The following is a 144,179-nucleotide window of genomic DNA, read 5'->3' as shown; positions in this document are numbered from 1 at the left end:
TACCCAAAAAGGATATACAGGACTTTGTGCATTACTATTAAACTGCGTTTGTCAGGTTTTAGTCTACAAGGCCTTATACCTGAAATACAATGTTCTGAGCAGTAACGGCAAATGAAAGTCAAAGTCCAATAACGTTTTAATAAAGCAGATATTTGAGACTTGTGGTTTGGTAATGCCTTCAAATCCCCTTTGTCCTTGTTTGAGAAAGCATCTGTTCTACGGCTGTCCCAAGTGTCACTGTATCCGCCTTTATCCTCCAGAACCTCCTGGATAAATACAGGTTTGAAGACGTGCCAGTCTGCAACTTTAGTGGACCTGTCTCCGTCCGTCTGTCTGCCTCTGGCCTCTCCTTGTGCCCTCCCTATTATAAAGCTTTTGTGTCCTTTTGAAACATCTCGTCCATGTTGATCAGTGGTCTGCTGGTTACCTCTGCTCCTCCCACAACACTCAGAGGCACACATGGTCCATTGTTTGGTGCACCAAGCCTGATTAGCGTGCACGCACCAACGGGGTTGGTTGGCAAGCCACTTAGTGGAGTAAATGACCTCTGTGGTGTAATTACGTAGAGTCTGTGGTAACCTGGTGGTCTAAACTCCAGCAAGAGTGCACCTTTGCCTCCCCTGGCCCACCTGCACCTTTGTGAGCCACCAAGGGATGACTGGGTGTCTAACAAAGTCCCCAATGCTTGTATCTCTCTCTTCCCCTCAACCTCCCTCTCCTCTTTAATGGCTTTCAACTTTGTTTGGCTTTCCTCTCCACTGCCCTGAACTGTAGGTCAGCCTCCCCATTAATTACAGCCTCTGGTGATTACGGGGTGAGAGGGAAAGTGGCGGAGTTTGTCTGGAGTGTGGCGGGTCCAAGCAGGCCAGCTTTGACTGTTTATTTAACCATGTTAGTATCTTGGGTTAAATATGTCCATGCCATTGTTTCCCCATGACCCATGACATCTGCTGCCAGAAATTAATCAAGCCATCCATGTCTGGGGGTTCAAGTGTTTTTCACAAGAAATACTGTTTTTGTGAGGCAATTTGACATGTCATGACATCGTTTTAGCAGTATATGGTTACTAGTTTTCATTTTTGTCATTTTTACCTTGTAGGAAGCGGTGCCTAGCTCATAAAAAAGGGGTGCCGGGAAACTCACACATGCTAACGGGTGCAATCACAGTCTCATATCCTGATTGTGCAGTTGGTAGTGTGGACAATGAGGGCGGAGAGAGGGAAATGTGCAAGGCAGCTTTCCATTATGAGATAGTGTGTATTACTGTAATCCAGAGGGCCTCCTGCTCGCTGTGGCGTGTGCCAGACTCCTGGGTGGGCAATCTCAGAGACAGTGGGGAGGCCCAGCTTATTTCTGGGCACATTTGGCATGGCCTATATGGCTGTTACAAGAACTAGAAGTGGAACAGAAGTCATAAAAAGACATTTTGACGTTTTAAGGGAAACTTTTTAAGCGCTAGAGGTGAGAGGTGTGTTTTATCCATGTTTTGCTTCAGATTCTGTGGTAAATGTGGAAAACAGGCAGGTTGTTTAACATGATGATAACACATCATGAAATTATAGGGTCTACCTCTATAATGTTTTATAGCTGTGAGAATATGAATCATATACTTTTCAGCAAATTAAGGTTTTCCTGTCATGCTTTCGTGTTTTTTCTTTTCATTTGTGCAGTACCGGCTGACCTTTCAACCTTTAAATTGTACAAATTGCAGTGCTGCATGTATGCCAGGACTCATTGGACTTTTGATACAGTGAAATGTACAATTGTAACTGATCTTCAGCTCCTGGCACATAGTTTCTTGTGGTTCAGTTGTCAGACAGTGAGGAAGCCTGTGGTTCCCTGAAGACCACTTGTTGGGAGCCTGCTGATCGTCCCCCGGGTCTGGATTGGCCTCAGGAGACTCTGCAAGCCTGTCGATGTTCCCTCAGAAAGCTAATCCCTGTGCTGTGGGCACCAGGCTGGCACTGGGGCACTGCTCTCTGCTGAGACAGAGGGACAGGGTTGGTGTCCCACTGGAAATGTGTCTCATGCCTGTTAAGGTGTCTGCAGGAACATTGGCACAAAGCAGTGAAAACCACAGAACACAACAACAAACAAAGTTGGCAATGCTACTACATTCAAATAATCACACATTTTCACAATACCATGTTTTGACAACGTTTATTATGTCTGGTGAAGAAATCTTAATATTTATTATATTAGGTGAGCTAAAAACACATTATATTCCCACAGGAGATTCATCAGTACAAATTGAATAGGTGTGTTGCAATACCGTTAATGGCAATAAACTTGATATTTAAAAAAATATATATAATAAATGATAAATGATGATAAAATGGTGTAAATAATTCTACACAAAATGCAAAATTAACCAAGATAAAATGACATTTACTGATAGCAGTAAATTTAAAAAATTTATTTATTTATTTATTATTATTATTATTAGAGAATTGCACATCACTGTGAAGCCTGATTACCATAGTTACTGAAACAACAATGATCATAATCCCAAGGTCACAACCTTGCGTGACCTGAGTTCAGGGGGAGGTTGTCTGGGGTTTCCTGAGAATAATAAGTGGGAAATCTTCACTTCCCAGACCTCCCAGTAACCCTACAAAGTGGGAGATTTACGAGGCCCAATGAGGACTCCCCTGATTGGCTTTATGACAGGACTTCCACTCTGGTCTGTACTACTGTCATGTGTGGGTCCTCAACTCTAAAGTTAGGCTGCTCTGGTAGGTGTAATGCTCAGAGAATGATTTGATATGTGGGAATACCAGAATTGCTGTGAGAGGATAAAAAAATGGGTCGACAGAATAAAATAAGTTACTTATGCTGTACATTATTGGTGTCTGTGGCACATGTTGCTTACTGTTGCACCATACCCCTTTAAACTTGTAAACTGACATATACTATCCTCGCATGGATGAACAGCTGACTTTCACTCTAATAGACACACAGACATACACACTCACAGGCATGCACTGGCACTAGTGGAGACATACATGGGTCACCTGGCAGGTCATGCCCCCCCACTGGTCAGCCCTGCTGTAAGACTGCATTGATTATGTGCTTGTCTGCAGGCATGCAGTCAAGCATGTGCATTTTAGCATCTGCTCGTACTCTTTGTGGACACAGGTTTCAGATCTGTGACTGTGTGGGTGTGCTTGTGTATGTTTCTGTGTTCTAACCTACTGTACTCGCATGTATCGCAGAGAAAGCGAGATTGGAGCCTCTTTTTTTGCTATAAAAATTGTACTGTAACACATCACAAAGATTAGGTTACAACCAGCTGATCCCTGAGATACACATATGATCTGCACCAGTGTGTGTGAAATAATTAGGCAGAATTAAGTATTTTTTAACCAAAAATGCATGGAAAAAGAAGGAAAGCATACTAGCCAACAATGTTATGCTGCTTTGAACCTTATTAACAGTCTCATCATGCCTGGAATACAAATTAAGAACATGTCTGCTGAAAGTTGCAACATGAACTGCAACATTTTGCTTTGCTTTGTACTGGTGTTGTCAACTCATTGGTTTCTGGTAGTGCAAGTATAGAGCTGAATGTTTGAGGCGAAACAATAAGGAAAAACCACACCAAATAAATAGGTCAGAAAAAAAACTTTCTTACAGACCGGTGTACAAAGGCATTGAACACAATACAAGAACTATGGACAATGGTCAGCCATACACTCATTACCAGGCTTTTAGCATTTGATGGACAGCTGTGAGCTTGTCTGTCAGTATCTCAGTGGACTTGCGTCTCCTTGTCCCTGGCTAGAAACTGCCACTCCCCCCTTCACAGAGTAAGAGAAAAAGAAAGAGATGTCATAAATTATGTGAAAGCTTGAGTTTGACCAAATGTAATTGGAAGTTGAGGGTATTATGATGGCCCATCACATTTTGTCAAATGTATTCTTCACTCTTTTGTTTATTTGAGCAGTTGAAGAGTCCTCTGCAGGCCTCGAGTGACCCACAAGTGCTTCAGATGAATACGGTCTGCTAAAAGCTGTGAGGAGACACCCCGGGGGCAACCATGAAATATGTGCAAGGACCCATGACCACGGAGATAATAGTCCCTACCCAGACCATGGAATCTCTCCGACCACTCTCTCCTCCTCTCCTTCAACATTTGGAGTGGCTCTAGTTTGGACAGATGGTAAAATGAGGCCCCTGTATCTCCTGGCAAAGCAGAGGAAGGGACAATGCCTGATGGGTAATAATAAGAAAGGACACAATTAGTTATTACCACCAGTTTAATAGCTGATTTTATTTAAATCTTAGATCAGGATAATATTCAGGGGAAGTGCATGCCTGCATCCATGTATCTGAATATGTTCAAGCATTATGGGAACGCAGTTGTATAAACAAATAATGAATGTGTTCAAATAACATGCATTATGTTAATCTAAATGATGCATGTAAGCTGTATGGTGGGATGTTTTGTATTTATAGTACAAGAAACCTAACCTCTTTCTTGACTATGCAGTTTTACAGTCAAGGCATGACATACTGGCTCAGTAGGTGAGTGTTGGCTATTTCCTAGCAGGGAGTTTTGTGTGTAGGAGCTTTTTGTGTTCATGTGTCGAACCACGTCCAGGGGAGGAAAGAAGAGAAGATGGGGGCAGCTCTAATTAAAGCCAAAGGAAGAGTGTCATCTGCTGTGAACTAGCAACTAGGGGCCACAGCAAATCAATGGACAGCCAGCACTGTCATCATCATCAACGGCTCCCGATCAGAGCAATTGGAGGGGAACAAAAAGGAATAAGAAAGACTCAACCAGGAAGCTCCTACCACCTGTGCAGAGCAAGAGAAAGCAGGGAAGAGCGAGACAAACAGTGAGACAAACAGACAGAGAGACCAAGATTGTGACGCCATGGTTTAAGCGCTGAAGATGTATCGTTTCTTAGTTTACGCGGGCAATTTTGTCATCATCACCGAGGACATCTATTTTGATAAACAAAGGTGCAGTTGTATGAAGATTGGCTGTGAGCAGAATGATCTAATGACCCTTGGAAAAATATGGATTTTGGCTTGTGCTACACGATCAAACTGCTGCATGCGGCGGGTGCCATTGGGAAATGTTCCTGGAAATATAAAAAGTGTTCCCCAAGTGCAGCTTTAGACTATTGAACCCTGTAAGCGGTATCAGTGCTCTCCTGTCTCTGTGAACTGCGGCAAGCCGAGGGAGCGCGGGATCAGATTCTTACGCAAACACAAGCACATCAACGGCATGTTCTCATGGCATTAGCATTCCAAATGTTTTCCAAGACGAATGTGAATGCGACTATTTTTGTCTCATAACCCGCTCTCTCAGATAACTCCTTTTGAATAAATGAACTCTGACAAGGGGAATCTGCATACAAAAACACAGCGGGTTTAGAGGCAGCGGCTGGTCCACTGGCGAGGGCCTCTGAAGCTCTCTCTGAATCTCTTCATTCACTGCCCGCTCCTTATGGATTTATAGTTCTTTAAATGGCCGCCTCTGTTCATCCCCCTTTTTGCATTGGTGGTTAGTGAGGCGCTGAGGCACACATTAAATACTCTGTGCCTCTGGCTGGCACCTGCACTTCCTTTTACCAGCTATATCTCACACAGAAACTCTGGAAATTCTTACATTTAAAAAACGTTCAGGAAGGGTTTTGCAGTACAGATTAGTAAAGGAAGACATGAATAGGATCGTATTGCCTGTGTTCAAAAGAAGGTTTTACATGATTGGCAGACTGATATATTATTCATGTAAAGTAAATGTTTCTGATAGTTTCCCCCACAGGCAAAGCCAAAAAATCTAGTTCTGTGTTAATGCAAACCTTCCCCTCTCATTGCTTCCATTTTTAAAAATATGAACAAAACTAAACCACCAACTTAAAATGCACCTGTAGTGATTTTTATATTAATTTGTAATGAACTATTAAGATTTCAGCTAATTATTCTTAAAAACATACAACATTTGTATTCTCATATCTAGCTTCTTAACATGCAGAATGATTATAGCATTAAGCAATTACTAACATTAGAAAACAATTATAGAACATTATTTCCCTCTTGGTTAATTTTCTCTTATATGCTTTAATTGTAAAGGACTTGCTTCAGATCCAATCTCTGGAGCTATTAGCCAAGCTTTTAATTCAATGCTTCCTATTTGTCCAAGGCCATTTCTTTCAATGGTTTTTGCTTTGTAATAACTAAAATCACACTAAATTACAAACACATGCACAAACCAATGTTATAAGTAAATACATTTCGCTGTCATCAGTGTTCAACCATCTCAAACCGCTTGAATGCAAAATATACTGTGTACTTGACAAAAATACAACCTCACAAATTCCATTTTAAAGGCATTTGAAATGGCATTATTGCACCCAGGAGAATATTAAGCAGGATTATATTAAACCCATATTTTCCAAAGTGTACATGAGCAAGGCACTGACAACTATTCAGGGCTCCTGTAATGTAATTGAAACCGAGCACAGTCTTTCTGAATAAAACTGTATTTAATATATGATTGCGATCTTGCATATGTTTTATTCATTCAGCAAAGACAAGGTCCCTATTATCATATTATGAAAGTCCTTCTGTCTACACTTATTTATTGTCTGCTGCTAAATATGCAGACAAACCAACCTGCATGCTTTGTTCCGTTCTGCTTAAACCTTACATTAGGAAGTGGTGATGCTATTGGCACTCCACTCATCATCATGTGGCGCTGGTGGGCATATAGAGCAAAGCAGTACCATCTCCATATGTTCACTACGATAATCTTTTATCCGCCATCCCTGACTCTGGTTCACTCCCTTCCTCGCCTGTGGCAACAATTTTATTTCTGCATCAATTAGCACAGTGATTAATACAACAAGCAAACAGTTTAGAGGTAATGGCGCACAATTAACATCTTTCCCCATCATAAGGGGTATGCTAAACACTCACACCGCCACTTTCTCTGCCCGGAACAGAGAAACGTGTTCAGTCCCTAATTCAAATGCTCTGGGATGGAAGTGAAGTAGGCTTGGCTTTGTGCTATGCCATCACCACATTAATCTAATTACAGATAGCTGAAAATGAGTCTTGCAAATCAGGACTTTGTGTGACACCCCTACCCGCCAGCCCACCCTACGCCACACACACACACACACACACACACACACACACACACACACACACACACACACACACACACACACACACACACACAGACACACACACACACACACACACACACACACCACACACACCACACACACACACACACACACACACACACACGCACACAAAACACACACACACGCTCACATTGTCCCCTAAATAGGAATGAATGAGAATGCATTTGCTTTTCAATGCACTGCCACCATGCAAGTGCCAACCCACTCTTCAAATGCCAAGGTCGCTGGTGAAAAGGCACCATTCACTTGCTTTGTATCCAAAGTTGTTACTGACTTACTTCTACCACCTACCCTCGTCTCTTTTCTCTTTCGCTGTTTTCTAATTACAAACCCATTGGCTCGGGTAGGGTGTGCATGGGTAAATAGAGCTGTAGGGGCCTGTCATGTGTGTAGTAGTGGAGAGAGGTCCTCGCAGCGCTGAGGGATGAGATGATTTGTTGTGATTGACAGCTACCTTGAGACTGGCCTGATGGAGTTGTCAAAGCTGTATGCTAACAGCCTGTTTCCTTACCAGTGCAGATGTACTCTGCTCCGCTGTACTGCACACACACACACAAACACACACTCCCACACGCACACAGACACGCACAGCTTTTTCTAGCATTAGGCACATCATGGGAACTAAAATATTTATTAGGACAATGGTTTTTAGATGCAACACGAGAAGAGACTGTCAGATTTCAAATCGAATGTTGTTTTCGGGGTTATTCTAGTATAAACAAGCATTTTGTACTGACAGCTTCACACTGCCACCTCTTCCATATCACAGTCTTGTTTTTTCTACAAAGCCAAGACAGAGCTGTATTTGAGGGTGCCGTCTTGGGCTAACACCGGGTGTGTGAATACAATGGCAATCCTACATCTGGGAACTCAGTGGGAAAACTATCCCATTTCTCACTTGTGCTGTTAAGAGAGGGTGTTCATTTTTACAAGGTGGATAGTGTTACTACAAAATGAAGTTGTGCAAAATTCCCTGTGAAAATCTGGTTATGAGCGTTAGCTTTGATTTTGACTGGTACTATTCATCACATGGGTCCTCTGAGAGTCAGCAGAGCATATTTGTTTATAGTGGGCTGAATCTCTTCCCACCTTTAGAACAGAAGAGTTAGAAGATAAAGAAAAGAGAATTATAGTAAAAAATCGTATAAGGTGCTCATGTGAAATTCAATTTATTGTTGACTTGTTATTTTCTTTAAAAGGTACAAAATGTACACTGGAATTTGTTGTTCTTCCCATGTAACCACATTTCATAAATGAAGATGTATAGTTTAGGGGTAACCTCAAACTTCAAGGAATTTGCAGGAAAAGGAAAGGTGTGTCACGGCTCAGAGGCTCTTGTTCTGTATTAGGGGCTCAGCTTCAGCAAAGTATAGAATGACAAGCCTCACTCTGCACTTGGTCACCGGATTTCTCCTCTGGCCTCCGAGTCTTTTTTCTTTTCTCCCTCGTTTTCCCTCGCGCCTCGTTCCCCTTGCAGTTATTCATCTCTGGAACAAAAGCTAAGTGTTTAGCTGTGAGCCAGATCAAGGGCCTGCTTCTTCCTCCCAGGAAAAGGTGGAATAACAAACATGGCCGACGTTGAAATCAGCCATACCTTCTGTTGGCTCCAGACTCCCACATCTGTGCCGCACCTCTCTCTGTCTCCCACACAGCTGCTGCCGAGGCTGGGGAGGCTTCAGCCCAGTGCCTCCCAGCTCCCATCGCCTGTGGGTCCCTTGGGAGGCAGCTGACTGGCACCCAGACTGCCAACCAGATGATGGATCCTACCAGGAGAATCAGACATGACAGGGGGAGGTGAGGCTGCAGGAATGGCCACCACTGAACCTGAGGACGAGGGGCAAATGCGGTCAGCTGCCTCCGCTCTGTGTGTGTGTGTGTGTGTGTGTTGTGTGTGTGTGTGTGTGTGTGTGTGTGTGTGTGTGTGTGTGTGTGTGTGTATGGAGATATAACGTCTGTGCAGATGCATGCTTTTGAAGGCCCATGTCTGTGGGTGGTTATTTTGGCACATGCACTCATGTTTTTTTTCCTACTTTTTCACTCCAGTCACATTCTCCATCTGGACCTGAAATATTTCATTAGCTAAAAGGATGTTACAATTTGTTTTGAAAGCTGACAACATTTTGACAGAGTTTAACTCTAAATGTTTGTCAGGTCTGCTAATAGACTTACCAAAACTGTGATAGATGCCAAATGACACATGTTGAGGATGCGTATAACAAATCAAGTTTAAAACAGCTGATTTAATTAAAACAAGAGGAATACATTCATATGTCAGACATACAGTAGTATAGTAGATTTTAACATTAGATCTCATTTCAAATGACTGGTACCAACAGGTAAGTCCATCTCTAATTTGTATGTTTTAATTATTAAAAAGGAAGAAGAAAAAACATGTTTGAAACCTTTTACTGTGCTCAGCATATTGTTTTGTCATTTCTGGCATGACCAGCTTGATCTTGTGATACCAGCTGGATGAAAGCTTCATTCTTACCCTGCGGCGTCCTGCTGTGCCATTGCCTCAACCAGACACTGTGATGGTAAGTGACTGCTGTAATTGTTCTGCTCCCAGCTCTTACACTTCAGCCAACCAACTGGCTCCTTCCTCCTGGTCGTGCCACATTGCCCTCATGGGCCTTCTGGCATGGACCCACAGCCGCAGGGTTTAAATACAACTGTACAGTTTGATGTTGATATGGAATCTCTTTCAGATGAATGGCCAAAGACGACTGAGGCACTTGCAGAACTCTGGATTCTGGTATCAATACTAAATATTACCCAGCACTTTATTTTTGTATATATTAATTCATTTATGTATTTGAATATGTATTTGCAAATGCTGCCAACAAAATATGTTTCCAATGTCAAAATGAGTTTGAAAAAGTCTCTACCTAATTTCTACTGATGCAAAGTAAGACTTTCATTGGCACACACGTTACAATTATGGAACACATTATTTTTTATAAAGTTCACAATAGAAATAGAATATCAAATGTATTTTTGTTCTTTTAACATGAGAATGAAAGAAATGTTACATGTTGATGATTGTCAGTGGGTATTTCTAGCAACATGTTTAAACTAGACATTTATAATATGTGCGTTTTGCATGCTTGATTAGAGTGTACTGACTTTAAAATCATTTTCCTCTAACATAGTGGCAGCCATCAAACTCACATCTATATCCTATCCAAGTGTTTACTTAGCACCCAGCGTGTTTTCTTCATCGTCATCTTTCTTACAGATTATGCATGCTCTCAAATGCTCTCGTTGCCTCACACACATAAACAAATAGCGAAGAGGGGAGAAAAAAGATGAGGGGAGTGTTGCTTACTCTATTGTACATCAAATATTAAAAATTTTACCATGGCAAATAGACTCGTCCTAGCCCAGTCTATTTGAAGTGACAGTCATTGCTGTGCGTAGTGGGTAAAGTGGATCAGCCCTTGTTGTATAGTAGGGTCATACTACTGTATACTTATTTCACTGTGTTGTTTCACTTCTTCACACACTCTTGTTGGAAAGGCACATTCTCTGCATTAGTCAGGACTGATGCTGATATCTGCTTTTGGGTGTTAACGTTGGAACCCTGCAGTGGTCTCCGTTCATTTGCTTATGTAACAAACGTTATACAGTGAAGAGGAGGAGGAGGAGGAGGAGGAGGAGGAGGAGGAGGAGGAGGAGGAGGAGGAGGAGGAGGAAGAGGAGGAGGAGGAGGAGGAGGAGGAGGAGGAGGAGGAGGAGGAGGAGGAGGAGGAGGAGGAGGAGGAGGAGGAGGAGGAGGAGGAGGAGGAGGAGGAAGAGGAGGAAGAGGAAGAGTGAGTGAAATGAGCAAGAAGTAGTAAAGAATAGCAAACTATTCTGCAGAGTGAGGAATGTTAAAATATGTGTGTTAAATTCTGCAGCTAGTACTTCTCCCTCCATCCATCATCTTCCTTTACCTGTGGGGTCTGAAAAAACACACACACACATATATACACACACACATTTGATTATACACATGCATGTACACCACACACTCAAACCCAACCTTAGGGATTTGTGTGTCTGGCTTTTATCTTGCCTAACCACCAGTAGTCAAGTCAGGAACCTTGTGAATAATTCACTATATTTACCTGCTCCTCTCTTCAAGACTTATAATATTTGTATTTCAGTACAAGTAAATGAATAAATAAATATATAAATGAAGCACTAGGTGAACATGAATGCATGAATAAGTAAAGGAGCAGGGAGGCAGGCCGATGTCTGAGCCAGAGGTATGTTGCCATCTTCTGGTTTTGGAGTCAAACTTCAGGGAAATATGGCAAATATTGCCCTGAGACCTTCCGTGCTCCATATTTCATATTTAGGACATTAAGTGCTTTTAAATGCTAAACATGCTTTAAAAGATCAATATATATACAAATAGATATATTTCATGATTTCATATAAAAATGTTTTTTTACAAACCACTTGTTAAATTCGGTCAGGGTTAACTTTCCAGAGCTTCATTTTTACTTTAGAATTTTGCCTAAATGCAATCTAAATCAAAGAACAAAAAAATAAATGGGTTCAAATTGTGCTTGTAATGTTATGCAATGATACACATTATTGATAGGTGAGTCAAGCTCTACTTTAAGGTGTTATCACAAGTTGATGCCAGAATTTAGATGCCTGTCTTGTTCATCTAATTTGCATGTATGATTATCCACATATGCCCCCCTGTTCCACTACGGCTCCGAAAATGATCTGTGCTGTGGCAGGGTGTTAATTGGCTTGGCCCTGCAGTGTGTATGTGCACTGGTGTGTGTCTGTGTCTGTGTGTGTGTGTCTGTACCTCCACACAAATGTTTGCGTATGTATATGTCAGCATGTTGACAGCGTGAGCAGTGTCGGAGTGTCTCTCCGCGGTCCGGCACATGTGGCTCTCCTCCAGTCGGAGTGGCTCTTTCCTCTGTTCCTAACATGCGCTCTGAGCCTCCCCAGCCCTGTCCAGTCCTGCTCAGCTCTGTGAGGCCCTGTCCACCACTGACAGGCCCCACAGAGGAGCAGGCCATTTACTGTAGCTGAAGACAGATTATACAGACCAACAAACAGTGCCGTCTAATAATCCATTCATTATTGTAATTTATTGACTTTTAGCAGAATCGTATGGTCAGAATACGACGGTCATATCCTGGTGTTATTGAGCAAACTGTTGTACCATTTGAATTGCAATTTAATACATATATACCTCAATTATATAAGGATTTTTGTTTACATTTGCAATATAATGTTACACTCATCCACACCAGAAAAAATTATATAATATCAAAAGTGATTTATTTCAAATGTTTCAACCCTAAATGACACATGGCTAAATGTGTTTTGTTAATGTCCATAACCATCCCTCTTGCTATCTCTTACTGAAGCATTTGCAGAAACACTAACACTAATATTTAAGCACCTTGAATTGCCTTGTGTTGAAAGGTGCTATATAAATAAACTTGCCTTGCCTTGCCTAATATTGTAAAAACATTTGTCTAGTCTCAGTTGAGATGCATGCAATACAAAACTCCACTCTTCTGTGAATATCGTTACCTTGTTTCCCAGACTTTCTCAGCCAAGTCCCGTGGCATCTGTGTTCATCCCATTGTTTCATACGAGGATGTCTGATATTTGTGTCTCTGTCCTAAAAGGAGTCCAACAACTTCACCAGCTATGTATCGTCATGTTGCTGGGCGATGTTTAGCACCTGTGTCCAATGTGTCTTGGTGTTACCTGCCCAGTGTTCATGTGAGTGTGTCCCTGTGCTCCGTGGTCAGCAACATGAGAGGTCCTGTGTCCAAAAGCGTTTTTTGTGACTTTACTTTGTGTGTTGCTCTGCTGTCTGTTGTGTGGAGTTTGTGGTGGGGTCGGCGTGGGGTGGTGAATAAGCGGGCTGCCATGCTGAGTGGGCACATGCCCCAGAAAGTGCCAGAGGACAATCAACACCACAGCCAACACACACGCGCACGTGCACACACACACACACACACACACACACACACACACACACACACACACACACACACACACACACACACACACACACACACACACTCTCTCTTGCCCTCCCTCTATATATTTCTCCTTTTCCTGTCCGTATTTTTTCCCACTATCCCTCCTTCGTCCTTTTTGCCTGCGGCAAGACAGCTGTGTCCATCAGGCCGAGAGGCCTGTGACATCGGTCACACACTCAGAGACTGCTAAGATCATGGCAGATCTTCTAGCTGTTTGTGCAGGAGGAGATGTGCAGAGGCTCCCTCTTGACCCTCAGCGAAAACTATGTTTTTCTCTGTGATTTTAAGAAAATAAAAACTCACTCATTCATTTATCATTTGTCATTCAACGATTCACAATGTTCAACGTTGATTGTGTAATGTATATTGATAGCATACTCTGTACTGCTTCAAAATATGTCTGGCTGTTAGGTTGTAATTGTGTAAATAAAAAACAGATCCATGACTTGCCTTGGTTGAAAAAGACCAGGAGCCCGTTATTATTGTGGCTGACACTGTGCATAATGTATTAATTTGAAAAGAGACAGATTGGTTAAAAATGTTTCAGGATGAAACCGAAGAGCAGCAGTGAACTATAATTATAATTAGATAGATCATTCAGCCAACACAGAGTTAGAAGAAGATTTTCTTTCATTCATTTTCAGTTTGCAGGCCTCACTTCACTCTATTACATCTTTGCATGTGGTGCTGGCAGCAAATGTTTTCAATGGCTCCACAATAATGAGTAGACCATCATAGTTGCCTCTGAAAGAGATCCATTATGATTTCATGGCTGGTTGGGCAGAGCTTTAACTGTGTGTTCTTTAAAAGGTGTGCTTCACTTGAAATAATCCAAACCTTTATTTTTGTATTGCACGTGGAGGATACCAAAAGAAGAAATGGTAGGGAGAACAAAAATAATCCCCTACCTTACTTAAAAATTGTATTGATGATTGTTAAATTGGTCAAAATAATACAACTGTCAGACAAGCTCTGGTAAGTAAAACTGAATATGTTATGATGGCATGCCAATAAACAAACAAATGAACATTAAGTATTACAAACAATATCATTAAAGAATAAAGGGAGCATAACTTATTTCTAAAATATGTTTTAGAACCAGAATGCATCATGACCACTGTTTGATCTAAATTGGATACAACTATACATTTCCTTTTTTTCCAGTCATCTTTAACTAAAGCAGTAAAAAGCTACATGATAGCCATTAAAAAACAACACTCTTTCTGACAGAACAGTGTAACTCTATAACAGTAACACAATGCCCTCGTAAACGGCGGTGTAGAATTCACTGTAGAGCTTGAAAGCATACTTTTACAATGAAGGTTGTCAGAGATTGCTGCTTATCTCCTTTAACCTGTAATCAGGGATAAATACACTGGATTACGTGCTCAAACAGAAACATAATATTTCAGCTTTTGGAGCTCCTGGATCACTCAAAGATGCAGTGAAAATGTAGTGTTTAAAATCAAATCAATGTAATTATAAACAATCTTCATTTTATTTTTAAAAGGATGTACATTTGTTTCTATGAGTCCACAGTTAACAGCACTTCAACTCTTTTCTGTCTCAGGTAATGCATTCAGATTGTGTTTCTTTTTCATTGCGGATTCGTGTTAGAATTACAGTACTCCTGCTGTTGGTAATCCATTACCCACAGGCCATGTGGAGCAGTATTTATAGTAATAATATTGTCACAAATTGCCACAGCTGCTCCAATTCACTTAATGTCGAGCTTTAAGGAGCAGCTAGAAGCTTTGCTCCAACAGCTCTGTGTCTTTGAAGTAAAGGAACTGGATATCCCCCCAGATCTGGAACACAGTCCCAGAATAAACACTGTGGTCTGGAGGTTAACTTGCAGAGCACTATATAGCCTGAATGCTGAAATCCATACAACTTCAATGAAGGTGCCTCTCACTTTTCTCCCCTCCTCACCCTTCATGCATTCACTGCTCTCCATCTCTCCCTTCGCTCGGCAGCTTTTGTAACTTTGTGTAGTTCGGCAGCATGTGCCTTCTCTCCCTCTATCTGTCCCTCTGCATCTCCCTTTCTCTCCCTCTATCTGTCCCTCTGCATCTCCCTTTCTCTCCCTCTATCTGTCCCTCTGTTTCTCCGTCCCTTTTCTCTTGCGGAGGTCCGTTTGAACAGAGGGACTGTGCTCTCTTTGACCTGTGCTTGTCAGTGTTAATTGTATGGGTTTAATTACAAAAACACATTTAGCACGTTGAAAGGGGTTTAAGTTAAACCCTTCCTCTTCAGACCAAACCTCTAGGATTTGGATGTGGCAGGACTGTATCAACTATCCAAGTCAGATTAGATGTTGCCTCTTATCTTACCACAGCCTGTCTTTTGAGCCGCCTTTTATTCAGCTGTCTGTCTGAGGCTTTTGCAGGCTGCTTAGATGCTCTTAGCAAGGCAGCTTGATTTGCATGATGTGTCCACCCACTGCGCACCTACAACATTATTTGTCAATTTGTGCTTCTTACCCACTATAAATCAACTCTATAACAACTCAAAAAGTTGGTAAAGTGGTTCACATCTTTTATTTTTAGAAAAGTGAAACCTGCACATGAATAAGTAATTTTAAGATTTGTATTTGGTACAAATGCTTCTGCAAATAGATTTTAATATATCTAATGCTTTTTTTTTTTTTTTAAACGTTTCCATGTTTACACTCACAAGGCAACTCTTGAACTGTAAACGTTCTATTTGCAAGAATAAAATAAACAATTTGATCATCAAAAAATGTAATAGTTTTCCCAGAAAAAGACGATACAAATACAAAATGTAGAAAGAAAAATAAATTGAAATGCCTTAAATTTGGATTAAAAAAAGTTATCTTTAGCATAACGTAAAATGTTCCGGCCCTGCAGAAATGCCTTTATAAAAAACATAACGACATAATTCTGCAGCACAGACACATTCGGATTTAATTCAGTGGACTCCAGGCCATTGTGAAGCAGCCAGTGGAGCTCTGTTTAATCAGAAGGATTTGTCATGTGATTGACGGACTGTTGACAGCAGTATTGGGGCAGTATTTAGCAAGGTCTCAGGACCCCCATGGCTAAAGTGAATTTTATGTAGACACTGGTGGGTCGCTCGCATAACAAGAAGTCCGGCAGTTTTAAAAGCTGATGCAAATGAAGGTATTTCATGTTGACACCTCACCGTCTGGGGTGTGATAGTTGATCACTTTGTGCGTGGTCGGGAAAAAGAAAAAAAGAGCCTGCAAAGCCCACCCTACTGCATTGTCTGTGTGTGTGTGTGTGTGTGTGTGTGTGTGTGTGTGTGTGTGTGTGTGTGTGTGTGTGTGTGTGTGTGTGTGTGTGTGTGTGTGTGTGTGTGTGTGTGTGTGTGTGTGTGTGTGTGTGTGTGTGTGTGTGTGTGTGTGTGTGTGTGTGTGTGTGTGGTTACACCCACCAGTGTCCCTCTGTGTGTCTTGGAGCAGAGAGTATATTAACAGACCTAATTTACAATGTATGGAGTCCGCCGACTGGAACATTTGGTGTTATGAGATAGTTAAGCGCTTGGTTAACAATGCCTGGATTGAAAATGAGTCCAATGACTGGTGGTCGTCTTGTCTGTCTCTAATTATGAGTTATTGCTGTGAATATATATATAATATAGTGAGAAAAAAACAAGTCAAACACTTGGCCTTAATAATTCATTTGTAAGACAACTATTAAAGGTAATTTATTGAGTTGAATTATTCACTTAATGGAATATTAAACATTTAAAATTAAATTAAATCAATGTGACACTATGTCAAACGTGTTTGATGTTTTAATAAATATACCTTTTGTAATTGATATCTATACATTTATATCTATAAATTACAAAAGGTATGTTTATTAAAACAGTTATTAATTTGGCTGTAATTTTTTGCAGAGATTTTAATGTGTATTTGGTTGTGTCTTATCACTCAACATGTTTTGAAATGATACTGACAGTACATGTTCTCTAAAATGAGCATCATATTTGAGATACTTGTTCATTTGGAATCTTTCTTTTTCAGATGTGTTTTTTTTTTTTACAGATTCCATAATAATAACGCTCCTAGTTGAGAGGTTTATTTTGTTGTATTGCCTGATGCAGAAGCACTTAATTTGTTTTAACAATTATTACAACATAGTCACTTTAGTTAAGGCTTCCCTGGTTATTTTGTTTAAATACAATATTTACTCAAACAAGGTGTTTAGGGAACAATTTCTGAAGGTTGATTAAATTAAAACAAAATGTAAGATATAATGTTTCAGTCAAATCACTCTCAATATTATATCCGTCTATATAAGTATGTAATCTAGCTAAATGTAATATAACGTTTTCCTTTTGTTTTAACTGAGACATGTGTGACAACAATAGGCACATGGATCACACATTTAAACCAGGTCTTAAAAAAAAAAACGTAATCAAAATAGTATTTAAGGATTTACTTTTTTAAAAATCCATAAGAAATGTTTTGATGTTTTATTCACCACTTATTTGCCTTTTGACTAGTACATGTATATCTCCTTTTATGGCTGAATAAAAACAATATTCTATAAAAATGAAACCTCTTGAATGTTTTCTGACTTTTTTTCTCTGCAGTCCTGAGGTCATGCTTTTTGTGGGGAGCACTGCCTCTAGATGTAACATTGAGAACTACACTCCTATCAATATGTGTATAACAGTTTTTAAAGGTAGGGGTTTCGGTTTAAATGATTGCATATTTGAAGATCTCCTTTGAATTTAAAGGGGTACATTTGCGGTAATTTACTAAAGAACCTTAACTCTTGTAATGACTATATTTCCATTTGTATCAATATGTGATAGGATCCTTTAAGCCGACAGCTGCTCTCTGCCACATAAAAAAACCAACTCCAAAAGCATAAGTCTTGACTCACATAAGTGATTTCAAATTTGTCTATTTCCAATGAAAGGATAAAATTGAGAATGAATGAATTGCAGCTCTGAGGTTTAATTGCTTTTTCATGATCCAGCAATCCTGCAGGAAAATGCACCGTAAAAATGCCCAATTAGAGTCTTTTCACTTTGTGCTGGAGACAGCGGGGTCCAGGCTGATTGTCTTTCTCTGCTAGTTGCTCTGCTCCAGAAGGTGATACTGGGTTGGACCCCTGTTACCCTCGGAGCCTTCTGTTAAATTTGGCAGAAAAAACACCGGGGCTCTAGGAAGAACAAAGGCGCGCCGGTTTCACCATAGAACCAGAAAAAGAATCCCTGAAGAATGGATTAATTTGGTCTAATCGAGGAGACCCATTCCATGCTTACTCTAGCAATGAGAGCTATTGGAGCAAGCAGGAAGCGGCTCTCCTCCTTATTAAACTGCCTAAAATGGCTCGGAACTTCTCTAGCATGCTCCCTCTATACAGCAGATGCTCTGCATTAATTGGTCTATGAAGGCCTGACCTGGGGTTCTGTGCAAGGGGTTTACTAAGCATATTTATTATTTGCTATAACCTGGCGTACATGATGTGTGCACACAAGGGCCGTATTTCAGGATATTATACACTTCTGTGTTGTGTGTGCCTCTGGGAGCTGGTGTTTGGGAGGTAATGTTTTAACAGCAGGTAAGTCCTAAACACCATTCATCAGAGGCCTGCTCTCTCCCCTCATCCGGCCACAGCCATGACTGATGGGCCTGTCTTTTGTATGAATGTTTAGCACAGTGGAAAGCCATATGCCACTGGCACTGCCTCCTACTGTAGCAGTGGTGGAGAGAGAGAAGAAAAGTCAGAGAAAATGGCAAGATGATAGAGGGTTCAAAAGCTATAACACAAGAGAGGGAATAATAAGCAAGGAATAAATGGAAAGAAAAAATTAAACAAACTAATCATGCCCTAAACTCACAACTCACACAACTTTAAATACAGTTCCTACTGCAGTTACTCTACCACTCACATGAGAGCACATGTACATTCACACAGCTAAACACATTAATGGAGGAAATATATTTTTAATAAGAGAAGCGATGGTGGGAGGTGAGAGGGGAGGCAGTGCTGGGCTGGTCCATCTGTCCCAAGCAGCCTCTCTCCCAGTGCTCCTGCCGCCCCCTCGTGAGAGAAGCACAGCTGTTACTGGAAAGCCCTACTGTCCAGAAAGGGGCTCGCACTCCTCCCCTCCATCCTCCAACCCTCTGTCCCTCCACCTCTCTGCCCAAACACCCCTGCAAGAGGATGAAACGAACCAGCAAGCCCAGCCACTGTGCAGTCAGCCTGCGCGTCTGCAATTTCAAACCTCTTTAGATCATTTTTCATGCTCACCAGAAATGAATAATGCACACATTAACTGGTGCCAGTTAATAAATGTCCGTCTCACTGCACTATATTTTTCAATAAGGGTCTAGCTGCTTCGGTTTGTTTTGCAAAACAGCCTCAGAAGGCTCCTGCTGCAAATTATCCCAGCACCCCCACCCTTTTTATCCACAACCAGAGAGCTTTTCCTAAGAAATAATAAAATGGTCATAAATCCGCTTTAACTTTCACTGTTGCATGCAAATGTCAGTGAGTGTATTAGCTTTTTTGTTATATCCATGAGCATTTAGTGCTTTTCTCAGCTGAAGATAATACACCACAGCATTTTTCACAAGAGTGCATCCTCAACATTCAGCCCCCAGGGCACTGCTACATAGAAACAGAATCAATCTTGGGGAACTTCCAGGCTTTGTAAGGGAGCCAAATTGGCAGACTATGTCCATTATATCAGTTCAGCAAAGCCCTGACTAGCATCTGGCCACACTGGACGTTTTATAGCCCATCTCTAACTATTAATCATTGGCCGCGACATCACAGACTCTCAAGAGGGTGGCTGGATGCTCCGTTACAGGAACGCCACTGAAAATGCCAGGGCATGTAGACACAACGGTCTCAATACCCGCTGACAGTAGCCCTCCTTAAAATGACAGAGTGCATCCCAGCCAGACGGACAGAGTGGTGTCATGGAAGTGCTGTGACAGGCAAGGGGACCCCTCCGAAAATGCCACCGTGCCCTAGTGGCCTACAGTGTTGTAGTGCACTGGTAGTATCTGTTCTGAGGTCGTGTCATGTAATATGATCTAGATGAAGCGGACAGGGAGGCTCCCTGTCCGGGATGAGGATGGGGTTTCAGACAAGCTGCTCCTATAATAAGGCTTGCCATTCTAATGATCACTCAGTCAGCCTAACCTCTGATCCCTACTGTTATAAGAAACAGAGGGAAGGGCCGGCCGGGATGGTGGGAAGGACTGCGGGTTCAAATGCACAGTATTTACATCAATTAGACAGGCAAGATGGAGGTGCCCATCAGAGCCCATTAGGATTGTTGTGGTTTGGCTTGGGGGGGGGGGGGGGTGGGAGGGAGGGACAGTGAGGGCCGTGCAGAGGCCCAGCGGACACATCACAGGACTGCTCTTGATCACATCCTGTCACATTGATGAGAACTCTGTCAAAGCCACTCCTACAGATGTACGGTATGCTTGTGAGTGTGTGTCGATGTGTGTGTGTGTGCCCCGCACAATATGCCCCGCCTGCATCCAGTCTTTCAACATATACAATGAAACAACACTGCGGTATATTAACCTCCCAAAAAGCCCAACAATACAGCTATGATTATACATTCAAAAGGCACTGTCACTCAATTTTAGGGTGCCCATTAAATGTATTCCCTCTGCGGCTATATTTTATTTTATTTTATTTTATTTGTAGCAGTTTGGATAAGCTTGGTGTTTTTTTTATTTTGTTAGGGGGTGGCTGTTGGTGCTTATCAGATGCAAAATAGCACACCTACTGTTCCAAAACACCCTCCGTGGGTTCAAATTAGTGCTCCCCTGCCTTTTGTTCTTCTGTTGAATATGCTGCTACAACAAAGGGACAACAATGTGTTTTTTTTCCTAACACGTTGGTTGATTTTAGCATTTCAGATTTTGGCTGTGAACAATCAGACTTTATTCTCCCAAATCCATTGATTACTATGATCAAAACTCATCAGTGTGATTAGTAGAACACAATAGAGAACCCCTCCTGAGAGTTGATTTTGTTGAATCATTGTGATGGAGCATTCAAGCAGGTAAAAGGTGTACAGTGAAAACCCAGAGAACAAGGAGAGGACTTCACAAGGCTTTAGTATCCCATCTTTTATTAATGTCACTCCCTAGGACAGCAGGTTTTTGTCAGTCAGAATGGGTAATGAAGATGTTGGCGGGGCCGGGGAATCCATCCCTTTAATACTCACATATTTTATGATAATGAAAGGTATTCAAAGAATGATTATGATAAAAGTGGGCACCCCCACTGGTGTGCCAGCACAGCTGTGCAGCTAGACAGTCAGCTGCAGGCACCCAATGAAAGGATCACACAGAAAGTAAAGAATGGATACTTAAGTACATAAAGCGAATTTCTGATGGTTTTCCAGCCAACCGTACATCAGCAGCACTGCATGTTACACTGCATGACCAAAAATAATGTGAGGGGAAATCTTTCAGTCTGGAATGTCCCTATCCAAAGCTTTTTGATCTTATTCTGTCTGCATTCGCTCCATAGCATGAAGCCCTTTCACCGTACTGACCTTAACATGAGCCTTGTTGAAACAGACTCCATCTTTAACTAAACAATAACTTGAGTGTGCGCCTTAAAGGCTATTTGTTGTGGTTCCAGTTATATCTACCATGGATTCTTTACATCAAAGCAGCAAAAATAAAAACAGAGTTGAGCATCAAGGACATTTCATCATGTGACATTAGTTGCATATTTAGGAGTTCACATAGAGAGAACATCGATGGTCGTGTGTTCTCTGGCCCCCCCCCGACGTGCGTATCAGTAACATCTTCCAAGCATCAAAGCATCAACTGGTGTATTGTACTGTATGTGTAAACAAACTGAGCGGCCCCGAAAGCAAAGCCATACCAGCCCGCCAGAGCTTCAAAAGTTCTCTTCAAGCTGTAGGAAGCAGGTGAAAAAATAGAAGTGCGTTGAACTTTGACCCCGGGTGCACACTTGTTGACTGATGTTTCACACTGGGGTCGCCTTTTCCTTCAGCCGCATTCTTCAAGAAGAGCAGGCCTGTGTGTGCGTGCGTGCATGGTCCCCGGGGAGATCATCCCCGTCTCCCTTTGAAGGCTCTATGCTATAGAGCTGTTTTCATACAGCACCGGCCATGGGCTTCCTGTCTCAGCTGACCCCTCGTCTCCTTGCGGACACTTCAGAAAAACTTCCCGGCACAAACACCTTTCTCCTATTAACTACAGAGGCTTTTAGGAGCAGGAGAGGGTAAAGGGGGTTCGGAACCTCGGAGTGCCATCCCACTCAGGAACAAAGAGACGGGCATTCAAAAACAAACATGCTAACGACATTAGCGCACCAGTCAGCAGTAACCAGCTGAAGCCTCTCAGCGACACTCAGCTGTGTTTTTACTGCTTAAATAAAGACTACATTGTGTCTGTGCGCAGACTCTTGGTCCAAGCTATGGCTGCTTTTGAGTATAGGGACATTTGGAACTGAACCTGAAAAAAGGCCAAATCAAATACAATTGACAACAGATTCTCTGGATGCATGGTGCTCCGTCCAGCTGACACAACACAGGGTAAGAGATGAAAAGAGGATGGGGTTCACCATGGATCAGTTCCACATGGCCTTCAAACGAAGCAACATAACAGCACAGCGCAGACGACCATGTAACCAGCTCAGGCATCCAGCACACCTGCCTGTACACACTTCATACCCATGACATTAAATTAGATACTTGGTACACAAACAGCCTCATACTTACAAAAGTCTCGAATAATAGTAAAAGCTACAACAGGACAACCTGCAACTGTGACACATATTGATTCCCCCCCCCCCCAATAAAACCAAACAAGAGCCTGATACGCAGATCAAGTTCTTTATTTCTAAATGGTCAAAAATAATAATAAGTGGAACAATGTAAAAAGGTGTTTTACGGCAGGCAGGGGTCCCAATAGGCTCCCTCAGGGTGCGGGCTGTTTGAGCTGGTCCAGTTTGCGTCGCAGCATTTTGTAGTTGTCTCTGGTCCCAGGAGCCTCAGGGTCCAACTTTAGAGACAGTTCATAGTGTTTCTTTGCCAGCTCTAGCTTTCCCCAGCGATGATACAGAACAGCTGAGAAAAATAGATTAAAGCTGAGAAGGAGCAACCATTGTGATGGTTTACAGCCATTCATGAAAGGGTGAGGCAGGCTGCAAAATAATGCTTCTGCTATCAAACACAGTTGTTATTTTATCTTTTGATCACCCAGAATCTGTCATGAACTCTGTAAAATGTGTGGTACAACCAAGTAGCTTACCTAAATTGCCATGGCAACTAGCAGAATTTGGGTTGATCCGGAGTGCATGGAGGAAGAAGCCCTCTGACTCCTGAGGACAAAGAAAAAACACTGTTTTATTATCTTTACTATAACTATTACTGACTTTTGGAAGACGTGTTGGATCCTGTTAGTAATAAGATCATCAATATCAATATATAGATATTCTGTGTTGAAATGTTTATAAGACACTGACTGACCTTATATTTCTGTGATTTCCCCAGGACGTTGGCCAATGAAAACATGATAGTGTGGTCGTTGGGGAGGAGCTTCAAAGCCTCTCGGCCAATCAGCTCAGCCTGACCCAGGTTACCTTAAAGACAGAGCAGACAAGGACCAAAATATGTCAATACACAATTGTTGGGCATACACACACACACACTACAAATACAGCTTGGATGTACAAACACTTACAATGAGTGTGAGTTACATATCATGGCAAACTAAACTGCTGTGTTAACATTCATACACATTTAACTATAATACTATAATAAGAGCTGCTGAGACGAGAATTTGATTTTATTTGTCAGCAGGGTCTAGAGCAGAGTTTTTCCCCTCCACACATGGAAGAGCGGTTTAGTCTCCTAATTAAGGTTGAACACAAGGCCCACTGGGTTATTGATCTCTGTCACAGACCCGTCTGATGTCTGGCCAGAAATTGAAAGGCAGAGAGAGAGAGACAGACAGAAAGAGAGACAGACAGAAAGACAATGGCAGTCACGTCCTGAGTCATGGCCTGTGCCCTTCAGACACAGCGTGCCAACATGTGAGTACATGTGTGACTGTGTCAGAGCGCCTGAATCTACACTGATTCCTCCTTTTGTTTGTGTAATGATCAAAACAAAAGAGCGGTAGTGAACAACAAAGAGAAAAGAATATTCCCAATTCCATGCTTTTTGAAAATGACACCTATTGTTCTTCTTTTCTCTCTTTTTTGTTTGTTTGGTGGGGAACAGGGGAGAGGGGTAGAATTATTTATGTCAGATTTGGGGAACAAATGCGGAGGGGGGACTCTGAGGGGGCGCTGTTCTGGCTGTGCTTGCCCACGTTTGATCAGGAACATACTGGACCCTGATTGGACAGTTCCAGTGCCCTCCTGGGAGACTCCGCCCCCGCGGGAGCTGCTTCTGACAAAACGGCTCGAGCGTTTGGAAATCAGAGCATTCTCCACACGGCAGGGAAGAGTGCCTTCAAAACTCACAACACAAAGCTTTAATACATAAATTTCAAGCATTGCTGATTCCTGCTCTTCCGGTCTAATCTTGTTGGCCATTTAGATTTCCTGCCTTTCCAAAATAACAACGCTGTGATTTTTGGCTGTTAATGCTGAAACAAGCTGCACCCAGAGCAGAGAGATCTTTCAAAGTAAAGAGACTGATACATGAAAACCAATTCACAAATGGAAGCTTATTATTTTGTCATTTTATATTTATTATTACTTAATTATAATATGTTTGATGTAAAGCATTCTTTAGTAGCATGAAAAAAGTGTCAATCTGGGTTTAAAAAGACTCTCGAATAGTGATAGCAGGTTCCAATCTTCATGTGTGAAGGTTATATTAAATCACTACACATTTTTGTACTGTATATACAGCACGTATGTGTGTGTGCACATGTTGTCAGTACCAGTGTTGTCCAGCAGTATGACCATGTTGTTCCATGCCAGGCTGTGGTCTGGTTTGAGCACGGTTGCGTTCCTCCATGCGTTCAGGGCATCCACATTTCTGTTCAGGTCAGCATACTGTCAAGACAAGAGAGAAATATTGTTATAAAATTCTCCTTTATTGATGTATCGGTCCCCAAACAGATGTATATGTGTAATTGTATGTACATGTTAGAGTCCTGGTTGTAGAGGAGCACCATTAAACTGACTATGAATCTAATTTCCGTTTGTAAACCGAGAGACAGTTTTTTTTAAAAGCAGCACTGCCTAATCATGATTAAACCCTGGAGTCTCACCAAGCGTCCTAGATTATAGTAGCAGTCGGGGTATTTTTTGCGGAAGCGGATGGCATTCCAATAGCTCTTCTCTGCTGCCTCGAACCTCTGCAGGCTGTTCTGAACTATACCCAGATTCATCCAAGCTGCTGCAAAGTCAGGCCTGCATGGAATAAGAAAAATACAACGCTATAAGAAGGGAGCTTTTTTTAAAAGATATTCCATGTTGGAATCAATTAAATGATGGTCTGGTCTGTAATAAATAGATTATTTTGGGCGACATACTGAATAGAAACAGCTTTGGACAGCAGATGCTCCGCCTCGATCAGTTCATTCCTCTCCTTCAGGATGTTCCCCAGGTTGTTCATAGCATGGACATAGGTAGGGTGAAGGCTGAAAGACACAGAAAAATGCATTTAACATGACTCAGCCCTCACTCACATGTACTGCCATTATACATCTAGCTGATTTCTTGTGAGGAGACATACCTGACTGCCTCTCTGTAATATGCGATAGCGGCAGTAGAGTTTCCTCTGTCGGCCAGGTTCTTACCAACATTATAATGCACCTGAGGAATAAGTGATAAGGCATGAGAGAGAGACTTGAATTGTGTGGCCTCAATGTATTGACCAATGCTGTAAAAAAGAAAAGATTTACCTTGGCATTGAGTGGACAGACAGACAGGGCATTGGTGAAGAGGCTTTGTTCTGACCGCCACTGGTGACTGCGGAGAGCACAGCGAGCTACATACACACACAACAGCCCGAGCACCGACACACACAGTGGCTTCTTGAATGGGAAAGGAAACAAACAAACAGAAAACGACAAAATGTATTAACATATAGTGTTAATCAATATAGCCTTGATGCATAAAAATCAATTATCTGTGACTCAGAGTTAACAGCCTGCAAATATATCTATGGGACACATTGACACCACCTGCTGTTATCTTCCCTTTATAGGTGAGTCATTAGTCATTCCTCATGCCTGTACCTGCTCTGCATCACTGAATCATTAAAGCTGCCTAAACAGGTGGTGAAATAAGAAGTTTGAAACCAGGACCTGTTAGATTGTATAAATAGAAGGGTCACTGAGTTGTCATATTGCACTCTGAGGTTTAACAGGGTGTGGAATCCTGTTTTTAGTGTATTATCTTAGTATGATTTAGCTCTACCCTGTATTTGGACCAGCGGCAGCAGCAGTGTCCCACAGAGTAGGCCAGCAGCAGGCAGTATCCAGCTGAAGACAGGTAGAGAACTCTCTCAGCTACAACGAAGCCCACCCTGAAAAATATGTTACAAGCCGGCAGAAAAGGGACCACCAGCAGCACCAGGCCCAAGGTCAGTGTCCTGAGGAAGAGGACATAGAGTGAGGATTATATACATTCAATGACACTCAAAAAGGGCAGTGTATGGTGAAGAATTACGTTAGGATAAAATATTCAGGTTCAATAAACTACTCCAAAAATCATCCTGAACATAGACATTTTCCCTGTGAAGCACACTCGTCGGTATGTCTCTAAACCAACAGAGAATTTTAAAAACTCAATCGAGACGTGGAGCTCTGGTCACACTGCAGTAGACATGGTACAATTTTCATAATCAAGTGTGAGTCTGGAGAGGCCAACATGTACTTCCTCTCGTCTACAGCGAGGGTGAGATGGCTGTTCTCGCTTACCTCCTCCTCTGGCTGTCCTGCGAGCATAAGGCTTGGCTTATCAAGCCTATCAGGATGCACCAGAGCAGCAGCAGCCATACCATCCTCCAATCAGTGGCTGACTTAATGAGAGGCACACAGCCCATGGACCAATCAAAACACAGCCACCAGGGACACAGCAGCAGCCAGGCATTCAGAGAGTAGTAGTAATTATAGTTCACTATCTGCCAATCAAAGAGGAACAGGAGGGGTGGAGAATGGGAGAGAGTAAGGAAACATGAGAGAAGTCAATCACTATCTTTCATTGGACAATTCATTGTAACACAGATCCTAACATATTTCTAATGAGGATCAAATTGTGTCTAGTTTTAGTGTGTGATTAAATAATGCTTTTCACATTAAATAACCTCAAGAAAAGAAAAAAAAAAAATCGTACTTACTCTTAGAAATATATTTTCTGCAAATGAGGCAGGGTTGTCTACTTCAGTGAATGCTGGTGGTCCTGTTCCCATGATCCTCCAGCGTGCATAGAGCATTGAGAGTCCTCCAAGACCCATGAGAGCTAATCGTGTAAGCAGCCCCGTTCGCAATATCTCACTTACCTGTCAGAAAATATAACCACATGTCATTGACAGATAAATATCCACGCTTGGTAGTTACTTGCAAGTGCCATTTCAGGACTACAATTCAGTCAAAATCATATTGCTTTACATAGAAAATGTATGTGATGTGACATTAATCATACAAGGGAGTGCATAATTTATGACATAAAGGAGAGGGGGGGGTATATAAACTATAACTCACATTGAGCGGGTTCTTCCTGAGGAGTAGCCTCTGGCTGAGTTCATACACATTAACATTACAGATCAGAAGGACATCAAAGGCTGCATTTACGCCCTGAAGGAAAATACATGAAGGAGGAAGCAGAAATGGCATTTAAAATGTATATAGGTCAGCAAAAATAAAGGATCTTTAGCTCCTATCATACATGTGAAAAACATGACACTGCTCACGTGGGCAAGAAGAACAAGAAGACATCAATTGGTATGTTTTCATTAGGTGTTAACATATTTATATTGTGTAATTTGGAAGGATTTTCTTTTAACATTGTTCTTACTGGATCTGATAAAATCATCAACTCACAACAAAATGGCTTTGAAATAAATAAATATATATTTGTTTTACCAAGACTGTGATGCCTTGTTCTTTACAGAGCATTGCTGCAGCACACAGCAAGAGGCTGACCACAACCCACTGGACAGAAAACCTGTCATCTCTGTCACTCCCTGTGAACACAAAGCCGAGACCAAGCCCGTTATGGACAGTTAGGGCTCAAATTGCAGGAGTTCAAACAGATGGATTTAAAAAGAAGTAGCTCCACGATGTTTGATTCTGACACTACGGCAGATATGGACAGGCTTTTGAAGTGCCCTATTAAAGTGTACACGAAGAATCAAACTTGTTAAATACCTACCTCGGTTGAAAGCTTTACAGTAGGTGAGGAAAGACAGCTGGAAGAACAGAGCGCACAAAAGATCTGCTCGACCCACTATACCAGCCACCTAGTGATACAGAGAAAAATAAACATATAAAGAGCAACATAATTAAATATGTGATATGAAAGGCAGAAGTTTCTCTACCAAGTATACATTGGAAAACATCATCATTTGCATCCCTTCATGAATTTCCACATTATGTATTACATTCCTTACATCACACCACTTATTTTGCACAGGGCATCCAGTTACGAATAGAAGCTTATTAACAGAGATAGGAAACATCTCTCATTACCAGCATCACCACCTGTAGGTGTGTGCGTTGTTTACAGTGTGTGGGTACAGTATGGTAGGCATCCCAGGGTTGCCTGCTTTGATATATACAGTGGGCCTAAGCCAACAGTCCGCCTGCCTCCCACCCCTCAGGTCTCACCCAGTCCTTGACCTGCACGATTAAAGAGAATGGAGAGGGGGAATGCTGCTTTCCAGCCAGGCTTTACAGCAAACACACATGTGCTGGCTGGTCAATAAGCATCCCAACACAACTAATAATCAGGCCGTGCTACCACTCGCACCTTGGCCCTGCACTGCCAGCTGAGACCAGGCTTTTGTTCTTGGCATGGAACCACTGCATGTTTAGTATTAAAACCTCCCGACTAGCATGTCAATATGCCATGATGGGCTGCTGTAGAGCATCCATGTTGATAATAAAAGTGTGTAGCCCAAAAGCACAAACAGTGAATTGTCTCAAGGAGCTGTACAGTACATGCATGTTGTGAACTTGTGACCCAGCCCACGTTCAAAGCCAGATTTGGAGCTAGCATGATTTGGCAACTGGTGCATCAGGATATAGAAGGGGAATAAGCTGATGTAAATATTTGATGACTGTTTCTACTTTATGCACTGATGTGTCATGAGTTCAAACAGGTGTTAGTTGTTGGTTCACCATGATTGATGAAACATTTCAATATTTTTTAAATGCATTGTGACCAATTATGGTGTTATATGGTCCATTTGCCACATACTGTGTTAAAAGAAATGAGCATATGCAGGGGAAATCTATTGAAGCAATATAATATAATATCTTTAAAATGAATTTGAAAATAAATTGTACATTAAAATATAAATTGCTTGGAGGATAAATCATAAAAACATTGATGTTAAACACACATTATGTTTCTATAAAGGGCAACAGTTGCACAATCAGGTTTTGTCATACTGTGTTACTTAAAGAGAAAATGTTCAAAAGAGCTTCCAAGCCCGTCCAGCATGCTGCTTATTTTTTCTATAAAACGTTGTTTTGACAGTATTAGCAATTACTGCTGTGAAACATACGGTCTGATGAACGGTGTCAAAAAAAGTATGTTGTTTTTCTTTTTGCTGTATTTGTTCATTAGTGAATCTTTGCAGCATTTTCTTTAATGACACCATTATTTAGTTCTCTGGGTTGTCTAAAAAGTTATGAGAGGACAAGCATTTGATTTCAAACTGAAAAACAGCTTTGGTTTTTGTGTCACCCGACTTCAAATATGGCTGTATTTATTCTAAAGGATATAAAGAAAGATAACAAAATTGTAAATATAAATCTTAAACTGACATTAGTGAATTATTCTACTGCTTTGAGTACTAACAATATAGTCCGTCCTGCATGTAGGAAGGATGAGGATGTACTCAATACAAATAAACAAAACATAATTTTTTTTAACTTGAACTCCACTTACACTTTCTGTGTGGACGGGGTGTGCGGCAAACAAGAGGGCAGCAAGCAGAGAGGTCTTGGGAGCGTTGTTCAGTATCCTACCATTCTCATCATGGGCCAGTCCACCAATCAGTATAGCAAACATGTCAATCATGAGGGCAGATATGACAGCATGGAGGATGATGTTCAGCACATGGAAGCCAACAGGGTGCAGGCCTCCCGCCAAGAGGTAGTTCAACCTGCAAGAGCAAGAGAGGGAAATACCTGACCATAAGTGAATGGCAGATTTAGGAAAGTACAGATATATTTGAGGGTGGTAAGAGCTAAGTGAAAGCAGTGATAGGGCAGTGTGGGGAAAAAATAAGTATCAGTAAAGGTGTGTTGTATTTGTAGGAACTTTTATAAAGGACAGTAACCTTGGTGCTGCCAGCGGATAGCACAGTTATCTTAATTGACATCTGCACCTCACTAAGATTGCATTAAGCAGTAAGAGAGAATGGGAAAAGAGTCCTTATCAGAGACTTATCCATGTGACAACCGGCAACAGTTCCATGCAGCACTGGACTCAGACCAGTGTTGACTGATACACATGTTCTGTGATGCCTCTGAGCACGTCTCCCACCTACAGAGAACGAGGAGGGCAGCATCATAGTCACCTTTGTCAAAGTAAGGTCATTCAAACCCCTAGGCAGCCCTGAGTTGAATGCTTCCCTAAATGGAGCTAAACGTTGCAAAGCAAGCTGCTTTAAAATTAGCCCACTATTGTCTTTCTCCTGTGGTCAAATGCAACCACAGTGCTAACGTGGATGAAGGCTAAATCTATCCACGTGAACATATCTGTGGGCACAAGGAGCTGACAGGTCTGCACACTCAGCATATGTAGACTCTCCTAGGAACCTTGCACACAACAAAACCTGAGGCAGGACATTAGCAGAATTGACCGGGCCGCACCAGTGGCACCAAGGCCCATTATTTCCCCTACAAACACAGAGAGAGAGAGTGGACTGATAGGGCCCCAGCTAAACCTGGGGTGAAAGGCAGAGAGACAGATGAGTTACTTCTGTGATCCCTCCAAAATCCACAGTGACTAGAACGTCATTACCTGTGACAAACTGAATGCTTACCCTTGCACCAGAGTTTGACGAATATGTGCAGCTAATATGTGTCAGGAGGAAGACGACGCCACGCAGTCCTTGATCTTTCCCACAGAGCACACTTAGCTGCTCATTCAGGACTAAAACCAACAACTTTGTCACCAAGGGCCTAAGCAAGTGTTTAAGGAAATTATGAAAAGCTTTTGCATATTAAGGGGCAGCTAGGTCATAAGCAAGCACCACTACAGCTGCACAGACTGCTGTAAATGGAAAACCAACGGAATAAGGCCAAAAAAGCAGACATACCCACTGCCAGCCTGAGCTTTTTTAACCTCAAAACAAATGAATGTACAATTTCACGATCAATGTGCAGTTAGATGAAATGTCCATTCAACTGCTTTGTTTAGAAGCACTTGAAATTAATCATATACAAATCATGTGTATTTGGAGAGCTGTAAGAAGTTCAAAATATAGGTTGTTATGCCAGAGTCCTTGTTTTCCTAAATTGCTAGGGGAATACAGCATTTCTATAACAGGCACCACACATTACGTGTTGACAGCTGACCAGGAACAAGTATATTTTTGGTAACTTTGGTCTATCATTAGTGTTTGTGCTCATACAGTAGATATGTGTCCTTACCTAAATGTAAGGACAGTGAGAGGTCGGTAGGATTTGTGACTAGAGTTGCTACTCAGGTTGCTTCCCCAGAAGTCATTGCTCCAGATGTTGTGCAGGGGTGTTGTTGGTTTCAAGTCCTGGAACAAAAACATAACATTTGCCATTAAAACATGCAGAACGCCACTGTTAATGCTGCAAAGGCAATGTAATAAAGACAATATACGTTTTGCAATACAAGAGATTACATCAATGTTCTTTTTTCAAATGTGAACATGCGTGCATTACTGCAGGAAAAAACAACCAACCTTGTTGTTGATAATTGCTTCAGAATCATCAAACACAAACTCCCCGTCATAACTGTTCATGAAGCACAGCAGTGCCACCAGGGCGACAGTGACCTTGGCTTGGACCGGTGCGAGCTTTGGGAGGGGTATCTGGCGATCCCAATACACTTCAGACAATGCCATGATGCACCGGGTCGTAGGTCATTCAGTATCATCATCTCTGAGGGAGTGAGTGCAGAGAGACACCGCCATATTATACAGCTGATACAGCCGTGTGTTATAAAAAAAAGGGCGAACATGCATAATAAAGAAACACTGTCTTTTTACAATGGGTTGATTCATACCTTATCTTTTGAGAGGCATATTGTGAGAGGTCACAGTGTCTTCTTTAACTCCCATGTTAGCTTCTTCACCAGCTGGCTAACTAGCAAATGTTAACTCACCACAAAATGAGCCAACACTCGTACCTGCACACAAGCATGGGGATTAGCTTTGCACTTTGTTACAAAGAGGTTTAATGATTACGCATGATGAGTGACACATGACGCTGTAACGTGAAGGGTAACGTTACCTGAGTTAGCATGCTAGTAAGTCTTCTTATCGGGTGCATTTACCATGAATACGGCATAAACATGACATGCACTTGGTAACAGCAATATCCGTTCTACGGTTTCTGTTCTTAATATTTTGTGAGGATCATCTGTCACAAAATACAGCCCTTGCAAGGAGCAACTCACCGTTGTAAACAAATATCACGCTCAGGCTGCAACACTTCCTGTCCAGCGGTCACGTGTTCATTTTCAGCCAATAGTTGAATGCTGTAGTCTTCTTCTCCTCCTCCTCCTCCTCCTTGTGGTGTGCACTGTGCAGTAAGTGGAGCAGATTCACATAGGCCACATACAAACTGCATATTGAGCATATTTTGAAAGCTCTTACAGGTTTAATTGGGAAAAACTAGCACATGATGCCATTTAGTCTGTCAGGTAACGTTTATTGCTCATACAATTCTTTTGAAAAATCAAACTGATAGTTATTAATTGTGAAAAGATAAAAGCTCTTCAACCTGTCTTGCACATGTGTCCTTCAAAAGGACTTAGTATCTTAATAGTCTACTTAATCAGAACAGTTTGCTTTACAATAGATCTATTTTCGCCACACCTTCCACCTCTCACTGTTTCTCTTTGACCTATAGCTTCCTAGTTTAGCATGAAACAAAGTTCAGTTATTATCTTTCTTTCATATTAATTTGTTTTCAATCCTACCACCTTAAAGCTAACCACTAGATATGAGGAACTCAACACATCAGATTGAAAGATGATTTAAAGCTGTGTTAACTGCTCGACGAGTGATTTATTTTTTGTTAATGCATGGTAACTTGGTCATGTATAAAATGACAAAGTGCTTTAATACATCTACTTACAGGATCATTACTGCAGTGAAGTAACTGTTTCATGTAGATTCAGATAGATTGTTGTAAACAAGATTTTCAGCTTCAAATAATCTCCATGTTATGCATGGATCTGTCCTTGATTTTTAATCTGTACACTCTAATAAAAAATAAAATGTACATGAAGAATGATGTTACTTTTGATATGGGATTATGTACACTGAACAAAAAATATAAACGCAACACTTTTGTTTTTGCTCCCATTTTTCATGAGATGAACTCAAAGATCTAAAACATTTTCTATATACACAAAATAACCATTTCTCTCAAATATTGTTCACAAATCTGAAAAAATCTGTGATAGTGAGCACTTCTCCTTTGCCGAGATAATCCATCCCACCTCACAGGTGTGGCATATCAAGATGCTGATTAGACAGCATGATTATTGCACATGTGTGCCTTAGGCTGGCCACAATAAAAGGCCACTCTGAAATGTTCAGTTCTCATTCATAACACTCCGTTCGATGTCTCACTATGGGATGCGCCTCATCGCGGAGCAAACAGAAGCATCAATCTCATTACGCCAATCCTGATTGGCTAGTGATCTTGACGTCAGCGTCAGGGAATTCACCCCCTATAAGTAGCTTGCGCCACGACGCATGCGTCATTCAAACACCTCTTCTCGCTTCAGAGCACATCTCTATAGTAGCCGGACAAGCTTAACGGTCCACAGACTGAACCCAAATATAACCATTTCGGTCGACGGGCGCTCGCCGGCTACTCCTTCTGCTTCGCAAGAAGACGGTAATACTAACGCCAGTTAGTATTAAAATCGACCTCACCGTTTCTTTCCCCGGAAAGTAAGGTAAGGTTTTGATTTTTCTCAAGCTAGCTACGCACCTGTTGCTAGCTAGCTTCCCCTTACTACCGACACCACGGTAGCGAGGACGCTTTTCTTTTTCTCTCTCACGGAGGAGAAAAGGATTAGAAGTATATTGACACACCAGTCAATATTCTTTGAGAACAAAGGACCCACACCGTCCCTTTTTCTCCGGATTAAGGACGGGTTGGTAACACTTTTTCTCTCAACGACGTACCTGTTACGAGCGGGTCCTCTCCACGCCACGAGGCGAACAAGATGGACGCCTCTCCCCCTCACACCAGAGGAGTCAGGGACTCGGAGGCTCGGTCATGCGGCTGCGGGTTGAAGATAGCAGGCACAGACTCACACCAGGTCTGCTCGTCCTGCCTCGGGCTGGAACACGCCCAGGAGGCTATCGACAACCCCGGCTCGTGCGGGCATTGTGCCCGTTTCACCCGAAAGAGCCTCCACCGACGGCTAGCACACCAAGCTAGCTTGTTGGAACAGGACTCCCTCATGTCCACTGATTCGCCGTTTGGCAATCAAGACACGGGGGCGTCCACCGCAGAGACTGAGCCCCTCACTGTGTCGGTCTGGGGCTCACTAACAGCGGCAGCTGCGGAACCGGGATCCCACGCCGTGTCAGGCCGGGACCCGGTGGCGGCAAGAGACGCGGGAACGGAGCCCCACGCCTCACCAGGCGGGAGCTCCCGGCGAGACCTCACCATGGTCTCGCCCGCGGAGGATGTCCTGGAATTAGACTACATGGAGGACGAAGAGGACACCTCTGAGTTCCTCCTGTCTGATTCGGATGAGCAAGAAGAAGATATCTTCATGTCATCGGCTCAAACGGCAAAGCCGGGAGCTATGGCTGCTCTCCCGGGCGACCCGCTTCACACCAGCTTCGCCCTGGACCTGCAGGCCGCGTGTCAGCGCACTGCGTCCAGGCTAGACATCCCGTGGCCCAAAATGGCCAAGGAGACCGCCAGGTCCCGTTACGAGGGGAAACATTCTCCCCAAGCAACGAGGACAAGGAGACAACTCCTCCCGGTCTTTCCGGAGATGTTGGATGAGGTGTCGGTCTCGTGGAGGGACCGACCCTTTAGCAACAAGGCCCCAATCCAGGGTGCCTCCTCCCTAGACTGCGACGGTATGGAGAGGCTCGGCCTGCTCCGCATACCGCTGATGGAACTGCTGGTGGCAGCCCACCTCCTACCGAGGATGGGCCCGTCACCAAGCAGGAACCCCACGCTGCCAGCGAAGGTGGACCGTTTCCAGTCGACCATGACTGAACGGTCCTACAGAGCCGCAGCGTTGTCTGCCAGGGCTCTGAACGTTTCCTCACTGCTAACCGCATACCAAGCGGAGCTCTGTGAGGATATGTCGAGTAATCCTGGACCGGCCGTTCTGGACGAGTTGGCCGCGGTCACAGACATTTGTCTCCATGTCCAACGCTGCGCCGTCCAGGCCACGGGCAAAACAATGGGGATCATGGTGGTGCAGGAAAGAGCTAGATGGCTCAACCTCACCAACCTCCCAGACCGGGAAAAGGAGGATGTGCTTGACATGCCCATCGTTCCCGAGGGGATTTTCGGCTCCGCTCTTGCCTCCATGCAGAGGAGATGCGAGTCGAAAAAGAAGGAGGACGAGGCCCTCCACCTCTGCCTCCCTCGAAGGGCCCAGCCGCTGCCTTCGCAGCGGCAGCCCTTCGTCCAAGCTGCCCCGAGCCCTGCTCGGTTCAAAATACCGAAAACGCAGAGGTCGCAGTCCGCCCCGAGTCCCCAGCCCAGGCAGGGGACGAGGGCGAGCTGGCCTAGAAAATCTCCGGTTCCGGCTGCAGCCCAGGCGCAGCCAACCCAGAATTTCGGCCAGCAGTCGAGGAAGAAGAAGCGAGCGGCGTGACAGCCCCTCCTTCTCCCCTCTGTGACAGAGCTGGAAGTCTACGGTTCCCCAGCTCTAAATGTGTTCCCGCCGCCTCAAGAGATGCCTCAACACCATCCTCAAGTCTGCATAAACACATGTCACACACTTATTGATTTTTATGTCATAAAACATTTTCCGCTGACGCATCCAGGCTTCGAGCCAAGGGCGCAGCTCGAAAAAATGAAAAGAAAAACAATAAAAACAATAAAACAGTCCGTCAACTGTTCCCCTTCTGAGAGCAGCTATGGGCGGACAATTGACGGGTCTGGGGCTGTAAAGGCACCACCGTCACGCGCAGTGCCGGCTGGGGTCGTGAAGGCACCACCGCCACGCGCATGCGCAGTGCCGGCTGGAGCCGTAAGGGCACCACCGCCACACGCATGCGCTGTGTCGGTGGGGATTGTCGAAATGGGGCACGTCGAAATGGGGCACCACAGTGCTCAGACACTGGAGGGCCCCATAACACAACAAATAGAGACTCAGAGGGGAAGAGACGTGACATCTCAGCTGGCTCTAAGGAGAATACAGTGGGAAATGCTCACGACATCTGCTTGGGTTTCTCAAGACAGTTACACGGAGCTACAGACTCCAAGTCACCGTCACCCCCCCTCGCTTTTCGGGCATTCTGCATTCGCAGGCCCGAGGAGAGTCAGCCCATATTCTGGAGAGAGAGATTCTCTCACTCCTAGAAAAGAGGGCTATATCTATTGTACCCGCCGAGCAGAGTCAGGGCGGCTTCTATTCCAAGTACTTCCTCGTTCCCAAATGGGGAGGGAACGGAATTCGGCCAATACTTGATTTGAGGGTTCTGAACAAATATCTAAAAAGATATAAGTTCAGAATGCTCACTCACACATCTCTGCTGCGGCTCGTGCGATAAGACGACTGGTTTACATCAGTCGACCTGAAAGATGCGTATTTTCACATCCCAGTATATTACCCACACAGGGAAATATCTGAGATTCGCATTTCAGGGGATCTGTTATGAATACAGAGTACTCCCCTTCGGTCTGTCTCTCAGTCCAAGGGTGTTTGTACGATGTACGGAAGCCCCGATAGCCCCGTTAAGACAACAGGGTATTCGCCTGGCGACCTACCTGGACGACTGGCTGCTTCTCGCACAGTCGGAGCAGGAGGCTGTTACGCAGACAAATGTCCTCGTAAAGCACCTGCTCAACCTGGGTTTCATAATAAACACAGAGAAGAGCATGTTGTGCCCCGCGCAGACTATACTCTTCCTGGGTTTACGCCTGAACTCGGTGCCCTTTACAGCCCGCTTGTCAGCGGAAAGAGTGAAAGCTTTCAGAGCTTGTCTCGCTCTTTTCCAGCTGCGCAAACATGTTCTCTTCAGATCATGCCTGCGATTGCTGGGACTCATGGCGTCAGCCATCCTGGTCGTACGACTGGGACGCTTACACATGAGGGAGTTTCAGCGCTGGGTGGCCGCCCTAAAACTAAACCCTGTGCGCCATGTGATGGTTACTGTGAAATGCGTAATGGCACTGCGCCACTGGCTGCACCTGACTTTTCTAGTACGAGGTGTGCCTATGGGTGCTGTCCTTTCACGGAAAGTGGTCACCACGGACGCATGTCTGACAGGTTGGGGAGGTATTTATGAAGGTCGCCCGGTGAGGGGTCTCTGGAACAGAGACCTCCAGCGGGCGCACATAAATTACCTGGAGCTTTTAGCGGTGTTTCTAACCCTAAAACGCTTTCTGCCTTTCCTCAGGGGACATCACGTCCTCGTGAGGACAGACAATACGACCACAATATCGTATATTAACCGCCAAGGGGGTTTGCGTTCTCTCCAGTTACACACACTGGCGCGCAAACTGATCCTATGGAGCGGTAGACGTCTCCTCTCTCTGAGAGCGTACCGGGAGTGATGAACCTCGGGGCAGATCTACTGTCCAGAGGTATACCACTTTATGCAGACTGGACTCTACATCCAAGGATTGTGAGCCAGCTGTGGGTGCGTTACGGCAGAGCCGCGGTGGATCTGTTCGCATCGAAAGACAACGCTCAGTGTCGGCTGTTCTTTTCGATGCGCGATCTAAATGCACCGTTAGGCATGGATGCGCACGATTGGCCCACGGGCCTTCTGTGGAGATATATCAGCTGCTGTGCGGGCAGCCATGGTAGCTCCCACTACGCAGGGACATACTGTCCCAAGCGGGGGGGGGCGATCTTTCACCCACACCCAGAGCGCTTGGCTCTATGGGCCTGGCCCGTGAGTGGTACAATCTGAATACAGTGTGACATGAAGCTGACCCTGGCAGCTGCCAAGCGAGCCAGTGGCACTCATGCGCTATCTGTACAGTCTTCATGCACTCAGTTCACCCCAGGGCAAACAGAGTGTGGTTGAAGCCCAACCCTGCCTTTATCTTAAGGCGGTTGGTTCAGGTACCACATTTGACATTGAGGCATCCTCCCCGCCACTGTATTCCTCCGGGGAACAGCGGCCGGATTTGCCGTGTCCAGCCCGTGCTTTACGCACGTACAGGGACAGATCAAGGGTGCTTCGTCATAATGACCAACCCCTTGTGTCCTGGGCTAACCCTTATAAGGGCAAGCCTGTTACTAAGCAACGGCTCTCCCACTGGTTTGTGGAAGCAATTGCTTTGGGGCCCATACGAGTCAGAGTTTGCAGTCACCCTCGGGTCCGCGAGCTCTTTCGACTCAGGGTCTGGCTGCATCCTGGGCTCTGTCCAGGATGTCTCCCAGAGACAAAGTGAGCTGGTCCTCGCCGCTCACTTTTTTACGCCTCTTAACAGGCTGGACGTTCTGCTCCCAGTGTGACTCAAGCAGTGCTGGGCACCTGGTTGAGTCAGAGCTCTACCTGTTAAGTTCTGGTTGGTTTGGTGATTTTCGAGATAAGCTTGTCTGACAATACGGGAGCTACAATTTCCCATAGTGAGACATCGAACGGAGTGTTATGAATGAGAACTATAGGTTACTTACGTAACCCCAGTTCTCAGAGTAACATGAAGTGAGATGTCTCACCAGACGGCCCTCCTTGCTATGGTGAAGCGAGAAGAGGTGCTTATTTTGAATGACGCATGCGTTGTGGCGCAAGCTACTTATAGGGGGTGAATTCCCTGACGCTGACGTCAAGATCACCAGCCAATCAGGATTGGCGTAATGAGATTGATGCTTCTGTTTGCTCCGCGATGAGGCGCATCCCATAGTGAGACATCTCACTTCATGTTACTCTGAGAACTGGGTTTACGTAAGTAACCTATAGTTTTATCACACAGCACAATGCCACAGATGTCGCAAGTTTTGAGGGAGCGTGCAATTGGCCTGCTGACAGCAGGAATGTCCACCAGAGCAGTTGCCCGTGAATTGAATGTTCATTTCTCTACCATAAGCCGTCTCCAAAGGCGTTTCAGAGAATTTGGCAGTACATCCAACCGGCCTCACAACCGCAGACCACGTGTAACCACACCAGCCCAGGACCTCCACATCCAGCATGTTCACCTCCAAGATCGTCTGAGACCAGCCACTCGGACAGCTGCTGCAACAATCGGTTTGCATAACCAAAGAATTTCTGCACAAACTGTCAGAAACCGTCTCAGGGAAGCTCATTTGCATGCTCGTCGTCCTCATCGGGGTCTCAACCTGACTCCGGTTCGTCGTCGTAACCGACTTGAGTGGGCAAATGCTCACATTCGATGGCGTCTGGCACGTTGGAGAGGTGTTCTCTTCACAGATGAATCCCGGTTTTCACTGTTCAGGGCAGATGGCAGACAGCGTGTGTGGCGTTGTGTGGGTGAGCGGTTTTCTGATGTCAATGTTGTGAATCGAGTGGCCCATGGTGGTGGTGGGGTTATGGTATGGGCAGGCGTATGTTATGGACGACGAACAAAGGTGCATTTTATTGATGGCATTGTGAATGCACAGAGATACCGTGACGAGATCCTGAGGCCCATTGTTGTGCCATTCATCCACGACCATCACCTCATGTTACAGCATGATAATGCACAGCCCCATGTTGCAAGGATCTGTACACAATTCCTGGAGGCCGAAAACATCCCAGTTCTTGCATGGTCAGCATACTCACCGGACATGTCACCCATTGAGCATGTTTGGGATGCTCTGGATCGGCGTATACGACAGCGTGTTCCAGTTCCTGCCAATATCCAGCAACTTCGCACAGCCATTGAAGAGGAGTGGACCAACATTCCACAGGCCACAATCAACAACCTGATCAACTCTATGCGAAGGAGATGTGTTGCACTGCGTGAGGCAAATGGTGGTCACACCAGATACTAACTGGTTTTCGGACCCCCCCAGACCCCCCCCAATAAAGCAACACTGCACGTTTCAGAGTGGCCTTTTATTGTGGCCAGCCTAAGGCACACCTGTGCAATAATCATGCTGTCTAATCAGCATCTTGATATGCCACACCTGTGAGGTGGGATGGATTATCTCGGCAAAGGAGAAATGCTCACTATCACAGATTTTTTCAGATTTGTGAACAATATTTGAGAGAAATGGTTATTTTGTGTATATAGAAAATGTTTTAGATCTTTGAGTTCATCTCATGAAAAATGGGAGCAAAAACAAAAGTGTTGCATTTATATTTTTGTTCAGTGTATTTAGGACTATGCTAAATTCAGTCTCAAAACAAAAATGCAACACCAGAGAGAACATGCATATAGCTAACCATTTGTCATTACATGATATGTATTTCACAGGGTAGGCAGAGCAGAGATAACTTTGAAACATAATTTCAAATTCATAATCTATTCACTAAGGAAACTGATACACAAGCTTCTTCTTTAATGACGGAGAATGTTCAACTTTATCCAGCTTTTATCTTGCATTGGCCTCAACTGAAAGTAAAAGTGTTAGTCAGTGTTGGTGCTATGCTTTACTTAGTCAGTGTGCAGAAAGAATTACAGCTCGGTGTCTGTATTCCTCTGTCATAGACTGCGTGGTTGAAGTCTCAAACACTAGTAATCTGTTGTCTGTCATATATGTTAATGGATAGAAGTGGTAATGGAAAGATGATTGTCTTTAAGAATTAGAGGTGCTTATGTTATTGAGGCCCAGAGCAGGCCTTAGGATTTTGTGCTCCACTTCACCTGTCATTGCTTAAGGAAGACTAGGAATCTCCCTAATGGCCAGAGCCAGGGGCCCAGGGCGACGAGGGGGGAAATGTTGTCAAGGGCACATTCTCAGACCTTAAAAATGGGTCTTAGGGTTGGTTAGAGAAGCAGACACTTATTCAGCAAGAAAGCACATAATTAAGGCCATGTTTCAAAACATCATACTTATGGGAACTACCAGTTGGGTGAAGCTTCAAGGTTTTACTCAAAATGTTCAAATCAGTTCAGAGTGCTCATATTATACAGAATTTACTCCGTTTTTGCATCTGGCCTTAATATTACAAGCTGAAGCTAAATGTTCCCTTTCCCAGCAAGAACATGGATATGTAACAGAAACACTTAGTACCCAAAAAATCCCTAATTACCACTCCATACAAAATGCATGAAGTATGGATTTCATCTCCTGGTTCTTCACCCATGTCCGTCAGTTGGTATTCATGTTATTAGCATCACTTCCAGTGGGCTGGTCAGGGTGGGGTAGTAGAGATAATGAGGGAGGATGTCCCAGAACCACCAATAGAAGATCGAGTGGCCCAAATGCAGGGAGACAGGGCTGACAGTGGAGTCCCTGTCAGAGAGGGTCTGCTGTTTTTGTGATCACGCAGAAGGTGACAGACATTGATTGTGTGCAGTCTGACAGAGAATCACAGCAGAAAGGAAAGGTCAGGGTCAAATGGCGTGAAAGTGAAGAAATGGTTAAGCATCACGCAATGTCCTCAAATGAATGATGCAGCCTGCATGTGTTTTTCATCATTAGCTGTTAATCTCAGTTGGAACAATTGTATTTTCTCTGATCTCAGCGGGAGATATACAGCGATATCCTCCAAAGCTTTGTTTATTAAAGAAAATGTTTACTAATGAAGAGCAAAGTTTATACTTGTAAAACATGCTTTGTGTGAAATATTATACATTTCTTAAAGATTACAGATCTGGCAAAAATAGATGTACTAGAACAACTTTTGCACCCGGGACAAAAATAATCTCATGGGCTAATGTGTGTTTATCCCCTTCAGACCTTAAACATGAAATATGTATGGGTTTAAGCCAATGAACATGCATTGTATTACATTTTGACTTATGCCTTGTTACTGAGTACAGTCAAACTTAAACTCAAAGAGAGAACAACTTTTGGATGTGCAATTGTATAACCTTACTTTCTGTACTGGGCGTGTTGTTGACATACTTACAATATCCACTTACTTTGAAGATTTTCTTCTGCATGAACATCACAGAAATAGTATTTGGTTTGTCCATTCTGGGGTCCTGTTGAAAAAAGACAGACTATGTGGAAGATGTCCCTCCTCGTGTAGATATGAAGGGTTTATTCAAAGCTAACCAAAACAATTCATATTTTAAAGTGAATACACACTATGAAAACACAAGAATGCATATAATATTCAGTTTCTGCTTATATATCCTCCTGAATCCGGCACACTGGACTTTTAAGACAATGAAGAACTTACCTAATTTGAATGTGGTGGACATAATAGAGAAATATTTTGGCATAAAATTGATTGATTTGAAATCACACACAAGAGGAGGGGCAGGAAGAAAACGGTCAAAACATCTTGTTAGCCGTAAAATGTTCTTTCTTGGAACATGGCCATGCTAAGTGAGTACTCGTCCTTGGACAAGGTGCTCTTCTGCTGCAATGGTCATTCAAACATAGTCAGTATAGCAAGACCTTAAGTACACAGAACAAAAATAGCCAAACCGGTGGTTTTGAACGGTGTCCTTTATAATTTAGGAGTGGTGAAGATGCTAAATATTTGCATTAGGCATACAGTAAGTCTTTTAAAGCCCAGTGAATAAGGTAAAACCAACTCCTTGTTCTGCTTGCTCTCTTTTTCGAAGCGAGAAGCATTTCATTTCTGACTCTCAACAACTTCCCCTTCATTAAAGAGTCTGGTCTCCAAAGTGTTCTTGGAAAACATTCCTATTTTTGTCTGGGTGACAGAGGTGGAACAGACATCTACAACAAAGGTGAGTGAGATATAATTGACTGTAAACCAAGTACTAAGTCATCGCTTGTCATAAGCCCTGTCTGAACCTCTTTAAAAGGCGCTCTTCACTCATTATTTTGATAAAGCTGTAAGCCTCACCTTTTCTGATCAAAAGTTTCTTATATCACTATCCCTCAAAACTTATCCTTAAAGACAGTATTATATCGTTATACGTGTTTCATCTCCTCTAAAGTTCTTGTAAGCGACTATTGATGCGGTGGAGCTGAACTGTCTTCTTTTGAAATGCTCACCTCAAAGGTGCTGAATCCAAATCTCTACACGATTGAGCTGAGCCACGGGGACTTCACGTGGAAAATCAAACGCTGTTTCAAGCACTTCCAAGCTCTTCATCAGGAGCTGCTGATGTTCAAGGCTCTCTAAAGCTCCCCCTGCCAACCTGCATGTAAGAACTGCTAATTTTCCCACCTTTTGTCACTCACTTACATAGCACACAACCCCCCCCCCCACACACACACACACACACACACAGTAAGAGTGTGCAGAATTACACAAGACGTAGACACAGATACATGCACAAAACTGACTTTAAGCAAGAAACCTATTTATACCTGTCCTTCCTCTCTGATATCCCTGCTTGTTCAACTCACAGCTGATGGTAACAGTTTCTCTTCAGCTCACTCTCCTTTCCTTCTGTTCAGCAGCTTGGAAAAATACAGCATGTTCTTGCAGACATTGAAAATGCATTTATATAACAAGACCACTGAAGGATTTCAAAAAACAACTTCTAGCCGAATGAAAGCAGAGTTTAGTTCGGCATACTGTGCATTGGTATACTGGGATTTGGAGAGAATTCAGTCTTTTTTTAAATCAGTTGATCCCGCACACTGAATGCTGCAAGCTCCCCAAGTTAAATGATTTTTTAAAAATGATTTCAACCTTCAAAATCACTATCGGGTATGATGTGACAGCGATGTGTGTCTTTACTTATTATTACTTTTCCTCGTATAATGTATGTTGCACTCTTGGCGGGCCCTGGGACTCAGGGTTTTCATTGCAAACAACTAGCTTTTAAAGGACAATAATATATTTGACTTCTTTTAATGTTTGTGTTAAACAGAGCTTTTATTTAACATGTATTATCCTATCTGTTGTTCCCTTAAATACTTCTGAAGATAACATGCAATGAATGTAGCAGAACCTGAGTGAAACGTTCATATCCCTTCGCATTATTAATATTAGTGCTGTAATTTCAGGATCTTTGGAAAAAACTTGTTAGGCAATGCATGCACTCTACAGCTGAATGGAAAACAGCTGGACTCTGTCTGACAGATGGAGGACAACCTAAAAATCCTTCAAAAACACCGTTCACAGGATCCATCCAGCGACCATAAGTGCGGCTACTTACAGTCAAAGCCTTGAATGACATCAATGCAGTAAACTCCATTGAAGGTGATCCATCTACTCTTTAATTAGGTGTGAAAGCTAACAGTAATTTCATCCTTGTCAGAGTTGTGTGGCCTGCATGAGGAGAGTATCTTCACAGAGGACGCTGATGGAGAATAGCTTGCATTAATGAGGGGACACACAGCAGGCAGGAGCAAAGAAACTATCACTTTAAGAGCTAAGATGGCCGCTAATATCCATTGCCTAAAGAAAAAAAAGCGATGAGGTGACACATTATAATAATGATGCATAAGTGCAAAGTAAGCATTTTACAGTAAAACAAGGTAAATTTGTTCTTAAAGAATATGTGTGACTAACTAGAGGTACTATTTTCTGCTGAAAAGTTTGCAGCTTCATTAGGCTGCCAATGTGTCACAGAGAACTTCATTCTTTTCAAAGACTTCAGAGGAAATTGGTCTTTGCTGTTTCTTTTATTTAGCTGTTTCCTTTTGGCAAGAGGAGAAGATGAGTATATTTCATAACGCTTAGCATTGCAGTCTGTGTGTTTTTCCTGGACTTTTGGACGTCAGTCAGATCTCCTTTGTAAGCAATACGCTTGTTTCATTTTAGTGTGGAAAATGCAGAGGATGATACAAAAATAAATAAGATGTATTATCTAAATTATAAATGCACAAGTTTAAAGATGCTTCTTATAGCCGTATTTATAGAAATTAAAATGTAAACTATAATAATAATGCATTTTATTTATATAGCGCTTTTCACAACTCAAATACGCTTTACAGTATGAGGGAGGGTAGACAAACAAGGACAGGCAAACAAGTAAGTAAAAAATAAAAAGGCAGTCAAGAGGAAGTTGATTGAGGGGGGGGGGGCTTATGGGTAGACAGAGTTGAAAAGATGTGTTCTATGCCACTAGTCTTTTATGCGTGCATGTTTTACTTTTGAAGTCATGGGTTCATCTTGAAGCGTAGGGCAAACAACACAAATCCAGCGCGGACACATTGGTGTAGTACCTGAGGGAATAGAAGGTAAGAGAAGGAATAATTACACACTATTCTGTGTTAGCCTTAGTCCATATCTCTCTGTCCGTAGCCATGTTTTATGAAGCTCCCATATTCATGATTGCGTGTGTCATTCCTTACATCTGTGTAAAAATGGATTCAGCTTTCTACACACTGAATTGTGTGTGTGTGAGTGTGGTTGTGTGCATTTTGTAGATGGCTGGTGGGGATGGTATATGTTGTTCTCTACATGAGGCCGAAGGATAGCCAGGTGGGGATGGTGATCCTCTATGATAAGGGATTTTTTACATCAACATGAGCCACCCAGGAGACTGGCGTCCATCATGCAGTCACCATTGAGAACCTCTGTTCTTATTGTATTTACATTTTGCTGTGATGGCATAGCTACACATTTGTGCTGACTGCACTCCAGCACAGATTACTTGTGTGGTGTGTTTTACAGTATATCTCTGTATGCATGTCACAAAGGTCACATACATATTGTGTGGGAAAATCACATGCTGTCTCCATCAGGCTTCACCAACAAAGCTGTACTGGACTTAAAACAGAAATGTGTTGTGTAAAAACTATAGCATGCAAGGTGGTTATTGTGCCTATTGGCAATATACCATATTTATATTCATATTCGTTCCTTTCTTCTAGGAAGCAGAGGAAAGACTTTGACCTTATAGGACCACCACAAACAATTATATATTTTAATACTAATATATATTTTATAAACTGGAGCCAATTACCAGCCAGCCAATAAAAAAAACCACATAATAAGCAAATCATGCCTCGACTGTATTGAGCATAAACTAATGATCTTCCAGGCGGTTTGAGACTGGATAATGTTGAAGGACAGTAATGTTCAAAAGTTCTTAAATTAAAATGGTTTGTAATCCTAAATGGGAGATGTGGGATATATGAACTCGCCGTCTTTGCTATCAAAAGCTCTGTGGTGTTTCTGGCTGCATCTCTTTTGGTCTCTATCAACAAAACAAAAAAATACTAGCAAGTCGTGCGCTTTGTCCAGGGGCGGACTGGCTATTGGGAATACCGGGAGTTTCCCCGGTGGGCCAACAAATACAAATAAATAAATTTTGAAAAAAAATTCCTTTTTTTTTTGCCTAAATCCTACCGGCCCACATTTGTAAGTGTTCCGGCCACTCCCTTTTCTTTTCTTTTTGCTTGCCTAAATCCTACCGGCCCACATTTGTAAGTGTTCCGGCCCAGCCCAGCTCAGTGGCAGGGAAACGGGGTTCAGGGGGAGTGGCTGTACGGCTGTACCCGTAGGATAGAAAAGGGGGAAGTGACGTCTGACTAAGAGGAGAAGAACGTGTTGCCCACTTTCTGTTACTGAGTTTAGGCTATTTAGCTAGCAGGTTTATTGTTTTGGGTGCAATCACTTTTGCCTCCACTTGCTGTTCAAATAAATGTTGAAAGAAAAAGTAAATCTGTTTACAGTTCTGTTTTATATGGGTGTTGAAGAAGAAGAATTGGGAGGGATGAAACCCTCTTTAATGGTCACACATGCAGAGCACACAGCACACACAGTGAAATGTGTTCTCTGCTTCTAACCCACCCTAGTACCAGGAGTCTAGTAGAAGAAGAAAATAAAACAACATAGATTAGCTCCATGGCATAATGCCGAAACCCGCAAAATAAAGCAAAAGTCGAGACAACTTGAAAGGATATGGCGTTCAACTAAACTTGAAGAATCTCGTTTAATTTGGCATATTACTCTCAATGAATATAAGAAAGCACTGCGTAAAGCGAGAGCAGCCTACTACTCTTCATTAATAGATGAGAATAAGAATAATGCAAGATTTCTTTTCAGCACTGTAGCCAGGCTGACAGAGAGCCACAGCTCGATTGAGCTTTCTATTCCCATAGCACTCAGTAGTAATGATTTTATGTGCTTTTTTAACGAGAAAATTGTTACTCTTAGAAACAAAATTAATGACCTGTTGCCTTTGACCAGTATAGTGTTATCAACAGCTCCCGGAAACGTAAGTTCTAATATTACACTAGATAGTAAACTAGAATGCTTTTCAGCCATAAACCTTGAAAAATGTAATTAAATGATTCTCTCTTCTAAACCATCAACGTGTATGTTAGACCCAATTCCAACTAAGCTGTTGAAGGAAGTTTTTCCATTAATTAGCACTTCTTTATTAAATATTATGAATATGTCTTTATTATCAGGCTATGTTCCACAATCATTCAAAGTAGCAGTGATAAAACCGCTTCTTAAAAAGCACAACCTCGATCCAGAGGTTTTAGCCAATTATAGACCTATTTCTAATCTTCCGTTCCTCTAAAAAATTCTTGAGAAAGCAGTCGCAAAACAGCTGTGTGATTACTTAAAAAACAATGATTTATTTGAAGATTTTCAGTCTGGCTTTAGAACACATCATAGCACAGAGACAGCTCTGGTTAAAGTCACAAATGACATTCTAATAGCCTCTGACAAGGGCAGTGTTTCCCACAGATATGAAATATACTTGGGCGGGTGGTGGCTAGGGGGGGTGCGCGAAAAAAAAAAAAAAGTTTTAACAACATTATTTATTGACTTTTTATTCCGGTATAATCATTTTGCGCAAAGATGGCACTGTTTGTCAGAGCACTTCATCCTTCTGGGATTTCATGAAGAACAGCTCCAACGCCTGTGTGTATGGGAATGCCTCTGGTGCTGGTCCATTAACTGCCAGTGTTTCCCACAGATCTGAAATATACTTTGGGGGGTGGTGGTAGCGGGGGGGGTTGAGGTGACGTGCAACAACATTAACCTTTCTGTTGGTCGCTTGTTAGCAGACCCTTCATGCGATGGCAGAGCGAACAGGTACAGGCAGGGTCCATAATGATTAGGGTTGGGAACCGAAACTCGGTTCCAGATGAGAACCGATAAGAAAATGCCGGGTACCGGGTACCCATACAAAATACACAATTTCGGTTCTGCTTAACGGTTCCTAAACGCGGTAGACCCTGTATTCCAGCGGGTCCGTCTGCACCGCGGTGCTGCGGTGACCCGGTGGAATACAGGGCGGACCTGGAGAATCACAGAACGGCCGGTCGTCAGCGGGCCGTTGACGGCCGGCACCGCCCTTCATTTTTTTAAACGGCATCATATAAATTGCGCTGACAGGCGACAGAGGTCCACAGTTGCCCCGCAGCGATGCTCCCCCGCCCTCCCGTAGACATTTCACGAGCTCAGTCACTTCATAACACCAAAGATAGGTCGCGGTAAACACTCTGAAGTGAGGCTCCACTACACTAAAAAATAAAAATAAAAGGCAAAGTGTAATGCCTGTTAATAGCTTGCCACAGGCATAGCTCAGTTAAAATAAAGCACAGCTATTGTGCAATACATTTGTATTGCATGTATATTTTTTAGTAACAATTTCAGTTAAAGCTTTTAAGAATAAATATATGTTTGTTATCTAAACGTTTGACCTCTTTATTTTACAATTTTGGAATCGAAACGGGGAATCGATAAGAACCGGAATCGATAAGCAGAACCGGAATCGAAATCGGAATCGATAAATTTCAAACGATACCCATCCCTAATAATGATAGCCCTATAGTTTAAATATACTACCCACACATGAACATATGGAAATGGGTTACTATTTAAAAAAATTAATGTATTTATTAATGTATTTAGGAACCTATCCATGTGATTTTTAGTGGGGGTCGACCTCAAATCCTCTAGGGGGGTCCAGGGGCATGCCCCCCCGGTAAGATTTTATTTTTTATTTTGGAGTTAAATGCATCAATCTGGTGCATTTTGAGGGGGAAATAAAGAGACTAGATCTATGGAAACACCTATATTTAACAGAACTGTATACATTTCAATAATCATAAAATCAAGGCCATAACCAATAATATACCATTTCCAATATGAAAAAAACACTGAAACTTGTTTATTAATTTAGTTTTGGTTCATTTATAGTTGTGAGTGTGTCTGTGCTCCTGAATCAGCCTCTCCTGTCTCCCTCCTCTCCCCCCTCTCCATCCTCTCCCCCTGCTCCTCTTTGAGGCAGCAGCAAAGACTAGTTTTCTCTCAACAAGTTTTAAAAGTGTATCTTACCTTTTTTCACCTAGTTAACTTTTTATTTATTTATTCATGCATATTTTACTAATCACATTACATTTCATTTAGCTGACGCTTTTATCCAAAGCGACTTATAATGACCGATTACAGGGACATTCTCCCTGGAGTAACTAAGGGCTAAGTGCCTTACTCAAGGGCACACTAGTGGTGGTGTTCCTGGCGGGATTTGAACTCACAGCCTTCCGATCTTCAGCCCACCTCACTATCCATTAGACCAATCACTACCCTCTCAAATGGAAATATGTGTTTACATAAATGGTGACCACACCGTTTGAGACCCACTGAGAACTTAGACTAAGTTAACTATCTAAACACTCAGAGTCCTTTACCTCACCTGAGCTGAGGTTATCCCGAGCTTGAATGACACACAGAGACCAATCAAGGGCTTTGATTTATGATCTGTATGACAGTGGCCATGTCGGCAGGCCACATCATGTGGACAGCCAGTCACCCTGTGTGAGGCAGGCCACTTAACAGGCCAGAAGGAGGCGAGATCAGAGCAAGGGAGCGAGGGATCATTGTCTACAAGTTAATCGATCGCAGATGGCGTCGTGGTCACGGACGAATAAAAAAAAAAAATATTAAAAAAAAATGTTATAAAAAAAAAAAAAAAAACTAAATGAGTCGCGAAATATACTTGGGCGGCCATTAATATACCTGGGCGGCCCGCCCAAGTATAGTCTATGTGTGGGAAACCCTGAAGGGACTTGTCTCTATTCTTGTTTTCCTCGATCTCAGTGCTGCATTTGATACTATCGATCATGATATCTTATTGCAAAGACTAGAGCACTTAGTTGGCATACAGGGAATTGCTTTAGGCTGGTTTAGGTCCTATCTATCTGAACGCTCTCAGTTTGTACGTGTCAATGATGAATCTTCCACGCAAACCAAAGTTAGCCATGGAGTGCCACAGGGCTCAGTGCTCGGACCTATTTTGTTCACATTATATATGCTTCCGTTAGGCAATATTATAAGGAATCATTCTGTAAACTTTCATTGTTATGCGGATGATACTCAACTATATTTATCAATCAAGCCTGATGAAATTAATCATCTAAATAAAATTCAAGACTGCCTTAAGGACTTAAAAACGTGGATGACCTTAAACTTTTTGATGTTAAACACGACCAAAACTGAAGTTATTGTACTTGGCCCGAAGAATCTACGAAACAAATTATCTAAAGATATACTAACTATGGATGGCATTAATTTGGCCTCCAGTGAGACTGTAAGGAATCTTGGTGTTATATTTGATCAGGATTTATCCTTTAACACCCACATAAAATCAATTTCAAGGACCGCCTACTTCCATCTACGTAACATTGCAAAAATCAGGCATATCTTGCCTCAAAACGATGCAGAGAAACTAGTCCATGCATTTGTTACTTCAAGGCTGGATTATTGTAACTCTTTATTATCAGGTTGTACCAAGAAGTCAGTCAAGTCGCTTCAGCTGATTCAAAATGCTGCGGCTCGTGTACTAACCAGAGTTAGGAAAAGGGACCACATTACTCCTGTTCTGGCTGCCTTACACTGGCTCCCTAGGACAGTAGGGTATAATGAGTTCTTTAAGGTAAGATGGCGCCTGCCCATTAAGGGCTTTGTAGTCGGGAAGAAGAATTTTAAATTCTATTCTGTGTTCTAGGCATTGCATTTCAAGAATGCAGGGTTGTTGGTTGTTCCTAGAGTCTCTAAAAGTACAATGGGAGCCAGAGCCTTTTCTTATCAAGCTCCACATTTGTGGAATCAGCTTCCAGTTTGTGTTCGGGCGGCAGACACCCCAGGGCTCGACATTAAGGACTGCCCGATGGCCCGGGGCCATCTAGTATTTAGCTCGGGCAATGAAGCCTCACCTGCTGGTTGCCCGATCTATTATGTCAGTCTCATGCAGCTCGCGGATCCAGTAATGAGTGACCCGACAGTAAAACTAAACATATCTATAACTAGTTTAGGTAGTTTGAGAGGTAATTAAAATAGCTACGTGTGATATTCTAACCTGAAGTGTGTGTTTTGTCCGCTCACCGCTGCAGGTGATCATGCAGAGCTGCGTGTCCACTCGTCAGCAGCAGCTGATCTCTCTCTCCCGTCAGATTAGACTTCACTCGCGTTAATGTCCATATCGATCAGATCCAGCTAGTTCTAGCTAATGATATGACTACCTGCTTATTAAAAGACACCTAAACAATAAGCGTCGCTATGCAACTGGGTGAGGCCGCAAAGTATAGCGCAGCGTTATGCATTTGTTTACATGCCCACCGGAACCTCGAGGCATTACCAACAGATCAACGCACAATCAACCCATACAGGACATCTCTTTCTCCACATTAAGTGTTAGATGGACTATTCATGTCTGTCACATACTTTCTTGTCTGTCACATACTCTTCTTGTCTGTCACATAAGTGGCGCAACTGAAGCGGTATTGCGCTAAAGGGAAATTATTTTGACCGGACGCTTTGACCGAAGAGATTTGCCGGCTAACGGGAACTCTGATGTCGCCATTTTGTGTGCTTGGCGGATGCGCTCGGCTCCTCTCGACTGCTGCTCGGGTCTGCTCGGTCAGCTTCCGGATGAGGAGGTATTCGTTCGACCAACTTACAGTAGATAACATTACAAACATTTTTAACAGGGGCCATACTAGTGTAAATAATGTTTGTTTTGGCAGTTATAACTGAATGTAATGTTTTCTACTTTTTTACATCTGGGAAGGCATTTGCCTTCATCAGATGGGAAGTGTCTTGACCAACAACTTAAGTATTTCTTATAGCTATGCAGGGCATGCAAGTGAGCAAACACAAACAAGAACAAACAAACAAGTGAAATGAAGAAATTGAACAATATTATATTGTGGTGGTTCATCTTATAATTCAGTCTAGAGAACCAGACAGCATTTAAGACCTGCAACAATCTAAATGTTCTAGGGGGAGGCCCCCCAAACCCTTCGTACGTCATTTCGTCCACGTGCATTTTTCAGGGCAATCTCTATTGGGCTCAGGGCCATCTGTAAATTAGCTTAGATGGCCCACAGCATGGATGGATATCCTAGTGGATTCATCTTCCTATTATACACACATGCATTTCCAAACATTTAGATTACCTATGTTGCAAATGTATTATCTTTTCAATTTACACACGGCATCTATTGCACGTCTGTCCGTCCTGGGAGAGGGATCCCTCCTCTGTTGCTCTCCCTGAGGTTTCTCCCATTTTTCCCTTTAAAACTGTGGGTTTTCTCCGGAAGTTTTTCCTTGTACGATGTGAGGGTCTAAGGACAGAGGGTGTCGTATTGTCATACTGATATTTTGTACAAACTGTGAAGTCCACTGAGACAAATGTAACATTTGTGATATTGGGCTATATAAATAAACATTGATTGATTGATAGTACTAGGAGCAGTGGGCAGCTATTGTACAGCGCCCGCGGAGCAATGGGAGTGAGGGGGGAAGGGGGATGTCCGGTGCCTTGCTCAAGGGCACCACGGCAGGGCAGGAGGTGAACTGGGACCTCTCCAAGTAGAAGTCCACACTCCAAATGTAGGTCTGGTCGGGGACTTGAACCGGCGATCCTACGGCTCACAGTCCAAGCCCCTACTGACTGCCATAGATTTAGTCCCTAATTTTGCTCTCAAAGTGCACCAGATTGATGCATTTAACTTCAACATTTAAAAAACAATCTTCCCGGGGGGAGCTTGCCCCCGGACCCCCCTAGAGGAGGTGAGATCCACCACCTGCCCACACCCCCTGTTAAATTGTCTCACCCACATTGAGGATGCTTCCTACGCCCATGTTTTATTCCATGTGTCAAGTCAGACAAATTGGGTCCAAATGTTATTGCATCTGTAGCGTGGTACAGAGTGAAGTAGCCCTCCACTACACATTTAATTTGAAAGTCTTTTATTTTGTTCTGCAAAGAGCCAAAATATATATATGATTATCACAGTTCGCCACACACACACACACACCGTGACTTCACTCAAGTGTATGTGTACGTTCTCTGAACGTATTCTCTATACTAACACAGAAACAAAATGAACATCTGCATCAACATCCAAACAATAATCATGTCTGTTGCATTGCTATTCCAGACCAGTTTCATCTTGTACATTCAATATCAATTTGTTGCTCCGATACAGTCAGCCAATCATGTCTACCTAACATTGTCACATTAACCAAATCACTTATGTATCTCTTTTAACTTATTTATTTATCTATTAACTATATACGAGCAGTCCGGGCTCTTTAGACCGGCTCATTGTTCTACTTTCCCGCCTCACGCTCGCTCAAGCTAACAAGGCCACCAGTGCTAACTACTGGCTAGCCATTTTCAGTACGTTACGTTTGCTGAACAAGTAACGTTCATAAACACTACTACATAAAGTCCAACCGGGATCATAAACTCACACATAACATATTCACTCATCAATTACACAATTCCAACTCTCCGTTCTTACCTGCAAAGAGCCAAAATATATATATTATTATCACAGTTCGCCAGACACACACAAACACCGTGACTTCACTCAAGTGTATGTTTACGTTCTCTGAACGTATTCACGCGAGACTTCTCTTTGTCCCCAACACCGTTTAGCGAACGCGCCCTCTGCTGGTCGGAGTTAGACACTACATACTGCTAGAAAACACTACATTTTTCCAACAATAAACCAACCATTCCTTATCAGAAAACACACAGACAATTCTCACCACACTCTGAACATGAGCTGTATTAAATGCAAATCATGTTAACCATGTAATTACTAATAATGTAGGTATATCAACCCACTAATGGCTCTGTATGCCACACATCAATGATCTGTTAACATTAAAGTCACTAAATATATGCTGTAACTATTTTTGCTCTAGGCAACTCAAGGGATCAGGTAATGTGATTACTATATGAATAATTGTCCAAAATAACATAAAATGCAAAGGGTTTTTTGTTAAGTAACATACTTTCGTCGTCGGCCGGCCGATACATTAAGTGGGCCTCTCTGTCAATTAATCCCCGGGCCACTTTTCCCCCCTAGTCCGCCCCTGGCTTTGTCTGCTCCTGAAAACCAGGCTGATGACAGCACTGAACCTTTAGCATGTATTGAATAATGTATTATTCTGCAGAAACAAACAAAAAACGTTCTGTAAGTAGTGTGGAAATACATTTGGCCAAGTTAAGCAAGAGAATGTTAGCAGCACTGCTCCAGTATTCAAATATACAGTATAAGACATATTCAGAAAAACATGTCTCCATAATTATGATAATGAAAACATCCATCCGATACTTGTATTTGGGCCAGGGCCGCTTTTCTTATTCCTACTACTGCGCTTTTGGCACATTTGCTAAGATCACACCCATCTTCAAACTTTTGATCTCAAATACACACCTTTAATGTTTTGTGACTGCATTGTTGTGAAATAAATGCCCAGCAAATTACTCAAAACAGCCGTTGTGATAATTCCCACTACAGCAGGTGCCTCCAGGACCACATGTTTTCATCATGACACCAACACACACATACATACACAGACAAGGTAAAAGCAATACCAGCCACATTGTCACAGCTTGTCACAACCAAACTTTGAGACAGTCAACAACTGCCACAATTCCTCAACACCTGCACTGGTCAACGCTCCTCTCTAGACACAGACGGATATTAAGTACTGTCCAATTCCATCAACTTTACCCAGGGCCTCCACAGGTGTCTATGGCCCTGCATTGGAGAGTGACAGAGCCATCATAACACATCACAGCTCAGAGAAGAAGAGTGGCAGCGCCCAGCTAGCCTACTGTACATTGAAGGCCCCCCGGGTGCGAAGATGGGGTGGGCGCTAGGTCAATCGCTAGATGCCTGGGAAGATACTTTTAGGGAATGGAAGAACATTTTGTCGGCATCTGACCCCCACAGGGTTCTTCCTTACAAGGGTCAGGATATAGACCAGGCTAATGTTTGATGAATTGTGTGGCCAGAGGGGGGATGTAGAAAGAAAAAAAAGGATATTTGAGATTGGGCAGTGGTTAGGTGGATTTTTTTTCTGTACTGTGGTCCCTGCTGGTGCCCTCTCCCTGGTGTTGCTCACAAAAGTGTTCTGCCAAAAACCCTCTTGTCGCCATTGGCACCCCAGGCCCCGCCATGATTGACACCCTGTCACATTATCTTATGACAGCGCTGGTGGAGAGAGAGTGCTGAGGAGTGATACTGGGAAGTGGCTGGGGACTTGAACACACACACAGTCACACACACACATGCTTACACACACCTACAAATACAGTAGAAACAACACATCCTAAGGAGCTTCCACACACTTGAGCTGTGTATTAAAAGCACATACCAGCCATGGCGTGTGTGTATGTGTATGTGTTCAGGCTCTAGAGGCAGAATTCACCAAACACTGGGGAAGATTCATGGAGGGACGCAGATGTTTTGTACATCTTGATGCAGAGACGTGCTATTTTAGGCAGCAGGGTGTATGGTACAGTCCACTGATTTCTTTATGAGATGAGCATCAGTTCCTATGGCTGGAGGTAGCTCCAGGCTTTTATTTATGTCATTATGTACCCGAGAGATGCTTCATTATAGCAATGTAACATCTCTGGCATACATGCTGAGGAGATGTAAATCAGCAAAGAGCACTACAAATAGATGAAAGTCAAGCAAAGAGAGTTAAAAGTTGATCGCATCTTTGTTCTAAAGTTAATTTGATGTGAAGCATCAAAACAAACAGTTTTGTCGCTTGGGAATGCATATTCAAAGCATTGGGCATATGGCATTATTTGCATTGATCTTTGATCTAATTGAATGTACATTTTTGTTTCATTTCTTTAAACCGACCCTTGCACACCCCAGCAACTTAACCTGCAGTTTGATGGCAGAAAAACTATTTTTGCTTTTGGTTCCAGCATCCCAAGGAGACTTTGCTCATTAGGAATATAGAGGCATCTTGATTTTGTAGCAAATTCGGTCCCTCTTAACAAAGTTTTTGCTTTTGAGTTTTCAGCCTAATCTTTATGCATAGACCCATCAATGGGAATTGTTCTTCCTGATTTGTGTTTTTGGAGTTTCTCCCTTTCTGGGACTGTTTGAGCAGCCATAGCCAGGTCAAGGCTGCATGCAGATATCCTGCTTATGTGTGCTTCTCTTTACTTCACGATAGATAGATTTGATAACTTCTGGAAGTAGATCTGAAACTGCCACACAGTTTTTCAACAACTAACTTATTTTAACACTTATTTACCATGAAACCTCACAGTGTGACTACACTGAAATACGATAAAAATGCAGGCTTCAGTTTTCGACAGCCGTTGGTACGGACAGGTTGATGTTCTCAGGTCTCTAAGTAGAACGGACAGTGGTAACCCTTTCCGTAAATGGGACTCGCAGGGAGCCATTGCCAGCAGTGGGCCACCAATGTTTGTCCACACGGGTATGACCCTTTGGAGGGCCAGGTCAGGGCAGGCAGGCCAGGAACAGCTGGGTTAGGATGATGGGTGTCACACCACAGCACACGTCAAAACCCAGACAAGCTTCTGACAGCTGGATGACATTGAACTGGGAGTTTTTGAGGTCATCTTTATTCCCAGTGTATTTCCAATAAACATGATATTTTACAGAATGTTCAATGTAGTACTTTTGGTTGTATTGTTTACCACCTGTAAACTAAACCGGTCAATGCAGATCATTTTGAGATGCATTTTTCCCCATCAATTATTTGGCAGGTGTATTGAGCAGAGTCAGTCCAATATGCAGTCCCCATTAGCATGAGGGGCCCACTTTAAGGGTTGATATTCATCCACCTCCGTCTCTCACACTGAGAGGTTGAGGCTAATCTCCTATGGTACCCCCTAACCGCCTATTGCCAGTCTTTCCATTTCCTACCCCCCCTCTCTCTTACCCCCTTTCCCCTCTGGAGGCCTGCATTAAACATAAAGACTCTTCATGGATGAGTGAGTCAACAAATTACCACAGCCAATAAATGGAAAAAATGATCTGCCTCTCTATATGCCACCAGTCTCTTATTCTCTCTTTTCTCTTTTCCCCTTTACTGTTTTACTCCCTTTTTCCTCCCCCTTACCTTAGTGACATCCATTAGGTTATTGTCCCAGGCTTTTAAATAAACATGATCTTAGCCTGAGCTTCTCTTTATTGCATTTAGTTAGAGCATCCCTCCTCATGCTTGACTGGTTGTGTCCATCATCTCAGGGGAGCCTGACTTTCCGTAAAAAAATCCCAGCTAATACACATGAAGCTGCTACAGCTGTTGGTCTAACCTTTGAGTGTCTCCTAAGGAGCACAGTGATATTTGCACTTAATACAATTATGCCTACCAGGAGAATATGCCGCTGACATTTGCCATTTGTCAAGTTGAGGTGGCAGTGAGGCTTTATGAGTCATTAGCGTTCAGGGTACAGTTGAGAGTTCCTTAGCCTGGGGTCGCCTATTATTACTGTACATGGGAGCAGTCTTTGTAAAGATCATAACTGCCACGTTAAATACAATGAATTATTTCACCCTTATACCTGCATTGTGCTAATTCTGTATTTTCTGTATTTATCACAACATGAAGTAAAAGATGACTTCAATCGAACACAGGGCCAATTCACAGTGGCAGTTAGTGTCAAAGCAGACCTCGAGCTGGATAGTCATTTGGATGGTCATTTTGTAGCAGCTTTTTGCTCATGTTTCTGGAGCAATATGTTGACAATACTCTTTCTCTGCCATTCTAGTTTGCTTCAAAAGTAAAAACACAAATTAACCCTGTATTTATTAAATAAGTAAATACCCCCCAAATGGCCTTTTTGCCTTTTCTCTTGTTGTCATCCTCTGTACCCTACACTGGTACTGTCATTTTGAAAATAATGTATAAAATGCTACAGAACTTATTACTCCATCTCTTCCCCAAACTTGCACCACTGTTGCTCAATAGGCCATACCCTACCTTTAATAATAGAATAAGTATCTGGTAGTTGAAAAATACTTTCATTGTAAACTGTAACCTAATTACTTTCTAAGTATTTTACTTGTATCTACACTATATCTATGTATCACTGTATGTATGGTATTGGTACACAATCAATGTTTATTGGAATTAATTAAGCGGTACGTAGCAGGTCTTAATCTGAAGTGTTGCTAAGAGAAAAGCTGTGGGTCAATGAGGAGCTTAGTGTCCGGTGCACTTACTGTTAAACTTTAGCCCATGCAGAGTGATAGATGCTGCAGAAGTCATGCCCTTCCCTGATACAGTCAAAAAGAGGTCATGTTGTGTAGTTATAGCTTCTCCTGTTTTTGTAGGACAAGAGAAAAGGACATAATAAAAAGTCTGCATAGTATTCATTATAAAGAATGGATTTCAGTGCACATTATATGGAATTTACCTATTTTTTAATACATTATTTGGGGCCATTATGAACACAAAATGAATTCCGAGTTACAGACAGTTTTTAAACTATATTTCAGAAACAAACACATTTTGACTTATTCTACTAACTTCCATTCAAAGCTAGCAATACATACATGTTGTTTTCCTCCAATAAAACACTGGTTGTTATGATGAATTTGCCACAGACAACACACACGTTTATATGTATGTTTGCTTGTTGGTTTTGGGAGCTTGTTGTTGATGTGTTTCCAAATGTGATTCTGGGTATGTAGGTTATGCCTTAAGTGCATCTTTATTCTAAAAGTATTTTTGAAGTCATCATTGATAACAATGAGATGCAGTGGGAATACATCAGAGATATTACAATGAGCATAAACGAAGAACAGTCGTATTCAGTGCCTATAAAAAGTATTCTTTGTGCCAATCCCCCTAGACTTTTTCATGTTTTTATCCCCAAAGAAAAGAAAGAAGAACCAAGAAGTCTATGTTAAAGTTCCTGAAAACTTTTCGAGTATTTCTAGTACATTTGTTTGTCTGGGAAACAAAATATTCAGAACAAAATATGCAACAACCAACATGAGGAGAGATGATGAGGAAAAACATTTTCCTGTGTACGGTGATTGTTGTTTTATTTGCCGATGCAAACCTCAATTTTATGTAGATTTTACGGACAATAAAGTATTCTGAATCTGAATACCCTTAGGTCATTGATCAAGCATTAAAAACTAATTAATGTAAATTAGAATCACACAAGTTATACTTTACACATACGCTAATAATTACTTCAAAAGCTATTCACTATTTAAATCATATTGGAAACAGTGTTTGTTTCAGACCAGTTGCTATTGTGACAACTTCTGCAGTTATCTTTTATTTTATATAAATATGTTGCATATGAGTTGAATAGATTTGTGTTAATTTATTAGTGTTAGGTGCCAGGCAGGCTGTACTTGTGTGGTTTTCCTGCCTGCCTGGCACCTAACAATTAGTAAGGATGACTATTCTGTGGTTGGATACTTTAAAAAAAGAAAATGTGTTTGAGCTTTTTAGTTAGACAATCTTAACGTTATTTTTCATAATGCATGCTTGTTATTGATTTTTCTAATGATGTGGTTTTTTCTGATAAACACGCTTTAAGTGTGCTCAAAATATGACACTAAATATTTCTCTTTAGTTTTCAGTAAATTGTATTGCTGTTATGTATATTGTCTGAGTAGATGCTGGGATTTGCTTCCATCATTGAACAATCCTTAAACCCACCTAAATGTGTCTTTAGTATTCCCTGCATTTCCTCCCATTGTTTTAGCCATTTATTTTATTCAAAAAGCAGCAGAGACACAAACAAATGGAAAAGAAACAGTGTTCTTTAATTGCATGCCGACTCAGATAATTAAGAATATATTGACTTAATTATTATGTTATTGCTTTCTGTGGGAGAGCGGAGAAGGATAGAATGTAACACAAACAAATAATGAATACCACAATAGAACAAATTGGGTAACAGACTTACTCCTCAGGGGACTTTTAATAAAATGATTGAGTTGTGCACAAATATGATCGATAATGTGCTTATGTACATCTATATCTTTCTCCTCTTTGTTTGGTCATTGAGTGGTCAGGAAAAGGCAGGATAAAGCTGGGGATACTTCTCTTCAGCAGTACGGCCACTATTACGTGTTTCTTTATCTTTGCAAGGCATGCCAGAAATCTTACAAACCAGCTAAAGGATTTTCTAAAAGATGTAATGACCTGAATGATCAACATGTATTACACACAGGTGATCTCCAGTGATTTCTAACAACAGGCCCCACCAGTGAAGATTATTTAAGAGCACCATAAAGGGAGTTAATACTTTTTTGTTACTCTTTGAACCAAATGTGGATCTGTTTTGGGGGATTTCTTATTCATCTGACATTAAAGAGTTTTCCTACTTAATAATTCTTCAGTGATGCAAAGTTATAAAAACAAAAAAAATCCCTGAGGTGGAGCTAATTTCTTTGTCAATTCTAAGTACATAAACAAATATGGAAACTATTCAGAGCTAATCATATGCAACTGTCTGATCAGTGTACAACAGATATCCTCATTATAAACCCTTTGGAAGATTAAACTTGCAAACAAATGGAGGCGCAGGGAAGATTGTGTGTTTCTGTTGCAGTCAGAGGGACAGAAATGGAGGCAGTCTGAACTCCGGGATGCTTCTCACCCAGAGACCCGTACAACAAAAGCCTGCGTCTGCGCTCCAGTGAGTCTGGATCCCTTTGGCCTCCATTACACCCTACCACTGTCTTATATACAGTATGTACTAAGTTAGCAAACTTACACAACATTCTGTTAATCCTACAATTGTGGTATTGTGTGTGTTTGTGCCCACAGAGACGGACTCCCTGCGGAGCCACATCAGTAATAATGAATTGTGTGCAGAGTCAGACTGGAGAGGCCGGTTTCTGGCAGTGCTGAGGACTATCCTGTAACTTCATCCTCAACGATCTCAACAAACCATTTGATGGTACATTCACCAACTTGTTTGTATACGTTTTAATGACCTAGAAAAAGTGGGGTGTTAAGGTGTACTTTGATCATTAAATTAGGTAACCAATTAAAACAGATGTTCCCGAAAAAATATTGTGAAGGTGTTCCTGGCAAGTCCTGTCCCCTGTGTGACATTAATTGCTGTGAAGTTGTCATGCCAAATATCAAAATCTTATTTTGTCTTAAAAAATCCGAACTGTGCCAAGAAAAGCAGAAAGTAATCAGTAACATCATACAACCCATGAAAGACACAGATTTTCACTTTGATACTGTTTGATGTCGTTTGATTTTGTTTGTTTGCTTTTTAGCACACGTACCCACGCGTGAGCTGTGTGATGGTGCGGGCATGCATGCGCATACACGGCACACGAGTTAGAATTTCTGGAATCTGACAAAATGGAGTGTGACTGCAGAGCAGGGAAAGGTTATGTTTGGAAAAACAAACTATATGACAACAGCGTTCTCTTTTGATATTGTGATTGGCAATCTTCAAATGCAGCCAAACAAAGAGGAATAAAAAGAGAAAAACAAAGGAAAGGCAAAATTGAAGTTGTCAGTTTGTACCTGAGTTGTCCCAAACTATCCCATTCTGCAGCCAGTGGGGGTTTCTGTCAGTCGGCAGCAGACTTTACATTTCTCTGACTCATTCCATTTCGCTGTCTGGGCTTTTATACATCTCTTGGTCTGGGGCTTGAAAGGACTAGGTTGGACATGGAGAAAGGAAGGGGCAGATGACAAATACATATATTAAAATCATTCACAATTTCCAGAATAATTTGTGTGGGCAGGTGCGGTCTGAGTGAAATTAAAGGCAGTCTTTGATCTTAGTAGAATAAGAAACTACGTATGGATGCTTATTGAGCTGAGGAGGAAGCACGTTGTTCTTTTGTGTGAATGCACAATGTTCCAGCGCACAATGATAGAGACGGAGAGCCATTCTTCTTCAGCTTGACCTGAATGTAGCATTTGATGCCGGTTTCTATTTGTTTGTGTGCTAGAAACACTTTAATGGTTAAATACAAAAATCACCAGAAATACAGAGCAAGATGTTCGGGCATTTGTTCAGAGTTGGAAACAATTGTTAGATGACAGATTTTGTTTCAAGTACATGGAGTTTTCCTTGATCCTTCCTTTACAATGCTGCTTTTGCTGTCATTGTTAGTACATTACTTTGGAGTTCCTAATTTAAATGGCAGTGTGAATGCTTTGCTTCCTAATAATGTCATATCCATTTTCTGCTCCCTTGCTCGCAAACACCATATTCATGCACAATTTGACATAATGGCAGAGTTTAAAACATGAAATTATAAGGTAATGTCTCACCGAGGGCTATAATCACATTAAAGAATGCTTTCCCAGTGATCTGTAAGATTGCTCGCTGCAGTGAATTTAATAGTTGGAGCATAGCACCCCCTGCAGGTGGGCATTATTCCTTGCTAATAATACCCTCAATGTTCGGACTGAAGTGCAGGCTCTTACCCTTTCACTGCAATTACAGGCCTTTCTACTTTGATTGGTGGGTAATTGAATTGGTTTGAGCGCGTATGATTTCCTTCCGAATTTGCCACTCATATTCCTATCTTGGCTCCAGATCAGACAAAGCCTGTCTCCCAGTAATTAAAGACGCCAAAGCCAGGTGTAGAACTGGGTAACTAGGGAAGCATAGTCAGATGAATGGGACTGATTAGGTGTTTAGTGAAAATGAGATTTTCTGGCTCAAAGACAAAGTGCAGCCTCTCACTTGGTGCTCGGTGATCGGTGGGGTGGCAATTGACTGCTGTTGATGAGGTACCTGAAAAATGACTTTCTGCATTCATCACATTTACAAAGGAGCCACAGTGTCATAGTCTAAATATGAGCGATACAATTCAAGCATGAAACAGGCTTTTAAATTGAACTTATATGGAAATATAGAAGATGTTTGTTCTAATTAGGCAGAAAACAGCGTGTCCCAGATCAGATGTGGATATTATGAAGCACAGAGAAAAACAGTAAAATTACAAGTTAAATGTTTGTAGGATAGTGAGACTTTATTTGAATATGAGTTTAAGCTGAAGCAGTTTCATCTCACCCTAATGCTTTAATGGGAATAACATACTATCCTACACGACAGTTTAACTCAGGGGTCTGCAAACTTTTTGACCAAAAGAGCCATTTTGCTACTTTTTCCAAAACATTTTTTTGTCTGGAGCCGTAAAACATATTTCATAGTTTTTTATTGTTATATCAGACAAAAACTACAGTTTCTTTGTATTTATTAGGCTATTTATTACATGATATAAAACTGTTAACCTCTAATAAGAAACAAATAACTCTTATAAGGAGAATTACAAATAATACACAGGCCTACTTTAAAATAAATTAAACAGCACTTGGGGAGTCCTCTGCACATTTGAAGGAAAACAAATATTATTAAAATGGGCCCACTTTGAAATAAATAAAACATATAGCTGCACCCTAAACAGAGTTAAAGGTAGGGTAGGTAAGAATGGAGAAACCAGCTCGAGTGCGCTAGAATTTGAAAGTACACAAAAAATATGCCTCTTCCTTCAGACTTTCTTACAGAAAGAAGTCCCTCCTCCAACACACACATGACCAATGAGGGCACGAGATAAGTTTGTGCACAGATGGAAGGCTGACAGGCAGGTAGGCCATCCAGTTATTTTAGCCGGGCCGGCTCAGATGATTGGTCGTGCTTTTGACAGCGCTACGGTTTCCAGAGATACATTTTTGTATGTATTTATTGTCAAAGCATTTAATATATTCATTGCTATCGGGATGTTAAGAGCATTCCATGGAGTGTTTTCTGAAATAAATTACATACCCCATTGAATTATGACTGAAGATCGTCAGCTGTCTTCCTCTCCCTTGTTGTTCCTCGATACGTAAAGGCTGCAGCACCGTTGACAACTTCTCTCTACATATCAAACATACCGGTAAACCAGCATTGTTTGCTGTGAAAACATATAACTCTGTCCACACAGAATTAAATCCTGTGTTCCTCCGGTACTTTTCTTTGATGTATCCATAGTTCGCTCATCGAGCCGGGGGTCAGGTTATTCGCCTCCAAGAAAAGGCGCTCGCGCGGGACCGTAGCAGGATGTGACGCATATTTTAGTTGACCTAATTACATTACATTGCATTTAGCTGACGCTTTTATCCAAAGCGACTTACAATAAGTACATTCGACCAGGAAGACACAACCTTGAAGAAAACAGAATCATATAAGTACATCAGGTTTCATAGAGCCAAACATTTCAAGTGCTACTCAACTGGCTTTAGATAAGCCAGTCCTTTATTAGTATATAAGTGCTGTGTTAATAGTTCTATCGCTCGAAGTGGAGTCGAAAGAGATGAGTTTTCAGTTTGCGCCGGAAGATGTGCAAGCTATCAGCTGTCAATGGGGAGCTCATTCCACCATCTTGGAGCCAGGATAGCAAACCCACGTGTTTTTGCTGATGGGAACTTGGGTCCCCCTCGCAGCGAGGGTGCAGCGAGTCGTTTGGCTGATGCAGAGCGTAGTGCACGCGCTGGGGTGTACGGTTTAACCATGTCAATTATTAAAACCGTTTTGTTTTTTATTTATGTGTCACAGTATCACCTCAAAATACAAGATACGAAACATTTTCAACCATGCAACAAAATATAAATAGTCCTACAAATACTTTTATTTTATTTCCTTCTTATTTTTGTATAAGCTCAAGGGAGCCAGAGCAGAGGGCTTAAAGGGCCGCATGCGGCCCGTGGGCCGCGGGTTTCCGACCCCTGGTTTAACTAATGCTTATTTGAACATGTGTTCTTCAAGTTTGGGGAAAAAGCGCCAATTGTATGTATTTATTTAAAATGGGAAGTTTAAAGATATTTTTGGGGGTTTTGCTTTTGTTTAATAATAAATAGACAGGACTCACAGGAGGGGGGTAGAGAGACGAAACAACATGCAGCAAAGTAAGCGCACTTTCACTTTAAATCTGTTATTAACCAACACATAGAAGTGGGAATTGTTTTGGCATATTCAATATCAAGTGTATGAGGTCAAACTACTTTGTATTGGTGCTGAGTGACAGCTGTGGCCAGGTCAAGGTCAGAATACTTTAAGCGATGGACGTTCGCCAATTGACGGAAAATTAGAGTTTTTTCTCCCTTCATTGAGACTGAAATGGATTTTAATCAACACATTATGCCAGTTGTTAATTGCTTTTGCCGCCTGCTGCTAAAATAATTTGCTACTTTTTTATTGTAGTAGTAGCCATCTGTTTCAAAACACAGGGACAGAATCAGGCCTAAACCCGGGGTGGATGTTGACATAAGATACAGGCGGCTAATTTGCACTGCCACCACCTTTATTATGAGGCTGAGAATGTGTGGGAAAGGAGAGAAAGACTCACAACAAGGATCAAAATGGAGAGAAGAACAGTTATCTTTAAAAAAAACACATACAAAAGGGCCTCCATGCATCTCACTTCATTATTTAGTCATACACTAAAACGATAAATGACTAGTCACTTCTGCTCAACTGTACCAGCCAGATAAACTGTGCTGCTTTTGAAATAGATGTCATCTTGGCCTTGAAGAACAAAGGCTTCCTTATGAGGCTCACCCTCTTTTAACCCCTGTCCATGTCCCTTAATTGCTCTTAGCTGCAGACAGAAAGTGTCAATAGTGTCTCGAATGGACAATAGCGAGGGGCTCAGTGAGAGAAAGCTTTCACCCTGCTTCACCTCATATTTACTCTAATCAGTCTCACTGTTAAGGCACACATCAATGCTTACGTACGGATGAGCAGAAAAAACACCTCTCCCTTCTCTTTCGTCTGGACGCCGGTTATCAACAGTTTTATGATTTACAGGCAACTTGTATTAGAGTGAAGGGGAGGGCTTATGATTTGGCACCCCTTTTTTGTTTCTATTATATGCAGCCATAGAAAAAAAATGTGTGTGGAGTTTGCTTTTATTGTTTCACAAGTCTTTCTTCACCGCAATGCTTTTGATACCGAAACATGCATTGACATAAGAATCAAAGTCAGTATAGACGAATAGTAGCTGCAGCGGGGATGGTAAGATAATTAAGCAGAGAGTATTGTTTTTGCTTTAAGGAAAGTTATTGCAAATGGTCAGCTGAAAGTTAACCATATCATGAGAAATTAACCACTTACATCCCTGCCATTCAAAACAGCAAGCACTTTCACATTCAAAGGCAATCACACCTCATTTCCAATTAATAATCAGATAACATGGTCACAACGTCTCTGTGTGAACTCTCAGAGGGATAGATTCAGACTTTCTGGGGAGGGTGACAAGTGTGCTCTCAATTATGACTACTTTTCAAAACTACTTCCTCCAGAACTAGTTTCTAATTAGCTGTGTGGAAAGCCATTAGCAACTGTGCTGGGGATGTACATTATGTGAAGCGTGTGTGTCTTTGCATAAGAGTTTCTGCTCAGTGGCTCATGCAAACAGCTTTTGTGTGCGTATGAGTGTGTTGATCTTGTACAAGCAAAGAAAGTACTTTATATGTCTATGTGATTTGGAGGCGACATCTCAACAGGAGGGGACCAAGCCATCAAAGCCATCATGTACTTTAATTACAGGTAATCTCGACTCACAGACACTCTTCTACTCCCTTCGCTCTTAAGAACTTCCTCCTCAATTACCAAAGTGCCTCAATTAGGCCCTAAATAAGCAGTGGACACGCACACAGGGGAGATGGGCAAATTACAATAGGGAGGGTAAAAACAACAGGTCCTGTAGGAGCCGGTGTGATGCAAAGGCTATTAAAAGACAAAAAAGTGTTCCACCACGCAGAGTGAAAATGAAAAAAAATAGAAGAAGCCTTTTGATGAGCTATAGTTCTGAGCTAAGTGGAGCTTAAGAGGCGATAGTTGAGGAAAAAAAGGAGAAAAGAGAAATTAAAGACAGTTGATTGGCAAGAGGGCTGATGTCACACTGTTTCCCTACAGGACCATATGTCGGGGGGGCCACTCAGTCATCGAGGGACCGGAATGTGTGAGTAAGTCATGATTTCTATAGACCAAGTTGGCATCCCACAGGCTGCCGATTCTCTACACTCTCTCTGCTTTCCCTCACATTCATTATCCAGCCAAACCCCATACATACTCCATCAACTGTGAAACTTAGCGGGCTTTTGAAATGGACAAATGAAGACCCCGTCTCTTTTAATGGGCTAATTCTGTGTCTAACAAGGGCCCTTGTTAAGGAAAAATGCTTTAGGTGCAGCCGCCAGTCGAGTGCCTTGGTCAATTAGCTAAGATCCAACCCCGGATGATTGTGTGATAAATGAACAAGAAAGAAATACATCATCAAGGAACACAGGGGATACATGAGAGGCTAATACACACAGCTCTGTTTATGTTAGTTTGTTTGTGTGCGTGGTGGTGAGTACTCACAGCGCTTGTCCACTGGATCAACTACATTTCATTCTGACCCGGGCGCCTGGTTGCAAACTGAGCTCATCTAGGTTTGCAGGAGGCTGCTCAGCGGATGACAGGACCGCCATCAGGTCATCGCTGTGAAGGAAAGAAAGTGCTGGGCGCGGGGCGAGCAATGACTTAACAGCAGGAAAAGGCTGTAAATACATGGTAGTCAAAGGGGAAAAGTCTTGCACCTCAGCCTCAGATTTGATCCAATTCTACTTTGGTCACTTGGTTGTATTTCTAGCAAAGAATGAAGTTGGGACAATATAAAAAAAGATGCTAAACAGCTCTCAGGGCAGCTCAGCATGTATCCAGGAGAGGGCAGTGTTATCCAGGGAAGGGATGAGGACTGCACTCAGTGTTTGATCTGAGCAGATGTGTGCGAGGAGAATCATTAAACAGCATATGTCCACTCAATTACCCCCTTCGTTAGTCTAATCCCAGGGTTTTTTTAAACTCATAAAGGGGTAATTAAATTCCCCATAAATTGAATCAGTGTGGAACAAGTCATAGTGAAGTCACATGATTTCTAAAGGACTTACTGGTGACCAAAGGACCAGTTTTTAGCATAGCGCAGGACACACAGAATGCTGTATGATCTATAAACTGCATGTGTAGGGAGGTAAACATTTAGCAAAAGATTTATGTTTTGTACTAGAGCCGAAACTTTACAGGGAAAATAGTTTTAACCATATAGTTCAATATTTTGGATGAAAACTGTGCTTGTGTTCAGCATCAGTTGGGATTGAACTCAATTATTTGTATAATGAAGTGTGGATGGTGAAGTGTGGATGGTGAAGTGTGGATGGTGAAGTGTCTGCTCAAAGTTTGATATGTAAAGGAAATCAAATCTGACCACTATTTTGCTCATAAATGCCTGTATAGGCTTTTATTAGAATATTTAGAATAGATTTATAATAATTTACAAAATATGTCATGTTTTGACCTTCACAAATACATAGAAGATAGATTTGACTTTTAATTACATTCACAGTCGTAAATCTAGAAGTTGCTTTAATGTGTTTGGTCTACGAACAAGTATAAAGTGACTGTAAGAAAATTGATATTTATAAGAGTAATACTGAGGACCAGAAGAGACATTATCAGAAACATGGACTAAAACAGAAAGACAGAGATAAAGCATTGACATGATAACGCAGGACAATAGACATTATTGTAGCTGCACCAACGTGATTACCGGTTTTAAGAGTTTACATGAAACAGCAGAACAGTAGAAAACGTTTAGAGCAGCAGCTTCTTGGTTTGTTTCATGAATGCAACATGTCCTTTCGTGTCTCAGGCTGCCATAACGCCATGTGTGCCTGCGTAGAAAACCTCAGCATTCTGAATGAGTGGAAATCACAGAGGAAAAGTAATACCTAACATGGAGGTACAAAATCCTCCCTGCATGTGAAAAAGGCTCCTCAGCGACAGTATCTGCACGCACAGCCTACCATACTGTTTGGAGAGCTCTGAACCTGGATAAAAACACACTAGGAAAAGTGTTGTTTTCAGGGGAGAGCAAGAGGAAATGAAACGACTTGAGTCAGCCAGCAAGCTTCCCGTCTCATCTGAAGAAAGCTGCAGGATGCGCTGCACCTCTTCCTTAAATGTCGATGAGGTCGTCGCTGCTCTCGTCGCTCTCCACAGTCAGCTGACGGGTCCACCACTTCTTCACCTCCGACCCTGAAGAAGCCTCATCGTTGACAGGATTCATCTTGCACACTATGGACTTGACACTCGTGCGACCTGACATACAACACAAATAACAGAGATTACACAGTCAGAAATTGTCCTGTCATGTCAACTTAAGTATTCTTTTTTTCCCTCTCAGAATCAGAATTATTTATTTATCCTGGGAGAAATTAGTTGAGTGACAGTTGCTCCACTTTGGAATATAAGATACATAAGCACATTATTAAAAAATGATAAAAAAAAAACATAAACATAAAAAGTTAAAGTGAGAATGTGAAATACAAATAAAATAATATATAAAATAAGTTAAAGTAAATACTAGAGGGCCCTTGCCCCTTGCCATATATAAGAGTTTGTTTTTAAGTGACCTGTTTAAAAATCCCCTTTCTGTGGGTGGCGTGTGGTGCAGTGGGTTGTGCGTTGGTGTTCGGATAAGGGGGTCACAGGTTCAAACCCCACTGCAGTCAGCATGTCGTTGTGTCCCTGGGCAAGACACTTCACCCCAAATTGCTCCAGTGGGGATTGCCCACAGTATTGAGTATGTAAGTCGCTTTGGATAAAAGCGTCTAACAAGTGATATGTAATGTAATATAAGGTCACATAAAGCTTCGCTCCAGTTCCCTTTAACAAAACATTCTCTGAGTTGCTTCCAATAGACAGTATGAAGCTCCATACACACCTGCAGGCAGCCGCCACTGTCCCAGCTTCCTCTGAGGTCTCCCCAGGTCTGAAGAGTCCTGCCTGTATCCTCCTCTGTCTGACAACGTGGGGCTCAGCAGCTGCTGGAGACCACTCATCTAAACAAAGCAGAGATATCCTTTGTTACACCACGGCGAGCGCACACCTGCAGGTTATATGATGCGCTTGCTGTACTTCAAGCTGTGAGCATGTGTGAGTGTGTAAACAGGGCTGGTATGCATGTGGGGCTTTACCTCAGGCTGCGAGGGGTTGTCCTTGTTGTTGGTATTGTGGTCTTCACTCGGCAAGGTGGTCTCTATGCTGGGGGGGTTGAGGAAGCGGCTGAGCTCCTGCTGCTGGCTCTCTCTCAGGCTGTGGATGATGCTACACGACTGCTGCTGCTTCTGCAAGGGCATACGGACATGCCATGTGGTCAGTGTGTGATGCTGTACTGCGGACTGTACATGTGTTTTTTGGAACTTCCCCTGGGAACGAGTTCATATTTGTGTGATTTCTGTGGAGAGACTTACCGCACGGATGCGTTTCAGGCATTTCTTGAGCCACATGCGTATGGTCTGCTTGGCAACCTCTTCTTCAATGGTGTACTCCAACTGTTCCCTGGCCAACAGCTCCTCCAGCTGGAGAGACTTTCTAATGTCCACTGAGCGATAAGACAGCATGCTGTACACACAAACAACACACCCCACACACACATACAGCCAAAAGAGGGACATATTTAGTGGAATTAATTATGCTTTTCTAAAATCAAAGATTATCGGCGCCTTAAAGCGTAAACATTACGTATACATGTAAAGCTGTGGAAATCAAAAGTGAATAGAAGCAACACCAAACCAACAAGAACACTTCTAAAGCCTAAAATGATTCGATTTTATATGACTAACGCTACACTTTAAAACCCTAAATTATTTGTTTTCAGGGGCAATCAAGATAGTGAAGAAAATCAGTCCCCATTTCTCTTTAGAAGCAGGTTTTCTCCGTGTTGTTTTTGACATTTTGACCATTTTATATGGATAAAATAGGTATAAATGTACATTAAAAAACGTGACTAGTAGAGAGTTACTGTAATATGTAATTGAAAACATTCAGTGAAGGAGGGTACGAGTGTACTGCTCAGTATTAGCCATAGACTCTGAATAAGAAGTGGTTGCAGTCACTGTGATATCAATCATTGGTTTGTGGACTACAGTTTTAATGGCCTGAGTTTGGCTTTTGCCGTATTTTCTTTTTTTTGTAAGCAGCAGTGACACTGAAAAACACTGAGGTAGATTTGTGTCAATCACAAGATAGACACACTCCCAAGCATACACTGCTTTATTGTCTATTTAAGTAGATCAAAAATGTGCTAAATGAACATCAATTTGTATGTAAGACAATTGATTAAGTAATTAGTGGATTTGCCTCCTGCTTCATATTACAAAGAATGCCATTTTAAGATTTTTAATTCCACATAATTCCACATAAACTTAAATTCACTTTACACACCAGTGGGTTGGCGCCTGATATTGTCGTTACATTGGGTTATCTTAGTGGGTTGGCCTTAAACACTTCTACACTGTATCTACGTCGTCAGGTGGTTGTGGTGTTGCATTGTCACCTGAGCACATCATGGAAGGTCACATCCCCTCCACTGTGCAGGCGCTCCATCTCATAGCACATGTGTTTGAACAGCAGCTTGTCTTTGTCCAGGTCCACCTCCAGCCGGCCTCGGAGCAGTCGAAGCAGGAACTTCACTTTGGATGTGGGGATCAAACCCTGGGGAAACATCATGAAACAATTGGGTTATTCAAGGCAGTGGCCTGATTCAAGTCTATAATGCTGCATATTTTGTATTTACCAAAAATATATTACATTAAATTCTAAATATACTTTTAGATTTATGTTAAACTATTATTTTTCAATCATTTCCTGTTTTATTTTGTCCTTGAGGTTTAGTTATTGTCATGCATTGGTTATGGGATGTCAGACCATAGTTACAGCTTGTGACTCAGATACATATTGCTCTGTATGTTATAAGTGTACATGCTTCCACAAATAATTCATCAGAAAAGCCTACGGTACTTCGGGATGACACTATGGATGAATGACAGGGGGCCTACCTTTTTAATCCAGCACCCACTGTTATAATTACTTTTACTCCTATCACTCAATGCCACACTTCATTCCCTTCAGCCTTTCTCATTAGCAATCATCCTGTTTTTATTTTCTCTCTATATTATCCTGTGCTCCAAGCCATATGATCACCACCCTCTCTCCTCTGCGGTGTCCTATAGCTAATTTCTCACCTCCCGTTTGTCATCCACCATGTTCCAGATGATTTGGAAGTGCCTCAGGTCATTATAGCTCAGCAGCTGGTCCTCCTCAGTGGAGTAGAACAGAGAGAAGTTCTCCACGATGATGGCTGCAGCAAAAGCAAAATATATTAATGCTCACGAATGCAAATATTCAATGATAGCATTTCATTTTAAACTGCATAACCCGCAATAGTATAACAATGGATGCTAAATGTTCTGTCGCCCTTTATAGCTCTAAATGTCTTTATGATGTCGTGGGTCTGAGACTAAATGGATGTTTCACAATAATGTCTTGATTGAAACCCAGACTTTTTAAATAATAAAGCTGATAAGAGCCTAAGAAAAGGATAATTCATTTGATACAGTTTTTTCCACTCGATTCTCCAGCCTAGTTTTATTCATACAACAATCACTCGAGCTCTTCTTGCTTTTATCATCCATTGCTTCTTTTGTGTGTGACCTTAAGATATTTTTTTGTAAAGAAAGTGATCTTTATAAAAGGTCAGTGGTGGTGCTCTCTTATTGTAAAACGTATCTGAGGGTTATGAGTCACCATCTGTGTCTTTCCAGACAAGATTTCCACCCATACAAAAGAGTTATATTCAGATACAGTCCACAAAACCAAATAATAGACTCAATAGAATATGATTTTCTTCCATGTCATTCTGCCTCTCTCCCTCTTCCTATGGTGGCCTCTGACGTTAGCAAGAAATAATCATTTCTGCATGATGGAGTTTGATCATTGCGTTGATAATAAGCTGCAATAAACTACATTATACTCTCTGGAGAAACTTTTTATTGTCTCTTTGGAGAGATGATAAACCCCACAACTGTGTTTTATGAGCTGCAGTCTTGTGCAATAAATAGCCGTATGAAATAGAGCCCTTGCTGTTTGTTTGCTTCCAGAAGTTTGTCATCCTTTTGAATTGCTTTCAGGCAGGCACACCGTTTTGTGCCCAAGCTGAATGCAAGGCCCTATAATATGGGGGTAAACTGATTTGGTGCACAAAATAATAATAATAATAATAATAATACATTACATTTATATAGCGCTTTTCCTGGTGTTCAAAGGGCTTAAAATGATATCAATCTACACACACTGACCTACGAGTAGGTTGAGCATGATGTAGGCTATAATGACATAGAAAGAGCAGAAGTAGATAAGCGCTCCAGCGTAGTTTCCACAGTCAGTCTCCCAGTAGCGATGTTTATCGGGGGTGCAGAATGGGGCCTGCACCTGGGGACAGGGAAATAAAACATAAATAATAAATCATACCAAATGCTTCCTGAAATGTCACAGTAAATGGTTTGGTTCAACAAAGTTACAACAGAAACATAGAGTGATACATCTTGCCATGCAGACAGCCATGTCAGCAGTTTTGGGTTATTACTTTGCTAAAGAGTAGTTATGGGGGAAACTGCTGACAGTGCGGTCTGTGGAGTATCTCACATTTGATGTACAACTTGGAGTAACCAGAGTAACTGTATTTTATTTTTGCTGTGAGAACTACATAGAAAAATCTATTGGCCCCCATTGTATTGAGGTAGCAGCAGCAAATTGAGGTGAAGTGACCCTTGCATCACAATATATAATGTTAACAATTTACAGTTTTGTTCATTATTGGGAATGAATGGTTTGCTCATGTGTGTGTGGGTTTGTGTGCTGGATCTATAGCTCATCTTACCATACAGTCGTGCATGATTTTGTTCCAATCTTCCCCTGTGACAATACGGAAGAGAACGGTGATAGCCTTCCCGGCTGTGGAGAAGTTGGCATGCCTGCGATGAGGGAAGACAGAATCAGATAAGGACTAGTTTTACTTTATCTACTGCATACAGCATGTAGTGCTCTTCAGGGGGAACAAGCAGAATGAGGGTCTGGTCGATAAACAGAAGATCCATCTTTACCGGTTGATGTTCTCTCCATATTTGACAGTGCCAAAGAGCACAACGCCAGCAAATGCGTAGCAGAGGAGGAGGAGGAACATGCCCACGATGATGAAGAAGCTCTTGTACATGCTGACCACCACCGTCAACAGCAGCATCTTCAGAGTCACCTTTATTTATCACACAAAGGCACACACGCACACATATTTATTAGTATATTTTTGTTGATAAAATACACATTATTTTTTGGAGTTGTATTTGCTAAAATACTTACATGCTTCCCACATATTGTAAAGAATCTGAAGACGATCACACATGTGCCCATCATGTAGGTGTATGCATTCTAGAGGGGGAAATAATTAGTTATTTGTGTAGTATTAGCTAAAATACTTAACATTGATTGAATTTTTTGAATGTTCCGTTAATGTGACAGCATTTTGTCTAACCAGTAAGGAAAAGTGCAGGACTATCCAGATGACGCCCAAGACTGTGACCAGCAGGTCATAGCGATTCCTTCTGCTCTGCCAGTAACCCGCTGGAGACATGGCTATCAGCTTCATGGTCACCTGGGTAAACACGGCAACACAAAGTCATCAGACAGACGTCTATTCCCAGAGGACACAAGTATGGTCAAACGTTAAAACTAATGTATGAGTAGAAAAAAGAGCTCACCTCCAGCACAAAAATAAGGGTGAAGACCACTGACAAGGTGGCAAGGGGAAATGTTGCGTCACCTTTAACATCCCACTGTAACAAAAGCAGATTAACACATATTATATGTATTTGGCAGCTTGCTTAAACTTGTCATTCAAAATCAGTCATAGAAAAAAGGAAAAGTGAATAAGACATTTACATAATATAATGACATGAGGCATTACCTTGACTGAGAGAAGCACAGACTGTGCCAGCACCAGAACAGCAATTCCCCGTTTAAAGAAGGGGTGTTGAGTAATGTCATACATCTTGGCCCGAAACCCCCCGTTTTCTGTCAAGCAGATAAAAGACCAGAACATTTTCAGCATTAACATTCAGTCAGCATGGGACTCTTTGACAGAGTAAGTGATCAAATTCATACATCTGAAAAGTCAGCTGATGCTTTATTTTGTGGTGGTACCCCTTATTCTCCTGCAGATGGCACTAATGGACTGTTTGTTGTGTTCCTTTTACACAACATTGTGTCTCAGGGTTCAAATGCATTTATATATGTAGATGGTTTGTATCAAGAAAAAGGTTAAACAAAACTAACAATCACAGTGAAAATGTACCTTTATATTGTTAGCAGTTACTGTAACATTACTGGCCAACTCTGTATTTCAGCTCCTAAAACAAAAATGTAGCTAAACCGAAGATGGTCCCATTGAGATTGAGGAATGAGATGGAACTAATGGGATTGGCTATTAATGAAGGCCAACCTTACTTTACCTAATGATACTATATTATATTTGCCCCAGGAGGAATATCACTGCTCTACAGCTTTCCAAAATTGCATTTCCCCTTTCAAATGCACTTTCTTAATCGTATGCTTATTTCATGTGTCAACTGTCCCTTGTGTCCACATCATAGCAGAGAATTGAATATCTAATGGCCATGAAGTACGCATTTAAGAATGTTACATCCAGTGGCAGCCTCCATGATTGAATATGACTCCAGAGCATAGAAACAATTCTTGTAAGTACTTTGATTAGAACCGTGGGAGTAAAGGCCGCCTCAGTGCTGTAATGATCTGCCAGTAGTGAGTGAGTGGAGCCAGAGCAGAGGGCCTTTGGATGTGGATCAAAGTCAGCTAGATACTGCTGGAGTCAGCAGCACTGCTACTAGAACTAAAGCCATTGATTTTCTGTTAGTTCTCAACTGTACTAACAAGCATTTTCCCACACAGCCTCCAGGGCGATGCATCTATTCTCACGACTCTATTCACAGGAGGAAAAACTACAGTGTAAATGCTCATTATTCCTGTGTTCCAATTTAATTGCTAGCAAGATAGAGTTTGAGTCGTTGGCAAATATTGGTTGTAGTGTTTTTAGCTCTTGAACTGTAACTTTAAGTGTATTCAACTTTCATGCTCGTCTGTAAATGTAGAAAACTGGTAGTATATTTTAACATGTAAAATGTTGATACATTCAGTGAAAAATTCCCTGACGAGGGCTGTGACATTTATGATTCAGTGTCTGGTATATCCGCGTTATCAGTCTTCCTGTTCCATTTTTTTATTACTGCTGCTAGTCATCATTTGGGTGTCATGATTAATCCTCCAAGGCATCAATCCTCGATGAAAAACAAGGACTATTAAATATGGATTAATCATGAAAGTGCTGCTAAACAATGCAAAGGCACACCACACCACCAATCAGGGAACACGACGTGAAGACGTGACTTTCATACTTTGACTGTCACTGATTGGTTTTACAGAATTTAAACCATTTGGTGTATATCTTTGTGTGTTATCTTGTGTGTGAGCACCTGGGCGGGGGGGCAGGTGGAGAGGTTGGGCGATTTTCAGTCGGCTCTTCAGATCCTCCCATCTCCTTTGGTCCACTGTTAGGAGAGCAGTGCCCTGGTGGTGGGAGACACACATTTTGAATACTGAAGCAGGTGTTTTTGCTAGCTTGGTGGTCTAAAATGAATACAATGTAACTGTTGCATCAACGTTGCTCTTTCTTGTCTTGTTGTTTAGTCTTTTTACTGAAACAGAAAGAGAAAAAAACACCTGCAAAGTCATCTTAAAACCTAGGGATCTGTATCTTTATAAACGCCTCTCACCTTATTCTCGTTGAAGTTTGCAATAACGACGCCCACAAACAGAGTGAGTCCAATCATGCATCCCAGAAACACAAAGACATGGATGTAGATGCCATGGATCTGCAGAAACAGAGGTATTACAACTGTCACAGTGTTCTTATAAAATAGAAGTCAGAGGTAATAAGAGCTCTTTGATGGCGGTGATTTAAAAGTCAAAGTAACAAGAGGTTCAGTACCGGTCCAACTCTGTGAATTATGACATCTCGGACCTCCACCCAGCCTTTGAGGGACAGCACTTCAAACAGAGCCAACATGGCATTTCCCACATTGTCAAAGTTAAAATTACGAGGGTTGGCCCTGGGGAAGGACAGAGTGGACACATCAATCACTGGCTGAAGAAAAACAACCATAAATCAGGCAGTAATAAAAGAAAAATAAGCAATAAGTCATACCAGACTCTTGGTACCCAGAAACCGGGCTTCTTCTCTCCAGGCCTTAGCTTCAAGTTGAGGTTCTTGGAAACGCTGACATTTATCCGGAATATACCGTGGCAATCGTCCTATTATCAACAGCACAGTTTACAGGAAGCACACGACAAGTAAAAGAGGTGGCTGTTAGTGAGGTGCTTTACGATAAATGTTGTATGAAAACTTAAACAATTAATTTAGCAACAAACCATCTTATAATATAACAATAACACTGGACAGTATTTTTTAATTATTCATAAGTGGCGTTAATAAGAAGCCCTCATCTTAAACAATTTAAAAGTAATAACATTTTACAGGTTATATGTTTCTCTATTGATGTATAAGTTAATGGATAAAATACAATTTCTCAACATAAATCTTAGTGAGTACAATGATGTTATTATTAGTAGGAACAATAGCCAAAAATAAAAAACAACATGTAGAGACTTGTTTGAGCATTATACTGTTAAACATCTCTAGGTGGTTTTCTATATAATAAATTAATATATATAATATGGCACATGCTAAAAGGAGTATATAAAAGGAACCACTGGAATATTGATTGGACTTGGATATCCCTTGTATTTACTCAGCAGGGAGCGTACAATGAGAGGGGGGTTTAGTGAGGAGATTATGTTTCTTGCTATACCCGAATATGGATATGGGGGTCGTTGCACTTTGCAAGCTTTCCGGCGAACAGTTGAACTCCAAAGCTTGCGAACACCAGCATCAGTGTGAGGAGCAGAATGGAAACCTGCAAGAGAATCGATCAAGAGTTTAAGGTAGACAGTTCAACATAATTATAAACCTGTGAGATTAAAGAGCAGGATAAGGATGTCAGACAGCAACATGTAGAGACTTCTGAAGTGAAAATCCAAGTCAGACCCGGGGAGAATCAGTAATTACTGGAGGCTTCTGATAATATAATAACATCACAGGTAGGCAAAGCAAAAGGTAATCAAAACCCAGAAATGGCCGGGAATGTGATAACAACATCAGCAGAATCCAATAAAGAGGAATAAGATGCTAGTGTACAAATTCCGGTTGTATTTTTACATGTTTAAGCCATGTACTACAAATCATAAACCCTTTGCTGTTGGACATTTTCAAAACTATGTATTTTTTTAATAAATATTTGTACAGTTTTAAAGTGTTGGATTCAAGCATCTTCATTGGAATTTAATAAAATACTGCACCGAAGTCCAAGAAATAAACTACCTGCTAGACAATGGAAACACAGGTATGTTTCAAATAATGTCCTTAAGTTTTCTCTTGATTGAGTGGTCAGAAGTAAGCTAAAGATGGACAAGACTGAGCTATGTTTATGCAAATTCATCTGCAACTGTCAATAGTGCATATCAATAGAGAACATTGTTTTTTAAAATTATTAACATAATAAGATTTAAATATTGTAATGCAAAGATGTCAAAAAAAAAACTAAACATTAAAAGCTTTTTTTTTATATATATGCACTATTTGACCACACACAAGTGGAAAGTGTACATAGCTAACCACTAACCAGCAGAATCTCCTTGAATCCTTTGATGACCTCCCGTACTACCTTCCTCATCTGGGGCACCAGCTTGAAGATCCTGAGCGGGCGCAGGCTGCGCAGCATCATCAGCAGCTGAGCCCCCGACTCAGGAGGGACGTCAGTGGGCAGCCAGCACAGAAAGATCAGACTCACCTACAGAGAGACACAGCAAGGACAGCCATGAGGGTGAGTGGAAAGAAATAATGTTACAGACCGTGCAGTGTGTTCATGCAACAGGTTCACCATGTGATTTACATCAGAGGCAGTTTTAGACCAAATTAACCGGGGGCCAGTGATATTATGAGAGAGGGGCACATTTAGTGTGGGACTAAGACAGTCACTAAGACATTTGAGACAAAGACAGTGTTATTAATTATTATTTAGCAATTTTAGCGTGTATCTTTCTGAGGGGGGCCACAGGGGGTCCAAGCCCAATGTTAAGGGGGGGCTGACCCCTGTTGGCCCCCTTCATAGAACCGCCCATGATTTATGTCAAAAACGTTACAATGACCAACCATGAGACATGTTCTACAACAACCCCACTGAACAATATACTAACATTTTGAATAAACCACATGTAAATTACAGACATTTCAGAAATCCAAGAACATTATAAACAGGATGACAGTGAGGCCACAAAACTGCTGTTATTTACATAATAATAGTTCTCAGCTATTATTGAAAAAGGAAAAAAGAGCTTTTCCAAGGGTTTATATTGGATGAGTTTTCTCACGAGATAGATGAAGATGTCCATGACTCCTCCGAAGTCTCTGATGACGGCTGTGGGGGTGAAGAACAGACCGTCGGCCATGATCTTCAGGTTGAGCTCGATGCTCATAAAGATCACAAACACGTACTCCCCGATCTGAAACAGAGGGCATGGATGTATCAACAATCTGTCCAATTATGAATCTGCTCGCTTGCTCATGCAGCCATTGATCCATCTGCTTATTATTACCTGCAGTGAAGGGGCATGCATGACCCTGGTGAAGGGGGATTCAAACATCATAGAGATACAGGAGCAGATGGTGACAACAATCATAACCCAGTCCAAATAGGTGACGAGGCCCAGGAGATCGCTGCAGACACACACACATTAACATTTAAGAGAAATAGTATATTGACTGTAAATAGGTCAAGAAAGATATTTGGTTTGCAAACCAGAAAATACTCAGGGATAATAAAAAAAAGAGAGAAGAGCAGACAAAGACAGAGGGAGGATTTGTGAGAAGAGGAATCAGAAAGTGAGTGAAATAATCTGTGTGTGTGTGAGCAGCCCGTCTCTCCTACAGAAAGATGTCAGTGAAAATCCCCTGGCGCCAAACAGTATCTGATACAAAGGACTGCCTCTCACTTTAATGATCAGACCCTGCGCTCGGCTGGATTACGATCAGGTTGCATAATAGATGGAATCTATTTCACAGCACTCCACTTCACAATTTTCATTCCTTACCACCAGTTTTTGGCAAGCACAACAGGCAGGTAATAAGGTGCAGAATGAATAAGTATTCCACTGTTGTAGAATGAACAGATCAATAAAGAGTGAAGGAATCAATAAGTCATCACACTTACTACAGCTGGTGGTAGTTGGTGTTCTTCACTGCTCCTGTAATGGGGTCTGTTTTGGATCTAGATATGAATTCATACAAATGAAATCACATTTCGACAAGACATTAACCATTTTTGCCAGTATGCTGCAAATTAAACAAAGCAACAATTGGTACAACAGAGAGTTTACAGATTTTTTTACTGAATAGCTTAAGTCCAATTTGTTACCATTTTGGGCCAGGAAACGCTATCAATAGAATCTTAGAACATATAAAGATAATATGCTGATCTTACGCATTGAAGCGAGCTCGGACAATCATCCTGCAAAAGTTCCTGAAGCGGTGCTCCCGACCCACGATGAAGAGAGGCTTATCAAAGTAAGGATGATTTTCCCTCAATTCCTCTTCCTGGACTTTTCTACACAGAGATGAGACAAAGACCAGTTAAGTAGGTTACAAACAAGTAGTGAATGCACAACATACTTTCCTTTAATCAGAATCTTTCTTTACAGGGTGATAGTGTGTCCAAGTGTGTGAGAATACCTTTTCATCTCTGCTTGTTCTTTCTTTTCTTGGATCATCTTGATCTCACTGTCTTCTCTCTGTGCATTACGATAGCGAACTGTACTAGAATGCTGGAGAAATAAAAGAGACAATACAGGCATTTTAATTATGATGAATATTGGTAGTTTTAATAAACAACAAAAGGTGTGACTGTACAAGCACACAGTACAATGTGTCAGGATGTGTGTGTGTGTGTGTGTGTGTGTGTGTGTGTGTGTGTGTGTGTGTGTGTGTGTGTGTGTGTGTGTGTGTGTGTGTGTGTGTGTGTGTGTGTGTGTGTGTGTGTGTGTGTGTGTGTGTGTGTGTGTTGTGTGTGTTGTGTGCTCACATCCTGGGTGAGTGTCTCCAGCGACTTCCCTCGGCTGATCCTCTGACTAGTGGAACCATGTCTCAGAGATCTGCAGATAAAAATGAGCATACAGCTGAACAAAGAACTGTGCAGGTGTGTAAGATTGCAGTTGCATGCATTTCTGTGTGTGTGTGTGTGTGTGTGTGTGTGTGTGTGTGTGTGTGTGTGTGTGTGTGTGTGTGTGTGGTCAGACCTGCGCTCCTGCCGAATGTGATGCTGGACACTGAGTATGGAGCGTTCTTTAAGTGGCTGGCCTTCAATAGATCCACTTAGCATACGCTGTGTGGTACAAGCCCTGTGAAACACAAACAGGATTGTACTCAATAAAGTGAAGATTACAATACATTCAGTGTGTGAGGTCACCATCTGGCAACCATACACACAGCTGCTCCATCCTCCCACCTGAGGAGCCATCTTCAACCATCTTCATTCTGGGCCCATGTGAGCGGCCATCCAGACTGTTACTTTGAAACAGTTTCCAATCATTCTATTAGTCAGTGTGTTTGTCTGTGTGTGTGTGTGGGCTCTCCAGTCATGTACCAGAACAGATCTAATGACACTGTGGGCACTGGCAGCGCTTGTACTTTAATCATTTACGAAGACTCTGAGAGATTACTTGTTTATTGGCAGTAAGTATGCACGAGTGCCTGCGTATGTTGGACTGTGTATGTGTTTGCCTATATTGGTGCAGCTCTGAGCCTAACTGTGTGTTTGTGTGGAAGATGGCAGGCCAGACAGAACGTGTTATGACTACTGATATGGTGTCTATCTTTCAGACGGACTGGATAAAGGAGGGGGGAGAGAGTGAGCCAGATTGGACATGGTGCCGGCAAGCTAATCTACACTTAGTGCCAGCTCTGCCATGCTGAACAGCAAATTATCCATGTACCTCATTGCGACAGTAAATGAGTCTGAAGAGGGTCTGTGTGTGTGTCTTCTTGTGTGTGTGTGACACAGAGAGGGAATAATTAACAAAGCCTGAGTGCTGTTAAAGCATTGTATAGCTACATAATATTATGCATGCATGTATAATATTCGTTTCACCCACATTAGGAAGTATTTCATGATAGGGATTATGCATACACATCTACAGTAGCTGGGGTCTCCAAGGATGGTGTAAATCCAAAATCTTATGATCTCCTGAGTTATGACCACATTGAAAGGTGGAGCAGGAAAATGTAATAAAAAGCTGCCCTGAATACACATTGAACTACAGACACTGAAATGTTATTTTAAAAAACAACATACAATTGAACCAAATGCAGCTCACTTCTAAGGTAGAAGTCGTTTGACCTGCAAATCACTTTAACAATGCTGGGACGGGTCTTACCGTAGGATTTTATTTATCGTATTTTCTTTTTCCAGGAGGTTACGAGCTCGGATACTAAATATTGACCTGCGAAGCTGAAAGAGCACAAAGTGAAAGTCCATCAGTTGATAGTTTGTTACTGTAGTGTACCCTCCAAAAACACAACAAACACAACACTATTTCAATTTATTGTTGTGTTTGTGTGGAAGTACCTTTTGGTCGATATACTTGTTGTCTTCGATGGCTGAGCGTTTGGAGTGGTCACAAGAGGAGGATGATGCAGAGGGGAGACGCCGGAACAAACAACTGTTGTCCTGCTGTTGACGATCAATGAACTGCTTCATAAAACTCTCCCTTAAGTACACAAAAATACAGCACACACATACACGATGAATTGTATGGCATAGTTTCCTACTTAAGAGCTCGATATGCTTAAACATGAAGAAATGACCACATTATATTATAAAAACAAACTATAATGGTGCAAATTGATATAATATATTGAAGCAGAAGCTTTCTGACACAAAATTGGTTACTATTTGTTAGGTGCAAATCTGAAATATTTGTCAGTATGTTAGATTCTGCTGAAAAATGGTGTCAACATCCACACTTTTAAGATGCTCAAGTCACAGTCTTGTTCTCACAAACTACTACTGTTCAATGTGATGAGCCAGTCTTTCTTCTGTTAGGGCTAATACAAAAGTGCCAACATTTTGTCTTTTTATTGGTTTCGTCAAGCTTCATTTAAAAGAGTAATCCAACTTTGTTTAAACTGGCACTCATACTGCTGCGTTATATTTCAACTTTAGTTATCCCAAAAGTATGAGCTGTATACGTTCATTTGTCTGTGACTACGTACCTTATCCTGGGCACGGTGAAATCAGACGGGAGCTTGGAGATCTGCACCATCTGAGGTCTGTTGGGGAACTTCTCAAAGATCCTGAGGCGTAGAGGGAGCTTCTCTTTGGTGTCAGCATTGGCTTCACTTTGCTTGAGCTAAAAGAGGGGGCGAGAGAATCAGTTCAGGCACAGCACAGCAAGACAAGACACTGTTGAAAGAGAAAGTCAGCCACTTGATGTGAATGAAGAAGAGATTACAACAGGATACAAAAGGAAATAAGGACACTGTCACTGTAGTTTGTGTTTGGGAAGTTAGGGATTTTTGAGAACGGCATGAAGTAACCATTGGCATTTATGGAGAAATATACTTGAGTCTAAGCCTGGTAATGCATGAGACAACTGTGAAATGCAGATTTTATTCGAGGATGTAGGAGTGTAGCTTTATGTTTCTGCCTGATGGTGGCAGCAACACACTGACCTACAACACACACAGCAAATACAGTACAGACAACCACATTTAGGATGAGATCCCACTTACTTTTAGAAAATAATGGAGAAGGCAACAAAAGAAAAAGGAAAGATTACTTTGGAGTGGTTAATGGAGAAAGGAAAAGGTAGCGACAGTTGGAATAATGTGCATGAGTGCAGGCACAGGTTGGAGAAATAAAAAGACGACAAAATAAATGAAACCAATTATTTCCTTTTAATTACATATGAGGGAGGCTGATTGAAATCCCCTGCAGGTATTCTATGTCTGGGTGCCGCGAGATAACCTCTGGTGCAAAGCAGATTAGGCTTGGAAATAAAATGCATTTGGGGCAACGGTGAGTGGCATCTTATCATTCAGAGCAGGAGACCGCTGTGAAACATATTGACTGGGCTCGGTGGTGAATATTTCTCCGTCAGTCATGCCGTTTGTCTGCCTGTCTACCAATGCAGACGTCCCTCCACGCTGTTCGTGTGTATTGGTCTTTCTGTCTGCGCTTGTCTGACTGTGAGCACCGGAATGACTGGAACAGCCCCTTGCATCTGCGGGATAACAGCCGGTGGGAAGGAGAGACCCGACAGAGGACGGGATGGAAACCTGTCTATCCGTTTTCTTTTTCTAACAGACTAAAATGTGGGAGCTGCTTTTTTATCCTGAGTGGGTGAGAAGTGAGTGGCATACTGTGAAGATGGAATTATGTACCAGCATTTGCTTGCCTAGCTTTTCTGTCTATAGTATGTCTCCCAAGATAGACAGGGAGGAAAAAAAGCAGAAACAGAGAGAAACTGAGCATGAGCCCAACAAAAGTAAAAGAGAAATGCAGAAGAAAATAAAGTACAAGACAAAACTTAAAGGATGATTACCATAGACTGTATGATGATTACATATAGACATGTAGATTATAGTTGTAATGTGACTTAAAGCAATGAACAAAACACCACCTTACACTATATCTGCTTCAGCAGTGTGGTATTGAAAATATTGAGCTTCTTTCCAGTGCTGCAGTTCTCCAGCTGATAGTTGCAGAAAGTGCTGCAGTCATCTCAAAATAGTACCTGCACATTATGTCGCTGAATTCACAGCAAGTAGAACACACACAAACAAGAATGCACACATACAGTGCAGGATTTATATGGACCGTACTATTCCCAAAAGGTACTAATCAATTGGGCCAACTCAGCGAAATGTTCAGTTTAGCCAAGTCTCTACACCCTTATCTGCAGCAGTATCCCATTACAGCAAAACTTTCTGTGCCATGTATTGTCCGTTGTTGATCTATGTCTTCATCTCCAACTCTCAGAAGATTGTGTTCTTCCCCACCACAGTAAGCATCTTTCAACATCTCTTTATGAAAGACTGCCCCAGTCTAAGAATCTTATTTTCAACTTCCGATTGTTCAAAACCGTCTTCATCTCCCATCCTCCCTTCCTTTCTATTTTCCCAAAAGAGGAGAAAGAGGATCTGCGGGGAGAGGAACAGACTAAACATTTAAAAAAGAATTGCTATGCAAATGTGTAGCGTAGGTGTTGCACACTGTAAGTCAATATATTTGTTTATTTATTTGTATACTGCATCTAGGGACCAACCAACTACCATGCAGTCAATTTCATTTCAATTTACCATGGGAAAAATAAATTAGAATCCATTGTTCCATGGAACATTTAGAATATCTTTTTAGGTAGGATTGCTATTGCACAATATACCAAAATATTTAGAATGCTAATTTCTGAAGTGTTTGTCTGCTACAATACCAAAGTTTAGTTTCCTCTATTATTGACGCAGTGTAAACCTGTAAAATATTTACCTGTTGAGAAAATGCACTAGTAAGGTACTATAGATAACCATTAACTGTACACGCTAACACATTGGGCCTTCTGTCTGATCAAAGGATCAATAGAGCACACATGGAAGAGCTCAGGAACAGAGCACTTACCAGTAAACATCTATTATCTATTGACTTTTGGTTTGAGGTGTGTAGGAGCAAACACAATAGTGGTGGCTTAAAGCCCACCTCTGCTCTGCACCGTCCTTTAGATGAGCCTGGTCAGATTTAATAAAAGGAGTTCAAAACACCGGCATAAAAGTTCTAACAATAATCTGATTTTAATACAGTAAAAAACACAATACGAAATACAGAGTGCCCTGAAACAGAACACTCCGGGCTCCCCGCTCTACTGCCGTGCGATACAGATATCGGGACCAGCCAGTCAGAAACAGGGGGCATTTTGCATGAATAAACAACAGTATATATGGACATATTTTGGGCGGACAGTCACTTCTTATCTTCCACCGGACCCAACTCCTTTAATTTCCCAGGGAAGGTTTCACACAAACTATTCTTTTAAAACAATCAAACATTGTACACAGATATATTGGTGCTTGGGATTATTCCCAGAAAGAACCTTGAAAAAAGAACATGTGTGTGTTAGTGAGGGAAAGTGTATGTGTGTGTGTGTGCATGCTGATAAGCAGAGGCATATGTGTGTGTGTTGCTGATATCTGGGTTAAGGAGTTTATGTGTGTGTGCTGCATGGAGACAGGAGGTGTATGTGTGTGTGTCAGGGTCTCTGGGTCATGGAGTGTAAGTAAGAAGGTTTAGATATATAGGATTACTTTAAACAGTCCCAAATAATACATGTTCACTTCAATACAGTTCAAGATAATACCTGTTTACTTTAATACAGTTTAGAACAATATCTGGGTGCTTTAGGTGTTGCTGTATTATAGAAGATAATTTACTTTCTCCTTTACGTGCGCACATGACAATATTTTTAAATGATGTAGATGCACATCTGTGTAATTAAATGCACCCAGCATATTTCTATATGTCAATGTAATTCAAGTGGCTGTAATCAATATGTTTGTAGAAGCAAAGGATCACTAATTATAGCCTATGTGAAAGGTATCACTTGTGGTAATGAACACACTAGTATATTGGACTTTCAAGAGCCAGGGGGACACAAACAAGGCTCCAATGAATGCTAATGTTGCTCTGTATTTGATAGATGTGTGATAAGGCAACTTTGCTAGAGGGTTTGCCATCATCAATGTGTGGCAAAACAAATCAGTTGTTCCACATTTGAGTGTTTAAGGATAGGTACTTTTCCTGAGTGTGTGTTTGTGTTTTTTATGGGAAATGCCGGTGTTTTTCTATATGTCACAGTGAATGGTTGATAAGTCAAAACTACCGCTTCGCTTGCCACAGATGAAATTTAGTGTATAGTGGTGTAACAACAACAGAGCCAAGACTAATGTGTTTTGCCTTGAGACCCATTCAGGTGACCTGCCACTGCTTCCCCCTCCATTCAAGCCAATTTCAGGCTCGGCTAAGCTAGGGAGCTTTCCATCTGGGATTTCCACAGCTTTCCTTAACCAACGGTGAGAGAGGGAGAAAAGCTAATGCTGACCATTAGCATTAGACCAAATCCAGTCATGGCCATAGTTCAGTGGGAGCATGGGGAGAAGATAAAACAGTCAGCATCAAAATGAACTCCGACAAGCGACTGGAGAGTCTAATACGATGCGGAGTGAAAACTAGCAGGGAGGAAACACATGGGTCAAACACATAAAACCACTCCATGGAGTCCCTGCTCACTTTTGCTCTAAGTATCTAGACCTCCATGTAACAAGTATGATAACATACTTTGCTTAATTTGATAGCTGCAGTAGCAACTACATTTAGCTGAACTCCTCCATCTGGAGGTGTTACCCTTTTCTGTTTAATATAGTCAATCAAAACATTTTTAATAGAAAATTAAACTAAGAAAGCAGAAAACTGAATCTGATTGGAAGAAGCAGCAAAAGATTGAATTTAAACCCTTTTAGAATGGATCCTCCAACTGCAGCAAAACAACTTGGACATCACGGATATGGCAGTTCAAAACATTAGAGGCAAGATCCACATCTCTCTTTTAAACATTCTGGTAATCTGAGTATTTAAAAAAAAAAAACACAAGCACCAGTTCTAAATACATGTTTTCCCACTGTGTAATTAATCTGAACCCTCTGCCCAGTCCTGTGAAAGTGCATCAGAGAAATGCAAGCATAGAGCACAAGTGTATTCGAGGCTAGCCAATGGAACAATGGAAAACTGATGAACAACCGCCGACAAAACTGCTGCCCACACACACACACACACACTCTCCAAGTGCCTGTGGGAGGATGTACGTACAGTCATCTGCATTTTACCATTCAGACATCAGAGCCTGCCATTCAGCTACAACACCAGACAACAGCTGTGTATGTGTGAGAAAGTGTGTATGTGTGATCATAGACTACACATTTTAGTATTAACACAATACAGGCTTACTTTCTGAGTAATCGTTCATTCAGCATTGTAGATACTTAGATACACCAAGTGAGTATGTTTCTGTGTATTTGTCTGTGTTTCTCTGTGTTCCCTATGACAGTCATATACATAATCTTTATAAATACCAAAATGTATAAACAGTACACGTAGAAATGCCTATTTGCACCGCACATTCCCTTACAGTCTTGGTTGAGTTACCCCAGCCTTGGGCCAGTCCAGTTGTGATACCCAGGGGTGGAAGTGTTGAGAGAGAGAGTTAGCAGGGTCTCATTAGCTGGGTAATGAGCCATGTTATGGAGCTGCTGTAAAGCCACATGGCCTGTAAACCTTTAATAGCTACCACCAACCAACACCCAAAACAACTGCAGATACCATCTCAAAAATCGTAAATCCCTGGGTGGTAACCTTTGTTGGATGTCACATCTTCAATGTTCTCTGATATATTCCTCTAAAAACACTGAAATTATGAATTGGTATCCTGTAGCTTTTGTATTTTCCATCTGTTTTGTATGTCAGATCTGTGTGGATATTTACTATAATACAAACCAAGTCACAAATGTTTAACTTTACCTGCTTTTATAACATTGAACACATTCAATAGAGTACAACATCTTGGAAGACAATTTATTCCAACATTTTGAAATAGTTGCTCAACATATGCCTCTATTATAGCCAGCCTTCTCAATTCTTTGTTTTTCCATTTTTGTTTGCATAATTCTTATACTCAATGAGCAAATGTACTAAAGCATACAGTATAAGTATATCTCTGAGCAAAATGAATGTGAGATTGCAGCTAAGTGCCAACACAAGATCAAATCAAGTAACAATACTATTTGTTTTCAAAAATAATTGTTAGAACAGAAATGTTGTGACGACTGTATGTTGGTGTTGGTGTGTGTGTGTTCTTGATAGTTTAAGCACATGGCAGAGACATGGCACAGGGCCTGGAATGTCTCCAATAGGAAACTGAAATGACATTCAAAAGATAAGAACACATTGTATTGGGATTCTCAAGGGTTACGCTTTTCTGTTCTCTGCTCCCTCTGTCTTCCTCGCCTTTCTTCTCCTCCACTTAATCCCCAAATAAGTCCTTGGTCCATTAAATCACATAAATGGAGGACAGGCTTTTAGTTTAACTCATAAATAATGAAATCCTTGGTGGGTTGCCATAGAACAATCCCTCTATAACACATTTGATCAAACTAAATTCTCCATAACAACATGTATATTCAAGCTGAGTGCCTTCTGCAGTACTCAGAGAGCAGACAGAATGCATAAACAAGCCATCCCACATGCACACAGATGCCCACATCGATATTCAGAAGAATCAGGTGTGATTTGGAGGGAAAAGCCCCGATTGTGTAACTGTTGCCACGGTGACACTGTATGTTCCAGTCACAGCCATGGCAACCCTGTCTCCTAAAAATTACGTTCCCACAGAACTAAACTGCATTCTGAATTACGTTTAGCTTGAAACGTATTTACTCCCACGTTACGTTCGTTATGAACGTATCTAAAATACGTTTATTTTCTACATATCTTCTAGAAACATATTTTCTCCCACGTTACGTTCCTTATGGACGTATCTTAAATACGTTTATTTTCTACATATCTTTGCCATTTATTGTCTTGCTTATAATAATGATAATAGTCATTTATAAATATCGTTTTAGAGCACACCTTTGAAATCGAGAATCAGGCTCGATATATGGTTAAATTAAAATCAGTAGGCGAGGCTGTAATTTCGCCAGCTGTTACTCTCATGAGCGAGGCAGAAAATAATAGTTTGAACATGACAAAAAGCTGCTGTGTCGTTTACCTCAAACATTAAAACAAATCCAGAGTTACGTGTTTCTGTACTTCCTCTAAGAAGAAAAGACAGTAAAAGAAGAGCTCTGTGGCTTCAGGCTTGATCGCCGTTCAAATGACAGCGTTGGTTTCCCCAAAAGTGGGCGGGGCTGTAAAGTGACGTAGATTTTACTATCATCTATTATTCAAAACCATTCTATTTATTCTAACGTAAATTACATGCCAGTGTTTTATCTTTTTATTTATTTGTTTTTATTTTAAATCGTATAAACGTCTGTGAGGAAAATAAATGGGGTTTAGAGCCTCAAAATACTGAAATCTGTATTTTTAAAAATCTTTTCCTTCTAATTTGTTATTCTTTTCTAAATAACACACTGTTATTTACTCAACAATAACACACAATTATCCTTGTTTTTATTTATTTGTTTAATTCTATAATCTTGGGCTTTTTAGCCGTAAATAAAGTCACCAGAAACAGACGGGACATTTCGAGATTTAGGATGGCCGAAGACACTACACTACCCATAATCCCCAGCTATCGTTTGGGACTACAGTCCCGTTGACAAACCCCGTGATGTTGGAGTGGCAGTGAGTCAAGGTTACGCCGAGCGTCAAGCTCTTTGAAATGGAACGAAACCACGGCAGACTATTCAAAACTGGACTCGAACGCCCCCCGAGAAATACACATGCTGGCTATTGTGTTTCGCAACATGTTCTCTATGGCACGTATCTACTGGGAATTGTAGTTTTAAAAGACGTTTTTCCCAAAATTAGAAGTTGCCAGTATTAAACTGTGTACAGCCCTGGAGGTTTAGGCGATAGGAAACACATTGGTGTGTACACATTTAAAACATGTAATTACTAAATGGGTAAAAATCGCTTATATCCATAATGGGCAGCATTAATATATACCCACACGACAGCTTACTTTGTAATTCTACTCCACTACAATTCAGAGGTTAACCTGGTATTTTACTCCACTACATTTAGTTTAGTTACTTTGCAGATTCTGATTAATGATGTGAAATATAAACAACCCTTAAAGCAGACTTTAGTTACACCTGAGTAAAATTCAGGGAAGGTGATTGTCAAGTGCCAACAATCAGGAGAGATATTTGATAGGTGGTGCTCGAGAAGACGAAACATTTATCTGCAGATCTCTATAAAGTATATTCATTACTCGTTATTCTCTACTAATAGTTAATTAAAAACTGTATAATGGCTATTTTGCACATCCCTTTCAAGATTTCAAGATTTTCTAAGGTTTATTGATCATATACACAACTTGGGTTGCAGGTTCCTCAACAGCGCATTACAAGACATCTATCAATATGTGTGTACCTCCACCATTAAACTGTCATATTCTGCACATTTCTTATTCTATCTACATACATAAGAGTATAATTAATGTGTATAATATCAGTTAAAAGAAGTGCTTCAACATAGTTAACATTGCAGGAAAGCAATATATTAGACGTTAAGTACTTTGTCAGGCTTAATATTCATCGGTAGATAGATACCCCCAAAGCTTTTTTCTTGTTTAAAATAAGACCTTAACCTAAAGTATTCTTTAATGTGTTAATAAAGGTTAATTCGTTTTTCTGTTTTGCACATCCTCCTATTAATATCTTTGTACATCCGGCACTAAACTGTTTTATTGTAGAGATCACTTATAGTATCTTCTTGACTTTTTATATTCTATATTTCTATCATTGACCTTCTACTTTCCCCCTATGAAAGTATGTACTCTTAATATTGTTTTCATCAAATAACATTATTCAACAAAAATAATTCAATAACGTGCTTTAACCACTAGGCGGTGCACACAAGGTACACACAGCATACTAATAATAACTTTGTATTATTAGTGTAGAACACTTATGTATGTATAACATCTGAAGATGTGTAGTTGTATTCATGTTTTTACATAATTTTACAGGATATTGCTATATTATTTCACATGTTTTACTTCTACACATTAATATCTGATTTGTAAAACATCACAGACAGAAAGGTATATCCGTCATTTAATGGTACGCTATTGAAATTCTGAATCCATAGATGTGTCTCCCATCACCCAAATCCCCTGACTATTCTCTCAACTCAGTATTTACATTCTTATATTCAAAGAAAATCAGTAATATCTTTAAAAACTACAAGTCCTTTTCTATCAGCTGTGCACCGTTATGGTGTAAATATAACCTATTATCTACCAATTGGATCAAATATAAAAGTCAGCCGAATTACTATTGATACTGCAAGGAGACGTATTTTGTGAAAAGAAATTGAAGATGTTGTTTAATTGTTGATATATTTATGATCCACATCAAGGCAAGGCAAGTTTATTTATATAGCACTTTTCAACACAAGGCAATTCAAAGTGCTTTACAAAAAATGAAAGAGATTAAGAAAATGGCATTTAAAATCAGTCATTAAAAAGAAAAGCTAATAAATAAACATTAAAAGAAAAAAAATACATGGCAGTCAATTAAACATTAAAAGAAAAAAAGTACATGGATAAAAGTTACAGTGCAGTCAATTAAAAGCAGCGACAAAAAGAAAAGTCTTCAGCCTGGATTTAAAAGTAGTCAGAGTTGTAGCGGACCTGCAGGTTTCTGGGAGTTTGTTCCAGATATTTGGAGCATAATAACACATAATATACATCAAGTATTCAGTTTTGGCGGAGGTTCCTCATGTTTGTCTAGAAGTCTTCTCATCAGGGCTCTATAAATAAAGAACTACGGCAGATGTATAATATTTAATGCAGCCGAACCGTGTATTACAATGCCGTTATGTGATGACTTCCAAAGAGAAAAGCAAGAACACTCTGAATTAGGTATTATTTTATTTTTCGTTTTCGGATATCACAACTTATTAACACCATATCCCAGCGTTTATTGCGGCTAAAACATCCAATCAACGAGCTTCAAGCTGAGGATCTTGGGTAATCAGTTCGGTGGGTTTGTGGTGTGTATCGCTCGAAATGTCCCGTCTGTTTCCGGTGACTTTATTTACGGCTAAAAAGCCCAAGATTATAGAATTAAACGAATAAATAAAAACAAGGATAATTGTGTGTTATGGTTGAGTAAATAACAGTGTGTTATTTAGAAAAGAATAACAAATTAGAAGGAAAAGATTTTTTAAAAATACAGATTTCAGTATTTTGAGGCTCTAACCCATGGGCGTCGCCTGGGGTAGGCATCCGGGGCTTTAGCCCCGGATGTTTTTTCTTTAGCCCCGGACAAATTCTCCCTCAATAATATAATACATTAACCGTACTTCACCTAGAGGATGGCAGAAATGTAATTTCCCGTGTTCAGTGAATGCAACAGAGGCAACCACCAGACCAATCCGAGAGTTACATGGAAATAAATGTGTTTTATTGGCTGACCTCTCCTCTGTGACAGTGTTTAAACTTTAAACTTTCAGCCGCGGACGCGGAGTTTCTGAAGATGGACATTAGACATTTTTTAAATAAAAAATACGGCAATTCTCAAGTGGTGGCTCACACAACAACTCCAGAGCCACCACCTGAGCCAGGTGAACAAGGTATGTAAATGTCAGTAAACTTACAAGTTATGGCAACATGTAAGCAAAGCATAAATTATAGCTACGTTGACGTTACTTTGAATCGCGGGGGTAAGCTAAACCGTTAGCAAGTAGCTATAGCTAGCCAGATATATTAAATAAACACTGTCATAAAATCTAAATGTTGTGTTTTTTAGCGTTACCTGGTGATTTCAAAGAAAGCTCTCTGGGAAATGTTGACTTACTGTCAGTGTTCGACATGAAGCTAGAAGCTACCTTACAGTACACAGTTGATCCGGAGTCCTGTCAGTTAAAGTGTTTCATAGTTAGCTTAGCTAAGCATCAACCTAGCACTGAAATATATGGATGTTATGTGACGGTATTTCTGAGGAAAAGTCAGCTGAAATGGTGGCATAGTTGCCACTGCTTTACGTGTCAACAGCATGTTTGAACGTATTTGCAGCAGTAAATGTGGCTGTCTGGCCACTGACGTTGCCATAACAACACCTGAATTTAAATGTGCAACCTCTTTTTGTGACAGATTTTTGCATGAAATTATAATTCTTCTGATTGATATTCCTATTGACAGCTAGTTTCTATGTGTACATTATGAGATGGACAGCCAGCTAACAAGCTTTCAGATCAAAGCTAATCCAGTGGGGCTCCTGAAAGGGAGCAAGGGACACTATGCTCCCAAATATTAAGCCTTGACCCGCATCTTAAAATTGATATGATCACAAAATGATCTGCATTGTCGGAGGCCTTTTTTCCTCATTATCATGTCAAATTGTACAGCTTTCCTTAGTGTTGAATGCAGAAAGATGACTATATTAGAGTATTAAGTGTAAATGACTATATTAAAGTATGAAGTGAATATATTAAGTGAATTACTCAAACTGCATTTGTATAGGAATGATTCTGTCCTATTGGCAGATAACTACTCTAACAGTGATATCTACAAGAGATGTACATTTAACTATTTTCAATTGGTTAGTATTACATTTTGTGACAGTGTGGTGACACTCATTTTAATGAAGACAAATTTGTGTATCTTGAAATTCATTTATTTGACAGAGCTGGAAACTGATTGACTTATATACTTGTTTGTGTTTACCTACACAGTCATCACAGATGAGCCAAACAGAGTAGAGGATGAAGAAAGGAGAACAGGAGAAAGGGACACACAAGAAGGAGAAACAACAGACAAGAACAACAATGGAGACAACAATGAACAGGAACACCAGAACAGACAAGAGTCAATGAGTAACATGACTGATTTAGGGACTGCAGATACAGGGCCAAGGCAAGTGAGACATCACTGCTTTCCATCCAGCATGTTTGGCCAGCAAAAGAGATCATTTCAACCGCAAACAGCAAGTGATGAGGGATTATTATTTCCTCCTTCCATCCCTTTTTTCTGTTTAATCTGATTACTAACAACTTCTAATAATTTGACATAGTTTATGATTTAATTGGAAAATAAAGTGTTTTTAAATAATAAACCCGTTTCTGATTCTGATTCTTTGATTTTTGTTGACATATGGGTGTTGAGAGATGTGTCCATATCTCTTAATGTTGCTCTCAAAGTGCACAAGATTGATGCTTTTAACTTCAACATTTAAAAAAATTCTTCCTGGGGAACCCCAGAGAAGGTGAGTTCCCTCAAAATAGCACTTTGTCTGTGCTTATGTAACTCCGGTGTAGTGTCCCCTCGGCAACAGATCACTCAGAGCTGGTGATTACTTTCCTGCATTTCAATGGACAGCATAAAACGACACGTGAGCTGGGGTCTGGTGCTCAGATTAGCTATTGATGATCACGTTGATAAATCATATAAAACCAATCACACAAAAACATGTTGCTGTGACTGTGAGCATTAAACAATTAACATTAAACTAAACAAACACAACAGTACGTTATTGTCCTTATAAAATAAAAACATACATTTTGTCCACCGAGATAATACAGGCACCTTACCCTCAAGAGAACCTCACGTGCTTTGAGAATCTCCCACAATCCATTGCCGTAACAAAGCTAATGCAGACACACGTTTGTGACACCAGATGGCGCAATTGTGTATGTGCGTGTGGGGAGTATTGCAGTAGAAAATTCGACTGTAGCGCCGCCACTGTGGGCTAAGCCCCGAATGTTTCCAGGTCCAGGCAACGCCCCTGCTCTAAACCCCATTTATTTTCCTCACAGACGGGAAAAAAGTCCGACATTATACGATTTAAAATAAAAACAAATAAATAAAAAGATAAAACACTGGCATGTAATTTACGTTAGAATAAATAGAATGGTTTTGAATAATAGATGATAGTAAAACGTCACTTTACAGCCCCGCCCACTTTTGGGGAAACCAACGCTGTCATTTGAACGGCGATCAAGCCTGAAGCCACAGAGCTCTTCTTTTACTGTCTTTTCTTCTTAGAGGAAGTACAGAAACACGTAACTCTGGATTTGTTTTAATCTTTGAGGTGCAATAAACGACACAGCAGCTTTTTGTCATGTTAAAACTATTATTTTCTGCCTCGCTCATGAGAGTAACAGCTGCCGAAATTACAGCCTCGCCTACCGATTTTAATTTAACCATATATCGAGCCCGATTCTCGATTTCAAATGTGTGCTCTAAAATGATATTTATAAATGACTATTATCATTATTATAAGCAAGGCAATAAATGGCAAAAGATATGTAGAAAATAAACATATTTAAGATACGTTCATAACGAACGTAACGTGGGAGAAAATACGTTTCTAGAAGATATGTAGAAAATAAACGTATTTAAGATACGTTCATAACGAACGTAACGTGGGAGAAGATATGTTTCTAGAAGATATGTAGAAAATAAACGTATTTGAGATACGTTCATAACAAACGTAACGTGGGAGAAAATACGTTTCTAGCTAAACGTAATTGAGAATGCAGTTTAGTTCTGTGGGAACGTAATTTTTAGGAGACAGGGTTGGCCATGGAGCAGTGACTACTCATCCTAAACCTCATTTGTACCCAAAGCAAACATCCATCTCCCCTCTCCTTCTGTTGTCCTTTCTCTCCCTCCCCATGTGTTAATCTCTTCCTCCACCCTTATCGCTCACTCCATCTCCCATCTCCCTCTCCCACCTCCCACCTCCCTCTTCTCCCGTTTGATCTCTCACAGTCAATGCCAGATCATAGGCTACTCAGTTCAACTGACAAATATGGAATGGGAGGATAGACGCAGTTTAGCAGACAACCACACACTGTCACTGTCATGCTTCTCTCCATGCTAGCTTTGACAGGCCTGACACACGGGGGGGCATCAAACTAATGCAGCATCACACCCTCCATCTGTGGCCTGGGGAACACCACACAGTGTTTCTCCAAGGATGTTCATATGGCCATGTTAGGGAAACTTCCATTCTACATCTGCTCCCTGATCTCACGAGGGAATTGTAAGTGGCTACTGCCTGAGATCGCATGCTGTAGTTTTATTAAATGTGCCAACTGCTAGGACTGTCTTAGTGAAGATAGCTTTTAGATGCGCGGCTCCTCTGTCTTGGAATAGTCTGCAATTGAAATGGAAACTGAGCAATCTGGTGCCACTAAATGTTTTTAAAGCTCGGTTGGATGCTACTCAATCGGAAGCTGTTGGTACCTGCTCATGTGGATAGGTATTGTAATCCCTGTAATGATGCTGTAAAATGTCCTTTTTGTTGTTCTGTTTATGTTTTTATGTTTCATGTGGAACCTACTTGAGCAGGTCTCCCTTGAAAAAGAGATCAATGATCTCAATGGGATACAGCTGGGTAAATAAAGGTTTGAAATGAAATGAAATGGCCCTCGCTCACAATAATGCCTGTTAAATTGATAATATATTAGGGATCTGAGAGGTCATCCATCATCATCCATCATCATCCATCATGCCACAACTGTTGCGCACATACAGTAGACCTCGATGGCACCCACTTATAAACAATTGTCTTCTCCAGCCATAAATCTTTGAGCAACAACAAATTATAATTCAAGTGTTGCAAGTGTGGTCTTTGCACTAGATGGCAGTGTGGGTAGATGGTAAAACCTATGAAACACACCGGGCTACTTTATCATTTCTAGAGCTTTTAACTGAGCCTAACACAGTCACATAATCTGGGGATCTAATATTTACAGTAACAATTATCCTTGAGCGTGTGCAGAGGAAATCCTTTCCCAAGGTCATTTGGGTCTAAAATAACAAGGCCAGAGGCTACTGGGGACACACATGAACGGTTCAACGGATCTGTGGCAACACCTCGATACATTTTAATGGGGTATGACGAGGGTCAGGAAATGATATGTACTTGTATGAGCGTGTCCTCTTATCCTTTGATTTCATCTTTCTTTCCCAATAAAAACAGCCAATAATAATATGGATAATGGTGCTGTACTTAAAATAATCAAACAATGATATGTTGGCTAACATTCGTTTTTTAACATTATAACCGTAGACTGTTATTTTATAAACATACTTATCCGATTAGGATTTCTCAAATTTGCTGGTATTTATTTGATATAATATGTAGGTTATTTTTCTGGTGAATAATACTAATAATTTGATGGGGGTTTCATATGTAAAATGTATGTCATTTGTTTACTTCTCAACATTTTACCAATGCTGATATCTGCAATAATCTAATAGTTGCTTATACAGTATACTTGCCAGTTCAATTCATCATCCAAGCTCTAATCTAAAAAAAATAAACAAAAAAGCCATTGCCTGAGTAAAACGCAGTACGTTACTCCAAGTATTTGTACTCAAGGTTCCTGCTCATGCTGTAGGTAATTTATTTGTTGCTATTTTTTAGACATAACAAAAACGACATTAATATCAATAGAAAAGCCACATTTAACTGTTATCGCAAAGTCAGTTACTCAGTAAACAAAAATCATCTGAGCCTGTAGCGCACAACTGTCCAATGCAGGCTGAGCACTGTCACAGCTAATCATCTCCATTTTTCCATTTTCGACTTAAAAGATACAAATATCAAAGGACAGAGTGAGAGGTCTCAGAGCTCAATGTGCAAAGGATTCAAATGTCAGTTTGTCTTCATACATTTTGTAAACAGAGTGTAGATGACGGTTACGCTTTTAGCTTTTTTCGCTCTCTGCCAAGCCATCTACTTTCTTCTTTTGAGCAATTTCCCCAATGTGTTCCTCATGACTCATCCACCTGGCCCGAGGACCTGTTTTTTTTCAGGCATAGCCACTTTCACACAAACAGAAATGCAAAAATGAGTGTGTATGCAGAATAACACACACATAGATGTATCACTACTGACAATTCATGCCCATACAAGTTCAGGGATACACACAACCACATTATCATCATCATCATCATCATCATCATCATCATCACTGCCCTTAGGGGTAAACACCTTTTTCTATTTGGTTGATATCTAGCGGCATAGCAGGGTAAACGTATTCCCCTCTCCCTGCATCTCCCCTTGGTCTTACAGTCATTTCTCTGTGGGCAATAATGATTTGTGAGATGGAGATGGACCATCAGTCTCTTCTATCAAAAAGCCCATCAAACTGTGACACAGCAGGTGAAGGAGGAGCAACAATGGGCAGCAACAACATCCAATAGTCAAACTTGTTTTCCAAATCACGTGCAGCAATGCTATTGCTCCCTTTTATGCTGTCTTTCTCTGGTAGACCAAAGGTATTTCTAGGTGACGAAGGCAAAGGAGAAGCAATACATGTAGCAATAAATATAGCATTAACATTCATAGTTTCTCCAAAGCTACTGTAAAGGGTTTCATGAGCAGTTTCTTAACAGCTTTCGAACAGAAAACACCTACCAGGCTGAAGTGTGTGTGTGTGTGTGTGTGTGTGTGTGTGTGTGTGTGTGTGTGTGTGTGTGTGTGTGTGTGTGTGTGTGTGTGTGTGTGTGTGTGTGTGTGTTTGCATTGAAGGGGGGGGTCTCTACTTCCTCTTTTCACTTCTGATTTCTGCTGCCGTCTACTTTTCTCATGTCCTAGGCTTCATTTCATTAAAAATCCTAGCAAACCTAATTTCACGCAATAAATGCATTATCCTAATCAACATTGATGAGTTGAGCATGCACTGGTGCACACATGCATATATCTGCGTGTGAGCGTGTGTTAGTGATTTTGCCATGATTAAGGAATTCCTATTTCTTCGTTGCTCCTGGCTCATGAGTATGGTGGAATAAACCGGTTCTACACCACTGCATGCTCCCACTTACTAATTATTATTGACCACTCTTTATGTGTAAAGTATGTATACATGTAAGTGTGTATGCACATGCACCTGTGTCTGTAAGAGTCTGTGTGCGTGTGTGTAGGGAGGCGTGTGGCGCAGTGGATAGAGCCTTGGTGTTCGGATCAGGGGGTCACAGGTTCAAACCCCACTGCAGTCAGCATGTCGTTGTGTCCCTGGGCAAGACACTTCACCCCAAATTGCTCCTGTGGGGATTGTCCACAGTATTGAGTATGTAAGTCGCTTTGGATAAAAGCGTCTAACAAGTAACATGTAATGTGTGTGTGAATTATTGGGCTATACTGTATGTAATAATGCTTGGATTCAGAGCTGTTTCACTTGCCAACATACTTCTGAGATATTAAAGCACAGCGAGCTTACACTGATCTGTTTGAGTACCCAGAAGCCTCTTTGCTTTTCCTGACGTTTCAAGCTTTGAAAGAAACAAATCAAGACAAATGGCACATCTAGGCTGACAGATGCGAGCCATTCCCCGAAAAGTGGGGCCTCAATCAGCATACAAACGATGACAGATGATCTTTGATATATGCCTATCCCTTCACACTTTAGCGGCATACTCACAGGATTGTTTTCAACAGGATTCTGGTGTGGGGGGGAGCAGTCAAGCTTTTGGCTAACTGATCCACATTGTTAAAGGGGCCTATTATGCTCATTTTCAGGTTCATAGTTGTGTAGTTATAATTACATAATTTGAATAGTAAAAAGTGCTGTATTCTTTCTCATACTGACTGTGCTTCAGCACCTCTTCCCACCCTCTGTCTGAAACCAGAGCCCAGACTGCTCTGATTGGTCAGCTGGCTAGCTCTGTTGTGATGGACAACCACTTAGAAATGTCCTGCCCCTTAGCCTATCACGTACAATGTGTTGGAGCGCTAGCCAATAGAAGCGTGAGTGTTATATAGTGATGTCCTTATGTCTGTGTGGGAAATAAACTCTGGAAGGAACTTTAAGCCTTTGCAGATCATTTACATGCACACAAAACCTATACACACTACAGGAAAGGGAAAACCAGAACAAGCATAATAGAGGCCCTTTAATAAAAACAGGGAATGGTGTAAAAGTGAAAGCTAGTGCACCCTAAAGTCAAAGATCAGAAGAGCCTAACTTACTGTGGGTAAATACATTCACTGATGGCTGATGATGATTACTTTATGTTAAAGTGAGAAGGGACTCTGTAACAAAAGTAAAATGGCTGTCATAAAGAACATGACATTGACAGTGACTTACCAACATACAGAACATTATTTAAAGAGGGATTTAATAGCATCATGCATGTTATTGTGCTGTGCAGGTGGGCCTTATCACTCAAAGCTTGGCTGCACAGTTTCATTTTATTGTGACACCCGCACACCAAACACACACATAAAAACACTGCTGGCACACCTGCAACCACACACGTCTCCTGCTTGAAGTCTTTCATGGGTATAAGCAAAATACAATAGTGTGTAAGGGGAGCTGACATGTTTGACTAGTTTTCCTACTGATATGTCTGACGCAGATGGAGCATGACGGGGAAAAGGATGTTAAAGCAAGATAAATTGTCACCAACTACCTACAATAACATTTGCTCCACAGCAGCTACTAAATAAACGTTCAGTATGAAGATGAATGTAACCGAGATTAGCTCACTACGCAAACCAATGCCAAGAATGTTAGCATAATTAGTGTAACTATACATAATTTCTTATATATTTTTGCATAGCACTCCACTTTCTACTAAAAACTTACACACATCATTTCTAATTTCACTTCAAATAATACTAGGAGAGAATTCTATAATAGGCATGAAACCGCTCTGTGAATATGTTTTTCGGCTTCAATTTGTTGTTTCATTTCTTCCAATTAAATTGAACACCGCAACTGTCTGTGTTCGACCAACTGTGAAGAAGAAAGGATTAAAAATGTCTCGAGGGACACACACACCCATTTATGCATTTGTGTGTCAAATTCACAAGGTTTATGAAATGAAAATAAATACAATAGGCCATACCATGTTCTGTATATGTTCTTATTTTTTCCTTTTTAAAGAGCTTGTCATGGTCACATTGAGGACAAATAACAAACATTACCACCTCAATGTAGTCATTCATCAAACAGCAGAACAAAATGATTCATCACATACATAGTAACTTGTTTCTCATCCCTCACAGCCCACGTGTGTATTTCTTTAGAAAAAGGTAGGCCATGTCATTGGGCTTTTGCCAAATGTTTGCAGAAGCTTTCTCTTGTGGGAGGGTGATCATAGTCTATCATTAGTCTCCGTATCCGTGATGGAAGCATCTGTAAAATAGGCAATTTTACAGTCACTGCGCCTAATCACTCAGCTGTGGGTTGGAAATAACCTGCCAGCCAGCTGTGAGCGCACATCGGTGATCTAAGTGTGTGTGTGTGTGTGTGTGTGTGTGTGTGTGTGTGTGTGTGTGTGTGTGTGTGTGTGTGTGTGTGTGTGTGTGTGTGTGTGTGTGTGTGTGTGTGTGTGTGTGTACCTTCCTGTCAGTGATCTTACAGATCGATAAATTAACATAAGTAAAAGTATTGTATAGTTACAAACATAAATTGACCAAGGACTTAAAAAAAAGTAATCACTCTCTGTGACCGTTAAAAAAACGAGTTGTGTTTATAAAGTTAATCTGCAATTGCAATTTATGAAAGAAACTGACCCGTAGGGCAATAACAAGCAACAAGGCTTTGAGTATTTGAGTGTGCAAGCTTTTTCACACAACAGGGTTTTGCTTTATTAAAGTGAATTGCCCATTTCATCAAATTCTATAATGAAAAAAAAGAAAAGTGAAAAAAAAACTAAATTACTAATAGCCCTGCCCACATGTGGGCACACATTGTAAACTCTGTCACTCTTCCCAGGGTGGTAACAGAAAGAGCTCTACTTTAAATAAAACGCAGTGGCAAACAACAAGGGGAAAAGGCAGGCAGCAGACAAATCAGTTTGCACTTAAGATATGATGAGAAAAAAGGTCCTTTTGAATGTCTTGCATACATGTATGTCCTTTACTGTTATTCTTACCGGTAATAAGTCTACTAAAATAATAAGTGTTGTAAAAGAATACATACTGTGTTGTAAAAGAATACATACTGCCCTTATTTTTTGCCACATTCTTCCGTGATTAATAATAAAGCAGATACATGTTAATCAAATACATGAAGTCACATTTTTAAGTAAGAAAATAAAAAAATGGTGGGTCATTTAAATAAATGACAGGCACCAAATGTAAGGACCAGAGTGGAATATTAATATGTTGATCAACCAGCCAGAGTGGCTTAGTACGGAGCCCCTAAAGGGACATGTAAAAAAAAAAAAAAGAACAGAGAGAGAAAAAAAAAAGTCAGGATAACGAGAACGTTTCTCGTGCGCACGAGATACTAACTCGTTATCCTGACTTTTTTTTTACTAACTCGTGCGCACCTTTTTTTGTTGAGAAAGTTACCGGTGCGCCAAGGAGGAAGTGAAGCGCACAGGACACAACCATTTCATTGCAGACTGTTATGTTTACGTGGGGAAATGACAGTGCATACATTATTTGAGATATATATCGTACTTAGACGGCTAGTGACGGGCGGCCCACTTTGGTACCGGCCCAATGGGATTCGTCCCGAACGTCCCGATGGCCAGTCCGCCACTGGCTCTGTGTGTGTGTGTGTGTGTGTGTGTGTGTGTGTGTGTGTGTGTGTGTGTGTGTGTGTGTGTGTGTGTGTGTGTGTGTGTGTGTGTGTGTGTGTGTGTGTGTGTTTGTTTCCCTATAAAACAGTACTCTGAGAGTCACGGACATTAATTCATAGATCAAAGCAGACTGATTTACAGACTCGCCAGTGTTTTGCCAATCCGGTGCTTAAACCAATAGCTCTACACCCCTGGCCGAAATGTCCATAAAATTAAGTCTGACTTCAAAATATATCTCAAATAATGTATGCACTGTCATTTCCCCACGTAAACATAACAGTCTGCAATGAAATGGGTTGTCTCGTGTTCCACTTCCTCCTTGGTGCATCGGTAACTTTCTAAAAAAAAAATAAAGTCAGGAAAACGGATTTGTTTCTCGTGCGCACGAGAAACACATTTTTCCATGTCCCTTTAGGGGCCCCGTAGCTTAGCCTGGCTATGCCATTTCATCATTTTGGCTTTGCTCAAGAGATGATTGACAGTCCTCTTCCTTCTCATGTATAAAGAAATAGCAAACTGTCCAATACGCCACTGAAAGCCTTCACACTGCTTATGAATAATAATTTCTGATTTTCAATCCAGAAAATAACAAGACACTTCTATAAACCTTGTCTGATCCATCAAGACTTTACACCAAAGTGAGTTTCTGAGGTGAAAATTACCCATTGTAGGAGGAGAATCAGGTTTTATGTTATATCAGCGACACCTAATTTAAATAGGTGATAAAAGTTAGCAAGGCTTGTGAGGTGGGTGAGCTGCTGAGTCACAGCATCCTCTTAATGTCTGCTGACTCAGAGACAGAGGCTCATTATTTAAAAGCTACCTTACTTTATTCGTAATCTCAACACTTATATGCAATAACACAAACTGTACCTGTGGGTATCATATACCAAGATTATTTCGCACTTATAGATCGGAGCATAATCTTGTTTTACTACGGACATAATTCACATAAGCTTCTTACCTGTTTGAGCTTCTTCAAGTCTTCATCCAACTCCAGATTGTCCAAGATGACAGCCACAAAAAGACTGAGAAGAATCTAAAATGCAACAAGAGGAAATTAATGAGAAAGTCTCCTGAGTTTGATCACATTACACTATGTCAATGTCATTATCTCTATTACCATAAAACAAGGCTTTTTCAAAAATACAAAGTTTGCTAAGTAATTGCATGTGTCTCTTGCTCGGTTCTGGAAGAGATCCTGCCTGTCTGGAGTGAAGTGTGAGTCATCCAGAGACTGCATGCTCCCTATATAAGAAGGCCAAACACTGAAATGTCAGCATTTCTTACGCCTGCAAGTCTGATTAACTGTGATTAGATGTAACACTTGAGGGAACACTGAAGGGGTCATGGCACTAATTGAAAGCATTAAGAAAACAACTCATGTATGCTTTTGCCACTTATTTCCAACAACCGGCTTTTACCGACTATAGAACTGCACCAACCAAAATGCTAAGAAATCAAATACAACAGTCTCTTCAACATATTTGTCTTGTACATTTGAATAAGCACAACAAGTTTCTCACCAGGGTAGCAAACAGATGGTAGAGGATGAAGTAGATGGCCACTACCGGAGCCCACATATGACCTACAGCCACCAGAGTCTGGTCCATGACATCAACCCAGCCCTCTTGGGTTAGGATCTGGAACATGGACATGAATGCCTACAGGGGGTAGAGCACAGGAATATAAAAAGTAAGAGAGGCAAAAGACAAGAGAGGGCAACTGAGTACACAAGGAGAAACAATGAAGAAAGAGTCAGAGATGAAATTACAGAGACACAGACAGATCTGACATTTGAAACATGCTTTTTCACAGGAGAGCAAATATCACACAACTGATGCACATATCCCGCTCTGACCATCCTTCTCTAGCTGGCGGTTGTGATATTTTGAAATACAAGCCATAAAAAGAACAGAAGAAGTGCAATCCTTTATTTTTGTACTGTCTTGCTGCCCTCTCATCTACTTGGTAGAGGTCAGATTAAAGTGTAGGGAACAGCAAGCTGCGACACTGTGGCCCCTGGAGTCAAATGACACGCCTGCGCCTCCTCCTTAGCATCTCACCTCCAGACAGACTCCCCCCCCTCCCTCCCACCTGCTCCCACATCCCTATCACTGCAGATAAAGATAAAACCAGCAACAGGTCTGCCCGTTGGAGAGACAGCCAAACATCATTAACTATAATGGGATGTGTGTCTTTGTGCATGTGGGTGTGTGAGGCACAAGCAATAAGAAAAACGAAGAGAGAAAATGAGAGCGAGGAGGGTAACATGGCATACAAGTGGCATCTGTTTACGAGCAACCCCTCATCTCCCGCTGTGCTGGGGATCAGCGAGATGTTGGAGGGGAGAAAAAAATATATGGGAGTTCGAAGGACGCGGCTAATGAGAGAGAAAGAAGCTCATGAGCACTTAGAAATCAAAGGAGGTACCACATCTGCCGACCAACCATGCATCTCATCATCAGCATCTGCAGCCCTCGGCATCGCTCGTCTGAGGTGGCCCTCGAGAACTGCTCATAGGCATTTCTTAATGTGTTTGCAGTGCATTTCCTTTTCTACCTGTGTGTCCTGATTTGATCTTCATTTCAGCAGATGGCTCTTACTTTAAAACAGCTGATATTTCCGGCTAAATAAAATAAGACCTACTAATCTCTAAATGCAGAGGAGCATGTGTGGGTATGAAGGGCAATACATTGGTATCTGATAACAATCAATCATTTCCAGAGCGCCCCATTATACAATGAAAGTGGTTGATGTGCCAGCATTGTTGTATTCATACATGCGCTGAATACAGACAAGGTAATTATAGTAAAGAGTAAAGTCCATTGTGCATAACAATAGATTGAATTATTTAGACTCCTGACGACAGATTTCCAGAAATCTTTTCAATTAATCAACTTGTTGTGCTTCATATTGTGATCACTTTTTATATACTTTAAATAGATCACCTGCACTCGTTTTTATATTTACCCTAGTGAGTGCGAGTGTTTTCTTACCCTCGGGAAAGTGGTGAAGCGGTCCAGCTCCTCCACAAAGCAGAACATCTGCAGGCTGATGGCCGACATGACGATGAGGAGGCTGGCTGTGAACACCACCAGGCTGCCCAGCTTTTTACCTGGACCGAAGATCTTATACACAAAGTCCTCCAGAGCCGGCGAAATCTTAATCAAACGCACCACACGGAGCACCTGCATTTGAAGAAAGAAACAGTGGCACATTGATAAGATATTGATTTTTAAAACACAGAGCATTGATCTTGACCCAGTGATAAAGGTGCAGTGATGGTGTGATCTGTCAACTGGCTCAGTCCCTAAATTGCTTGCAGTGACAACAACCAGCCCCAAAAGGTAATGCATATTAGTCAGGCTTTGATCAGGCATCCACAGAGTAGCTATCGATCGAGCTCAGAACTGATGCCCCTGGCCAGAGATTTGTCTTTAGAATCCAGCTCAAAGCCAAATAAATGGCTGTCTCCCGTTCCCGGGATACACAACAAATAAGGAGACAAATGGAGGATAATAGTTTATAAGGGAGCCTAAAGAAAACAAATACAGTAATAATTCTCACAGCATAATAAGATGGGATGGAAAGAAAGTTGACCTTCTTGTCCGGACAGACCATGATGACCACTATCCATTTTACAACTGATGCAGGCATAATATAACAAGGTGGGATTACAGATGATATAAGGCCATAACATTCTAAAGTGATTCACTTATCTTTCTTTGTCTTCACAGCCTCCAAACAAGGTTTTGGAATAATCATCTGTTTAAGATTGAACGTGTTGTATTTATCTGAAATAGGTTTGTTCAGTGGGTGGTGGTGGTAAGAGAGTTCATAACATTTAGTTTAAGTAGATTGAGCTGAGTATTACAGTATGAAGATGTGGAAACAAATTAAACAAATACTATTATGCAAATGTTGCACATGTGCGAAATTATACCTGATTTATATGTATAAACCACGCCCACTTCCAGTCTTCTATCCGAATACAGATACAGAGACACATATTTCTTTTTAGTTGATATAAATACAGATAAGGAAGTCTAGTACTCACTAAAAAAGTTGAATCTAACATTTAGTTGCATATCTCTAATCTAAGAAAAACATATAACTGTTATAAGAGGAAAACATATCTTCGCCAGTACTAATGCAGACAGAAAATGAACAATGAATAATCTTGAGTGAAATGACTTTGATGTGCAAAACTAATTACCACTACAAGGAGTTATCCCAACTACAGTTCAGGCTCAGGGCCAGATCTGGAGATAGAAACACGATAAATCACAGAATATTGTTTCACGGCTTCATTTAAAACCTTGTTTTTGTACAAAGAGCATTGTGTGTCTGCTACCAATGATGAACTATAAATGAGACTCAGTGAATGGCTCTCCAGCTGTGTTGCTGTGTGTGCTTCTGGCTCTAGCCTCTTGCAAGACAAAGCAATGCTTAACCGAAAATTGAATTGCCTATTGTGTCCCATTGTTCCCCGACACAGATAGCCCATCCAGAATTTAAAACATGTTGGCCAAATACCAACAACTAGAATCGGACCAGTGCATTCCTACCAGGAATGTGAAAACTAATTTGCATTTCTGCCTTTCTAAATAAATTCATTGACTGAACTGTTGAATTGTGCTGCTACTGAACTCATTGCAATTCTGAACCAACAGAAACAAAATGTTGGGTGCCCATTGGCTCATTAAAAATGATTATGCTAAGTGTATTTCAAGTGTGTATGTATGAGCTTTAGAGCATGTGACATTTGGTCAGGAATAGAAGACGGTTGGTACGGCTAACCTTTAGCCTAATCATTTGTGACTAAATGTCACCTGTAAAAACCTGGACCTACATGAAATCACCATGAGAGTGGAGAGACAGGAAGGCGCTTCCGGTTGCTCTTTAAAAACTTCTCATTAGCCAAATGCAAACAACTGCTATGAAAGAGGACTCGTCTTTTGCTGCAAATGAAGGATTGAATGACATTTCACTCTACAAACTCGTAATATCGGTGCATGATGTTTCGTAGTTGTTACTACCCTGAGCTTGTACCCTGAGGTTGTACTTAAAACTTTTTTGTTAATATTTCATAAAGATAAATAGCAATAACGATATATATCGCAACAAATAAATAAAGATCAACTGCAAAACGTGTTTTTCCTTTGACGACCACCATGTTTGATGCAATGAGCTGTCAAACACGAGTTCTTATTGTGTGTGTTGCTTTTTTACAACATTAAAAGATCATTAGAGCCCAGCAATGGAGCTGAGCAATGAATGGTTTTCAGTGAGAACTCACAATCTATGAATAAAGTGTAATTGTAAGATCTACAGCACATCATGTGTTAATAACTATAATATTTGAGTGTAGCTATGAAATGTAGACCCCAACACAGCTCTGAAGTGTAATTTACAGAAAATATTACCAATTTCATTCAAAATTAAATATGAGTTATACAAGTTATTTTCTTCCTCAAAGACGTGCATAGTTTATGAATGCAATACTGTTCTGCAGCCAATGCTTATATCTTAGAATCAGTAGCGTAGGCAGAAATGTACTTTAGGGTGGGCCTGTAAAAAATAGGGTGGGCCAGATTTTTCTTCTGCGCATCAGAAGCTAATAACAATCCCCGCCGGTACCGGTGGCAGATTACTTTTAGAATACTTTTGGAATACTTTCTTTTTCCATAACAGATGGGTATGTTTTGGTGAACAGGAGACACGTATTTGACTGTTTTAATGGCTTATCAAGAGCACAAACACAACATCTTGGTGTCATTCTGGACAGCTCCCTCTCATCTGCACCTCACATAAAAAACATCACCCAGACTGCATTCTTTGTACTGTCTTAAAACCTTTCCTTAGAATATGTTATGAATTGTAAGGTGTCCTTGGGTGCTTTGAAAGGCGCCCCTAAATAGAATGAATTATCATTATTATGTATTATCTGAAACGATGTAATAACTTTTAAAACTTTTTCCAGTCACTTGCCCCATGCATTCAGCAGCAGCAGGCCATTCACTTTGATTTGATCCTGTTATAAATGTCATCATTTCGACAATAAAGAAATGCTACATAAACGTTATCTTTCACATTTTATCTAACCATCTCCGTTTCTAACTTTCATTATATTTTAAAAGAGATCTCTCTCTCTCATCTGTGTGCGGGGGCAGGGCCTCACAGACATGCTGCTGCGCTGTGCAGTGTGCACACAGTTCTGCCGGTAATGAATATTACATTTTGTGAGGAAACTTTTCCACCAATAATTCCAATAAGTATTCCAAAATGTATTCACTTCAGGTTTACGAAAGTAACTGTAATCAGATTACTCGTTTTTCAAATGTAACGCCAGCTGAATACAGTTAGCCTACTTGATTTTTGTATTCTGATTACGTAACGCCGTTACATGTATTCCGTTACAACCCAACCCTGTGTATATCTTTCCGGACTGTCCACCAGCAGATGAAAAACACCCACCTCTCCGCCTCTTCCAAGGGACGAGGGAACCGTGCGGCAGAGTTTCCGTTCACATTGTTCTTCTTCTGACAGCAGGAGAGGTGGGGAGAGGGAGACGTGGGGAGAGGGAGGCGGGGCTATTTCATCGTTATCAGAAAATGATCGTATAGATCGCTGCTAGATGAGGGCAGTGGGGGCTCTTCTTGGAGTCTGGCTTTTTTTAAAAACCAAAGTTCATTTTGCAGGCAGCTCTCTGCCTCTCTCACGTTATTATGGCGCGCGCCGGAACCAACAATCAGTTTTTACCGTAAATGAGTTTGGTTCAGAGGATAACACACATACAACATTAATTAAACTCGATATTTGTTCACTTGAATTTCACTTTGAATTCTTGGATATTCTCAATGGGTGAATACTTTTTTTTATAAATGACACCGAAGCTTTTTCAGGGTGGGCCAATGAGTAAACTGGGTGGGCCTGGGCCCACCCTGGCCCTATGGTGGCTACGCCACTGCTTAGAATAATGGAACGTCTTGCCAGCACATAAATGGACCATAACTCAGAAAAACATAACAAGTCTGCATTACCATGAACAAATAAGGTAGTCTAATTTAGGGGAGAAATAAAACAAGGTTTATTTTTCCCTGAAATGGATGACCAAGCTAAAGCAAGTAATTCCAAGTTAATTTTCCTCTTATACTAAAATTACAGCCTGGGAGAAGAAAAACAGTAATGTTTGTTTTGGTCGCAGTAATATCCAGAGCATAATTTAATCAAAGAACAATGAACAAGTCAACAGCCTTTTTTTATGGAATAAAGATACCTGTATACCAAAGGATACCAAATATATACAGAATATTTATTTGCTTGAGTGTATGCGTTTGTGTGGAAGGCAGCTGTTGAGTGAGTCAGACAAGATCGGGGCAGCTTGTATGGTCAAGGCTCATTAAAGACATATCAAGAAGCTCTTTCCCATCAGATCCTCCAAAGAGCTTTTCATTGACTGCATTACGCGACAGCAAGGTCACAGGGTTACTTGTGATTCAAACGCTGTGGATGGATGATAATGCTCAAAGGCACCATTGCGACGTGGGTCATAATATAAAGAGTTGATGTATGTTTCTGCTTTGAGAACTGGGAAAACTATTCACACTTTGGTGGAGGTTACATCCCACACAAATATATAGGCAAACACAAAATGTATAGAACAAATCCTGCCAACCTTCACAACTAGATTACATTTCTTGAGAGGGCAAAGGCATCAGACTGTATTTATTCTACCAACAGAATGGTTAGGACTTTCCCATTTTATTGAATCACATAAAATAATGTAGGCCTCTCTTTTCAGACCCAACGCTTTGACTCTTTTAACTTAATACATCAAATCTGCTCTAACAATGTCATCACTGAAAATGCTACACTTGCTCAGAAATCACTTAACTGAATCTCTGTAAGACATTTGTGGTGACAGTGCATTTAACGCATTTTGAATGAGAAGAGGAAAGATTTTAACACTGAAGAGGGATATGATCGATTTGTACTCATTAATGCATAGTCACAGGAAAGAGATGTCACTAAATGATTCACAGCTTCTGTTCTTCACTGAGATGTTATCTTGAGTAGGGATGATTCAGTTTCATATTTAGGATATAATGGGGTTTAATGAATATGTATACAGGCAGGCAGGCTGTGTGCGTGTGCGTGTGCGTGTGTGTGTGTGAACATACCTGAAAGTAGGTGAACTGAGAGTGGTAGAGGTCAGGGTAGATGTGGAGTGTTGTGCCCACCACCAACAGAGATTCAAACTTGTGCAGGGAGGAGCTGATGTAGCCGGTGAAGCCCAGGCACCAGATTTTCAGAAGCGCTTCCAGGTCAAATAACACAGTAAAGGCAACCTGGGATAAATACAAAAATTGCAATCAGTTTGAGCATTTACTCCCTTGCCACCAAATTGTAGGTTACATACTCCTTTATTGTAGAGTATAATACTCTCTGATGAACGTTGCTTGATTACGATCTGATTTGTCTTAATGTCAGAGTCGATCTGTGCATTTACTTATTTAAGGCATGGTCTAGTAGTGGTGTTACTTACCTAAGTACTCTATTTGGGTACATTTTCAATTGCGGCTCCTTTATTATTTTACTGTCTTAGTTTTTAGAGAAAACATTGTATTTTTTTTCTTCTACATTTAATTGCCAGCTACAGTATAGTTCCTTGTTAATTTGGAGATTCAGATTTAACAAACTAATTATAACATGATGTCTCATTACAGATCAATAGTTTAAAGAAGCTTCCACCAGCTACAACACCTAAATGCAGTTTACATTTTGATGAATTGAGAACTTCAGGGTTTTAACTTTAGCCCCTATCTACTGTAGTAGGATTTTGTGATTTTGGAGATCATCAGGATTTATTTTCTTGTTGCATCGATTTTTGTTTTAAATCTATCCTTTGCTAGTTTCCAACTTTTTGTACAATTCTAAATCCTTGTAGGACTTATTTAAGTAAACCGCCACTATCTTCAGCGGTGGGAAATACAGTAAGGAGGAAATAAACTTGACACAACACCAATAAAACACGTATTTCTTCATTTCACTCTAAACTCAGTGCCTCCATTTCCTATTTTCCCTTCATAGTCTCCACACAGATAGGAATACATCTGTCGATCGATGGCTGTATGATATGAATAGAGGGAGTGAGAGAAGGAAATATAGAGACTGATTTGTTCCTCCCTTTTCTTATCTCCTCCATTCAGCTGTGTGAGGGAGAGAGAGGTATGAAGAGATGCTCCTCACTGTCATTGTTGGTACTTTACGACCTGCATACTGATGAGATCACACTAACCTGTATGACACATACAGCGCAGTGTTCATAAATCCTAAACTGGCTGATATCCGGAAAAAGCATCATCCACGCAGATTACGAAGGATTAAATTCATATTAATTACAGACCATGATATAACCATGAAGGGTCATTCAAACAAGGACCTCTACTGTAGAGAAAAAGACACTGTATTTGTCTTTTAACAAATAAAAGATGATCTCATACTGTTTATTTACCCTTCTAATAGAAATAAATAGAAAATGAAGCTCTAAATAGAAGCCTAGGTCTAAGGATTTGTGTTACAAAAAGGGGGTTTGAAGGGGACTTTTGAAGTAGTCAGAACAAAAAAGAGAAAATGAAAATAAGAAAACAAAAAAACCATCTCACCTCTGCCAGGTAAAACTCGTCATAGTGCCTGCGGTAGTTCTCGCCTTTATAATAGTTGCTAGCAGCAACAATGACGTCCACAGCGACCATGCTCAAGATGAACATGTGGAACACAGAGGACCGCATCAGTTGCTGTGGAAACAGAGCAGTTTTCAATTGCAATCAATGAAAATTGCACACAGGAGCAAAGAGGAAAGAAGAAGTGTGTAGAAAATCAACGGCCATTTTCAATTGTGAGCCAACAATACCATGATAATTAGGTGGAGCATTGAATGAGATAAATGATAGATATATATGTATAGCTTCAGGGATCACAGGATATAAGATAAATGAAGGATGTTCAGATATTCAGGGATAGAAAGAATATATATGTGGCGGCACAGACATGTGTTATTTCTTTTATGAGGTTCTGACTATATCCTAAACTTAAATTAAGAGGTGGAAATAGGGATATAGGGACAGAAACTAAACTGCAAGAAATTCAAAGCAATCAGGAGCCTTTCATTGGCTGCTGGGAGAAACATCCACCCAGACAGCAGAATCAGTGTGTATTCAGAGAGCCGGAAACAAGAAAGCAAAGGGGCAATACATGTATGTTATTTCCTGTGGGAGCAGCAGATGCATTGAACGCCTACAACAACATCACATAATAGAAACAATCATGAATTTAAAGAATGCGAGGGAAACTACCCTGCAAAAATTCTGACAAAACATGCCCTCATTTAGACAAACACTGTTACTGTGTGTTCATTTGGGTACAATATGACAGATGTGATCACAGCCTTGAACTGCACGTATGTGGCATAATGAACAGATTGTGAGTGGGTTGAATAGCAGACCCTAAAAAAAGATTTGCATGTGAGACTGGTAATGGGAAGGATTGAAAAAGTCAAAAAATGCGAGGAAAACTTTAAGACGGATGAAGAGTGTTTCTCAGCGTTGCTTGAAAGATCAAATTCACCCCAGGAAAATGGGACCACCGCCATCCACCCTCCTACACTCAAACAAACTTACAGTACACATTTGTTCAACTCTAGAAAGCCTGGTGTGCAATTGGTGCTTTGAAACCAGTGATTGTGATGAAATTACTAGATAAATTGTCTGACGTTTTATCAAGTATTGCTTTTTCCAAACTGTTGCCATATTTGCTAAAACTATCGCAATATCATAACAGCAGAGCATGAGACTTTAACAGGAACATGTTTACATTAAGCCAAAACCTACTGGCCAGAAAAAATGTTCTTAATTGAAAGATAAACAGTTCACTTAAATGTTTCTGAAAATATGTAAGGTAAGAGATAGGCAATACAGTTGCAGAATTTAGATTTACGATAAACATTGTCTTGTTTAACTGGTTGATCCGAGTTCACCAGCAGTGATTGACACTGTGTAAGATACTCCTCTGCTCTGATTGGATGTTCTCCTTCAGGCGTGCTTGAATTTTGCAAATGCAATAAATATCACTTTACTTTCGACTGACCGAAAATACAAGTCGCTCTTTAAGAGAATGCAGCTTTTAAAAACTCCCAGCATGAGCATCACAGGTTGGGAAACTCTGTAGCGTCTTAAAGAGATACTTAATAACCAAAAATATTTTAAAAGGTCGTTCTTGGTCTTTAAACACTGTAACTATTGCTTTGTCTGCCCTTTTATTGTCTTGTCGTCTAATTCTCTTAGTTTATAAGTCATTCGAGTCGCTTTTGTCTTAAATGTGGATTATTGGCATCTTAAGCTCTGCCTGTACACACACAGTGGTAGGCCTCCCTGACTAACATTGGACGTGACAAAGCAGTTTGACATTTCCAGCAACCAGACTCTCTCCCCCATGGGTGTTTTGGCCGAACAGAGTTGTGTGATAGTGTGTGATAGTGTGTGTATGTGTGCGTGAGGCAGGGAGCTAGAGAGATAGAGGCAAACTGACAGAGAACAGAAAGTACATGTGTGTGCATATGAAACGGTTCATTTTCTCAAGGTCCTGACCTTGCCCATATTCTGTCAGCTCTTAGGAATCGCACTGCTAAGAAAAGCCGGAGAGCTAGTTGGAGAGCAGTGTGCATCGCTAACCTCTGACAGATGGAGATACAGGCTGCCTATCCAGCTCCGCCACAGAATCACATTTTAATCCTTCCCTCATATTCCCTTTTATATTTCAAATTGGCTTAAGATGTGCCACCTTGTCGCTCCAAAGGCGAAAGGGCCTGGTTTTCCCAATTCAGTGGATGGTACTGGCTCTCCATATTTGGCCTCTAGATGACAGAATCAATTTACCAGCATCAATGTGGGACAAGATAGCTCTCCCCTACTGTTTGATGTTTCTTAGCTTGTGTGTCTCCGAGATTATTTTCACACGTGTTAGATGGATTCTATTTATTTGTGTTGCCCCTGGCTGGGTCTTTGAAACACCAGGTGCTCACTGTGCAGAGGCACACGCATACATACAGAAACACACAGAAACAGACACGTTGAAGGCAAGTTTTGCAAATAGAAGCCACACTTTGGTTGCGGCTTTGGCATTAAGCCAGCAAACACTCACATCTTTCATCTGGTAGCAAAGCAATGCTTAATTTCTAATTATTCTGCAAAATACAGCATGTACTTAGCTCTCATTTACTTGACTGCAACAGTGTGTACATGAAAGAAACTAAGTATGCAAATAGAGTTGCAGATAAAAACACAACATTCAAGTGGAATGTAAATTAGTATTTGCGGGAGACTTTGCACGCTGGGTATGCTTTCATGAAAAGAAAAACATAATTATAATGAAGAAGAAAACACATTATTTTCTATTTCATCAAGCTTCCTGGCTTTTTTATCACCCAATTTAGTCAATTTTAACAGTGCAGTCTCTCTAAAGGCTGTCTGGTCAGTGTCATATAAACTGCAATCTCACACAAGAGGTGAGACAACTTTCAGCTGCGCTCTTAAAAGCTGTTCCAACATGATTCCTGTCAATAAGCATAACAATCATCTGGGGGGGGGCGGTGAATACATCCATCATACCTGAAGCATTTCTAGTGGCTGCAACTGAAACACAACCAAGACAGAGACATACTGACAGACCCAATGACTGCTTCCTTGTGCTCCTTCTGTTCACTCCGACTGCCAAGGAGGACAAATGCTCTTTCTGCTGGTACATGAGACGAGTGTAGCACATGTGCACATAGTTGGCAGGATAGAGCGGCGTTCACACAGGAATTTTCACCAACAGACTGAGCCATGTTCTGGCACCAACTCCTGCTAGTTTTTCCTCTCCTGTTTACCGAGATTAAGAACAAACTGAGTGGGATTACAGACAGCTTCACTTGACTTATCTCTTAACTTCCCTCTTTTTTACAATAAACAAAACAAGTGATGATAATCAGAGTTCTATCAAGGATCTTGGAAAGATGTAGAATAGGTATTTGAATTCAGAAGACTAATGTCCAACAACAGCACATAAGATTGTTATCTTGTTATTTCAATCTAAAACTTAGCGCTGAAGGACTGGGTGTGTACAATTCTGCTGGGTTCGGGATTTGGGCCAGGTGGGAGTCCTTTTGCTTATAGCGATCCTGACAAAAGCAGGCTGACTCATGTCTCTGGCTGGAAATCAGGTCTTAATAAAACATGATGGCCTGCATGTCTACACCCTGCAACTCGCAATATCTGCTGTGCTTTGCCATCTCTGTTTCCATTTCCTGTATCTAGCAGAATGCAGTCTAGACCAAAAAAAGAAATCTGATTCAGTCACAGTGTTCAGACTAAGAGTGTTAATCCCACAGGACTGGTCACATATTGTTCACTCACCTCTTGCAGTTCTTATTTTTTATCCCACTATACACATTCTGTGTTGCTGTGCCCCAAAGCCTTATTTCAGATATACCATCCATAGCAATATTCTCACTGTGATTACTCTCCTCGTCCCCTAATCTTTTTCTCTCAAGGCAATTTCCCTTTTCTATCTGCCCTCCCTATCTTTCCACACAGAGACAGACTGACCTTAACAAGTTGAGAGAATGTGTGTGCTTAAAATGATACAAGTGGTGACACTGAGAAGATGTAGAGGGCAAACATCCATAGCAGGTGGACAAGGAGGATTTCTAGAGATCAATAAACTCTGTCTTGGAAAGGAGAGGTCAAAAAAGATCTTGTTCCCTCGTACCTCAGTATTACCCTGCGAGTTACTGGGCTATCTATGTTTTCCCTTATTGTATTTAGGTCTGTGGACAGAGAGCTAAGACCGGGGAAGTGAGTAGCATTAGCTGTGCATAGGCAAAGAGGAAATGCTTAATTAATTCCATGATCCTCCAGGATTACTTGAAGATGGTAGTATGTATCATACTTTCATACCCTTCCTCAGTGGTTATGGGAAAGCAGTATTCATTATTGGACTGCAGAAATATCTTAGTGGCTTGATTTTTATGGAGGGCTATTCTACTTTCTACCAAATCTGCATTGTAATTATTGTATAGTGGAGCACTAGAGGCTAATTAGTGGACCAGGTCTGCAGGGAAAGAAACATGATGCTTCATTAACCTACACTGGTCTATGCTGCAAACACAAGAGCACACAGACTCAGGAAAACTTAGAAATAATGTCAGTACTGCAGATATAGGGCATCAGATAAATAAAGCATTACATAACTGTATTATGTGAAAAAGGACATGTAGCTAAATGGCTTGATGCAATGACAAGCTTCTTGTGGACTATTTCTATGGTAGACTGACAACACAGTTACACAAGAAGCGTTCTGCCAAGAGAACCTCTGTCTAGGCCAAATGGCCCTTTGCCAACATACAGTGAGGCAAACAAGTATTTAGTCAGCCACCAATTGTGCAAGTTCTCCCACTTAAAAAGATGAGAGGCCTGTAATTTTCATCCTAGGTATACCTCAACTATGAGAGACAGAATGAGAAAAAAATAATCCAGAAAATCACATTGTCTGATTTTTAAAGAATGTATTTGCAAATTATGGTGGAAAACAAGTATTTGGTCAATAACAAAAGTTCATCTCAATACTTTGTTATATACCCTTTGTTGGCAATGACAGAGGTCAAACGTCTTCACAAGGTTTTCACACACTGTTGCTGGTATTTTGGCCCATTCCTCCATGCAGATCTCCTCTAGAGCAGTGATGTTTTGGGGCTGTCGCTGGGCAACACGGACTTTCAACTCCCTCCAAAGATTTTCTATGGGGTTGAGATCTGGAGACTGGCTAGGCCACTCCAGGACCTTGAAATGCTTCTTACGAAGCCACTCCTTCGTTGCCCGGGCGGTGTGTTTGGGATCATTGTCATGCTGAAAGACCCAGCCACGTTTCATCTTCAATGCCCTTGCTGATGGAAGGAGGTTGTCACTCAAAATCTCACGAGACATGGCCCCATTCATTCTTTCCTTTACACGGATCAGTCGTCCTGGTCCCTTTGCAGAAAAACAGCCCCAAAGCATGATGTTTCCACCCCCATGTTTCACAGTAGGTATGGTGTTCTTTGGATGCAACTCAGCATTCTTTCTCCTCCAAACACGTCTAGTTGAGTTTTTACCAAAAAGTTCTATTTTGGTTTCATCTGACCATATGACATTCTCCCAATTCTCTTCTGGATCATCTAAATGCTCTCTAGCAAACTTCAGACGGGCCTGGACATGTACTGGCTTAAGCAGGGGGACACGTCTGGCACTGCAGGATTTGAGTCCCTGGCGGCGTAGTGTGTTACTGATGGTAGCCTTTGTTACTTTGGTCCCAGCTCTCTGCAGGTCATTGACTAGGTCCCCCCGTGTGGTTCTGGGATTTTTGCTCACCGTTCTTGTGATCATTTTGACCCCACGGGGTGAGATCTTGCGTGGAGCCCCAGATCGAGGGAGATTATCAGTGGTCTTGTATGTCTTCCATTTTCTAATAATTGCTCCCACAGTTGATTTCTTCACACCAAGCTGCTTACCTATTGCAGATTCAGTCTTCCCAGCCTGGTGCAGGTCTACAATTTTGTTTCTGACTAAATTCTTTTTTGCCCCACTGTATATGGATCCATAAAGGACATTAGGAATATTGAAATAGCACCTATTTCCTATGCAAAAATGTACTGGTGTTATGTTGACCTGAGCTGATTCAGACGTAGACGTAGCTTAGCCGTTTGGTGCTAAACCCTTCTGTGAGTTCTGATTAAATATTCTTGGTCCCACAGATTAGGATGGTCAAGGACAATAAGGAGATTGCTCGAAAGCAATTCAATGTAAAACGAACATTTCAAATCCTTAGTTTCCTAACCACATTTGACCAATTAATAAAGATTGCCTTAGCACCAATAGCCACTATTATTATTGTTCTATTGCAAATAGAACAATAGTAATGGTGGCAATTAAAAGAGCATCAGCTCCAGAATATAAAGTTTCTCAAAACAAAAAATACAATGGAAGTTGTAACAGTGGCCACACTCACACTCATAACAAACAATTAAGAATTAGAATGACAATTAAGACTTTGCTAAGGTTTCATAAAAACATTGGAAAAACAACTGTCTGAGCCAGAGAGGAACGCTCCCTGTTTTGAGGGCTATTTCGGTTTGAAACCCCTCAGGAGGGGAAGCTGCCATTTCCTCTCTGTCTCCAAGAAGAGCAGGTGGTTAATCAATTACGTGTTATCTCCAACTGCTGAAGCCCGTCGGACCCAGACAGACCAGACTGACACACACACACATGCCCAAATGGACGGACATCAACAGGCAGATCGACAGGCTGACAGTCAGAAACACAGAGGTGTGACCAGATACGTACAGGTATGGGTGAAGCAGCAGCACAGACAAATAGGAAGACACAAGCAGGATGCCTGTCTGTAGATAGAGCTCGCCTGCCTGCCTGCCTGCCCTGAAACATTTTGATCATTTGACGGCAAATTACTCTGGATTCAGGCAGAGCAGAACAGAAACTCACACTTCACTTCCCCGGCACTCGCAGATGGCCCTGCAGGCTGGATCTGCGCTGCCTGTCTTCACTCTACCTGTCTACCCAGCTAGCAATGCTCCCTCCTGATATGGGTGAAAAAGCAATGAAATAAGGTGCTTGTTGAGGCTTTAGAGGAAAAGCACAAGGGATATCAATTATTTATTGAAGTGCCTTTCCACTCCCTCAATTAAAACATAAAAAATAACAATATAACCTAATTGCCAGATCCCTAAACACATACTGTACATAAAGAGACATGTGCACAATATGCTTTGGAAGTGATTCCACCTTTACTTTTCGTTTTGTTTTGAAGTAGAATTACATTTGTTTTTAAATCGCCTTCCTTGTTGTGTAACCAAACTTTTTCGCATACAAACGGCCTTTGTGTTTGCTTAAAACAGCTGCAATAGCTCTTACACTTTCCTGAGACAATCAGAAAATCAAAACATTTTCAGAGTGGTGTGATGGCTTGACATGCCACAAAAGGCTGTCAGTGTATGAGTGGCACTGAAAGTACTTTGAAATGAAGCACTGCATGATGCATGTCAAAGTCACACTCAGTTCTATTCAACTTGTATACTTGTGATTATTATTTGCCTCACGCTTGACACTTTGAATGTTCAATGAGGCATACATTTAAATAACAAAAGTATTTTAAGTGACACTTTTTCAAAAAAAGAAATATAATGATTTCTTTTTTTAATCTGAATATTCTTAATAATGCAAAAATATGGCATTTAATCGAAGGAACTAAATCCTTAACAGAGAGCAGTTCATGTCGTCTGCTTAAATAAACAGTATGTGTGAATTTGAATCATTCTCAGTGTTCTTTTCTCAACTTTTGCTGCACAATCTGGTACTCACATTTTGATCAGAGTTCTCAGATATATAGCTATGGTCAGAAAGAGTTGGGTTCAAAGACAAGCTGCAGTTATGGAGTAGCGCTGCTTAGATGAGTAGAGGTAAGTACAGTAACATTATGACATCACTTACATAATCAAGGCATAATGCTTATCCTTTAGATGACACCATAATATATTATAATAATCAATATAATCACTATTAATGGTGACTTCTGTGGTGAGCAACAAAGAACATCAGTAAGTTATGTATAATAAATCATTTCATTGATCATCTACATTATTAATGTATCAAGCATGAACAAAATCTAAATAAATAATGGGAAGAAATCCTCCTATAGATTTGTTGGTTTTGGAACTTTCCATTATGAGTGGAGCATTGCTTTGAATTCTCATGCAAGTACAGTTAACATTATGTCTAGGGGCTTTACTGCAAATGACAAATACAGAGTGTCTGCAAGACTAATGCTAAATGAAAGTCGAATAAAAATACCTACTGCTTTACATTTTTATGTGGACGATACCGTGATGTACTGTGCAGGTCCCTCCATTAAGGAGGCTGTTGTTAAATTGCAGGCTGTTTTTAATATTATTCAGACTCAGCTCTCTGAACTAAAGCTTCTTTTAAATGTTGATAAAACTAAGGTAATGCTATTTTCAAAAGATAAAAAGACACCAGAGACCACTTTGGATATTGTTACTGTGCAAGGGAAAGTACTCGAAGTGGTTACCTGTTACACATACCTTGGTATCTGGCTTGATGATTGCCTCTCTTTTAAACTTCAGGTCGATAATCTGTTTAAAAAGCTGAGGTTTAAGCTAGGTTTCTTTTTCAGAAACAAGTCCTGTTTCTCACTTGAGGTCAGGAAAAGGCTAGTCTCTGTGACCTTTTTACCTGCTGGACTATGGTGATCTGCTTTTTATGAATGCACCTGCCCAGACCTGCACAAGTTAGATGCCGCCTATCACAGTGCACTGAGATTTGTAACTAACTGTAAAGTATAAACTCATCACTGTACCCTGTATGCCAGGGCAGGTTTTCCATCATTTACTTTACGGAGGCTCAGTCACTGGTACATGTTCATCTATAAAGCCATGTTGGGTAAATTCCCATCTTACATCTGCTCTCTGATCACACAGAGAGTTGCAGGTAGCTATTGCCTGAGATCACATGATGTGGTTTTGCTACATGTGCCAAGTGCAAGGACTGACTTAGGTAAGAAAGCTTTTATGTGCGCAGCTCCTCTTGCTTGGAACAGTCTTCAAAAAGATTTGAAACTGAGCAAATTGGTTCCACTGCCTGTTTTTAAAGCTCGGATAGGTTCAAGGTTCTTTATTGTCAAACTAACATAGCTACAGAGTAATTATGTCGTTGAAAATCTTAGGTCACAGGCTTCTCCAACAATGCAATACAATAATACAGATAAGCAGACAATATTAACCAATATTAAAATATACTATATTAAAAGTAATACAAAAAGAAAAATGTTTTTTCTTTAAAAAAAAGTGAGAAAAAAAAAGTGGAATAGTGCAATACGAGTCTATATACAAGTTATTGGAATGATATATTAGATAATAGATACATAATGACTAAGTAGCAGATGAATGTTATGAAATTGTTTCAGCAGTTCAGTTGTTCAACAGTCTTATTGCCTGTGGGATGAAACTGTCCCTAAGTCTGGTGGTTTTAGTCCGGATGCTGCAGTAACGCCAGCCAGACGGCAGCAGACTGAACAGTTTGTGACTGGGGTGATGGGGGTCTTTTGTAATCCTGAGGGATTTCTTCCTGAGCCGCTAGGAGTAAAGGTCCTCCATGGATGGCAGCTCCGTCCTGGTGATGTTCTCTGCAGTTTTCACCACCCTCTGTAAAGCCTTACGATTGAGGGCGGTGCAGCTGCCGTACCAGGACGGTGCAATGATACTTGATACTGTTGGTACTTGTCAATGTCGCTAGGTATGTAAATGTAACCCTGTAAATTTGATGTCCTTTATTGTTTTCTGTTGTTTTATGTTTCATGTTGTAACCTACTTGCTGCCATGTTGGGCAGGTCTCCCTTAAAAAAGAGATTGATGATCTCAATGGGACCACCTGGTTAAATAAAGGTTTGAATGAATATAAATCCCTAAAGCACTGCGCCTCATTCCCTTTTCTGTTTCTTCCATTCACATACCTCTCTTCAACCCTTTGACCTTGTAACAGCATTACCAAAAATGTATTTTGCAACACTGGTCATCCTATGAAATATACTCCCCTGAAAATGATATGAAGAAGGTATGATAAGATCATTATCCCCCTCTCTGGTGCTTTTTATGTGTCAGGCTCTCTTTGACAGGAGATATTTATCACCATTTCTGGGCCACTGCACAGAGCTGAAACCCTACATGCAATGGAGGTGTGAGTTGTTCTGCACCCTGACCCACTGAAACACTGCAACTCGGAGCCACTGACAGTACGTCAGTCAAAAAAAGTCTACATCTTAAGGTGTTGTTAAGCCTTAAAATGCCTTTATTTGAAATAAAGTTCAAGTTTCTGCACCAGTGAGAAGTATATTTTAAATATATTACCTTAGCACCAAAACACGGCACAATGTTCTTTTCTAGCAGATTGTACTCTACTACTACTAGACATGTATCACAGCGACAGTAATTTCTACTACTTGCTGTAAGAACAAGATCATTTAGATTACTATGTATTTCACCAGGAATATTCTCTTGAACGTACATGGTAGGTAATACATAAGCGCTTAATGATTTCCTGTTGCTGGAAAAGTCAAGTCAGGTTCAAGTTGTTGCCAGAAAGCCCTTTATTGACCTTCTAAGTTAGGGGAACAAACTTTGCCAAAGCAGCAGTGTCATTGACAATGAAGCTGTGTATTTTTGACACTGTGCTATTGTGGGTCTGAACATGGCTTAATACTCCTCTCTGCCAATCAGTTAACCCTTCAAATGATCAGAAGTGTTCTTCCTGTTGGGGCGTGATGACAGTAATAGCTATTTTGGTTTGAGTGAAAGAGACAGATGAAGCAGCCTTTGGGCGTTCCTTGTAACGGAGCACAGGGCTCAGAGGGAAGTCAGCCGTGTGTATCCCTCTGGTTATCCAACACTTTCCTCCTACTGATGATGAGGCTCTGGGGTACATGCTGCTTTAATGGGAATACTGCACAATCCACATTCTTCATTTCCTGTCTTCTTCTGTACAAAAGTTCTCTACTATTATTTGTCCTCTCTTCCTCCCTATGTTTGTATGTGTGCCTCCTTCAAGCCTAGCTCTGGAACAGTATTTCCACAGTGAGGGTTTGTTGACAGCTAACCTCCCTCGTATAGCCTTGATGCTATTGGCAGTATCTCACAGCGAGTGCCAAGGCTTTTACACCGTAATGCTATCAACAGTGGCCCAGCTGTAAGCAGCACCCGCAGCTTTCAGCTTATCTTTAAAGCCCAACCATTCGGATCACACCGACCAAAGGGCAACGGTGGCGTCCATCATGTAGACGTCATTTAAAACCAATCTATCACTGGAGCAACATCATTAGTGAAGCTCTACACATCAAACACGAGCCTCCCCTCATTCAAAATCCCATCATGTAGTCGTTTGACACGGCCATTGAAGACACTGACAAATGGGAAAACAATGAAGTGATACTGTCAGGGACTTATTATAGGATGAGGTTGATTCTCTATGAATACAAAGCACATTAAAACTAAAATAAAATGGTATTTAAACACACAAGTCTATACAGATGCACGGCTAAGCTTTAATAGTTCAGGTAAGGTACAAAATATGTATATTTAAGAGCCACTTTCTAGTTAAATAAATTATGAATGTTGGTGTGAGAGAGAGGGAAAGACTTTACACAAGCAGCATATTCATTTTGTGGTGTGTTTACCTGGAGGCAGGCAGGCGCTCGGCCATGTGGTTTGTTGACGTCCACAGCTACAAGCTGCCACCCCCCAGCAGCGTCTTCATGGAACATCTGTGGCACAAGGACAGCACATGAGGAGCAGAACACACACACACAAATACAAGCACACAATTCAAAGTACTGGACAAAACTCAAACACATCTGCCCTTTGGCTACGTTTTCATAAAACATCTGTGGCCACAAAATAAGTTGAAGGCAGCATACGCACTGCTTTTACCCACACAAATACAGCATGATAGATGCTAAATACAGTGTTGTAGGCCTAAGGACCTAACACCAGAATGATAAACAAACCTATACCATAGCAGATACTTTCACACTCACACAACAGCTGTTTCATGAATCAACCATTCTTTTTAAACATGAACTTAGAAATAGCACCAGTATTAGGCTCGCCTGGTAGCAGGTGTTGCTGGTGTAACACGTAAATGCACATGATGGCGAGCTGAATACTAACGTTGGCACAGAATCATTTATTATTTGTTTATTTGGGGACTATGAATGTAGAAAAAGGCATGGCAGTTCAATCATTCAACCACTTTGCCAAAATTGTCATTATTCTCGTCGAGTAGTAGCTTTCCCCCACTCTGTTTTATTAATACTGTATACCTGTCAATATGGCTTCACATTTGTGCCCCATCAATAGTTTTTATTGTCTTTCAATTTATATAACATGGCAGGTCTACAACCTCGGCCGCAAACAAACATAGTTGATATCATTCAAAGTGGAGAAACATTAAATTCAACCTCGAGATAAGCTCTTAATTACAACTCTACTCATCAAAATATGGAACAAAAAGCCTAAATCTATGAAACAAAAGTGGATTTATCCATTGTCCTTTTATCAACACAGTTAGGATTTACCCATCTTTATTAAAAGCCTCGATAATCTGAAGGGGGTATAGAAAAGTCGAGGCATGGGGAGAGTGTCGTGTGTTTCGCTCTCAGGGTCACATTATACAAGCCTTCCTCTCTAGGGTATATGAGGAAGGGAGCATATTGTTTCAACCTTTGTGATTGACAGTAAAGTGTTGCACCACAGCTAATTAGTTTTTCCGCCTCTAAGATAAAGATTAGGGCATGACAACGTGATAACAATTAATTTTGATAATGGAAAGAAAGGCTAATTGTTTTCAAGGTCAGAGCATTCTGTACATGCCAGTGGCACAATCCTGTTACCCTTCATGAAAAACAGAAGTTTATTTCGACTTACTTTAAAAAAATTTAAAAAAAATTAATATGCAAGGGAATGTAAAGGGGAATTACCATGTGTCTCTATTATAATAAAACACCATATGTAGTATTCTACATCCTCTTCGTCAGTCCAGAGTAGTCTACCGTAAGCGCGGAAGAGGCAATAAAATGCTCGCCAATTCAAGAAAAAAAAAAGCATTCTATAAAGGACCAGAGTAACAACCATTATTATACCCAAAAGAACATTTAGAAGACAGATAAATGTCTTTGCCAATGCTAATCACTAACATTAGTGAAGGCAGTGAAGTTCGAGCGATGGTGAGAAATATTTGAGCATTCATAGTTGTATATTCATAAGCTCTACAAAAACTGTCAAACTGTTTTATTATCATTGCTTTCCCCTCACCCAAATCACTTCTTTGTGACATTGAATGTATTTTAGGTCTATAAAGTCTGTCAGTATTCCTTATTATCTCCCACTATTATATCCCTCTAGTGTGTATCTGTCTATGGCCTTATCAAGACAATTTATAAGCAAGGATAACAAACAGCACAAAGCACCTTTTGAGGTAATATACTAATGTAATTTCCTTTTAAACATCTATATTGCACAAAATTAAGCTTATTCAAAAATGAAAATTGCTTATCAAAATAATAAACTCTTTATAAGATCAACACTTTCATTAGATAGCAACACTGGATAAGTGACAGGAAATGACGGAGGGATGCAACAAAGATAAAATCATTCATCCCTTCTGCACTCAAACTTTTAAATTCTTGAAAGGCTTTTAACTTGATTATTTATTTATTTATTTATTATTGTGATACTATGAACTATTTATAGTGTAAATTGGAATGATCCACATCTGTGCTCTCGGGTGTATCTGTGTATTTTCTTCCTGTATGTTCCTGTACATGACATAAGCTGCTGCTCATAACCAATTGCCCCTTGCGGGATTAATAAAGTTGTTGATTGATTGAGATCCCTAGACAGATTGAACCTAGGAGGTTGCGGTTCATCAGCGCCTTAAAATTATGCAGACAATCTAATCTCAAGTGTTTTTGGAGAAATTACACATGAATGCTTCTGAGGTGGATCAAATAAGGATACATAAGGCTGTGCAAAACAGGGGTAAACTCACATGTCCTTCTCCCCAGTCACACACTCTAGTAGGTTCTGAGTATTATTCCAGTTACACCAGCCCAGCATACTACCAAAGAGATCTTACTTGGAAGAATGTTAATACTACCTGAATGTTTTTAGTATTCTTTTTTTCAAGCTCTTTGAAGAGGTCCAACCTCCTTTACATGGCCCACAGGGTGACCCCACACATCCCGAGACATAATGTAATTGCAGCCACTTCCATCTTCAATCAAATCAATTCAGTTGCTGCCCAGACCTCATGACATTTAGAGCATTGACTGATTGGTAAATCAAGAGCTTACCCTTCAGGCTCAGCTTGCTCTTTACCATAACAGTCCTGGGCTGTTGGTAATACAATTATCTGCTCGTCAGTCGTTCGCTTTATTTACTTACTTGTGAACAAAACCATGTGATACCTGAAGTTCTTCAACCAAGTAAAAACATTTAACCTTGGAGGGATCTCCGCCATTTGCATTCCAAGAGGAATTCCATGGCTTCATAATTGGAGGAACTGACTGTCATCCCATTCCCACCCGTTTCAAACCCAGCCGTTTGTAATGGTCTGATAAAACTAGCAGAACTCCAGAATTTTCCGATGCGATCCTGCATTCACCAAAGCAGACATTCTCCACCTCTTCCAGCAAAGCAGAGATCTGCAGCACCCTAAGGCTACCCATTTTGAAGGCATTTATTGATGACTATGCACTCTTAAAAAAGCCCTTCCTGTCAAAATGAGTTTGTGTTCATTCCTGTGACTCTTCTGAATTCATGCGACTTTAATGAGCTGAACTCTGATGAATGGACACATTTTTTGCACTCCCAGATGACCAGCTTTAAAGAAAGCTTATGTTAAATAAATGGTGAGATCAAAGCGCCACATACAGTTTTCCATCTATGTGGCATTACTTTGTCCCCTTGAGTGTGTGTGAGTGTAATTTTTGTACCTGTGTTGTAGCCGTTGAGGTTGTACTGCTCCTTGACCCCCACATCTGCTGAAATTGCACTCTTATCTCAGCAAATGTCTCTATGATGACTGCAATGAACACATTCTGAAAAGGAGAAATAAAGAGAGAGAGTGAAACACAGACAGTGAGAGAGTGTTGTGACAATACAAATAAATGAGCAAGTTGAGTCGATTTCTTCACTTCCTTTCACTATCTGTGACCTGATATTCATTCTCTCATTAGCCAGAGAACATTCTACTAACAAGGGGAACTCATTATGTCAGTGGGTGAAAGATTAGGTTATGTCAATTAGCATAAAACCTTTGGGTGTTTAACTTTCCCCTGCTGCCATGTCATGGGAACTGAACGCATCATGAAAAGTGCATTAGAGAGAGAATGGCTCTAACCTTGACAAGCCATGCCAAGAAGAAAATGAGCGTTATAAAGTAGAAGTAGGAGCGCCAGCGTGGGAAACTGTCAATGGCTCTGTACATGAGGAACACCCAGCCCTCCTGTGATGCAGCCTCATACACAGTGAAGATACTCGTACCTAAACAAAGAGAGACAGAGCAGTCAGAGAGATGTACAGAAATGTTGTTATTGAAACAAGTGTCAGTATCAGTTTCTTGCTTATAGCGATAATGTCTTTGATCTTCACACCAATTATCATGGCAACCCTCAAACTAAGCCTTCCGAAAAGACAATACTTTCAGTAAGGACTAAAGAAATTGTTACAAATAAAGTACAGTAAAAACAAAAAAGTTAAAGTCCCCTAGGACAAAGCTTGAATAAAAAGGCATTCATGCATCCACGTTCGGTTCCGGCGAATTCCTGGATACCTATTGAATTGTATTTTATTTGTATTTACTTGCACATCTCAAAACATTCTCTTGCACTATTTTATCTTTTTCATTTGTTTTATGTCCTATTCATGTTGTACTGTTGGAGGAGCCTGTGACTTAAGTGTTTCATTGCCATAACTACACTGTAGCTGATGTGCACATGACAATAAAGCCTTGAATCTTGAATTGAATCTTGAATCTTCAAATACTTAAAAAAAAAAAAAAAGGTCAGTCCTAAGGCATTCATTAGCTATGCAATCTTCTTTTGAAAACTATTGAAATTGTAATATTTGTTTTACATCCAGTCATTAAGCCCCTGAAACTGTTTGTACACCCAATGTGTTGGCCAGCCTCACACTTTGAAACCCTCTGCAGTGAAGTAACCAGCTGCTGACAGCAGCTGTCAGGGGTAACTGATAAACAGCTGGTGCATCATTAACAGTATACTGAATTACCCAAATCAACTATTAAGCAGCTCATGTCATTGTTTTAACATAATTTTAACGGTTCTGAATAACGGCCTCTGCGATTCTGTGATTCAGGGCGATACTGATATAGCATAGTTAGGGTATTTATATGAATAATTAATTTCCACTGTGTGGATGTGAATACATATATTAAATCTGACTGCTTAATAAACATAAAACCATTCCAATCAATTACTTCAGATGGTCAATAATTAATAATCAAATGTATTACATAATATCTTTTTTAAATAGACTGTAGCTTCAAACTTAAAGCTACTATTTGGAGCTTTTTAATGATGGTTTTGTAATGCATTTAAATTGCATTTTATACTGCGGTTCGCTTGTGAACACTTAGAATTGCCTCGCATTGAAATGTACCGTATAAATAAACCTGCCCTGCCTTGCCTTGCATTGATATTTATAAACTGTATTGATAAATACATTTAGGCTATAAATTGAATTGAGTGTTCCATGCTCCATTCTATAATGTCTAAATTAGGGACTGTTTACTGTGAAGCTCTCACTCTCCTTCACGGCTATCTAAAGATTAGAGGCACTGCACTGTGCACGGACGCTGGATTGGAGCTCCATTCAGCTGATAAGAATGCAGGATGCTGCTGAATGCCACAGCTTTACACCAGAGAGTTTTGTGTATGTGTTTGAATGCATTACGTGTGTGGGTGTATGGCGGCTACCTAGTTCATTGAAGCCACTATAACCGAGCTCCTGTCGGCTGAGTCCCAGCTTCTCCAGGTCTTTGCATTCAAAGCCATGAGGACACTGGTAGCCCTCTCCATCGGGGGAACAATGGGTGTCTGGGATGGCCAAGCTGTTCCAGGTCACATTACTGACCGAAAGAGGAAAAAAAACGGTTATCAAAAGATATGTACGCAATGAAAACACAGATGTAATGCAGTGGTTCACAAGCATTTTTGAGTGACGCTTCCCAACCAGAATACTCAGGTTGGTGATTTTTCCCCTCCCAATGCAAACACGTTGATTGTTCATAAACTGGCTCCATGCTTTAGCCCCACATATAGCAGTGGATGCACTTTCAGAGAGAGAGAGCATGTGCTGTAAACTGGCATAAACAGCTGTTTCTATGTGCCTACTTAAGCTTATTTTGAGTGATTATTGTTAATGCTCTGATTAAAAAATGTAAATATATCATGCGTTGTTAGTGATGTTTCAACTGCTAGTACCTTAGGCACTGTAGATTTCTAAAGTATTCAATGATTTCTTCTCTCCCCCTGGCCTGCTGTAAATCCTGCACAGACACACTTTCACTCTCACAAATACACTTATTAACATCGATTCTAGGGAAGATTATATCACTGGTACAGGGAATATAATGTAAAACCATTCCCTAGTCTAAAATATGTTAGTTTTAATGTCCTTTTTTGTTTTTCCCCACCACCATCTGGTGACTTGCAGCAATAATCTCATTGAGAATCACTGCTGCAATGTGTGAATACAAATAGAGCTTTTGACAGCAAAATGTTACTTGTGTGAAAATATTATAAGAATTAAGGATGATTATACTTAAAGGTAGGGTAGATAAGAATGGAGAAACCAGCTCGAGTGCGCTAGAATATTAAACTACGCAGCCGAAAAAAATCTGCCTCTTCCTTCCAGAGCCTCTCCTCCAACACACACGGACCAACATGACCAATGAGGGCACGAGATAAGTTTTTGCACGAGATGGCTGTCATGGCTGACAGGCAGGTAGGCCATCCAGTTATTTTAGCCGGGCCGGCTCAGATGATTGGTCGTGCTTTTTACAGCACCACAGCTTCCACAGATGAAATGTTTTAATGTATTTATTGTCAAAGCATTTAATATATTCATTGCTATCGGGATGTTAAGAGCATTCCATGGAATATAACAAAAAGTGTTTCTGACGTGAATTACCTACCCCACCTTTAACTCTATAATAAAATCAGGGATTTCAAGGCAAAGGTTCAACATTTATGGCTGGTTACAATAAATATATGTATTATGAGCAAGAGAAACACGCAAATGACACATAGATGAATTCTGCCGGTACAAACACACACACTGCCCTTCTCCCTCCTTCTCTGTCTCCCTGTCTTCTAGCCTCAGGTGTTATTCCAGGAGCTGCATGATTTCTCTAATGAAAATTAATGCCTTCAAATTGGCTGCCCAGACATTCATCCAAATTGTTTATTAAGGGGTAAAGGATCAGAAGGGATAATTTATTGCACACATCACAAAGGGCAATCAGAGGCATAGTAATAAATCAGATAAAGCGTGTTATGCTGGGCTGTATAATACAACTGTATCTTATCAAATAAATCACTTGATGACAAAGAGGAGATAAATGAGGCATCAAATGAGAGACCAAATGTCCAGTCATAACGTGATATTAATAATTTGGTGAGTCAAATGAAATACAAAGCATATTTGTGATAAGACATTATTTATAATTGGTTTTCTGAATCTCTTATTTGATCAAACTAAATTGCATGTGCAATGCTTTGCATAATTAATCATTTGGGTTCATGTCAACAACCTCTGCCCACCTTGGCTTAAAACACCTCTTGCTCTTGATGCTCCACTGCCTCAGTTTAGTAAATGAAGCAATATATATAATTCCCAACATCCTTTTCCTAAATTCTCCATTCAATTTAAAAACAAATAAGCAGGAATAAACTTTTTTTTTATGTGACAAGGATATGCTCATACTCTCTAAAGTGTCACTATTAATCGGTTCAAAATATCTAATCAAGACCTTCCTTTTTAGAATAATCCTCAAGCAAAAAAAACACAACGCAGCTTTAAAGAAATAAAAAAAACACAACTGTACGGTTCAGTCACACCAATTCAAACTGCAAATAACTACGTGTATTATCTGTTCTATGGAGTTAAATCATCCAGAGGAAGAGATCATACTTAGTTAACAAATCAAAAACCCTTGTCATCTAATATCAATATCAGAAAATGTCTTCCCTGGTATTTTTATCCTATTTCCATTATAAATACCTTCTATGTGAAAAGCTAGTTTGGCTTTGACTTTGTGCCAGAGAGATTAGGCACATCAGTCCTTATGTGACATATTTCTAAAATACCCCATCAGGAGCATGTATATACGAGGGATTTATGAAAAGGAGAACAGCAGCAAACAAATGATATGTGCAGCTGCCAGGCCACTTATGGAATGATGTTAAAGAACTACGTCAGAGCTATAAATGTAACAATGCCGTGTGCCATCTTTTCAGCTTCTAATGGTCAATGTGTGTGATGTCCCGTGAGTGCTTAGGCACTCTCTGGGTAAGGAGAGATATATGGGTAACTGTTGAGCAGAAATGAGCAGATTACAGAACAAAGGCTGGTTATTGACAATGTAGGAAATTGTAATTATCTTAATGAGTTTTAGTTCTATAGTACCTCCAGCCGGGTGCATTAACCATGATGGTGGCTTTTCACATCTTTTGTCTCCATAGGGATGCCTGTTTTCTGTATCATATCCTCATTCTCAAAATAAAATCCTTCACAAATGTTTTTAAATACTACTGATTTTGCAAAGCAATGTTAATTCTGCCACACCAGTATCACATCTCCCCCAGTGCTGGTACTCAGCGGTTTCTACAGAATTTCAACGTTACCATACTGGTGATTTGATTTAACTTCAGTCAAATTGTTTAATTAATTAGTTTAACCTCATTCAATTTTTAAATAACATCACTTTTTGTCCCATCCTGCCCTGAAGATGTTGTCGTTGTTGTTGTTTTAATATGTTTAGCTCAAAGTAAACAAGGTATTCGAGCAGTTGGCTACTGAATATAGCCACTGTACATTTCTAGAATATATATTGCATGTTAAACAATGCAACTGTTCAAATGTAAGGATTGCAAGTGCAGATCGGCCAATAAAAGCAAATGAATGCACTTTGTATTTAAGCTGACTTAAAACATACAGTTGCATGATAGGACAGGACAAGCAGAGGCACGGAACAAAAGAGCCTGTGGGTATATATCATATATTTCATTTTATATGGAATCACTCAACTGGGTATAATGGCAAAACTAATAGGCAAAGTTTTTCTTTTAAAAGTTTCAGATCATTTAATGTAGTGTCTACATTGTGCACACCAAGCTACCACCTCTGCAAACCAATTTCAGCAACTCACAAGTGACATAAACTTGCAAAAAGCCTACGGGAGGAAATCCTCCACACTGATGAGTGAGCCTAAAGTATATTTAGTGGGTTTTCAGTAGCTGTATTCATAGACCATTTATGGTATGATCAAATATGCTTACCTGTGAAGTTTTTTAATGATCTCATATAGCCTGTGATGACAAATAAATGCCCAGAAGCATTCAGGTTAATGTACGCCTGAAACTTATGGTACCTTAACAATGGTGTAGTGCTTGGATGTTTGGCAGTTATATTGGCCCTATCGGTCTATAAACTGTAATAAGAAAGACACTCAATGTATAGTATTTTGCTTTTAGCTTCTTAACGATCTTAACCATTATTGCTTCAGTAAATACAAACTCTATTAGAGTAGGGAAAGGCAGCCTCCATCATAGGTATTTAAAGGTGTTCAATAAAAAGCTAAAGGATGACAGGAAGGTATAGTTGCTCAGTTGAAACAATTAATAACAAAGCCGGCATCAACAGTTTCACTTCTTTGTAAGTGGCTCTTACCCTTCTCCTGTGCCATTGATGACACAATGGAAGTTGAATGTTCCAAACATTTGAACACCCAGAATTCCATAGAGCAGGAGAAAAAACAGCAGGAAGATGGAGACACTCCAGATCTGTTCCCCAGATCGCCTGCAAAGCAAAAGAGTGGAAAATGTAATATTTTCACATGTAAAATGATCAATTAATTAAAGGGATCATAGCAAAGAAAAATGCTCATGGAGTTCTTTTTTACTTGAGTATGTTGGTGATGCGGGAGCGAGGAAGCTCAAAGCGAAAGTAGATCCTGAAGGCCCGGATCATAATGAGCGCTCGGGGGATCCTCAACATTCCCCATGGAGACATCTGATCCACAAGATCTGCTATTTCAAACACCTTAAACAAAGAGAAACAAATTGTTAAGAAGAAAATACTAGCTGAAACAATTACATTCCTTGGAAGAAAATAAGGAAAACAATTGCAGAAAAACCTCTAATTGTAAATATTGCAATATACCTGCAGGAGCAGGGACACCCAGATGAAGAACACCATGAATCCATCAAACATACACCAGCGATCCTTCACATAGGAGTTATCCCCCTGTGCAGAAAGTAAGAGAGAACCAGGAGACATTAACACAAAGCCAACAATGAGAGAACAATTGCAAGGAATAAGAGCATTTATCATAAGGACCGTGTTTTCCAAAAAGCTGATGTATTCTAACAATTAGAAGACATTCTGTGATGTTTTAAGACTTTAACAATGCTAGCCTATATGGTTTTTGAAAATGCTTCTTCTAAGAATCTAAGAGAAAGCCTTTGTTGTGATAGAAACAACATATATCAACACTGCGTCAGGCCGTTGTGTCCTTGGGCAAGACACTTCACCCGGATTTGCTCCTGTGGGCAATGTCCACAGTACATGTATGATATCAATGTGTACTTGTAAAAGCGCCTCGATGACTTTGAGGCGTGAAGATGGACGGTGTGGCGCAGTGCGCTGTGCAATGATCATCAGATCAAGGGGTGAAACCCGCCGCTGCTGCGTCTGTAAAGCCGTTGTGTCCTTGGGCAAGACACTTCACCTGAACTTGCTCCTGTGGGTATTGTCCACAGTGACCATTGCATGTATACAAAATATGTGTAATGTGTATTTGTAAAGCGCTTTGAGCATCTGGAAAAGCGCTATAATAAATGTAAGGAATTATTATTATTATAATCTGAATTAAATGTGCCCATTATGACAAACTGACCACTTTATTCCATCAAAAACAAAACAATGATGAAGTGTAAACAAACTGAAATGACATAGGAACAGCTAAATTGGACATACTTAATCACCACTTACAGAGAGAGAGTTTCTGTACGCTTTTAGGGCTCATGAGGAAAGGCTGCAAATAGGAGGGTGTTTTCTGAGACACTCAACCATGTTTGATTACAGACTAACAAGAACAAAAGGATACAATTACTCCAACACTGTGTGGATCTGTTGTTTTGTGCGACAACTAGCTGGAACAAAACATCCAAGTTTCAATCAATTAGGTTACAGACACAGTTAGAAATCCAAATGTGTGGTGAAGTAAGCGTCCTGTACACAAGTTAAATGATACTTGATATAAAGTGCTCAAAAAAAGGACTGTGTTTTATCTGCTTTTAAGAACTGAAAGGAACTTTAAAAGAAAGAAAAGAAAATGTTCCAGTTGTCATGATGTTTTCCTGCACTGGTGATTCTAATTATGTGTCCTCCAGTGCCTCCCTGCTTGTTATCCTTGATTTGCCAATTAAGCTGTCCACTCTTTTTATGGCAGTAATTATGGGCCTTTCATCTGCCAGCTGTCTGTTCCTTGATGCTTCTATAAAACATCATATCTACCTCAAATTTGAATTGTGTTGATTTATCTGAATTTACAGCTCAAAACAACAACTAATAAGGTTTAATATAAAGTGTCACTTAAATCTGATGCATCAACATGTGCTCTATCAGGTCTCAACTTGTGCAGTAGACCTTTGTCAGCTCACTACATTTTGCAAAAACTGTCTGAGCGGTTATTTCTAAATGGAAAATGAGCACTTCATTGTCCCTAAATTGTCTTCTGGTAATATGCACATAAACTAGGATGGTGATGTATGATTTAGTTTAGTGTGCCATGCCAGTTCCCCGTCTCATTTTGGCAAGCTCATCAGTTTAATGTCCCATAACTTTTACATAAAGTTTTATCCTAATCCATACCTTTTTTTTATTATCTTTTTTACACACAGACACAAGGACAGAATGTACAATTGCCCGCATACTGTATATAAAAAATCCCATCTTGGCAAACATAATAAAACATTCTCTGCTGAAATGTGTGCAATATAAGAAGGACTTAATGTGTCGTACTTAAGTCACAATGAAAACGTGTTCCTCTAGATTCATTGATGTATCTTTTTTCCTCTTTTGGCACTTTTCAGCTAATTATTTGTAATGTAGAATGTACAGAAAATAAAGTTTATCTTGATAACTGTATTTGAGGAATGTGCTTCCTGTGAACATGTGACTGACAGTAGCTACCTTGATGATTCCTCTGATGTGCATCTTGGCGATCATCTCAGATGTGTAGAGGAACATGAGCAGAGTGTCCAGTGTGAAGGTCACATACTGCAGCGGAGGGTAATGTTCGAACGTCTTTGGGGTGTTCATGCACACAGAAATGACGCTGATGATAGCACAGGCCCGCAGCAGTGAGTGCACCCACTGTGGAAAGAGAAAAACAATGCTTTATTTCTTTGCTATATTCCCTTCCTGGAATATTCCAGCTATTAGTATACGCTAGCAATACATTTTAAGGGAAGTAAATCAACAAGTGTGACTTAAAAACAAATAAAAGATCTGGCAAGAATGATACAGAAATAACATTGTGTTGTGCTCACCCTAGCCCACATGGGACTACACTCACTGGTTTGTTGATCCAGAAGATATCAGCGCTGTCTGCCAGGGTCTCGTCCGGCCCAAAGTCGGTCATGGGCTGGGCCTCGACCCGTGAACTCTGTTTCCTCTTTAGCATGCTGGGGCTGGCTGTGCTATACAGAGAGTGGATCTGACAGAGAGGGAGGCCAACCAAACAGTGAATAAAGCTCAATGAGGGGAACAGTCTGGCTGCATCCAAGTCTGGGCAGTGGCCGTACCACTTACGTTCACCTCAATCATGTTATTATGTAAATAAATACATTTGTAATGTGTACTTTAAGCAGCTCAGAGGCACTTGGCTGGCCACAGTAACAGCGACTGACTGGAAATACCAGTCCACTTTCGAATAAAAATTGTAACTCAACAACTGATAACCAATATTTAAATGGAATATTTATGAATTAAATACCATGTGTATCAATAGCTGCTTCTGGACATAATTACATGTAGCTTTAAGCTTCACTATACTGAAATATATCCAGCAAAATAAACTACCCTGACATGAATTGCCAGAACAGAGGTTTGTACTTTTAAAGTAAACATGTGTTGCATTGTTGAATGGCCACCGTGATACACAACGTAGCACACATGGAACACAGGAAGAGTGTATTCACATCTCCAGTGACTTACCATTTGGAAAGATCATACATGATCTTCATCATATTAAACACCCAGGCACCAGTAGATTGTGCTGCGCAACCTACTGTAGAATGTGAGAGGTGTGTGTTGCTGTTACCTGTGCATATTCATGTTTGTGTGTGTCAGTGTGCATGTGTATGCAGAAAAAGAAAGGTGTACAGGCCGTTTAAACAAAAGAAAACAAGAATAAATGACACTCTGAATGGAGACAAAGCGCACATACCAAAGGGAAAAGTAAAGCTGAAATTGCTCCAGCACTGCACATAACATGCGATCAGGCATACCCTGTAAATGACACACAACAGTTAGTCAACATCATGGTTCATATGGTGTACAGTACACTACCCACATCTACAGTATGCTCATAGAGACAGGAATGCCCACCACATCTGACATCAAGGCATATATGCAACACACTCTGTGAGTGAGTGACTGAGTGAGTGAGTGACTGAGGTGTTGTGGAAGGAGAAGATGGGGTGGAGGAGGACCAGGCGACTCACTGTGAGGCTCCTCATTGGTGCGTTCATCCCCAGGTCACAGAGGGGTGGAGAGACCAACCAGAGAGAGAGACTAGAGATGCAAAAGGGAGAATGTCCTAAAGGCCTGGAGGTCCTGTGGCAGCAGTCATAAGAGTGTAAAGAGGGGTGAGAGAACATATTCACAAGTGCTCCAACATGCAGCTTCAGCACACATCTATGCAGGATAAAACATATTTTCTCTCTAACCTCCAATGTTATGTAGCCATGCTGATAGTTTGGGTTATGTTTGTTGATATATCTTTATCAGATTTCTCTGACTGGCACCACCCCAATAAAATGTCTGAAGGATTCTCAACACATTTGATTATATCTCTTTCTGGAAACTGGTCCCTTTCACTCTTGGTATTTCACAGCAAACACTGCCAAAACGTTTTCTTTGGCAGAGGAGTTCAATGAAAAACTGTAAAAAAGTAATGTTTCTTATCCAGAGTAACAGACAAAAAGGCTCAATGCCAATCCCCTTCAAGCAATGTTGAACTATCTGAATGGTTCAACATTTCAACAATGGCTAGATATGAATTTGAGAACATTGTGTGTTTTGTTATTAAGATGGACCAATGCTTCAATAAAACAGCACGGAAGTATGATTACTTATAATTAAACATATAAGTAAACATATCTAATCAAACAATACATGCAAGTTGTATAACAAATAACACACAGAATTAGAAAAAGAACATACATCAATTTCCTAGTGCCCTGATGAATGAGTCACTGCATCATGAGCACCAAGGTTTTAGATGAATTCTTTGCATAAGCATCTAGCGACTCAAAAACCTTAACATGTACACATGCAACACATATATTACCTAAATAAAGAACATACAAACTCACCGAAATGTATACTTTTTTTTAAATGAAAAAACTTGAAATAATGATCTTTAAACAAAGTGATAAAAACTGAATGGTGCAAAACCTTTATTCACCTTTTAAAAAGTAAACCAAGCATACTAACTGAAGTACAAGAGCTATAAAACTTGGATGAGAAAGCAGAAAGCACAATAAAAGTGTATAACCCGTTTCCTTTTCTGCTGCTACCAAGAAAAGAAAGTGTCTATATAAACCCCATGTAGTTAGGAGCAATTTTCCAGAGTAATTGCTACACTTAACATATGCAGATGGAGACGTGAAGAAGAGTGAAAACTAAATTACAGGGTCCAAGTGCTATTATGTGGGAGTATAGGTGGCAAAGACTGCAATTACTTTCCCCTTTGGAGTGAAGACATGCTCCTCACGGGCAGGATGCGACCACTGAGCACATTCATTGTAACTGTAAGTATTTGTAGGATTCTCAAACTTTCTTTGCTGAAGTTTTATTCTTGAAGAGTCGATGTGGGCAGCAAATATTTACAGTTCTTTGTTGCTCTACTGTACCATACCTTAGAGAGGAGTTTAGGGATTTAGACGAACTAGTGTCTATCAAATGGGCGCGCTTGGTTCAAATGTATTGAAAGGATCGATACATAAAGGTACATAGCCCTCAGTTACTCCAGGGAGAATGTCCCTGTAATTGGTCTTTGTAACTCGCTTTGGAATATTTTTGGGAGAATAAACCCCACAGATCCTCAACGAATGAGTGTGTCCTCACTCATTAACAACGCAACACAGAGCAACAAGAACGTTGTCTGCTACAGTAGCCATGAACTCGCATGTATTTTGTTATTTGAGGGGGGGGGGGGGGGGGTGGATGCGTGGGCCACCCAAATTGGTTAAGGGGCCTTTGGCTTTTCTTGCCAAATAGAATCAAATTCTGTGGGTAACACTGAACATATATTATATTTAAAGTTAAATTCATATGTGACATAATCAAATTAGTAAATTGTGAACGTTTCTGCTCAAAGTGACAAATCCATACATGTAGACTAGATAGTTATCATTTGTGCCTTTTCCTGTTACCTGTACTCATTCAACTTCATTTCCAGCAGCAGAAGGTATCTCTTTTATGACAAAATGCTCTCATTCTGTAAACCCAGAGTTATTATTGGGAATATATTTATCAATTATCCAGAAACACGACTCCAAATGAATGCTTAAGTTGCTCTGTGTCTGCTTGATGCGTAAAATAGGATAGTTTGCAACTTTAAATGGTGTTAATATGCATGTCAATAGGGCAACCTTTGTTTGTTTGCCATTTGGCGCTGCATGGGCAAGCAGCATGCAGTGGGTTTATCAGAAAAATGTTCACTAAAAACACATGCCTGGTGCATCTAAAAGTCTGACACTGATGAAAGCAGTGAGAAGGAAGCCAAACAGTAAAGTTGTGGGACCTAAAACCTGAACAAATAGCTGAAAGAGGATTAAATGCTCCATAGAGTTTGGGAGAACTGCAGATTTGGGTGATTATTTTCAGCAAGATCGACAACTTACTTGCCTATAACATTTAGTCATTTTACCCATAGTGTATATCAAAATAATAATAATGTATTAAAGCTTCAAAAGAATATAGGCTATACATTCATTGATTTTGAGGTATAAGGTCAAACAGTTAGCCCTAACTATTAATAAGTAACTAAATGATCAGGTAATTTATACCTTCTGTGGCAAACTTAATTCCAACTGTTCATCATCAATACCACATTAACCTTATTATGTGCATGTGAAATTCTTGTGGTCTAACAAAATTTAGCATTAGGAGGTTTCAGCTATTCACAATCTTTTAGAAGCTTATTTAAGTTGTCAGCAGGGCTAAATGTCAGCAAATGTCATGAATATCTCCTAAATGAAGATATAGTGGGTGTAGAGGAAACTTCTGTGTAGCTATGCAGTGGGAGTCACCGACTCAGGAAGGAGACACGGGAAGAGCAGTAGCTTTGATGTCAAACACATGATGGTTTATTTGGAGTTAACGGCCGGAGGATTCACATCACAAGTCCAAGAGTCAGAGGTTCTGACTTCACGGTAGAGTTGCCACGTCAATTCTGGAGAGCCTCTCTCTTGCCAGCCCATCTAACTGGTTTCGCAGAGAGTAAACAACATATTTGAGGAGATAGCCTAAACAGTGTGGGAACACAGAGCTACTCGCCTCGGACACTTATGACCTCGAAGATTTTACCTTGGAGTCCACAAATACAGAGAAGGAAGTGTCCCAGTGTACCCACAACACAGACCATCTGTATCCCAGTATTGACCAGTCACAGAATGGGAACAATAACATTATTGGCTAAGCCGCCTGTGTCCTTAAAGAAGGTAAACAGACATCGAGGTTTGTCCTGTATGTTACTAATTGGCATCTTATGATAATTATTTCCACAACAGTGGGCATAATAATGAAGAAAAATCAAAAACAATACAGGGCATCTTGTTAAAAGCTCCAGTTGTGGCTAACCCTGGCCTCACAGTATTCACTAGGTCAATGTTTACCAACACAAAAACAGTGTTGGTAAACTGCTCCCCCTCCTTAACAACACAGAACCAGCTGCTGAGGAATACGCACGTCCTGCAAAATGGCTGTCAAACCACTGATCATCAATCAAGAGACCCATACTGAGATTGAAAGCTGAAGGAATGACACCAACACAGAGCCAAGGTTACTATGGAAACGGATGAGAGCTAAGGTGCTACATTGGTTAAAAATAAGCTAAACATAGTGCGTATACAAACATGTGGGCACGCGTAGGTCCTAAACGTAGCTTATATGCTATGTGGCAACGAAGCCACGTGATAGTATAGCAAATACACGGCAATTTTGGACCAAGGCCTACTCTGAAAGGATGAGGATGTGTCCACTTCCTGGAACAAGCTAGCGCAGCAGCATCAGTAGCATCCCCCAAAGCACCACAGCTGTGCGTCCGGTTACACACACACGACGAGTGTAGCAGCGGCTTAAGAAAAACATACTGTCACTTACGAGAGGAGGACTGTCTTTATCAACCGTGTCTCGTCCTGTCCATTACATCAGATGTTTTTTTCCGGGTGTGTGTGTTCGGATCGAATGGGAGAGTGCGGGAGCGCGCGCAGGTTCCAATCACATCAACAGCTTCAGCGCATGCAGCGGAGGCGCGCAGCCGTCTCCATGGTAACAGTTTGAAGGTCCTCAAATTGCTCCATCACAATGGTGGCCCATATACTTTTTTGTTGATTGTTCCCACTTGTTTGAGTACTGTAATGATACATTTTGACGAAAAAAAAGAACTCCACTATCACAAAAAAAGTAAAAACATTTATTTGTGTATCTCCAAATGTTGCATATTTAACTGTAAATAACTGTTTTGGGGCCAACTATACAGACAGTAGACTACCCACTAACAGTATAATGACATTAACAAAACATAAAAATTGATATGATTCTCAAGAGACAGAGGATGTCATTATGTGCACATTGTAAAGCTAATTTGGAGTTTGGCATATTGGGCTTTATGCATAGTGTTATCAACACTATTTCAATGATTGTAAATCAAGTCAGGTCAACATTAACCTGACTTAACTTAAAATCGTTTTAAATTCCTAGTTAGAACAAAGCATGAGTTTAGTTATGCATGCCTTTGATTGAAGTCCTCGTAAATTATTGAGTACAGTGTTGTCAGGTCAACTCAGAACAGAGTGAGTTCCTGGGGGATGAAAGGTGCAAATTGAAAGTTTCACTTCAGCCTTTTGTGAGTAGTTGACACAGCTGTTTATAGGCTTTTTTCCCTTCAGCCTCGGATGGTTTCAAGCAGTTTAAATGCTGCCAAAGTACAACATGTGCACACTGTTGTCTGGGGAAATCATTAACATAATTGGTCGCCTTAAAATACCATTTAATAACTGTGATATTGGTCCTATGAGGTTATATTATATTGAATAATTGCAACAAAAAAATAAAATGTGAACCTAATTTAGTCAATAATTTATCCACCATGTTATAAAGTGCTGATAAATACTAATAATTAAATCAGACACAAATGGCTTAAGGACTGAACATTTTTAGCAAATGCTTGCACAGGTTTTTTCTGGAAAAATCCCTGCTAAATCATGTAGCTCTCAATAATGCAAGCAGCACCGAGAATTCTGCTGTGGGAAGTAATCCTACCTTAACAAAAAAATACACCATAAACATATCTTGGCATGGAGGAGGTCCGGGTGGTAGATACGCACATTTAAAGAATTAAAATGAAGCAGGTGATGTTAATC

The 144,179-nt window shown here is 40.9% G+C and overlaps 2 protein-coding genes across 4 annotated transcripts; both read right to left on the bottom strand.

Annotated features, from left to right (window-relative positions):
* Positions 1 to 21,266: 21,266 nt before the first annotated feature.
* Positions 21,267 to 32,453, bottom strand: tmtc4 (transmembrane O-mannosyltransferase targeting cadherins 4). Its single transcript, XM_034213648.1, is given in 18 exon segments — positions 21,267 to 23,260; positions 23,445 to 23,514; positions 23,663 to 23,775; positions 25,089 to 25,203; positions 25,422 to 25,563; positions 25,686 to 25,793; positions 25,889 to 25,968; positions 26,058 to 26,189; positions 26,575 to 26,749; positions 27,078 to 27,280; positions 27,497 to 27,658; positions 27,861 to 27,953; positions 28,242 to 28,342; positions 28,531 to 28,618; positions 30,274 to 30,490; positions 31,986 to 32,101; positions 32,270 to 32,428; positions 32,430 to 32,453. Coding segments are annotated over 18 exon segments (2,247 nt in total). The 3' UTR covers positions 21,267 to 23,111.
* A 36,760-nt stretch (positions 32,454 to 69,213) lies between these two features.
* On the bottom strand, positions 69,214 to 143,044 carry nalcn (sodium leak channel, non-selective). Of its 3 annotated transcripts, none has more exons than XM_034213579.1 (46): positions 142,918 to 143,038; positions 139,032 to 139,143; positions 138,755 to 138,816; positions 137,882 to 138,022; positions 137,497 to 137,679; positions 135,463 to 135,546; positions 135,203 to 135,342; positions 134,971 to 135,099; positions 130,995 to 131,146; positions 129,398 to 129,540; positions 128,991 to 129,095; positions 125,673 to 125,759; positions 114,008 to 114,139; positions 112,523 to 112,690; positions 107,336 to 107,527; positions 105,863 to 106,000; positions 105,301 to 105,375; positions 84,286 to 84,422; positions 83,639 to 83,780; positions 83,448 to 83,521; positions 82,311 to 82,412; positions 82,097 to 82,166; positions 81,748 to 81,839; positions 81,500 to 81,622; positions 81,230 to 81,286; positions 80,616 to 80,736; positions 80,391 to 80,522; positions 79,643 to 79,810; positions 78,773 to 78,877; positions 78,109 to 78,215; positions 77,893 to 78,013; positions 77,678 to 77,776; positions 77,378 to 77,471; positions 75,796 to 75,902; positions 75,590 to 75,664; positions 75,364 to 75,483; positions 75,192 to 75,260; positions 74,939 to 75,087; positions 74,716 to 74,809; positions 74,135 to 74,267; positions 73,022 to 73,137; positions 72,334 to 72,491; positions 71,249 to 71,399; positions 70,973 to 71,122; positions 70,720 to 70,837; positions 69,214 to 70,094 (listed from the first exon to the last, which is right to left on the bottom strand). In XM_034213579.1, the coding sequence occupies exons 3-46, from the start codon at positions 138,794 to 138,796 to the stop codon at positions 69,952 to 69,954; spliced, it is 5,238 nt and encodes a 1,745-aa protein (XP_034069470.1). In that variant the 5' UTR covers positions 138,797 to 138,816; positions 139,032 to 139,143; positions 142,918 to 143,038; the 3' UTR covers positions 69,214 to 69,951. The 3 variants fall into 3 exon arrangements, with proteins under 3 accessions (XP_034069470.1, XP_034069471.1, XP_034069472.1); XM_034213580.1 differs by having other exon boundaries at positions 84,286 to 84,416; XM_034213581.1 differs by lacking the exon at positions 138,755 to 138,816 and having other exon boundaries at positions 142,918 to 143,044.
* Between the last annotated feature and the right edge of the window lie 1,135 nt (positions 143,045 to 144,179).

The sequence above is a fragment of the Gymnodraco acuticeps genome, unplaced genomic scaffold, assembly GCF_902827175.1.
Source record: "Gymnodraco acuticeps unplaced genomic scaffold, fGymAcu1.1, whole genome shotgun sequence".
Classification (NCBI taxonomy): Eukaryota; Metazoa; Chordata; class Actinopteri; order Perciformes; family Bathydraconidae; genus Gymnodraco; species Gymnodraco acuticeps.
Note: the sequence above shows the minus strand (reverse complement) of the source record. Positions and strands in the feature narration are given on the sequence as shown.

What these genes read in the sequence shown, in the direction of transcription:
- nalcn (XM_034213579.1), bottom strand. Translation starts at nt 138,796, where the DNA reads ATGTGCAGTGCTGGAGCAATTTCAGCTTTACTTTTCCCTTTG. An exon ending in GCTTCACCACTTTCCCGAGG is followed by an intron (nt 106,001 to 107,335) that starts GTAAGAAAACAC and finishes TACCCCCTGTAG; the next exon opens with GCATTCATGTCCATGTTCCA. An exon ending in ACCAACTACCACCAGCTGTA is followed by an intron (nt 80,737 to 81,229) that starts GTAAGTGTGATG and finishes GTGTGTCTGCAG; the next exon opens with CGATCTCCTGGGCCTCGTCA.